Below are 121,896 nucleotides of genomic sequence, written 5' to 3' on the forward strand. Positions count from 1 at the left end.
CGATGTCTTTTCCTGTCCGTTTGTCTACTTTTTAGATGCTGCATTATCTTAAACAGATGCCCCACAAGTGGGAATCTTATATGAAGAAAAGAGAGGTGGAAGTTCTTTTTCTATTTCTTCGCCGTTTAAGCGTATGGGCAAATACTCCAACAGGGGAAAAAAACTTGGTCGGGCGGCTGGCCCGATTCAACACCCTCCCGCATTCCCCGACCCTTCGCCTCAGCCCTCTATCTTATTACCGTCAGAAGGCGCCGCCCGGCATGCGGCGGTGGCGGCATATCCAAGATCTACTTGCATCAGTTGGAGCTCAAACCTGCCCGTCCAAGCCCAAGTGGAAAAGAAAGGATTTCGGTGCAGCAACATGGGAGCTTTGAGAGGGCACTGAGGCCGAGAGAGTGAGCGGTGCCTTCATGGTATTGTAATCTGGCGAACCTACCCCTTCTCTGTTCCCCTCCTCCTTGCTCTACTGTTCATCTTCTTCCCCCAAATCCCCCTTCTCCTACCTCAAATCCTCCACATCGGACTGTAATGGCTTCCCGACGACGGATCAAGTGAAGGAGGAGATGGTGGCCTAGCTGCTGTAGTGGGTGAGGATGCTACCATCGTCGGTGGCGCCCGTGGGTGTCATTTTCCTCGTTGGAGGCGATGGTGGGGGCGTCCCTCGCTCCATTATTTTCGAGGGAAACATCCGATCTGGAGGAGGCTACGATTGATGGTGCCGCAGGTGGGCGTCGTAGCCCTCGTTGGAGGCATTGATGGGCCTCCTTGATCGGATGATGGCGACGTCTTCGTCGCACCCCCGTGGGGGCATCATCTTTGAAGACATTCATCGGCTGGACGGACATGTGGGCGGTTTGGTGGTTGGGCGTCAGTAGGTGGTGGAGCAGTGCTTCATCCTACACAACGATGGCGGCGGATCTCGGCGGCGTGGCGCAGTGGAGACTCGGCGTCCGATGGGTGGTGATGTACTCGTGCAGGAGGACGATGCTGTCTGGCGCCGTGGTTGCGCCGATGACAGAGAGGTCTAGCAAGGTCTATGCGTCAGTATCTGATCTGAGGATGGCTCGATGGATGAAGGAGGTGGCGGCCCTTCCAGCGTGCGCATGTGATGCCCACTGAATGTGCGTCGGACCGGTGTGTAATCCAGTGCAGGTATTGTGGCTTGGATGGGGCATCCGGCCTTAGATGTTAGGTGTTGGTGCGATGTCTGTTTGGTATTAGGCTCGGACATTCGGCACCCCTTCTTCACGGTGATAGGAGTAGCGACAGGTATTGTCAAGATGGTGGCTTCAGGCTTACCGATGTATTACCTTGTAAGGGCTTTATGAATAATTAATCAAATGGATACATGCATCGCCCAGATGCAAAGGCCGGAGGTACATTCTTCTTTTCAGAAAAAAAGCACTTCTCCATTACTCTCTGTCTCTTTGTTCTCATGAACGACTTGTGCATCATCAAATTCTTGCAGCATCGATTTGATGTCGCTCATTTCGTTCTGTTTGTTCCCCTATAGGTCTCACGTTGGTGAGACTGGAAACAATAGATTTCAGCTTCTTTTTTTAAAAATGTGAGACCATCCACATAATACCTGTCCCGTGGAAGCATCTCCATAATTCTACCATAAACACTAAGACCGTGTGAATGCAGTCAACCACTGCCCCTCCAAAAGCGCACTCGGCAGGCACAGCCGTCCCCTTCATCAGCAGGCACAGGCAACCTCACGAGGCGACGAGGATTTGGTAGGAGGGGGCGCGAGAGACGAGGTTCCCCTGTCCAGCATACGGGAATTCTCAAAGCAGGATCCTTGTATTCCAAAAGCTCTACAATTCTTCGATATCTTTGAATCCGGCCACCACCCAGTGAAACCATGGATCCTTCTAATCTACAACAAAGAATAGAGAGCATTCAGTTCAATCACAAAGTATATATATATATATATATATATATATATATATAGACTTAATGTGACTCAAGGCGAGATATATCCTGGTATTAGTTGAAGCCTTCGCTAAAAAAAATAACCGCTTACACACAAGGCGAGATATATCCTGGTATTCGTTGGTGGTAAAAATATTATACGAAATCAGGATCCTCGTATTCATTTGCTTTTGCATCCAAAAATTTCCACTAAAGCTTCGATAATACTCATGGTTACAATTGCCATATCAGAACCTGTTCCATCGCCCCTTATGAACCCCCGGAAGAACTGTTCCATAGTTGATTCACAGGTCACAACAGCATAAAGAGTAGTATTATTCATTCATTTTTTAAACATGCAGCGAGCGGCAACTTGTTCAAACACAATATAGTTAGGGAGTACAAGTCAGGAGCACATATTATATAGACGCATTTAATAGCGTGGGATGATGGTGGCCGGAGACAATAATATCAAAGTACGATCATCACAGGGTAACAATATAGCTAGGGAGTACAAGTCAGGAGCACAAACAGTATTATATAGAGGCATTTTCTAGCTCTAAATGATCTTCAGTTGGAGATGGTCTTATCGTGCAGAGATTTCACCCCAGGAGATCGAGTCATCGTCCGGTGCACCGTGGCAGATCCTTTTTTTTTTTGAGATCAGATCCCCATGATTCAATAGGTCACCGCCGTGTTGCCTCAGCCGCGCCCGCTACGGTACCTAATCGTCACACAGGGGTGCCGGATCGAGTAAAGTCTGTTTCAAACCTTAAATTCATAAAGCTCGTCCAAATCGAACCCCCACGTCTGAATCCCTGAAATCTGTACCCTAACCTCCGGGATCCCGGTCAATATCAACCCTACATCCATCCTAGTCCTGTTTGTGGCACTGAAAAAAAAGCAATCCTGACCGGGATTACTAGGTTCTCTCACTTACTCAGCGGCCCTACACATCGTATCCATCTTCTTCCCTGCTACTCTTGCGTCGAGCTGCCCGAGCAACGATGTTCACCACAGCATGCCCCAACTTCTCCCGTGTGTGTCATGCCATTGGTCAGGTGTGCGTGCCGGTCCAGCCTGTGTCGTGCCGCTGGCCATTTGCATAGGTCTGAGACGCTGAAGACGAGTCAGTGACCGTGGGCGCACCAAGCGCGTTCAAGAGCGCTGCTACGCAGACGACGATGCGCGGACGATTTGTGCACGACGCTGCACATCAGGCCGTCCATGTATATCATCGAAGTCCAGTGGACGGCTGGATGTGGCATCGTCCAACTGTCGTGCGATCGATCCATCGTCTGCACAGCATTTTCGCGCGTTCAATGAACGGCAGCTCTCAGTCGCCCGCCTTGCTCCACGTGCCGGTCAACATGTTCAGAGCGTGTTTTTCCTCGAGTTCCGCCAGTACAGATCCATCAAGCTAGTGGCGTGTAAGTTGCTATGTACGTGAGCTAGCTTCTGAAAAATCCATCCACCTGCTTGCCTGCTTCAAAAATTCAGAGCCAACCTCTACGTGAAAGCACCCTGCCTAACCCGCCGCATCGTTCGAGTCAGCAATGCATCATACTGAGTGAATTGCACGTACCGTCCTGGTACTGGTGGGTTAGGTCCAAAACAGTCCTGGAGCTCGCTAACTGCCTCGCTACGATCCTGCTACTCGCGAAATAGGTCCATCGACGGTCCTGGGCCGGCTCACTGTACGTATGCGTGCACTCAATTAAAAAAAGGCACGTATCCAGCCACGTAAGCACAGCCAGACGAGGGCCGAATCAGTTCTTTGCAATGCGGCCCCTCCCTTTCAGTACAAACCTGCCCGCATTACAGCCTTCGAACTGGGATGAACAGGGCGGTGGCGGTTGAGATCGGCAGCGATCGGCGGCGACGCAACGATCATTGAGGGAGAGTGAAGGAGGTGATCGGAGACGGTGGCGACGACATATCAACTGTGCGTCGTCACCGGCGGTGATGGCTCCCGTCCAGCGGCACAACAGGGGTCCCGTACCCAAATACGGTGTGTTTGATTCATCCCATTACTTCTTCTTTAGAGTTGTGAGTAGGGGAATTATGTTGATTTCGATCGTTGGAATTCTTCTGGTCATCAGTTTAGTTCAATTCGGCACTGATTTGCTTAGGGTTTGGACACAACCGTAGGGTTTTTGTATGGATGAACTGAAAAATTGAATTTCCTTTTTTGTGTTTGACACCACAAGAGACTGATTAGTTCACTATGGAGTTCATTTATGATGGAGTTTTCATGGGGACAGGAGGCAATAGGTCCTATGTTAATGGTAGGAAGGTTTCATATGATTACTGTGAAGCTGATGTAATATGTATGGCCATGTTTGGCGATTTAATTAAGGCATTGGGTTATGAAAGAAGGGGCAGAATTAACATATACTTTTTGCTGCCCGGTATGCAAATCAATGAAGATGGTCTGCGGTTGTTATCAAAGGACAGCGACACAACGTGCATCAGGGCTATGGTTAGAGAGGGACATAGGTTTCTCATGTTTTATCTTGTGCATGATGATAAAATTGCTGCAGAAACACAGGATGATGTTATTGCAAACCCCACCACTGAGTTGCCCAATGTTATCAGCCCTATGAATTGCGGTACAGACCAGGAGCATGAGAGTGTTTTGGAGCAGAGCATTGTGTCACCTAGTCATGCTGATGAGAGTAGAATAGAAGGGACGAGTACATGCAAAGGGAGAGGAAAAGCAAAGGAAGAAGATGATGTGTGTAGTGATGATGAATCATGTGACTCTGATTACGTTGCATCACTAGTAGACAGTGACTATGATCTAGAGGATGGTGATGCTGATTTGTTCATTGATAGGAAGCAGAATGGTGCAGAGAAGGAATGCAAAGGGAAAAGTAAAGAAATTGTAGAAGATGACATTTCTGAAGATGATAAACTGGAGCTTCCAGATTCAGATGAAGAAGACATGAAATTCAATTTCAAGCATTTTACAGATGCAGATATGAATGCGCCCAAGTTTCATTTGGGTCAGGTCTTCACATCTATTGATCAGTTGAGGAAAGCAATTAGGGAGTACAGTTGCAAGGAGAGGTTGAACATAACCTTCCCGAAGAATGACAAAACTAGGCTTGGAGCGAAATGCAATGATGGATGCCCTTGGTACTTGTATGCATCATATGACAACAGGACACAATCCATCATGATCAAGACATTCAAAGATGAACACACTTGCTGCAAAAAGTGGCAAGTAAAAGCTTTTACAGCCAGATATATAGCTCATAAGTATGTGGAGAAGATCAGAGCTGATGAGAAGATTACACTTCAGGGTTTTGGGTCACTAGTGCAACAAGAATGGAACATGAAAGTGAAGAGGGGAAAACATGGGAGAGCTAGGAAAATTGCACACAACATAATCTATGGAGATGAAATTGCACAATACAATAAGTTATGGGACTATGGGCATGAGTTGAGGAGATCCAATCCAGGCATCACTTTCTTTGTTGAGCTTGCCGATGATGGTCAGTTTCAGAAATGTTATTTCTCATTTGATGCATGCAAGAGGGGGTTTCTATCTGCTTGTAGGCCAGTACTTTTTGTTGATGGAACCCATTTGAAGACCCAATTTAGTGGCATTCTCTTGACAGCTATTGGAATGGACCCCAATGACTGCATCTTTCCAATATCTTTTGGTGTTGTTGAAGTTGAGAATACAAAAAGTTGGAGGTGGTTCTTGACTGCTTTGAAAGAAGACCTAGGCATTGTCAACACCTCCCGATGGAGCATTATGTCAGACAAGCAGAAAGTAAGATCATATGTCTCATGTATTTTGTTCATGCATCTTATTTTTCAAATCAATTCGGCATGCTTACATTGCTTTATCTCAACCAGGGATTAATTAGGGCTGTTAAGGAACTGTTTAGTGACTCAGAGTACAGATTTTGTGTTAGGCATTTGTGGCAGAATTTCACAAAAAACTTTAAAGGTGAAATCTTGAAGAACCAACTATGGAGATGCGCAAGAAGTACTACAACAGGTCAATTTAGGGCCAACATGGACCATATGTTGATTTTAAATAAAGAAGCTCATGACTGATTGGATGAGTTAGATCCGAAAACTTGGGTTAGAGCTGATCAAAGAGAATTCCCTAAGTGCGATGTGCTACTGAATAACAATTGTGAGGTCTTCAATAAGTACATATTAGAAGCAAGAGAAATGCCCTTCTTAAGCATGGTGCAGACCATAAAGGGGCAGATAATGGCGAGAGTTTATTCCAAGAAGGAAGAAGCAGGGAAGTGGCATGGCACCGTATGTCCAAAAATTAGGAAAAGACCTCAAAGGCATGTGGAAGCTGCTAATACATGCACGGCTGACCCAGCAGGACTTGGGATATTCCAAGTTAATGACAGAGGTGCAGATTTTGAAGTGGACATCAGGTTGAGGACTTGTAGCTGCAAGAGATGGGATTTGACTGGAATACCATGTTGTCATGGAGTGGCTGCTTGTAGGCATGACCAAATACCTCCAGAAGAAATGGTGCAGTCATGCTACTCCATTCAAACATATTTAAAAGCATATGAGCATATTATCATGCCATGCAAAGATGTGGCTGAGTGGCAGAGAATGTATGGAAGAGAAATACTTCCTCCACCAATTCTGAAAAAGAAAGGAAGGAGAAATAAAAATAGGAGACAACAACCAGAAGAGAAAGAGGGAAGGGCAGGGCGAAAAATGGGTAGAGGAGGGGCTGTTATCCATTGCAGCTATTGTGGTGCTGCGGGCCACAATATCGGAGGATGCACTGATTTTAAGCTTGGTTTGAAACCAAAGAAAAAGGGCAAGGTAGTTAGAGCTGAGCCACCGGTTTCCTCTGATTCAGAAAATGAGGATCCAGTCCTAACTCAGGTAATGTATATAATAGTATGTGCCATTTCTCATTAGTTATTTAATTTCATGTATCATTTCCCACATATATAATTAATAGCAACTGTCATGATTAATATAGGAGCAAAATATGCAAACTATGGGTATGAGTCAACCAGAACGTACTACATATGAAGCAGAGGCCATTTCTACATTGATAGCTGAGGTTTGTTTGTATGTGCTTTCTAGTGTCATTTCTGTAATATTTATCTATACAACATGCATTGCTGAAATGCAATATTTAACATTGCAGACACAATCAAGCCAGAGACCGATTGTGCAACCAACTGCTTTACCAGAAAATGCTTTCATTCAAGGAAATGTCCAAATGCAGCCCCGAGTGCACGAGACAACTGCCACAATCCATGGAAATGTTCATAGGAAGAGAGAGGTGTTAGCTTTGGCCAAATTGAAAGCAGGAGCCGAGACAAGGGACGTAGCGGATCAAGCCAAATTTGATGCAGCCATGGCAAAGCTTAAAGAAGAAGAGAATAAACTAATGCTAGCAGCTGAGCAGAGAAAACAAGAGCTGCAAGAAAAGAGGAAAGTTGCTGAAGAGAAAAAAAAAGCAATGTTGGAGCAGAAAAAATTAGAAGCTGAGGCAAGAAAAATAGCTGCTGAAGAAAAAAAGGAAAGCTCAAGAGGAGAAATTTGCACGTGCAGAGGCAAAAAGGTTAGCTATGCAAGCAAAAAAAAGAGAAGCAGCAGAGGCAAAGCAAAAGAAGGCAGAAGAAAAAAAAAGAATTCAAGAAGAGAGAGGCAGAAGAAGCATATGCAAGGGAGGAAATGAACTTTATTTTCATGCAGCAAGATGAGCAGGAAAGGCAGCAGAGATTTAAAGAATATCAACACCAAAAGGAGCAAGCAACGAAAAAGGCTTGGGAGGGTCCTGTCGTAACACAGGTTAATAGGGCTCAAGCTGCTACAGCAAGAGAAGAGGAGGTTAGTAGGGCTCATTCTTCTACAGCAAGGCAAACCATTGTGGAGAAAAGAAAGCTAGATGATATGGAAGCAATGAGGTTAAGAGTTGATGAGGAGAGGTACAGGGCATGGCTGCAAAAAGAAGAGCAGATGGAGCAAGCAAACAGTCAACAAGGCACTTCCAACAAAAGAACTCTTCTCAGTCCGCAAAACACTCAATTTAAGATGCCAAGAAAAGTTAGTATGTTTGATTATCTGAGGGAGTAGTTTAGTTCATGTGATCTGCCAATTTCAGTTTATTTTGGATTACCATGTAGTTGAAACTATGTTTATTTTGTGAGATGTGCTCAGGAGACTATGTTTATTTTCTAAAATGTGTTTATGATCATGTTTTGCTCATGATCATGATGCCCTGGCTGTAATGACTACTGTCTTTCAGGAAGGATGCAGTGACATGTTATTTGCAAAAGTATGATTTTTTTATTTCCTGAAATTTCCTGTGATATGCTGAAAAATGCAAATTTCCCTTGGCAAATGGTACAACACATGACCAAATAATCCATGTACTGTTCATACACATATTATCCATGTACTGTTCAGTTCACATATTGCCCAGTTTCTACGAACATTACAAGTTAATGTCTAAATCCTGTAGAAAGTGAAAAGCAATGGCCAAATGGTACAACACATGTCCAAATAACCCATGCACTGTTCATATAAATACTGTCCATGTTCACATATTGCCCTGTTTTTATTAACATTGCAACTTCATGTCTAAATCAGTGCACAGCGATGACCAAATGGTACATCAGATGATCATATAATCCATGTAATGTTCAAATGACAAAGCACATCACATGCCCATAGATGGCAAATGGCACCAATATGACGAGATCACAACACATCATATATCACATAGAAATATTTTGTTCAGATTACAAATCTCATCCATCTTACACAACATAGCCCAGATCACAACTATGCAATTACCTAAAGATTACACATAGACCAGATCTTCCAGCTAACACCATCTCAAACAAGAGTATAACTAACAACAGCGCCATTACACAAGCCAAAGTTCTGAACTTCAAAAAAATTCAGTGATCTCCAGAGTTGCCGGCGGCACGTAACCATGCATTGACCTGCAGCTCCCGCCTACCGGAGGGCGGCTCGATGGCAATCAGCTCGCCGTGGAGCTCCTTCAGTACGCCCTTGACGAGTCCGTCTCCCACGCACTGTCGGCACTCGGCAGTACCTAAGCAGCACACGCCCACGGCAGTACTGAGCCGACAGTAGCTTAGCAGCACACCCTCTTTCTCCAGTGCCGCAAGTAGAGCCGACAATGCCACATCGACCCTCCGCTCGCCGACGGCATTAGCTAGCAGCAGGCGCTCGCACTAGCTCACCTCCAGCGCGTCCATCCCAGGCGTGTAAGCCAGGAGGACACGACAACTCTCCGGGCGGAGACATGGATCTCCACGGCGCCACACCTCCTGCGGGAATGCTCTCCCGTGCACGCCGATGGTGTAGTCGCCGCCGCGGGCCACGGCTGGGACGGCTCCGCCTCCGCCTGCACAGCAACCGGCGCTCCTGCTCCGGCCATCGCGGGCCACGACTGGGATAGCTAAGCCTCCGCCCGCACAGGATGCAACGCTCGCCGGTGCCGACGCCGGAGACGGAGCTACTCACTCCCCCCGCTGCCGCCGTCCATGGTTGTAGGCTAGGGATTTCAAACGAATTGGGGATCGAACAGGGGAATTGACCTGGTCTCGCTCGGTCCAGGGAAAACTGATTCGACCCTCGTCTGGCTGTGCTTATGTGGCTGGATACGGGCCTTTTTTTTAATTGAGTGCACGCGTACGTACAGCGAGCCGGCTCAGGACCGTCGATGGACCTATTTCGCGAGTAGCAGGATTGTAGTGAGGCAGTTAGCGAGCTCCAGGACTGTTTTGGACCTAACCCACGAGTACCACGACGGTACGTGCAATTCACTCCATCATACTAGATAGTGTTCAACAAAGAGTACGCAGCGACGATTCGGCGTCTTGAGGTCGCGCACATCCTGCCGTCCATCGCCATGACTGAGGTCGCCGGCAAGTAGGTACCTAGGGCTGGAAAAAAAAGCTCGAAGCTCACGATCTAAACGAGTAGCTCGTGACTTGGTTCGAATCGACTCGAACTCGAAGAATAACGAGTCGAGCCAGGCTTTAGTTTAAGATCGTTTATAAGACGAGTTAAACGAGCTGGATTGGGCCTCCATGGATGACCCCGCATGGGCTTTTTTTTCTTTGCAGGCCGTGAGGATGAAAAATGCCAGAACCAAGCGCCCTCCATGCGGACATCCATGGATTCCATAGGTACAGCCGCAATCTCCGATTTCACGAGAGAGAGAGAGAGAGAGAGAGAGAGAGAGAGAGGAGGAAGGGGACCGGGATAAGAGATGGACATGGTATGTGGGGCAGGGGTGCCAGTGAGAGTAGAATGTGTTCCCGTGCGGGATGGATCTTTTCCCGGTGCGCCAAACTTGTCCAGGGTGGATTTTGACCGGGATTATAAAGGTCAGGGTATCAATTTCAGGGATTCAGACGTTGCTGTTCGATTCCAACGAGCTCTACGAGTTTAAGGTTTAAAACAGACTTTACTCGTGCCGCATCCGTGTGCCCCGACCACTATGCTGACGTGTCAGTCACCTGGTTAGAAATTAATGAGTTTTCTATCAACTTATATGGATTTATCATTTTTAGGGCGTTGATCTAGCTTTGCTCCATTGGTTTTGGCTAACTAATTCGTTGTCCTTCACAACTTCCTCGTTCCGAGCCCGTCTCTTTCCGTTTGTCCTCACACTTCCCAGGCTGCTACACCTCGATGGCTGTGATTTCTTTCAAACTTTAAACACAAATGCAACCAATGGTTTGTAACAGCTGCGTCCGGGTCTTATGGTAGGTAAATCATTGTAGTTTGCAGGTGGTTACAACCATAGGGTTACGTTGGCTTTGTTTGAGGATTTGATGTACCGATTCAACGAACTTGAAGATATGACTAAGATTAAGCTTGTAATGAGTCCCCGTCCGCAACTGTGCTTCAATAATTGTTAAGGAACGAGCAACAATCAGATAAACAACATGTTGAAATTGTGTCGAATATATTTGTACAAGGTAGATCACAGTTGGACGTGGATTTAAACTATTTGTAGACAGGGTATGTAGTCGTGTCCTCATAAGACACCTATACCCTAGACCTCTTATATAATATGAGGGATGGACACATGATGTAACCTATGCCAATATAATAACACAAGTACAATAGGGGAGCCGGCGGCGTGTGCCGACGCCCGAATGGCCAGGGTGTGGTATTGTAGTGTTTAGTTTTCCTGATTGGAAGTTCTGAACAGTATTTCTATTGGAGATGATCTTATATTGGCTAAACATGTGGGCCTCACATGCGCCTTCCGCACAATACGGACCCCTCTCTATATGATTGGGCCCAAGTCAACGTTGTTTGGCTAGTACTATACGTTTTATTTCGTGCAACCAACGAGGCGTTTACCTTACCTGCCCGCCAGCCGGATCTAAACTATGGTGTATAAGCTTGGTTGCTGCTGCGGGGTGTGATCCACATCTCCAAAGAGCAAACAACAAGTCGATTGATCTCCTTCAGCGTTTTGCCAGGTTAGTCATCTTGCTTAATGCTTAATTTCTTGGGGAATTTGAGGATTTGCCCTACCTTTGCTTGCACTTCTCGAATTTGCCCTTCTTTTCCTTGTAATTGATCATTTGCCACCAGTTTGCTAAAACTGATGATTTGCCCTTTCTATCCGGTTTGAGATTACACTACAATTTGGATGACCCAAATGCTCTTCTTCCTTATCTGTTCGTCCCGCAGCCCACTTGCTGGCGTGCTGTGCTGCTGCTGCTCCTCTTCCCACGCTCCGACGTAAGCCACTGCGCTCCTCCCCACATGCTACGGTGCGGGCTACGAGCTGATGCTGCTCCTCCTCTCTCCTCTACAATGACACGTGCTGAGGCGCAGCTCCAGCGTTCGTCCATGGGCGAAATCCTCGGGCGAAGCGCAACACCAGTAGAACAGTCGAGCTCTCTGAGGAAGGCGCCGCACTTCCTACACCGGCCACCCATGGCGGCGCGGACCGTGCTGTGCACCACAAGCATCAATAGACGCGTGTGCATCTTCATGGACGCGTGGCCTCGGCCACACCGGCCTTGCCGAGCATCTCTAGCGAGCTGCTGAATGTAGGGTGTCGTCCACGCTCCGAGCCCGGAACGGTGGTGGCTGTCCATGGCGAGCTCGGCGAGGGGAGCGAGCTCGGACAGCGGCGTCCTTTTCGGTGCATGCAGCAGTAGCAACAGCAACAGCCAGATGCCCAGGTGCTAGAGCACGCGCACACACAGCACACGCACAGAGCACGCACTCACGCGCAGGTGCTAGAGCACGCAAGCACACAACGCACGCAGAGCACTAACGTACGCCTAGCCTAGCACACATCGCGCACGCACACAACACACACAGAGCACTCACGCACACAAGCACGCCCAGGCACACGTCCGCTCGAGGTGCCTCCGTCCGTCCGGCTTCTGCTCCTCTCCCCAAGCAGGTGCTCCATGAGCAGACCGGTGGCTGTATGTCGAGCCGGGCCGCCGCGTGCTACCTCGCCGTCGCCTCATCCGCGCCGGGCGAGCAACAAGGCCAGCGGAGGCAGAGACACAGCCACCTCCGCCGGAGCAACAGCGGCGGCAGGAGCTCCATCTTCGCCTCAGGTCTTCCCGCCCAGATGTGCTCGGTCGGGGTGTCGACGAATAATAATACACCTACGTTAAGGGTTACGTAAATTGACAGTTGTCAACTTGTGATTAAGAAAAAGGGTTCCCCGCTTTAGATTTACGTAAAACTCAACGTAAGTCTTCGTGGATGTAGCATTGCTCGGGGTGTGGACTGAGCAGGGCAGGAGCAGTTTGCACATTTTACAGTGGGCCCATCTTGCCAGGGGCAAATCATCAAGCTTATATCAAAGGTGTGGTAAAAGATCAATGTTAATGAAAACAAGGGCAATTCCTAGAAGTGCAAGCAAAGTTGGGAAAATCCTCAAATTCCCCTTATTTCTTTTAGATCGTCGACCAGGGAGTGGCTCCCCGATTCCATCCCCAATGTTGCAAGCATTTTTGAAACAGAAATGGGTTTCCCGGGTGATCCTTTTCAGACTTTAAGACCTTGTTGAACCTATTTATTTATTTAATAAGTTGGCCGTATGCATCGTTTTCATGCAGAGGCCGGGGAGGCCCCCCCTTTCAAAAAAAATCGTTGAAATGCAACCAAAATGAAAATATATAAACTAGGGACGAACGGAAAATAGTTGGCCGCCTTCCTATGTAAGGATCAAACAAGTTACCAAATCTAGTTTTATAGGTCGGCATAGTTTCAATCTTTTCTAAGGGCATCTCCAACGGCAACCTGCAATTTTTTTCCAGCATCCGTCGGTGGACAGAGGGGCCAGTCCGCGGATACGGATGTGAGAGGACGTCATCCAATCGTAGCCGCATACATTTCAAACTCCTTTTCGACAAACCAGACAAAATTCATGCAAACACGTCTGGATTTCATATAAACATGACATATTTCATTACATTTACAACAAAGTTGTGCTAGTCCGGCACTAAAGGCATAATAAATACCGAATCTAAATGGTCGCGGTGCCCTTTCCCCATGTCCGACCATGAACCCAATGAACCGAAGCTACGTCTTTTCCAGCTCCGCCTCGACACTCTCCAGCTCTGCCTCCGGAGCCTCGGAAAGCGAAGCTGTCCGCCTCCACGTCACCGCCAATGGGCTAATCGGCCAACGATGTCGAGCCCACCAAGCTTGGCATCGACGGGAGGGGGGAGCGAAGGCCTTCTTGGGACCCAAACGGCGGTGACCCCCCGTGCACTACTCTTCCTCGCTGCCAGTGACGCTGGCGGTCGTGCCGGCTTCGTGGTCGTCGTGGCGGGGCGCGGCCTCGGCGTTATCCTCCTCGTCATCGGTCTCGCCGAACAGTGCCTCACCCGCATCATCGTCGCACTCGTTGGACGCGGCCGCCACCTCCGCCACCCGCTACCGGTATCGCCAGCGAGCAAGGCAAATGTCGCGGGCAGAGCGGTAGGACTGGAGCAGCGACTCCTGCTTCGCTAGGTCCGTGTCCGGCGCCGAGCTGCTCCTTTGCCCACAGGTGCTCCTGAAGGACGTGGTGGTTGTAGCCGCTGTTGGCTAGCGCCTCCCAGAACGCCTCCTCCCGCTCCTCCCGCACCATGTCCATGTAATGGGCATGGGGCTCGCCGATGGTTAAAGTGCAATGCACCGGCGAGAGTGGCACGGAGGAGGAGGAGGGTGTCGCGGAGGATGAGGGCGGCGTCGGGTCATCGGCGGCGGCGGCCATTAGGTCGTCATCGTCCTCTGGTTGCCTGCAGGCCAGCCGCCCGCAAGCAATTGCGGCCATCTCCATCTTCTGGTCCGACGTTAGCCCGTCCCGGAGAGCTTTGGCGGGGGAGGGGTCCATGGTGGGAGTGGTGTGAAGAGGGATCGGAGGTGGATGACAGCGGCTATGGACGGAGTACCGGCTTTTATAGCAATGGTGGACGACCGAGGGACAGACGTGTGGCGCCGGAGAAGATGCCTCGGCAACCGCATGCCATCAATGCGGGCGGCAGACGGACGGACGGGCGGCCGTCGTGTCATTTGAACGTGCAGTAGTGGCCTGCATCGGGAAGAGGCGCGGGTAGCGCTCTCTCGACCAGTGCGCCGCTTCAATGCTGGCGCTAGTGAGGGGTCGCGTCCGCTCTGGCCGGGCATGAATGCGGGCACTAACGCTCTGTAGCGGCGCTGACCGAAATGCGCATGAGGGGGGAGCGGTTTGTGGTGGGCCAGGTCGGTCAGAAACGGGTTTAGGATCGATCCAGACTCCCGCAAACCTTCCCTACTTTTGTCTTCGGTTTACGGGAGAAATCGTGTCCGGACCGCCCCGCGAACCAATACATGTCGGCGTTAGAGGGCTCACGGGGTTCGGACGAATGCGGGTGGTTTGCGGGTCAGCTTTAAAGATGCCCTAAGAAGTTAATAGCTGCCCGTCTGCAAAGTTTAGGCAGCCATTGGTGCATGCTAGCCATATTCCACGCTGCTCCTTGATCTGGAGAGCAGAGGAATGGAGATTGGAGAGGATGGTTACTATGTTATAATGTGACGCCTGTTCTATCAGCTCAGGCTGTTTTCCTTTCTCAGGAAGATTTAAGATCATCGTATCGGTTAAGCGTGGTTGGGGAGATGGACAGTACGTGTTTTAGACTCCATCAGCTTGAAGCCATTACAAACAACTTCTCAGAGGATCAAATAGTAGGCAGGGGCGGGCGTGGAGATGTTTACAAGGTAGTATGACACTGACTGTTCTATTTTTTATATCTCAAGTTTGGCAATAATAAAAATATATATACCACCACTGGCTAGCTCAGTCGTGCTAACAAGTGATCTTAAAAGGCGGTGCTTAATGGGGAAGAGATTGCCGTGAAGCGGCTTCATTCTATGCAAGGACTTGATGATAAGGATTTCCGCAATGAACTCCGCAAATTGAACAAGATCCGACACAAAAATATCATACGGTTAATTGGCTACTGCCATGATACACACAAGAAATGCATGGAATACGAAGGGGAACTTGTCCTAGCGAGCATACAGGAGCGACTTCTCTGCTTCGAGTATATGCAGGGGGGAAGCCTCGAGAAGCATATTGGAGGTAATTATATCATGACCAACAATTTGGTATGTATTACTAGTACTACTAGTTTGCATTTCAAAGATGAATGGTTCTGACGCGTCCACACATTTTTCTGCTTTTCTTTTCCTTGTAATGGCAGATGAATCTAGTGTACTTGATTGGACCACATGTTATAAAATCATTCAAGGGACATGTGAGGGCTTAAATCACCTTCACAATGGACAGGAAAAACCAATTTTCCATCTGGACTTAAAGCCTTCTCATATATTGCTGGATAACAACATGACACCCAAAATTACATATTTTGGTTTGGCGACATGTGTTGCTTCAACAGAAGAAGAGTATCAAACAGAGACGATGAGAGGAACATTGTAAGTTGACATTTATCATGCATGGTTTAAGTGGGCTGTTTGTTCTTGTGATGTTTTTAAACCAAATTTTATTTGTGTTTGCACTAACCGTGTCAATATGTTATGCTTATTATGATATCATGCAGCGGTTACATGCCACCGGAATACATAGACAAATGTATTGTATCAAACAAGTTTGACGTATTCAGTTTGGGGAGCACCATCATAGCAGTGATGGCAGGAAACATGGGCTACCGCCGTTATGTTCAAGTGTCTCCCAGTCCCACAAAGTTTATTGAGCTCGTGAGAAAAAACATCTATATATTCCATGAGCATATACGACTTCTCCCAATTCTACTTGTTTATTTTTGCACATTATCTTGGTGCACTGTCATTATACGGGAGATTAATTATCCAAATTTTGCATGCAGGTAAGCGAAAACTGGAAGGGAAGGATGCACACAACATCCGAGTATCCATCACAAGACATAGACATCCTACGAGTGCGTACATGTATTACGATAGCATTAAGATGTGTGGATGTGGACAGGAAAAGAAGGCCCTGTATAGAGCATATTGTCCGTGAACTGGAGGAACTAGAAGCTGACATTAAAAGAATAACATCACAACCTCCTGATGAGTCCAAAGACTCAATTCTCCAGGTATGTACATCACATCGATCATCATCAGCCAAAATAATTGCATGGTGATTAACCACAAACATCTTTGGAGGCCTTTGTAACCTCTAGTAATTATTAGCTTACTTTGTACTCCCTCCGTCCCATAATATTATATTATGGAACGGAGGGAGTACCAATTTATTTTATTATCAATTGTATGACTACTTCATGGTATGCCATTATACTAGTCCACGATTAATCGCAGTAGATGAACGGCCCTGCCTGCTATTGGTCGCCTATGTTACGGCATGGCTGGCTGAGCCATGTGATTTGCAGGAGATTTTTTACGGTACATCATACGACCGAATTTAAGAGGTAGTATTAAGTTGATCCAACGACTGATATTGTTCCACTCAAAGATTGGTCCGAGGATAGCTTGGTCATTTGCTAATGTTCGTCTGTGCTTTGACTCTCGCCGTCAAACGATCTATTTAGGGCCTACGATCAATCGAGCAGGGAAACAGAATTAATCGATTGCCGTTGTACGCCCTCATCTCCCATGGGACAGTCTCAAGTTGCGCTGCCGACAAGCGCAGGCAGGCCCGGTCATCCTGTTGAGCCGTCGCCGAAGGTAGACGAAGCAACGACGACACCGGCTGCTGCTCGCCGACTCCATCAACACCAACAAATAAGATACTTGGAATTCGGGAGCTTTGCCATGCAAAACTGTAGCACTACGAAAAACTGCTCACCCAACCACACTGCGTAAGAATATAGCTCCTGATGTTTGGCCGTCAATTCTGAAACCTAGCTTAAGCAAGCTAGCACCTTATCAACCAGGAATCATGAGAAACGAAAGCGGCGCGAACCAGCACCATGTTCTCACGCTTCTGCAGCGGCGACGTGCCCGGCAGCGTGACTGCGTGACCGAAGGAGAGCAACCCGTTCTCGCGCACCCTCCCGTCCAGGCCCGCGCCCACGGCAGCCCACCCACCGTGTCATCCCCAACCTATTGCGGCCCCACACCACCATGCCAGCGGCATGAATGGCAGCACCATCGGCCTCCCTCTCGCTGCCGCTCGATTTACAATAATGAACTGCCAAAAGTGCCCATGTCATCTGAATATACTACCTGAATTATGGTGAATAATGAACCGGCGGCTTAAAATATTTTGGTGTACCGTAAAAGGCCTCGATTTGCAGTCCTATACCATAGCTGCGTATGCTAATCTTAACAGCTAGCTCGTGTCCTGATGTAGTGAATGAAAGTTCCATTTTTGTTCTTATCAGCAGATTCATTGTCAGGCAGTATGGGGTCGCGGATTTGTACCAGTACGAGAAAATTGCTTATTTCCCATCCAAAAACTTTCGGTTTTCTATATTTTTTTAAAAAAAGGAGCAATACCCCCGGCCTCTGCATCAAAATGATGCATGCAGCCATATTATTAAACGAAATATTCAAGACATCTGTGTTGAAGTACAAGTTCACTCGAAGATCAAAAATAGAGGAAGTTAAAAATTGCCAGAACCGGTGAAAACAAAACGAGATGACAAAACACCAAGCCTATTATCAGATGGCCATTCAAACCGACGAAAACCTTTCAGTTTGGTATATACATGGCGCTAAACAAGCACATCTTGCTTCGATGCCATCAGTAGAATGCACGTGTTTTGCTTATTTGCCATTCCATGTTGTCGTTTCGTTAATGTCTTCCGGTCTTGCTAAGTCGAACTAGAGTTGAGCAGACGATTCTCTTCTGATTTTAAGGTTCTCAGCGATCCACATAATCAATAATCCAAATCCCAGAATACCTCCAACCCCAAAAATTAAATCCCAGAATATGAATGAATAATCTTTGCTCTGACTGATGGAAGTAATATCATGCAACAACCAACATATTGTGGGAAAAATAATTATATTATTAAAATTGCAAAGGATGAAAAATTCTCTTTGCTCTGACTGAAAGGATGAAAAATTCTCTTTATAGGAATCAATCTCTGTTTTCAAAGAAACATTCCATATAATTTGAAGTTGTTCAAATATTTACAGAATAATATACTACTCCTCCGATCCATATTAGTTGTCGCAGAATTGTTTTTTTTTGCGAAAAGGGCTCCAGAATATAATATCATGAAACAATGGTACAAAGCACCTCAATAAAAATACAAATAGCAATCAGGTCCCTTGGTAGAAAGTCTGTGTCAATTAATTTGGGCGAAAGGGATTATTTCTTTTTTATGTAAATGGTATATATAAACACAATCCCTCATGAACCCAAGAAGCTTTTTATGCAGATGGGATCCAATCCATACCACCTACAGTTACAACATTTGAAAGACATCACAGACAATTTCTCTGATGCCCGCAGACTTGGTAGTGGTGGTTTTGGTGTGGTATATAAGGTATAAAGTTAAGGAATATATTTTTTCTTCAAATATGTATCCATAATTGATCCGCAAAACCATATACAGTATATCATATAAATAAGATACTTTATGCAGGGCGTGCTGCGAAATGGGAATATGGTTGCAGTGAAGAAGCTTGTGCTGTCAACGCTGAAGTCACAGAAGCAATTTGAGAATGAGGGTGATCTTCTTATGACACTGAATCACCCAAATATAGTGCGACTATTGGGCTACTGCTATGAAACAGAACTTATATATCGGCCTTACGAAGATAAATTCGTTTTTGCTCAAGACACGAAACATTTGCTTTGCTTGGAATATATGCCCAATGGAAGTCTTGACAATTACATATCAGGTATGACATTTATATATGGAATAGTTCTCGTTTCTCTATGTTTCATGTTGAGTCAGGATTGGGTACTTTGGAGGACAGTGTGCCCCGTGACATTAAACCGTTGATTCCTCATCTGTGGTGAAAAGAGAGAGATGTAATATAGGAGCGTAATAAAGGCCACTTATATATCGATGTAAAAATCCAACAATGTGTTCTCGAGACCGGTCTCCACAAAGCTCTTTATTTTTGTTAGCCGGAAACTTGGTTTATATACCTTAGAAAATTCTGAAAAAAGTGTGCATATGCATATAAATGTGTAGTGTGTGCGTACAAATCTTCAGCAATATACATTTTGGTATGTGGTGTACATAAGAACGACAGATATGTGTATAAAAATGGGGCTTCCTTTTATTGTTTTTGGGCCAAGATTTTGACTTTTTTTCGTAGGCTACAAACCACATACATGTAAACAACATCTATAAATATCCATGCAAATGAGATTAACCATTTTTTTTTGCAAAAAGGACCAGACCTATATTATAAAAGCTTACTGGAAGTACAAAGCATCTCAAATGTTTTAAAAATTATATCAAGATTCCGAGACCACCAAACCACCACTACTGCCGCCAGAACGAGCCGCCAACACGCCGATGTCGTCACTTCCTTGCCGGAGCCAGCTTGACCTTGTCGATGACCGCCGGGAAGTCTTTGTGCACGTTCCCCTAAGGACTGGCACCCTAGAGCCGCAGTCGTCGCCGTCGACCCTTCCATCGATGTGAAGTATCTAACAACAAATCTCGCCACATGAAGAGAAACACTAACGTCACTGCCCTAAGAAGACGACATGAATCTACGCCGGAGCTCAGTCGACTACATCTAGACGGACGAACTCGAGGAGGATCGAATTTCAGAAGACAATCTCGAAGAAGAACCGCCGTCATCCGCACAGGCACCGCACTAACTGGTGCGAAGGCCTCGGGATTCCCCTCCGCCACCAGCCGCAGGAGCGACAGGCACAGGGGAGGTGAATCCACAAACTCGCCGGTGAAGTCTGAAGGGGAGAGTTTGTCCTTGACACCTAGGGTTAGGAGAGGAAAACAAGAGAAAATATATTTGCAAGAGTAATTATTTATTGAAACTTATGAATAGTATTTTTTTCCTTTTCAAAATATGTGACGCCGCTCTCTGTACAAATCCCGGTACCATCATATACAATGGCTGGATGTGTTGTAGGTCGGAAAATACCAACCGATCAATGCCTACAGGCTGGGGTGGGCATTTTGAACCCGAAAAACCGAACCAAATCGAACAGTATTAACTGATTTTTTCAGTTTATTCGGCGTTCGTTTGTACAATTTGGTGTGAAAGTCGATCACTATTCGGTGTTCTGTGTTGCGTTTGGTTTCCACCTCTGACAAACCATATCTATATCTATACCAATATAAAAAAGCCTAAAGGGGCAGATCCAATTAATCTCAGTCATCAAACCATGTCAATACAACGACCTAAATTGCTCCAATGGTGAGCTCTCAATATGTTGAGCGTGCAATTGATACCATACCAAATATCAATGCCTATATTAAGAGAGAAGTCCACATTTCAACCTCGAACTAACCACGCGGTTTAATTTACAACCCAGAACTTCGAATCCAGTCGAAATACACCCCAAACTAACCATAAGGTCCAAAACTCAACCCTGGTTTTGGTTTCACTTCAGTCAAGCGGTTTTGAATGCAGTGCATTGCTAGGGGTGGGATGAGTTAAAATTAAAAACAAGGGCTTGTTATTACTCTGGCTTGTTCTCTCGCGACAGTAGCCCACCTGTTCTCATGAAAAAAAGAACGACAGCCCACCTGTAATCCCATCCACTGCCCTCGCCTCCTCTTTTTTTATATAATTCTTTTTTTGATAACCCCCTCGTCTCCTCTCGATGCCCCACGACGCGCCAGAGAGAGAGAGAGAGAGCTCAAGCGGGCGCCGCCCGCCTCGGCTCTGGCCGCACCCATGGCATGTCGCCATGTCGCCGGACACCGCAGAACACCAACGGCTGTCTCCCACATCTCGCCGCCAGTGCCTCCTCAACCTCCGCACCTCGGATTACGTGCAGCACAATGGCCGACAGCCGCCGCCCCATGCACCACCGTCTGTCGCTGGACGCGGCCGATGAACACCGCCGGGCCAGCTCCAGCCACCTCGTGCATCGCCTTGTCATATTCATCCCGAGCAGCGCCGCCACCCGAGCAGCGCCACCGTCACCTGCTGCTAGAGCTCTGTGGCGACATCTGCGCTGGTAGCTGATGCCCCAATCGCGGGAGCGATGAGCCCTCCTCTCCCTGGCCACGATCGCCTCTTCTCCCAGCCGGCGAGTTCCTCCTTGCCCCTCGCGGGCCCCTCTCCTCTCCTGTTTGCGTGTTGCACATCTTCTAATGGCTGCCCGATGCCGCCGCTAATTGCTAGCTGCTGTTGTTTGTTGGTGCTACAAGGTGCGATGGGTGAGGGAAGATTGATAAAATCGGGGGCAGGAGAGATGGTGGCGGAGGTGCACCGCCAGGGTCACCTTTCGCTGCGGCGGATGAAGGCAGGGCGGCAGGGCCGGCGGGCAAGGTGGTGCTTGTTGTCGCATAGAACGAACCAGAGAACAAGCGTTTTTTTCTCCTCCCAGCCCTAGCTGCTGATGTGGTGCAGCCCACAGTCAGCATCGACTGCGGTCAAAACCGCTTGACCAAAGCAAAACCAAGACCAGGGTTGAGTATTGGATCTTGTGGTTAGTTCGGGGTGTAATTTGACTGGTTTCAAAGTTCAGGGTTGTAAAGTAAACCGGGTGGTTAGTTCGAGATTGAAATGTGGACTTCTCTCCTATATTAATCTTATAATTAACATGCAATTGATATCCTACCTAATATCAACATGCAGTTAATTTTTTCCTAATATGAACGTGCATTGCACGTGCTCATTTACTAGTTCACGGAACAAACCGATAAGTCCGTAAGTGGGTTCTTTCCCGTGAGTGCAAACTCAGCAGCCAGCACGCCACTTTGCCCATCGGCCCAAGCCAATAGCTTCTCCACAGTCGTATTTAACTAATATTTGCGTTACAAACACTGATATATGGTTGCCGCGACATCCGGCCTGCCGGCCGCTAAGCAGTATTACTTCGCTGGCTTCTTCAAGTTCTAATCTCTTGATACGTTCTAAAAACAAAGTCCATATCTCTGAAACTAGATAACACTAATATGTAACTCTGTACACCCATTCTTCTGAAGCTGGCTCCGTCACTGTATGCACGCCTCATGAAACTAGTTATTTTGTGCATTGAGGAACAATGCACACCCTGATATTCATTAGTCATGACACTTAAACTGATGGGTGGACATAAATTTGGTTTTTGGGTTAACCGAACAAACCGAACCGATATATTTTGCTTAATATGGTTCGGTGTCTAAATTTTGTGTAATTATTTCGGTTGTCGTTTCCTCAAAACCAAAATTATAGAAATCCGAATAAGCCAAACCGTATTAACCATAAAAACCGAACGCCCAATCCTACCAGCTACAACTCGATGGGTAGCTCCAACAGCCTAGTACGGTTTTTTTTTCCTGTACTTTTTTCCACTATGTATGGTTTGAACTTTGAAAAATGATCATGAATTTAGAAAATCATGAATTCAAAAAATGTTTCAGAATTCAAAACAATGTTCATGGATTAGGAAAAAAAATTGTGAATTCAAAATTGTCATAAAATTGCAAAAAAATGTTCATGGATTCCAAAAATGTTTGTGAACTCAAAAAATGTTCACAAACGGAAAAAAATTCACCAATTCTAAAATAGTTCACAAATTTGAATAAAATTCACAGGATGAAAGAATGTCTGCAAAGTTCAGCGACAGCAAAAAAGAAAAAAAATGGAAATATAAATGGAAAGATAGAAGATAAGAGCAGATTAGAAAACTAGAAAAGCCCGTTGCAAAACACAAAAAAGTACTCCCTCCGTAGTGTCAGAAAACGTCTTACATTATGAGACGGAGGGAGTAAAAAAATAGACCACCCAGAAGCTTCCTAAACCATAAAGCGCTCAGGAGCACTTCCCAAAAATGGCCGGGACCACTAAATGAGCTACATATCATTTGTTAGGTTCACGGCTTCTGCCGCACCTCTCCCAACTTGAAATCACTATGGGCCATTACAAGACTAAGAAGCGCATATAGACATGTCCATCCCGGTACCATCAGGTCTGTAAGATTAATCTGCATCCTTTAAGTATGTAATTTATGATGATCCATCTCCATCCATTTATACTTTCATGGGTCTGATAGCTCATAGTCGCTGGTTACATGCCACCATGGGCACCATTCACTTTCACGTTATTAGTTACTAAAAATTGTTGTTCTTATATATGAATAAAAAGGAGAGTATACGAAGAATGAAGTTGCCCTTGTATTTTCATAGAGAAACAAGATATTTGAGACAACATCTGTTGAATGATCTTCTTTAATTTGTATATGTATATGGTTGCAGGCATGTCTTCTGTACTTGATTGGCACACATGTTGCAAAATAATTGAGGGCATTTCCTTTGGTCTCATGTACCTTCACGAGGGATCTAATGTCCCCATTATTCATTTGGATCTAAAACCTGCGAACATATTGCTGGATGAAAATTTTGTACCAAAAATTACTGACTTTGGTCTTTCAAGACTGTGTGATGAAAAAACTATGCAGACTAAAGTCGCTAGTGGAACACTGTAAGTGAACCCCCTCATTTATTTATCTCCCTTTGGTAACGATGGAAATGGTTTCTTTACTTTTCTCTTGACAGTCAGTTCATATTCACCAACTCATTTTACGTTGCAGTGGTTACATGGCACCAGAATACCTGCTACGAGGTGTAATAACACCTATGGCAGACATATTCGGTTTGGGTGTCATAATCATGGAGGTAATTACGGGGCATAGGGAGTACCCGTACCCACATGATATCAGAAGGTCTTCCAAGGACTTCATCAAGCGAGTAATACAAATGATTTTGAACTTTCAAGATGAAAAGATCCATTTGCAGAACATTATATAACAATACCATTGCATAGTAATGTATCCACAATGTGTTGAATTTCACAGGAAGTTCAAATATGGAGAAATAGGTTGGAAAAAGATCCAGGATATACATCTCTGGAAGCAGACTGCCAACAAATAAAAACCTGCATTCAGATTGGTCTAATTTGCGTAAATTCTGAGCGGACAAAAAGGCCTACGGTGAAGAAAATTATTGATATGCTTCAAGGGTTGGAAAGTATGGATTGGTACATTATTAACGAGGTAACATCACCTGTAGCCCATGTATGTTATACTATCAGGTATTGGATACATAAAATGTACTTCGTATATTTATTTGCTACCATAAGTTAGTAATAATACAACTTCTTCCAAATACTAGTTTATATTGAAAGAAGAAGGTAGGTGTTTAATTAATGCATACCTTGTACGGCACTTAATTTATACTCCATTCGAATAAAATTTTCTTCAGTCTAATGTAACTAGGGTACTGCTCAACAGAGTAGCTAGGACATTTTGGCTAGAACTCATCAAAAAAAAGGTCTAAATGATTTTGTAGTATTCACCTTTTACGCGTGAGAATGAAGAATTTCTGAATAAACTGAAATTGGCAACTCGTGTATCTACCTTTAGTCCTTTTTTTCCAAAAGGAGGATTACCCCCGGCCTCTGCATCAAGTGATGCACACAGCCGTTTATTCACTTTTTCGGCTTTTTTGTGAACTTGTATTGATTTACCTTTAGTCTGCATGAAGTCAACTCCATGTTGCATAACTACTGAAGTTAAAAATAACTTAGTACTTACTCCCAATGGTTCTGAAAAAAATGTACTTCTGGACTCAAACTTTCACCACTGGTATCTTGTGAAATGCAAAGTCAGCTTTAAAACTTTTTCCACCGATGCCTTACAAAATGTTTAGATTATATACTTCGTATGTAGATGGGTGGAATTGAATATGTCCACTAAAACTTAAATTGCTAATGAACTTGCATGTTGGAGATCGTGTCCATTACTCCATGTTGAAAGCAACAGATTTAAATCAACGGAGAGATTACAAATCAACCAAGATGTAATCAGCAATCTTTTCTGTTCCAGCTATCAATGCACGACATTCAGGATGAGCTGTAGATTAGCAAAGGAGATTGTCACAACAATATCTGATTCTTCTATCTTCCTGGTATGCTTTTTTTAATATATAACTTTGTTAACTGCTTAACAATTCTATAGCATGATCGATGCATATCTAATTTGCGTTAGCTTTAATTGTACCACAGGGCTTTGAACCTCCGTACATAGTTGCTCCTTGTGAGTGGCGTTTATGTTCAACTCGACCTGACTAGACAAGCATTTAACTTGTTTGGTCTCCAGTCTTAGTTCTAGCTGTATATGTCACTTATCTGAAAGTGTGTTCGCTCTGAAGATAAATATGCAGTGCCATGGACATGGTTTCAGCAGAAGGACGTGGGATATGCAGGCCTTTGTGAGTTACTTTTTTATGGACCTCCTAAAGAACCTCTTTATTCAATAGAAAGCAGGGTTACATCCTTAACTAAAATTCATACAGTTGGGGGGGGGGGGGAGGGGTCATCATGGTCTTTGGGAGTTTGTATTATTTTTTTTGTAACTGATCTATCCTACTTCCTTTGCAGCTCGATTTGTTCCCTTTATTGAGACTGCAACAATTCGATAATATAAACTTTGCATATACTTTTGGCCTAACTTTGCACATAAGTTTTCACTCCATGCAACCTTCTTCGCATTCATAAACTGTAGAGGAAACAATTAACTCACGGATAATTTGTTCTTACTCCATTTAATTTCCAGCACTCCAGAATTTGGGCTATCAAGATTGTTTTGATTTTGATGGACAGTGTTGGTAGAAAAGAAAGTGATGGACCGTGTGATTCACAATATATGAAAATATGCAAACAGCAGAAATTGGTACTTACAAAAAAATAAAAGGACTCACAGAGCAGAATGTGTGCTCATTTCTCCATTAGGATACTCATACGCCCAACTTCCTGCCAAGTGCCACTTGCTTCTGCATCCCATGAACTACAATCCGTTGACAGGATAAGATTGATGAATTAGTTTAGAGTACAACAATAGTTCCAATAACTTTCTCATGCGTGTGATGACTAATGAGTTAATGCATGTTACTTGGAGATACATACAACCATTCGCGATACAATCTCGCACCCACTAGAGTTGGAAGAATAATCAGAGTTCATCGGTTTCTACTGTAAATTAAGCCAACGTGATTGAAAATCATCAACACCACCAATCACTACTGGAATTTACAACTTTACCTAGTGCCGAAAATACTCGGCGAAAGCCGTTTCCCACTCAGCGATGCCTTTGCCCAGTATTGTTCTCGGCCCAAGGTACTCGGCCCGAATCCTGCCGGCAAAGCTAGGTTTGCCGAGAACCAAAACACGGGGACTCGGCAAAAAAAAAAGACACTTGACGCACCGGACGGAGATGGCGGGTGCCATGTGGCGGAAACTTTGCCGAGTACTTGTCGTAGGCACTTGGCAAAGATGAACAACATGCATTGTTGTATGTCAAGGAGGTGGCCAGTCTCATCATGGTTGAGCCCGATTCTTCTGTTGAAGACGTAAGATTGAAGTGGGTCATCATCGTTTGAATCGGCGAGATAGACAACATGCATTGTGGGAACTAGTCCAGTCAAGGAAAAACATGTCATCTCTCCACCGGTTAGACCGTTATGTGTAATGAACAGAACCCATCCTTCGCCTCCCATACGGGTCCTTATCAGTCCTTTCTACAGTTCAATGATGTAAGTGACCCAAAGACACACAAATGGCACACTCTCTTCCGTTAATTCATTGAACTCTAGCCTAGCATTGCATGGGACAATCTGTGCAACAAACACAAAACAAACACATTATATAAATTGTAATTAAAAGCACTAAAATTTAAACATAAATGATTACAACTTTATGCAAATAGGGGACTATTCGTCACCCTGGGTGAGGAATAGTTATTCTTCACCCCCCTCTATTTTACCACCAATGCACCGTAATTTTACGTTCCGTAAGTTTTGTCTTATTTCTGACGTAAAAAGAGACCGTAAGAAAATATATAATCGCCGTAAAAAATATTTTATGTTATGTAAAATTACAAACGTAAAAACGTAGTGTAAAATATACATGAACTCCAAATTTTCTTGTCTTATGACCTATATTTTTAGTTTCTTATACCAAATTTTACGTAGTGAATCAAAGGGAATGTAACTATTTGAATTCCAAATGTAATTTAATTATGAAGTGATCGTAAGATTACCTCAGGTGAAGAATAACTTATTCTGCACCCTGGGTGATGATATATATATATATATATATATATATATATATATATATATATATATATATATATATATATATATATATATATATATATATATATATATATATATATAAAATTCTTCACCCTTCTCTATTTTGACATCAATGCACCGTATTTTTACGTTTCCTAAATTTTGCCTTATTTCATACATAAAAAGAGAACGCAAGAAAATATGTACTCACTGTAAAAAATATTTTATGTTACGTGAAATTACGAATGTAAAAACTTAGTGTAAAACATACATAAAATGTTATTTTTCTGGTCTTATAACCTATATTTTTGTTTTTTACACCAAATTTTACATATTGAATCAATATGCATGTAACTATTTATATTCTAAACGTAATTTATTTAGGTAGCGATCGTAAGATTACCCCGGGTGAAGAATAACTTATTCTGCACCCGAGTGAATATGAGATAGAGAGAATAAGAGAGAGAGAGAGAGAGAGAGAGAGAGAGAGAGAGAGAGAGAGAGATTGTTACCTGAATGTTGGAAGCCCTCAAAGAGCAGATCGATATTGAACAATGACCCACTTGAAAACTTTTCCGCGCACTCCTACATGCATAATTGGCACGCCGTCATATCCTGTTTGACATGCATATTTGGCACACCACCATCAAGCACACGTAAACAAAACTAGCATTTATAAGATGCATTTTGACATGCATACTTGGCACACCACATGTCATTAATCATCGATCACCAAAAAATAAAGCATTTTCAAATATTTTCACGCATATCGATCCACACATTAACAAAATATAACAATCATATTCATAAACATACATGGTGCATATTGCATTCAATCCATTGATGCATATATAAAATTTTATACGTATTCTCTCAAAGTATACATGCATTGCATTCATTTACAAACAAGAAATAAAAACATATATCCATAAACGTCCATATATATAAAATCTATATATAATCTATATATATCCATCAAAAGATATTCTTTTTTTGCGGAAAATTATCCAAACTTTTCATACAATCCATAGATGCATATATATTATCCATATCCATCATGTCATGACATATGTATATATTGATTTTTCATATGTAGAAAAATATTGAGATAAATGGAAAAGGGGGGCGGGGGGGGGGGGGGGGGGCTATACATAGTTAGCTCACCTTGGGGTTGTGGGCGCCGAGGTGGGAGGGGTGGTTGGCCGGAAGGAAATTGTGTCGACGACGAGGTTGTGGTGGTGGCCGGCGGCGAGCTTGGGGCCAGAGCCGTGCGGCAATTAGGGTGCGAGCGGCCTCGGTCGACACCAGTGTTCCAAATATCCCCTAGAGACAATAATATTGTACTATTATAGTTCAACTATTCATAATTAAGAGTTTATATTTCATGCTATAACTGCTATGGTCCTGGAATATGCGATTCAGTGGAAAACTCTTATGCATGTGTGAAGTAATAAATGGTAACAATAGGTTCCCGGTCTCGCCTCTAAGACTGGCTCAAGTGTTGTTGATGATCACGTTTTCCGGATCTTAAAATATCGTTAAGTATATAGATAGTGCTAAAACAACATTGAGGGTAGACGTTAGAAGAACGATCATATTGAATTGACCCAATTCTTGTCTGCTTTACTTTATGATTATATCATCTGAAATCATCTATTACAACACATAATGTTAGCATATGTTTTAGTTCCTCAAACCATGAGAATATCTCGGTCACTTCCTACCAGATGGTCGGCTTTGGGGTTGCTTGATACGTCTCCAACGTATGTATAATTTTTATTCTTTCATGCTATTATATTATCTGTTTTGGATGTTTTATATGCATTAATATGCTATTTTATATTATTTTTGGGACTAACCTATTAACCTACAACCCAGTGCCAGTTTCTGTTTTATCCTTGATTATATAAAACTTTATGGTGATTTTTCATGGACCAGAAGAAACCCACGAGACTTGGAGAGGAGGCCAGAAGACCTATGAGGAGGTCACAAGCTGTGGGGGGGCGCCCCCTGGCTTATGGGCCCCTCGTAGACCCTCCAGCCCTAATCTTTGCACTATAAATCCTCAAATATCCCCCCTATACCAGAGGGCACACCAAAAATACTTTTCCGCCGCCGCAAGCTTCTGTTCTTGTGAGATCCCATCTTGGGGCCTTTTCCGGCATTCCGCTTGATTATTGAGAACATGTGGGTTGCCTCAACAAAACCCACCCGGCAACATTTCCTGCATGCACGTTCTGGGTCGTTGGGGATTGTGTCAAGTGTCGAGCATGTGATATAGCTAGTGGAAACGAACAAGATTTTTTTGGAAAGGACAAGATAAACTCGTGGATAGTATATGAGTTTTGCTTTTGCATGAACATTTTGTCAATTACGTTTTCATCTTCCTCGAACACAGCGTTCCTAGGTGTCGAAAGATAAGTTCTCTTCTCCAGTCCTAGGTGCGCAGCAAAGTTCATCAGTTCAGACTTCAGAACCAAGCGAGGTTCTCCTGATCGCACTAGTAGAAAACTGGGCTTTGGTCACAGGGCAATATTCACATTAGTCCCGGTTCAGTCACGAACCGGGACTAATGTGAGCATTGGTCCCGGTTCGTGCGGCCAGGGGCCTGCCGGGCCTCGTGGGGGCATTGGTCCTGGTTCGTCCGGCCCCTTTGGTCCCGGTTGGTGGGACAAACCGGGACCAATGGGCCTCGCTCCTGGCCAACCACCATTGGTCCCGGTTGGTGGCTTGAACCGGGACCAGAGGCTCACCCTTTAGTCCCGGTTCATACCACAAACCGAGACTAAAGGGTTGGTCCTAGTTGCGGTCAGAATTTAGTCCCACCTCGCCAACCGAAGGGCGCTCACACCAGTTTATAAGCCCGTCCCTCTCTGCCTTGTTGAGCTCCTCCCAAAGTGAAAATAGATGCCCTTATACAGGGAATTTGACCTAAATTCAGAGTAAATTTCTTTGAATTTCATAGAAATTTATTATGAATTTAGGTTGAATTTTCTCTATAGGCGCATCTATGTTCATTTTTTTTATAGTAAATAAAATAAATAAACCTTAATAAACTAAATAAAAATAAATAAACCTTAATAAAATTAAATAAAATAAACTATAGTAAATAAAATAAATAAACCTTAATAAAATAAATAAAGCAAAAGAAATAAAGTAAAATACATAAGTAATTAGAAACAAAATGGAATAAAATAAATAAGTTTTTTGTTGTAAGTAGAAACAAAACAAAATAAATAAAGCAAAAGAGAAAACAAAAAACAGGGAAAAAAATTATGTCACCTACTGGGCCACCACGGCCTGAATACGACTTGAAACCCATCCATGGGCCAGGATTCAGGCCCGCAGAAGGCCCAATAGGCCCCACAGGCAAAGAGAAGGGTTAGGCCCGGAAGCCTGCAGTTGAGAGGAGCCCGAGAGGGTGGGCGCAGCAGCGCTTATAAACCACTCTCGAGCTCTCTCAACTAGCGAGGTGGGACTAAAATTTTGACGCGGGGCAGCACAAGGCCTTTGGTCCCGGTTGGTGCCACCAACCGGGACTAAACGGGAGCATGCGTACCGTTCGTGGCACCAACCGGGACCAATGCCCCCCCTTAGTCCCGGTTGGTGCCACGAACCGGGACCAATGTGTTTCCTATATATACCTCATCGCCACAGCAGAGCACTCTACAGTGCTCTGTTTTTTCTGGCCGGCGAGGGGAGGGCATTTGGGTGCTCTAGCTCACCCCCTATGCACATGAGGTGTTCGATGAAATGTCTGAGCCACACTAGTTAATCTTTCTCCTCTCGAAACTCGACCTCCGAGCTCCATTTTCCCCGAGATTTGTCTAGGTTTAGCGGTCCGTCACGTCCCGTCCCCGTCTTCACCGCCGTCGATCGCCCGCGCCGATCTCGTCGCCAGCACCACCGTGGTGAGCCTCTTGTTCTTATCTTCTTTCTGAAAGAAAAAAAATTCTTACTTTAGATAGATACTTGTCTAATTTTGTTACTTTAATTATACCTTCTTATTACATAGTGCGATGGTTTTGGTATCCGCCCCCGTCTGCCCTCGTCCTGTCTATGATTCGGATGTGGTATATATTATCTTTTTATAACTATTTGGTTCATTTATTATTTATGACAAATATGCCGACCAACGTGACATAGATTTTATTTATCTAGGAGGTGGTTGAACCGGAAATTCCAACCGACCTTATTGTCGAGAGGTTAAATTTAGTTGAAGAAGAAAACAATTACTTGAAGGAAAAAATAAAAAAATTTGAGGAGGAGAAGATGATATTGGAGTTGCATGTTGCGGATGTCGTCGATGATCACAAGATCAAGATGGATGCAGTGCGCTTGAAGATTAGAAAGATTAGAAAATATGCCATTCATACCGAGGCTTGGTATCATTATGCCGTTGGATCAATTGTTACCGTGGTTGCGATTATGATCGTATTTGTTTTCGCATTGAAATGTTTTACATAGTTCAATGTATGGTTTAATTAATTAGATGCTCCGGAGAGCTATATATATGTTGTTAGATGAGAACTATGTATGTACTTTGGTTTATTGTGATGATGAACTTCTATTAATTTGGTCACTTAATTATCTATTCATGATGTTCTGTAATGGTTTTTGACACACTTAATTATATATAATGCACGCAGATGAACCGGCAATGGATGTACGGTGACAGACACACCTCCGAGTACATTAAGGGCGTGCATGATTTTCTCGAAGTGGCTGAGGCAAACAAGCAGAATGATTTTATGTGTTGTCCATGCCCTACATGTGGGAATATGAAGTCTTACTCTGACCGGAAAATCCTTCACATCCACCTGCTTTACAAGGGTTTCATGCCACACTATAATGTTTGGACGAGGCACGTGGAGGACCTTCTGTCCCGGTTCATGTAAGAACCGGGACTAAAGAGTTAGGGCTTTAGTAACGACCCTTTAGTCCCGGTTCGAAAACCGGGACAAAAGGCCCTTACCAACCGGGGTAAAAGCCCCTTTTTCTACTAGTGTCAAGTTCCACGGCAGGGGATCATGAACTCATGTTCCGAACTCACGATAAACTTCAATCCTCCAGCAAAACTTTGTCTGCAGATTAGTAATGCATGTGTCTTTTGGACCCAACAACACTAGAGTTTAAGTAACCAGTGTTAGATAGTTAGATAGAGTTATTCGTTTATCTTTCAAACTCATCTATCTCTTCTTCTGTCCGGCTCCTTCTCTCTTTGTAATCTCCTTTCCTCCTCGTGTACGAACTCTTGAGGATTCCTAGCGACCTCCCAAAACTTGTAACCCACGACAACTTATCAATATATACAGCGGCCCGATACCAAAGGGTTCAACGCTTCTCCAATCTTTACAACCAGTATTTCAAACCAAATGCACGTTAGGCCTCCAGAGGAAGCATGCGATGGAGCTTAATTACCCCTCGAAAGATCCCCTAATCACAGCTTTAAAATGGTGTTGAGATGAACAGGCTCTCTGCCCGTTGTGATGGTGGACCATATGGATGCCTCGATCGACCATAACCTCATCTTAGTGGCAATTAATATTTGGGAACGCGTTTTAGAGCATTGAGCTTGTGGGGAGCATGTGAGTTTGTCGCTCGACCGAGTGGTTCGAGAGCCGAGACCACATGGCCGGCCTCAGTAGGCGAAAAGAGCTAGCCAGATGCGGATCCATCTACCAACGACTGATTAACATGAATGGACCTCAGTTTTCTTTTGCGAGCAATGAATGGAACTCAGGTACACTAACGGTTAGAAATTAAGAAGTGACTTAATCACAAGAATGAAAATTCTGATAGATTGAGAACGTTAGTGGCGTTACAATCAATTGAGGCGAGTAGGCCGAAACACACTGACATATTGCAATAGCTGCTTAAATCTTACCAAGATTTTCTTATGAACGATCCGGCCATAAACTGAACAACTAATGATAACCTTTTTTTTGCGAGTTACTAATGAGAACCTTTGCCTTTAGCTCTAATAAGTATTATTTAACGAATTAGATAATCTTTCTACTGTATATATGCAAAGCGTGTTGATCTAGGGGCATGTATAACCGGACTCACACTTTGTCTCTTTACATCCGGGCAGACAATGAGGACAATACCTGGACAGGAGAGGTTTAGGGCGCTGCGGCCTGGCGGGGAAGAAGGCGGGAAGAGTTGAGGGATGTTTGAGTGTGTGCGGGCGTGCTTGCTGTGTGCTTGAGTTTGTGCTGCCGGCCGGCGTGCATGCTTTGCACTTGCTGTGTGAGCTGCTGTGTGCCGGCATGCCTCCTCTCCTCTGTCCTTGCGTCTCTGTACTCATCTGCTGAATCTCCGCTGCAGAAGTTTCACGGCAACCAAGGAGCAGCATACAGGAGCCATCCTTTCGAGGCTCGACCTTGTGTGCAGAGAGATCCGGCTGCCATGGCGCTGTGGACTGGGCTGGGTCAGGCGGCGACGGTGGCGCAGCTGGTCGGCGCGGACGTCGGCGGGCTAATCTCCATGATCGTGCAGGCCGCTCTGACTGCTCGGCAGAACAGATCGGAGTGCGAGCAGCTCGCGCGTCGGCTCCTCATGATCGCCCAGCTGCTTCCGCACGTGCAGGAGCCGGAGGCAATGCAACCGCTGGCGGGGCTAGGTGACACACTCCGGGACGCCCACGAGCTCGTCGTGTCCTGCCAGGGAAGGAGCGCGGCGTACCAGTTTGTCATGGCCGGCAGGAGGGCCGAAAGATTCAGGGAGGTCCAGAGCAAGATCGACTCCTACCTCATCGTGTTTCCCGTGATCAGCCACAGCGGCATCACGCGCCGCCTCGAACGGATCTACAATGTCCTTGTCCCAAATGACTCCACCAGTATTGAACCGTCTCCACTTCCACATCGGCAGGTATGTACAACCTCAATACTAATTACAGAAATTGATATGTATGTTGGTCATGAACGGTATTTGTCACTGTTTATTTGTGGTCTCTTTTTCAGGGGTCTACAGAGGTGGCACAAGAGGTACTGCTGCATGAAACCCAGGAATTCACGTTGGTGGAGATCATGGCTGCCACCAATAACTTCGCCCTTGATAATAAGATTGGTTGCGGCGGCTTTGGAACAGTGTACAAGGGCAGTCTTCAGGATGGGCGAGAGGTGGCCATCAAGCACACCATCAGTAACTATCGGGGAGCCGTAGAAGATTTCAACACAGAGGTCGCCATCCTATCACGGCTCAGACACAAACACATCATCCGCCTCCTTGGATCGTGTGTGACTCTGAGTATGGACAAGCACCTGCTAACCACAACGCAAAAGAAAAAAAAAAGGCCTGCTAACCAGGTGGAGAAAAGAGCCGGAAGTGCCAGAGACGTTGATTGTCTATGAGTACATGGAGAATGGCACACTCTTTGACCACCTGCACCCTTATAAGGCCGGCTCCTCTTCGCTGTCGCCGGTGACAATGTCCTGGAAGGTGCGCGCCAATGTGCTCCTGGAAAAGAAGGATTATTATGCTGTTAACGGAGTAGCAGTGATTGATGCAGCATGGTTTCAGATGTGAAACGTTCCATGGTGCTGAGATTGGAGAATGGCTGAGGGTCTTTCTTTCCTCTCCGTTCAAGCAATTTCTTCAGAAAATAATAATAATGATGTCCAGCTATATGTTGTTGTAGTTTAGAAGGCTGTTGTGTGACTATGGATTGATGTCGATCGGCAGTTGGGCCTGCTTTTGCCTTGTTTCGCCTGCACCAACATGGAAAGAAATCTGGTGGTATCCCACCCTCAAATGCAGGCTTGTAAACCACGCCGCCCAATTGGTTCATCAAGAAGTTCATCTCTGATAGGTAATGGGTGGCGGTTCTTCATTGTGATATCGTTGAGATGATGGTAATCGACACAGAAGCCCCATTCTTCGTCCCTTTTTAGCACCAGAAGGACCGGGGAGGCAAAAGGACTTCAGGACTTCGGCTGTGCTGGATAATGCCTTGGATGAACCAGTCAGTCACTTGAGCTTCCATTTCATCTTTTTGAGCTGGGCCTCGTGTTTGTTGAGTAATGTGATTGTATTAGAAAACATAGTTTAGACTAGGAAATATTCTGGCTTGCCTTGTACTCCAAGTAGATCATGTACTCCTATATATATGTCCACAAGGCTCAAGCAATACAATTAACAATTCCACCAATCCCTCTCTCTCTCTTCTAACATGGTATCTATCGCAAGTCGATCCTAAACCCTAGCCGCCATCGCTTCCGCACGTGCGGGGTTGGCCGGCGCTCGGGTGCTTCCCCAGCGAGATGGGCGAGCTGGGGGGCTGATTGCTTTTTTCTATTATGAATGAAGGGTGTGTATGCAAAATATCAGGGACTATTTTGTAAATTCAAAACTAACCACTTTCTAACACCATTTGTGTTGAACCGTTACGCCACATCAGCAAATATGGGACCCACCTTTCATAATTGTGCTTAAAACAGCCTAAGCGGCCGATTAGTGTTTTCTGTAAAAGATTAAGCTCAGAATCAGTTCTTTCTGGCAGAAATTCATAGAAGAGTGTTTTCTACAAACGTAGACTTCAATGTGGTGGTTTTTTGCAATTCACTCGTTCATTTGTGGTCTCTTTTGCAGGAGCCTACAGAAGTTGCTCAGGAGGTACCACCGCATGGAACCCAGGAATTCACATTGGCGGAGATCATGGCCGCCACCAATAATTTCGCCCTTGACACCAAGATCCATTGTGGTAGTTCTGGAACGGTGTACAGGGGCAGGCTTCACGATGGGCGAGAGGTGGCCATCAAGCACTTCAATTACCATGAGTACTCTGTAAAGGACTTTAGCACAGAGCTCGACAACCTATCACGGCTCCGACACAAACACATCATCTGCCTTCTTGGATCGTGTGTGACTGTGACCAAGGACAAGCGTCTACAAACCACCCTGCAAAAGAAAAAAAGGGCCTGCTAACCAGATGGAGAAAGGAGCCGGAGAGGTTGATCGTCTATGAATACATGGAGAATGGCACGCTCTTTGACCACCTCCATTCTGATCATGGCTCCTCCACGCTGTCGCCAGTGACGGTGTCCTGGAAGATGCGCATGGATATGCTCCTTGGCGTGTCGCGCGCCATCGAGCACATGCACTGTCATGCCATCCCACCAATTATCCATCGAGACATAAAGTCGGCTAACATCGTTTTCGACGCTAGTTGGGTGCCGCGTGTGGGAGACTTTGGCTTGTCGGTCGCTTGGAACATAACGCGTGATGAGGAGGGGATGGAATGCATTGCTGCTGGAACACTTGGGTACCTTGACCCTGAGTGCCACGTTACATTCCTTCTGAAACTGGCAAGCGACGTGTACAGCCTGGGCGTGCTGATGCTTGAGATTCTGACTAGGAAAAAGGTAGTTTACTATGGGGAGAAGGGAAATACTAGTTTGACAATCTTCGCACTCCGCGCATAAAGGCTGGTAATCTTGGGGAGTTGTTGGACAGGCGACCATCACTGGAGCCAACGCCATGGGAGCTGCAAGCACCAGTAGAAAACAGGGATTTGGGCCAGGCTGGGCCAGCCCATCACTAGTAGAAAACAGGGCTTTGATCACAGCTTAATATATCTATTAGTCCTGGTTGTAATATAAGCCGGGACTAATGTAAGCATTAGTCCTGGTTCGAGCGGCTAAAGGCATTAGTCCCGGTTCAAATGGGACCTTTAGTCCCGGTTTGAGACACGAACCGGGACTAAAGGTGCAATGCCCTTTAGTCCCGGTTCGTATCTCAAACCGGGACTAAAGATTAGACCTATAGTCCCGGTTTGAGACACGAACCGGGACAAAGAGGTTCGTGTCTCAAACTCTACACTCCCCCCCCCCCCCCCCCCCCCCCCTCCCCGCGCGTGTATCGCCATTTCAGTTTTGAGAAAAACAAAAAAAATGATAAAAACTTCAAAAAATAAAATCCTTCGAGATGTAGTTATATTACTACATCTACTAGTTAGGAAAATTAAAAAACATAAATTTGGACATGTTTTGCAAAAAAGTGTTATGAAAAAGTGAAACGGCTATAACTTTTGCATACGATGTCGGAAAAAACGTATAATATATCAAAATGTTCAGCACGAAAATCACAAAAAGCAGTCCAGATGGGCGCCTAAAACGTTCGGGCTAACTGACACCACCCATATTCAGCCCAAATGTAGGGTTGATATGGGGGCGCCTGGGGGCGACCGCTAAGTCGGACCCGGCCCACGCTGGATCAACGACCCCACTTATATTCCTCCACATCTACTCGCCAGACCAAACAATAGCCACTTCACTCCTCTCTCCTACCCAAGCTCCCATCCGACGAATCTCCGTCCTTCTCCGGCATGGCGGGCAGTGGATCCGATGACGACTGGTACATATTCGTCGGCATGGCGGGCAGTGGATCCGATGACGACCGGTACATATTCGTCAACTGGGGTGTCTTCCTGTGCGGTTTGGAGGAGGAAATGGCTGTCCTCATTGCACTCCGCCGCTCCCGCGAGGACAGAGCCCGACCGACAGCTGGATCTGTCTAGCGCGAGCCCATTAACGGTATGCCGGAGTGCGAGTCCATTGTGCTTGGATCCTCCGAGGCTGGATCATCGCGGTCCTCTCGGGAGCCTTCAATCTCACTTTTCTCATCACCGGTACGTCGAAGTACGAGCCCTACCGGGCCCGGTGTGCCCGTCGTGGAAGGAGGGGATGAATCCCGCCGAGGCCGACTCGCTGCCGACATGGCGGTGGCTGATGCGGTGGTGCGCGCAGCCGCAAAGGAGAAAGCCATCCGCGCCCGCATCGGGATGAAGCTGCAGCGGAGGAACACGCGCGCCCTCTTCCGAGAGCAGAATCGGGCGGGTTGGGCCATAGCCGGACTGCCCCTCAAGGAGAAGAAGGAGTACAACAGCGAGTCAGACAACTCCGACGATGAGCAGATCCGGCTCGATCCATACCGCGTCTTCGACCACTACTTCCGTGAGAAGGACGGCAAGGGCGCCTGGAAAGGCAAGGGCAGCCGTGGATGATCTTCTTCATACCCAGTATGTGGGTTAAACATGCTAATTTTTGGTAGTCTGATGACATGTCCTGATGTAGTAGCCAGACGAAACGTGTAATGCATCGTTACATAGTTGCATGAGTTTGTATGGTTTAAGGTGTGCTAATTGAGGTGTCCGGTTGTGAGAAGTGAAATTTGAGTATGTGCTGCTCACTCGTACTCCCAAGCTATATTGTATTTGAACAAGTTGCAGCTTTGAAAAATGAACGAATAATACTAAAATATTTCTATTCTTTATGCAGATGTGACTTGTGAATCAACTGTGGAGATTTAGTCATCGTCCGGTGCAGCGCCCCAGATCATCATGATTCGACATGTCCACCCCCCACTGCTGCATCCAGTATACACAGGGGTGCCGGATCCGTGTGCCCCGACCACCACGCCGACAAGTTGGTCACATGGTTAGAAATTAATAGAGTGTATTGCAAAAAACATCAACATTGAAGGCTAGAGTTGCAGAAATCACAAGTCTACAGTTTTGTGTCAAAAATCATTAATTTCAGGGCTATTTTTTTTTGCAAAAAACACTAGTCGCCCGATCTGACCGCTTCAATGACGATTATGATAGGTGGGTCACGCTGGACAGGGTGATGTGGCAGAAATATTTGCCACATGGGTGCTTTGACTGGTCAATCCCTTCTCCCCCTCCTCTATCTCTCTCTCTATAGTGGGCGCCCGTCATCCCCTGCTTCCTCCGACGCCTACTCCTCCTAGCCGCCGCATTCATGTCGAGGAACCCCCGAGCCCGGCGGAGGCAGGGAAGTGGTTGGGGGTGGGGAAGGGGATAGGGGTGGTGCGCCGTCGCGCCGCCTCACCAGCGCTCCCCATCACCGGCTACAGCGACCAGCGACGGCGGTTCGATTCCTGGCCGGATCCCCTCGGATCCGGTGCGGGTCAACGCGAGGAGGTTCATGGCGGCTGCTTGGCGTGAATGGTACAGGATTTGCGGCGCAGGCTCCTGGCTCCAGTCGACTACGGCGGAAGGGTAGCACGGCGGCGGTACTACGGTGCTGGTTGCTGCTCGCGCAAGTGCACGGCTGCTGCTCGCGCCTGTGCGCGACCGGCGTGGCTTTGCTTGCTCCGGTGCGCGCCCGGCACGGCTGCTGCTAGCGCCCATGCACGATCGGCGTGGCTGGGGCTTGCTCCTGCTCGCGACCGGTGCGTGCGTGGGCGGCGTGGCTGTTGTTTGCTCCAGTGAGCGGCCAGCCGCCGCCGCTGCTCGCGCCCGTGCAGCTATGGGTAAGGAGGTGGTCGGGCGAGGTGGGCGGCCATAGGCCCTCGCCGGCTGGGAAAGACAGTGGATGGAGGGAGTGGATGCCGGCGGCGTGATTTTTAGAGAGAGAGAGAGAGAGAGGGGGAGGGAGAGAGGAGAGAGTCGAAGAAGGAGACTAGTCAACATGCCTAGTTGGCATTTTTCTGCCAAGCTAGCTCCTGGCGAGTGGGACCCACCTGTCATAATCATCATCAAAATGGTCAAACCGGGCCACTAGTGTTTTTTTCAAAAAATTAGTCTCAGAATTAGTGTTTTTGGCAAAAAAATATAGAATCGTGACTTCTGCAATCCTATACTTCAATGTCGATGTTTTTTGCAATTCATTCAAATTAATGCGTCTGGGTCTTATGGAAGGTAAATCATTGTATTTTGCAAGTGGCTAAACATGTTGCCTTTGTTTGAGAATTGATGTTGTCATGCCTTACCAATTCAACGAACTTGAAGATAGGACTAAGATTAAACTTGTAACGAGTTCCTATAATCTATAATGCTTCAATAGTAGTAAGGAACCAGCAATAATCAGATTAGCATCATCATTATAGTAGTTCTAATTTGTTTGAATGAAAGGAGTAAACTTGTTCTCGTTTTTTCTGATGCTATAGTTGTCTTACCTCCATCCTCAACATGGTGTAGTTTTCCTGCTGGGAAGTTTTGAACCGTATTCTATCGGAGATAATTTTATTGACTAAACGTGTAGGCCTCACATGCACCTTCCACACAATGTTTTAAATAGCGGGCTATGAAAAATAGCGGCGGGCCTCCAAATCAACTATAGCGGGTTAAAGCGGGCTATAGCAGGCTATTTATGAAGGCGACCATTTAGCGGCACCCTGCTGAAAAGGCTATAGCTCCCGGCTATTTCAAACTATGCTTCCACTCCAATACAGCCTGCCTCATCTCTATATGATTGGGCCCAAGTCAACCTTGTTTGCTTAGCAGTATATACTATTATAAGTTTCTTTCGTGCAACCAACGAGGAGTTTACCGTATCTTCCCACCAGCCGGATCTAAATTAAAGCTTGGTTGCTGCTGCGGGGTGTGATCCACATCTCCAAAGAGCAAACAACAAGTCGATTGATCTCCTTCAACCTTTCGCCAGGTTAGTCATCTCCCTTAATGCTTAATTTCGTTTAGATCGTCGACCACGGAGTGGCTCCCCCATTTCCATCCCCAATGTTGCAAGCGTTTTTAAGATAGAAATGGTCTCCCGGGGTTCCATTTCATTGAAATGCAACCCAAATGAAATAAGCTAGGGAGGAATGGGAAATAGTTGGCCGTCTTCTATGTGAGGATCAAACAAGTTTTCCAATATAGTTCTTTAGGTGGGCATAGTTTCAGCCTTTGCTAGTAGTTAATAGCTGCCCGCCTGCAAAGTTTAGGCAGCCATTGGTGCGTACTAGCCAGATTCCACGCTGCTCCTTGATCTGGAGAGCAGAGGAGTGGAGATTGGAGAGGATGGCTACTATTTTTGAATGTCACGCCTGTTCTATCAGCTCACGTTGTTTTTCTTTCTCAGGAAGATTTAAGATCATCGTATCAGTTAAGCCTGATGGGGGAGATGGACAGTACGTGTTTTAGACTACATCAGCTTGAAGCCATTACAAACAACTTCTCAAAGGATCAAAAAGTAGGCAGCGGCGGGTATGCAGATGTTTACAAGGTACACAACCTATTTTTTTTCTATCTCTAGTTCGCAAGTAGTAAATACTTGCGAACCGACGCCATGCACACTGTAGATCTCAGACATCGCATGCCCACCACCAGAATCCAAGGAGGATAGCACGCACGACAAGAAGACAAGGAGCAGACCGAGGAGGGGTTGGGGGACGGTGGCCGGCGGCTCTGAAGCTTGAGGAAGAGAGAAAATGGGAGAAAAGGGGCCATGCGGTGGGGGCGCTACAACCATGTGGTGACGGCCAGTGGTTCCATTCAGCGGCGGCAGCCGTCAGCAGGACGAGCAATCTATTTTCCATTATTTTTTCCTTGTATATATATATATATAAACAGCCGCTTTGGGTCGGGTATGGAGTTAGTTTAGAAGCGGGCCAACACAGTTTCAGATTAATTAGCATTTAATTAGTGTAAAAGACAATATTGCCTTTTTAAATTTTTTCGAGGGGTGTGTACTGAAGCAGAGACCAAATAATAATAGCACCGATCGCTAGCTCAGTCGCGCTAACAAGTTATTTTAACAGGCGGTGCATAATGGGGAAGAGATTGTTGTGAAGAAGTTTTATCATATGCCTGGACTTGGTGATGAGACGTTTCAAAATGAATTCCGTAATCTTAACAAGCCTCGTCACAAAAATATCATACGGTTAATTGGCTACTGCTATGAAAAGCAGTATAGATGCTTTGAACACCATGGGGATATTGTTTTCGCGGAGATAAGAGACCAACTTCTTTGCTTCGAGTATATGCAGTCTGGAAGCCTCGATAAACATATTGGAGATAATTATATTATGACCAACAGTTTGTGGTATGTATTACCACTAGTTTGAATGACAACAATGAATACTTATGAGGAGTGCACCCATTTTTCTCCTTTGTCTTTTTTTTTCCTTGTAATGGCAGATGAATCTTGTGTACTTGATTCGCCCACATGTTATAAAATCATTCAAGGGACCTGCGACGGCTTAAATCACCTTCACAGTGCGCAGCCAAAACCAATTTTTCATATGGACTTAACGCCTTCTAATATATTGCTCGATAAGGACATGACGCCCAAAATTACAGATTTTTCTTTGTCAACACTTGTTGCTTCAACAGAAGAAGAGTATCAATCAGACAGGATGATAGGAACACCGTAAGTTGACATTTATCATGCATAGTGTAAGTGGGCTGTGTGTTGATGTATTGTTTTTAAACCAAATTTTATTTGTATTTGCACTAACCATGTCAATATCTTATGCTTATGATATCATGCAGCGGGTAAATGCCACCGGAATACATAAACAATCGTATTATATCAAACAAGTTTGACGTGTTTAGTTTGGGCATCATAATATTAAGAATGATGGCCGGAAATAAGGACAACTACCGTGCTCATCCTGGATTCTCTCGAATACAATTTATCGAGCTGGTAAGGAAAATTATGTTTTCTCTATAGCACGAACATACATGCATGGAGATACATAGGACTTCTCCACATCATACGTCCATACGTTTGCACACAATCTAGGTGCACTATCTTCCTAGGGAAGTTTAGTTTATCCATTTTCGCATGCAGGTACGCCAAAACTGGAAGAGAAGGTTGCACGGAACGTTGGAGTACCCATCACACGACATAGACATTCTACGAGTGTGTACATGTGCTGAGATAGCAGTAGGATGTGTGAATGTCGACCAAGAAAAGAGACCCTGCATAGAGGATATTGTCGGTGAGCTGGAGGAGCTAGAAGCTAAAATTAAGAGAATAATATCACTGCCTCCTAAAGAGGCAAAAGACTTAATTCTGCAGGTACGTATACATAGCATATATAGTAACCTGTAGTAATTAGTAGTATTACCTTACTTTGTACTGTTCTTCATCATATGCTAGTATTACACTAGCTCATGATAATAGCCAGAAGTAGATGAACGTCCCTGCCTGCTATTGGTCGCTTAGGGTACGGCTGACTGCCAGAGCCATGTTTTTGGCAGTAGTGTGTCATGGCTGCGTCAGCTAGCCCATGCCCTCTCCTTCAAAAAAAAATCTCAGGTCCTGATGTAGTGAATGACAGTTTCGTCTTTTTTTTCCTATGAGCAGACTCGTTGTCTGGCAGTATGGGGTCACACGAATTTGTAGAAGTAAGAGAACTTATTTGCCATAAAAAAAATTCTGGTTTCCCATAAGCAATTTGAGAACGAGGGTGATCTTCTTATGGCACTGAAGCACCCGAATATAGTGCGACTAGTGGGCTACTGCTATGAAACGGAAATTTCACTTATGCCTTATGAAGGAAAATTCGTTTCAGCTGAAAAAACTGAACTTTTTCTTTGCTTGGAATATATGCCTCGTGGAAGTCTTCACGATTACATTTCAGGTATTACATATAGATATTCTCTTTGAACAATTTCAGGTTTCTCTATGTTTCATGTCGAGTTAGGATTTTGTGCTATATGGGGGCAGTGTTCCCCGTAACATCTGGTCATCGATTCCTCATCTGTGGTGAAAATGAGAGATCTAACAAATGAACGTATTAAAGGCCGTTTATATCTACGGATGTACAAACCCCAGTACCATCGTGTACGAGGGCTTGGTGCGTGGTAGGTTGGATGGTGGCGGTTTGGGCTTAGTTTGGGTTGTTGGTGCACAGGCACAGGCACAGGCATATATGCACACCATGCAGCAAATGCACCTTTACGCACACTCTAACACGCATGCAACACAAGGGTACATGCAGATACACACTCCATATCTTTCTGCTCTTCTGTCCAACTACCTGACCCGGCCGGCGCTCATTTACCCTGCCGAAAATGTCTAGGCCTGGCCGCACATCACACGAGCTTCGGCACATGATCGAGCTTGACATACACAAGGCACGCATGGGCTCGCAATCTAGAGAACCTAAACGACCCTGACTAGGAGACCATCGAACCCAGCCTACACTAGAACAGTAGTGCCGCACAGGGGAAGATAGCAAGGAAACATCCACTATGGGTACATCCAAAACAAACTATTAACACGGCAGCTGCTACTGGAACATTGTAAGTGAAGAACATTCTTCTTATTTACCACATTTTAGTAATTGACAGAATATGTTCTCTCTACTTTTCTCTTATAACAGCTCATTTTTCTGCTACAGAGGTTACATGTCACTAGAATACCAGCTACGAGGTACAATCACACCAATGGCCGACATATTCAGTTTGGGTGTGATAATCATGGAGGTAATAACAGGGCACAGGGACTACCCATATGATATTAGAAGGTCTTCGAAGGACTTCATCAAAGAAGTAAGAAAAATCAGTTTGAACTTCTGAGACGAAGGTCCATCGTCATAAGGCTATATGATATTACCATTGTATAGTAACATCCAAATTTGTGTTCAATTTCACAGGAAATGCAAAAATGGAGAAATAAGCTGCAAAAGGAACCAGGATATACAACACTAGAAATAGACTGCCAACAAATAGAAAGATACATTCAAATAGGTCTAATCTGTGTGAATCCTGAGTGGTCAAAAAGGCCTACAATGAAGAAAATCATAGATATGCTTCAAGGGGTGGAAAGTATGAATTGGTATATTTGCAACAAGGTAATAACATCACTTGTAGCCTATGATAACACCACTGTATTGTGTAGCATATAATGTACTTAGTGTGCTTATGTCCTACGCTAAGTTAATAATGATATAATTTGTCGCAAATACTGGTCCGTATTGGAAGTAGCAACCTAGAAGCTAGGACTAAGCTATGTGCTCAATGCCTACCTTGTATGACATTTTGCAACTTAAATTCCTTCTGAACAAAACTTTCTTCAGTATACTGTAATTAGGGTACTGCTAAATAGTGTTACTAGAATTCCTAGTCTGCATCTGACCCTTGTATGTAATGATAGGGCGTTTTGGCTAGAACTCATCAGTAAAAAGGTCTAATTAATTTTATTAGAAATGGAGGTTGAGGTTAAAACCTCTGGCCTCTGCATCATTTAGACGCACAGCCGCAGTCTAAATGATTTTGTAGCATTCACCTTTTATGTGCAAGAATGAACAACTTTTGAATAAAGTGAATCAAATCTGTGTTGCATCACTACTGAAGTAAAAAAAATCTTTTAGTACAAGCTTACAATGGTTCTGAAAAAGTAGTTGTTCTGAAGTTAAACTTCGAAACTTTGATCACTCTTATAAAACGTTTAGATTATATACTTTGTATGTAGTGGTTGGGTTGAAATGTACAAGTCTATTCGGAATTAGAATGCTAATCAACTTATTTTTTCGAGATCATGTCTATGTTGAAAGTAACAGCATTAAAACACCCGAGAGATTATAAATCAAGGAAAATCTAACCAGCAATCTGGTGCATTCCAGCTATCAATCGATGATATCCAGGAGGAGCCGTAGATTACAACCCAAAGAGGTTGTCACAACAATATACATTGCTTCTATGTTCCTGGTATTGCCCTTTATAAATCTTCAAGGAGTGTTTAACTGATTAACAGTTCCATAACCTGATCAATTCTTGTATAATTGAAGTTAGCTTTGATTTGACTACAGGGATTTGGATCTCCCATAAGTACTTTCTCCTCGCGAGAGTCATTTATCTTTGACAACCGCTACAGCAAGCATTTAACTTTTTTGGTTTCCAGTCCTAGTTGTAGCCACTACATGTCACATATCTGAAAGTGTGTCCTTCGCTCGAAGAGAAATATTCAGCACCAGGGACGTGGTTTTGACGAAAAGATGAGACATCAATGCCTATGGGAGTTTGTATAAGTTTACCGCCAAATGTTAACTGCGGTACTGGTAGTTGGAACCACAAATTACTTGACAAGGGCGCACACTGGGAAACATTTATTTGACTGCCTTTTGCGGTTCCTGCTGTTGCGCACAAAAATGAAGGGCTGGTGTTGTACGTTTTCAGCTTTGCAAACTGTGTCAGATGATCCGGGCTGACTTCTGCAAACATTCTTTACTTCAGATTAGCAGAAGTACTACGTACCAGATCTATTCTACTCCCTCCGTCTCATAATGTAAGATGTTTTTAAGCTAACATAGCTCGCAAAAACGTCTTATATTGTGTGACAGAGGAGTACTTCTTTAGATCTCGAGTTGATCCCTGTATTGGCACTGCAATAATCCAGTAATTTTATAATTTTGCCTCCCGTAAGTTTTCACTGCGTACCAACCTTTTTCATAAGCATAGTCTGTAGGGAAACGGTTACTATTTCATAGTTAGGTTGCTGCCCTGTCTTCACCGAGTTCATACTCTGTTTCCAGCGCTTCAGAATTGGGGCTACATAGATTGTGTCGATGTTGATGGACTGTGCGGCTAAAACGAAGTGATGGGGTTTCTTTTCCCAAAAAAATTGTATAGCGACCCCGAGCTAGGGTTCCTCCCCTGCTCCCCCCGCCGCCGCCGGCCTCCCTCGCCTCCTCCCGCCGGCACCGGCCGCCGGCGCGCGCGCCCCCCGGCCTTCCTCCCTCCTCTTCCCCCTCCCTCGGCGCTCCCGTCGCCCCCTGAGGCGGCGGAGCGCCCCCCTTCGCCGCCGCCGGCAGTGGCCTCCGGCGTGCCAGGGTGGCGGCGGCGGCGGCGGATGTCCCTTCCCCGCGCGCCTGGTGGAGGAGTCGGGGCTCCCGTGCCCGGAGGCGGTGTTGTTCGGCTGGCGACGGTGGGGCCTGGCGGTGGAGTTCAGCGGGCCTCCGGTGCTCTCGACGCGATGACGTGGCCGTTGGCGACGGGGCGGCGCGGTGGGCGGCTGGCCGGCGGCGCCTGCTCGGCCCAGATCTGGGCCCTTTTGGGCCCCATCTGGGCTGGGTCGGGCCTGTGGTCCGGGGCGCGACGGCGTAGCTCCCTGGTGGTGAGGCGAGGCGGCCGTGGTTGCGATGGTGATGGCTTCGGCGGCCGGCGTGCTGCAACGTGGCTGCGGGGACTGTCCGGACCCGTTGGGATCCGGCCGGGCCAGTGGTGGCCTGGCAAGTCCCTGTCGCTATGTCCGGTCGGCTCCGCGCGGCGGTGGAGGTTGTTCCCTCCTGTCGGCTGCGTTGCGGTTGCCGCCGAGCCCGGTGTCTTCTCGTCCTTCCTCCAGGTCTCGTGTTGGTGGCCTCAGTGAGACAGTGAAGATGGTGCGGTATCCATGGTGGCACAGGCTGTTGGGCAGTGCGCTTCCGTTTGTCTGGGGTGGCGGTGGTGGTTCCGGGGCGGGAGAAATCTCTGGCGGCTTGTTCGCCACCGGCGTGGCTACGCCCGTGGGCGTTGCCGGACCCTCCTGAGGGGCGTCGGTGATACCCCTTCCTCACTACCATCCGCGTACCGGGGGAAACCCTAGGACTTGTTCGGGCAGCAGCGTCGTCGTCGTCACATTTCTTCATGAAGATATTGCTTGGTACGCGAGGCTTCGGAGTGCTTGGCGGGTGGTGGTACTTCTCCGGAGGGTGCAGCGGTTGTCGGCCATCTTTACTTAGTTGAGCTGCCGGCGTTGGCATTTGTTTCTTTTTTCTTTCTCTTCTTTTTCTTTTGGGCTTGTTTGTGCTGCGGCCCCAGCAAACTGGTTGTATCAGTTGGATGTTGCTTTATAATCTAAAGCGGGGAAACCTTTTTTCTTAACAAGATATAACAGTATGCAATTCCAAACAGCTTACATCGCTAGATACAAATAAAATACTCCCTCTGTCCCATAATATATAAATAACCACCCACTGCCACTAGTTTCTGCATTCCTAAATGCTCCTCAATGAGAATCTGATGAACTACAGTTCCTCGACAGAATCAGATCGGTGAATAGCATTAGAGTACAACAAATGTTCCCATCACTTCGGTGGATCCATAGAGGCTATAGCAGAATGATGGATATTGCCAATCACTGAGAGCTGATTCTGGTGATCCATAGAGTACCACCATCCGGCATGGCGGCACGCCATCACAAACGAAACTCACTGAACATGGACCCATAGAGGGAAAATGCAATGCAGCTCTTGGATGCCACACACCCCTGTATGAGAATAGCATTAAACAAGTATCAGAATTTTTTTTAATCTGAAAATTTTGGATATGAAACCTGAGTGCCCGTTATACACCCGTGTTTATTTTTGTGGAGAATGGGTGCCCGTGGAAATGCCAGTAAAAAAGACAAATATCGTATGTGTAGAAAAAAACTGAATGTAACGTATGTCGAACGTAATTCCTACGGCGCGGATACCACGGGCACCATCCCCCATGAAGCTAAACACGTGTGTACAACGGTCACCCGAGTTTCATATTTAAAAATTTCAGAATTTTTTGAATTTTTGTAATATGTTTTTTTGAACTGCAATCATATTTATTCCATTAACCAAAGAGCTCAGCATCATCGCTGGCTACCAAGTTTTGCACAAAATCAGGAGAACCATTTGGCCATAAAGTTGGGAATGATAGCCCTGCCCCTGCACCATACTTCGCTAGAGCGTCTGCAACTATATTACATGCTCTTGGGCAGAAAGTAATACGGAAAAAAATTAAAATTTAGCTGAGTAAAAAAAATATTCTCGAAGATAACACCATTTATCGCCATATTTTGGTCGTCTGACTGAAGCGCTTGCACAAGCTAGGATGCATCTGTTTCAATGTGGACTTCTGATATACCCCATGCCTGGGCAGCCTGCAAGCTCTCGAGACAAGCCATTAATTGCCTCTGCATGTAGTGGTTCTTGGACATGCTATTTTCATATAGGGGTGCGGGGCACCGGAGAGCCACAGATACTCATCCCCGTAGATACACTATATTGAAGGATCAAACAGGAGTACTAGCACCCCAAAGAAACCAGAAATTACATCGAGGTCCAAGAAGAGATAAGCGTTGGGATCGCCTGAGAGAGACCGCCGTAGCTGAGCACCGTAGAGAGAAAGCGAGACGGCGTCACCGTACCGTCGGCATGGACAACCGTGTGGGAGCAGCAGCGGTCTTCCGGAGAGCTTCCTCGAAGCCGCCCTCGCCCCGCAGACCACGGCTTCACTGCCTTCACCCATCGTTGAAGCCCTCCCCTCTCTCGCGCGCGACTTTTGGCGGCGGCTGGCGAAGGAGGGCGTACATCGACGGTGGCAGAGGTTAGCCTCCAATCCCACTTTCTCAAACTCCCGCCTCCTCCCTCTCTCCTCTCGCATCCTCTGTCTCGCGGCGGTGCAGCGGATTTGGGGGCACGGCCGTCCGGCGGATTTCGGGGCGAATTTTTCCGGGGCGCGGCGGTGGCCAGGATCCGAGAGAAAGCGGCCGCGCGAGGGGAAGCAGGCGCCAAGATCTGACGGCTGTGTGCGTGCGTGCTGTGTGCTGAGGAGGTGAGTATGTTCCATGATGAAGGTGCTCACTACTCAGGAGTTTACAGAGGTTGCTGCGGAGGTACTGGCGCATGGAACACAGGAACTTAGGTTGGCTGAGATCTTTGCTGCCACCAATAACTCCATGCTGTCGCCGGTGACGGTGTCCTGGAAGATGCGCATGGATGTGCTCCTCGGCGTGTCGCGCGCCATTGAGCACCTGCACTGTCATGCCAGCCCTCTGATCATCCATCGGGACATCCAGCCGAGTAACATCCTTTTTGACGCGAGCTGGGTGCCGCGTGTATCGGAAATTCGGCTTGTCGATAACCTGGGACATGGCGAGTGAGGAGGGGTTGGAGCTCCCCATTGTAGGCACATATGGGTACGCCGCCCCTGAGTACGTCCACACGGGTCTTTTGAAGCCGGCGAGCGACGTGTGCAGCCTGGGCATGGTGATGCTTGAGGTTCTGACAGGGAAAAAGCCGGTTTCCCTAGAAGAGGAGATGTATGTAGAACTGGCATCCTTTGCACTCCCCATCATTGAGGCTGGTAATATTGAGGAGTTGCTGGATAGGCGACTTTTACCGGAGCCAACGCCATGGCAGTTGCAGGCACTGAAGCGTGTGGCACAGATTGCACGATGTTGCGTCAAGTTGGCCTGGGAGGACCGGCCGGCCATATCAGGCATCCTAGTCAACCTCGAGAGGGTGCATGGATTGATCTGTAGAGATGGGCCAGGTTCAGTTGACGAGTCAGGTTTGTGGCTCTTCTTTGAAAAAGTTTACCTCCGACCGGACTCGCCACATACCAGGAGCGTGTCATCGGCAGGCTACTATATATTCCGATGCTGCGGATGTCGTTACAGATGAAAGGTAGTGTCGTCGCCGTAGTTTAGAAGCCTGATGTAGGATGCACTGCTTTCTGCTTCTTTGTAGAAGAGTTGCAGTCTTGTATGCAGAAACTCAGAAACTGTAATAAGGTAGTCTCGTCCCCTTCAGCTGATCTTGGATCTGATTGTCTTATCAATTTCAAATGAAATGAAATGAAATTTGGGGGGTGATGGTCCTTTTATCGAAAGTATTAGAACAAACAAATCAAATCAGTTCTTGTGCGACAAGTCCAACGTGTCCCTCAATTGCTTTCTTGTCCCAGTGAAGCGTAATGGGGAGATGGACGTGCTTTCTTTTGCGGCAACGTTGGCTGGAGTACTCTGTTGGTTACCTGTAGACGGTGCCTGTTGTTTCACCTTTAGTGCCACATTGCTAGTTTATTCAGAGTTACTTCCTGACCCAATAAGTAGTACTTCCAGGGTTTGAACATGGGTGGCCTCCTAACTGTAAGTGGAGCCTTTTTTTAGCCCTCGTGTTACACTGTCGCTACTCAAGAAATTATCCCATTGTCGCTGCTCAAGAAGTTATATTCAGCTAGGGCTTCAACATGGGTTGCCTCCTAACTTTGGTAGCCTGCTCGAAACCATAGGCCATCTCGATCAGCCTCGGCTCGTACCCCTGCAACCCACCCAAGCATATCCCGAAGGGGACCCCTTTCTCATTGTAACCCGCCGACACAACGATGCCAGGGTGACCACCGATGGCGAGAAGGCTAGAAATATATATCGCTGTTAGGTGCCACAATGGCGTCCAGTTGGCGTTACTTCATCAGATTCTCCAGCCCATTCGCGTTCAGCTCCTTCAGACACCGGATCGTGGCTCTCTCCATGGTGCCAATGCCGTTTGTGTTTTGGCCCGCGATAAGGTCGGGCTGCCCAAAATCTTTCGACCTCTCCTATACCAACATTTTTTTTTGAGCAACAGAGGGTTTCCCCTCCGATTTCCATTAAAGAAACCAGCGAAACAGCATCTGACATGTTTTTAAACCCGCACAACTTAAGCTAGTCCTATTAAAAGCCATAAAGAGTCTCAAAGTAAAACAAAGCCAAGGAGCTACCGAAAGAAAAGAAGCCGGGAGCCAGGCCCCAGAGGATGAGCCGCATACGCAGTCCCCCCGCTTCACTTCGTTGGAGCACCAAACGAAGAGGGATTTTCATTCTTGTCACTGCTGAATTCGAAGAACTCCAAAACGCCAACCTTGCGCAGCCTTGTAGACATCATTTGCTACTTGCACGATGAGTTTTGCCCCCAGCATCAACATTTTTACCTCTGGGTCCCTTTTCTGCAAAATAGCCTAGTCAGAAATCCATCCACATAGCATTTTCACAATTCCCATTGGGTCAGAATTTTTTTTTATCAAATATAATATCATTTTTGCATCTCCAAATCGCCCATAACAGCGCTGAGATGCCAACCAGTACAAGCTTCTTACTATCTTTCTAGAAATTTTTAAGCCAGTTTCCAGGACAATCATCAAGGTCTCTAGGAGTACATTTTAAATCAAACGCACATCTTACTAATGCCCAGATAATTTTGGCTACCGAGCAAGAGTAAAACAAGTGATCAATTGTTTCATCTTTACCGCAGAACACGCAATGTTTATCTCCTTTCCACCCTCTTTTTAACAAGTTATCTCTAGTAAGTACGCTTTTCCTCGCCATAAGCCATAGGAAGAATCTAATTTTAGCAGGAACTTTAATTTTCCACAAGAATTTCCTGGGAAACCCCACATCAATCTTAATCAAATGTCTGTATAAAGACTTGACAAAAAACTTTCTATCAGTGGTCAGCATCCACAGAGGTTTATCTCTACCCCCATGCATCAGAACTTCCTCACATCTCACTTTCATGCTATTCCAAAGTTGCTCAGTGTCACATAAAGTGATCTCCTTAAAGTAAAACCACTCCAACCTTTATCAACATCATCTCTAACTGTTATCCCATGATCATTACTAATAAAGAATAAAGAAGGGTAAGCCTCTTTAAGAGGTTTATCCCCTACCCACCAATCTTCCAAAACCTAGTATTTTTTTCATCCCCCAATTTTTTCTTAATATGTGGGTAGAAGTATTTTCTAACTTCCAAGATATTAGACCAAAACTGGGAGTCCCCACTTTTATGTTTGATTCGAGAGAGACAATTGTCCCCTGCATTTTTTTGATAATACCTGCCAAAAACCCTCATCGTTCTCTATTTTCCACAACCACTTAGCTATCAAAGCAATGTTAAACATCTCAATGTTGGTAATCCCCAGCCCCCCTTGCTGTTTTGGAAGACAACAAGTTTTCCAGTTCACCAGGTGGTACTTCCTTTTATCCTCTTCTGATTGCCATACCATCCTGGATCTGTAGAAATCTATTTTTTTCCTAACTCCAGCTGGTAAAAGATAAAAGGACATCATGTATATAGGAATATTGGATAAGCAGGACTGCACCAAAGTGACTCTACCTGCAATATTTAGTAGTCTACCCTGCCAACAGGCACATCTTTTCTCAATTTTCTCAGTTACATTTTTCCGCATTTTATTTCTAATTCTTTTGTTGGACACAGGTAAGCCAAGATATTTCAGGGGTGTCTCTCCCAGAATGCAGGTGAAAATGACCTGATATAAATCTTTTCTCTCTATAGCTCCCCCAAACAACAATATTTCACTTTGATGAAAATTTATTGTTAGGCCAGACATCTGTTCAAAAGCAGTTAAAATAAATTTCAGATTCCTAGCAGAATTTTCATCATCTTGAATCGGGAAGATAGTGTCATCCGCATATTGTAACATATTGACCCCATTTTCATGGTAATCAGTAAGTACCCCTTTCACAAACCCTTCCATTCTAGCTTTATCTAAAATAATGGCAAGGGCATCAACTGCAAGATCAAACAACAGGGGAGATAAAGAATCACCCTGTCTAAGCCCTTTAAACGTTTTGAAGTAAGGACCTATGTCATCGTTTACTTTGAATCAAACATGCCCCCCCCCCCTCATCGTGTGCATTACCCAGTCACACCATTTATCAGGGAATTTTTCTAATTTGAGCATCTTATGGACAAAGGGCCATTTGATTTTGTCATATGCTTTTTCAAAATCAACTTTGAATAGCATAGCACTTTGTTTTTTTAGTGTGAATAGAATTAAGAGCCTCACGTAGTATCACAACACCCTCCATAACATATCTACCTTTCACAAAGGCAGTTTGAATTGGAGAAATAATTGGGTTAACTACCTTGCTCAGTCTGTTCATCACCACTTTAGTGATAATCTTGAAACTGACATTCAAGAGACAAATTGGCGTAAACTTTTGAATTTGTCTAGCATCTTTAACCTTTGGTACTAGGGTAATAATCCCATAATTCAATCTGGCCAAGTCAACTTTGCCACTATGAAAATCATCTAAAATTTCTTTTAAGTCTATCTTGAGCAACTCCCAAAAATGCTGGTAGAAATCTACAGCAAATCCATCAGGGCCTGGACTTTTGTTTTTCTCCATGTTGAAAACCACATCCCTGATCTCTTCTACACTAAAAGGTTTGATCAAATCAGATTCTTCCTGTGGGGAAATACCCTCAGGGTTTTGGATGTCCAAGTTAATGCTAGACTTGTCAGCTTGACCAAATAGGGTTTTATAGTAATTGGTAATGTGTTCCATGAGTTTAGCATCACCCTCAATGAGCTCCCCCTCATGTTCTAGAGTTGTTATCCTATTTTTCCTTCTTCTGCCATTAACCTTGGCATGGTAGTATCTAGTGTTAGAGTCTCCCTCCTTTATCTCTCTATCTTTATATCTTTGCTGCCATTTAATTTCCTCCATCTTAAGGATATCTTTCAGTTCTTTCCTCCAATTCTTCTGAATCTCTCTATCTTGTGCACTAAGACCATTATTTTCAGCTTTTTTGTCTATCTCATCTAATAGCTCTAGCAATTCTTTCTTCCTTTTTCTGTAAGCAGCATTTGCATTGATAATCCATCCTCTGATTTTCTGTCTAATGTTTCTCATTTTAATTTGCCACCTGTCTAAGCTAGATCCTTTACATTTAATATTCCAATTTTTTTCCACAAAATCTTTAAACCCTTCCATAAGCATCCAGGCATTTTCAAATCTGAAAATGGACTGGCTTTTTTTGTGGTCACCAGTGTCTAACAACAAAGGGGTGTGGTTAGATATCTCCCTTTCCATGGCATTCACCATGGCCAGGGGGTATTTGTCTTCCCAATCAGGGCAGATTAAAATTCTGTCAAGTTTCTCATATGTGGGCTTAGACAGATTATCTGCCCAGGTGTACTTCCTTCCATTCAAAGGGAGGTCTCTGAGCCCAGCATGTTCAATAATAGCATTAAAGATAAAGCTAAAATGATCCAGTCCTTCAGGTTTGTTCTTTTCAGAACTGTTTCTGATAAGATTAAAGTCACCTCCAATCACACAAGGTTGTGGATTATCTTGATAAAATCTAGAAAGCTCAGCTAAGAAGGCTGCTTTCCCATCTTTTTGAGCATCACCCTAAACTGTAACTAGATTCCAGCTAAATTTAGCTATTTTGTCAAACAAATGAATTTTAACAAAATAATTTCTCTTTTCTACCTGTATCACATCAAAACAGTCATTGTTGATCCCTACTAAGATTCTACAAGATTTCCCTCTAGGGGCAATCCATTCCCAGAGGAAATTTCTCCCTCCAGCAAGGTTATGCAACTCATTTTTTGTAAAATCACTTTTAATAGTTTCCTGGAGTCCAACAAAATCCAGTTGTTTCTCCAGGATGGTATCTCTAATAAAATTCTTTTCAATATCTTGCCCAATTCCTCTCATATTCCAAAATAGGCCTCTCATTTTTTTCCTTTTATTTTTCCTCCCCTTGTTCCCTCCACTCAAGATGGATTTTTCTCCAGCTCCAAAGGCCGGCATCACACCTCTCATTTTTCTGTTACTAGAAAAAAATCTTTTTTAATTTATCATAGTGTTCTTGTTCTACATCATCCCCAGTGTTATCTCCTTCTGAATACAAATCTTCCAATTCAACATCTCCAATGTCAATGAGACTTGGAGAGTCATCTTTTTTCTCCTCCCTATTTTTATTAATTGAATTTTGGATATATATATATATATATATATATATATATATATATATATATATATATATATATCTTCTACCCTGTTCCATATTAGAGATTAGGTCTAGATTATGTGCAACCAAATCTAAAGCACACCCCAAATCAATCCCAACTTTGCTTGCCATATCATATAAAGAAATTTTTTCATTTGAAAGAGTAGAGCTCTTACCATAATTTTCTTTTTCAGCAGCCCTTTCCTTGGCCAGATCTTCTATTTTAGAGTCTTTCTTGTCCATGTTTCTGTCACTTCTTCTAGTAGGTCCATCTTTATCTTTGTCCTTGTCATTTTCCTCCTTTTTGTGAATTCCTAATTTTGAGCCTAGGGATTCCATCGAGTCTTGGCTTGCTGAATAATCCACTGGTTCTGCATATGCATCTTCAGCAATGTGGTCCTGTGGAGTTTCAGACTCAAGCTCATTTTTCTCACCTAAGTCTTCTCCATATATATCTTTATCTTCCCAAGCATCAATTTTTTCCATGCACTTGTTAATAAGCTCTTGTTGGCCTTGAATCATTTCTAGCAAATTCTTCTTCTCTATTTCCCAATTAGTATTCTTCTTTTCCTCCACAGCTCTCCAGACATCATTTCTGCATCTGATTTCTTCAACCTCTTGGAATTTTTTTAAAACTTTGTCTAGCTCAACCTCAACTTTCTTTCTCAAACCCACTTCCAACAGGTAATCTTTCTGTATCTTCAATATTTTCTCATTTTTCTGTTGCATTTTTTCAAATTGTTTGAGCCCCACACTTCCCAGAGAGATATTTTCCTTAAACCCTTCTGATCCCATTTCTCCAATCTTAATTTTTTTCTGGCCTCCCATTGCTATTTTGTATGATTCAGTCTCCATGTTCTCAAACTTCCTTTTTTCTTCATACCACCCCTGTTCAACCACCTCTTCTAACTCCATACTGATTATGTAAATCATCAGGTCCTTGTCAGTTATCTCAGTATGGTGGGGTATTTTTTCATAATCTCTGACTCCCACTTTAGCACTAATTTTTTCTTTCAGGATAGTGGTCATATCAATTTCTAAGACAGGACCAATAGAAACAGCCACCTCACACATTCCAAAAAAGTGCCTAAAGCACTCAAGGATTTTTCCAAACTGTACCCACACCGTGTGTAGTTTGACAACGGCCTGAGTGTCATAGGTCCAACTGTCTACATTGATCACAGCATTGGTTCCCAGCAAGTTAAAGTTTCCAAATTTGTGGAGCTCTGTCAGCTTCTCTTGCTAGGGAATCTCATCAAATAAGCTCTATCTCCATGTTTTTTGCATCTCCACTGCCAGTTCCAACTGAACATGTAATTGAAACCCTCCAGGAACTGTGTTTCATTGATCTCCCCTGAAGAAATGTGCACAATGGCCATAGGATTAGTCTATTCACTACTGACCACCTCTTTAGAATTCTGCACCAGCAGCACACCAAGACCTCTGGTAGCATATCCAAGAAACTTTGGGGTAGGTTTGATTTGCTTCAGCCATGCACATTCCTCAGTAACATGGGAGTTCTTGCCACAAATGATGCAATTAGGAAACTTGCAGTCTCTAGTCAGATGTCTGGTGTCTTTGCACTTATTGCAAATCATTCTGAAGTTACCCCCAGCTTTGTTTTGATCCATATTCTCTCTCTGCCCAAACCTGTTGTTCTGACTCCAGCCTTTCTGCCCTTGTTTATTTCCCATATCTACATCAACTTCACTTTTTCCATGTATTCTTTCCCTCCAGCAAGCACTCTTTTGGTCTCATCAGGTAAATTGCCTTGACTGCTTCCAGGGAGGACAACGATTCCTCCCCCAGATGTGCTTTCTATCTTTTGTTGGGCCATCTGGGCCATCAAGGCCCCAAACCACTGCTGCTGTTGGATCAGATCAAAAGGAGAAGCCAGTGCCGCGACATCATCTTTGCCCTTAAGCTCCCTTTTCATATGTTCCTCTTCCAATCTCTTCACAGTTTCTTCCTTGGAGCTCACAGGCAACCTCAGATCTGCCATCTCTCTCTGCTCTTCCTCCCCCTGCTGATCAGATTTCCTCGATCCTTCTCTGTATCCGAATCTCCCACCGCCTCTCTCATTGTTGGGGTAGGTCTCTCTGAATCTATCTAGGTCCTCTTCCTTCCTTCTATACTGGAAACTATCTCTTCCCCTCTATTAAATCTTCCTCCTCCCCGATATCCACCAGGCCCTCGGTTCATCTTCTCTCCTTCTTCCCTCTCACCAAGCGGCGGCGTGGGAAGGGGAAACCCTAAGTCCTCAAGGGGGTCACACTCTCTCTCAAAGCAGAGGAGAGGCATACTATTTATAGGTAGGAAAGCTCGGGAAAGCGTATTGCTAAAACCCGCTTCCCCTTTTGTTTTGTCCACTTTTTCCATGTCTTTTTTTGATGTATTTTCGCCTCAATCGGGGAGAGACATCTCATTTTTACTCATCGTCTCATCAGGAATTATAACATGGCATCCAATAAAGACCATATCATCTAGATACACTTCTTCGCTAGACCAGAAATTAGGAATATGCGCAAAATTAACACTATTCATTTTCTCAGCCATATAAATGCTTCTTCTAGCCAGGTCTGGATCGACCTTGCAACTTGATTCTCTAATGGAACTAGTGCCATCACTCTGAGTAATTTTTCTGGCAGAATTGCTGTAGGCAATATCTCTCATATTCTCTCTATTTTTATCCTCAATAGCCCCCATCATTTTTGGATCTGAAGAAATTTTCTCATAATCAGAACCCAACCATGATCTAGTTTCATTTTTATCCCCATTCCTACCAGTCAATCGACTCTGTTTGTCCTATACCAACATGTAAATAAATTTTCTATGAACATACATAAAGAGCAAATTTCACCAAGTGCCATGTTGATTCTACCTATTTTTCAAGAGTCATTCCGTCCTTGGTGCTGAGGTTTCAAAATGGTTGAAGGCCATTCCTCCTATCCTTGCAAGCAGTTTCTTCAGGAAAAATATAATGACGATGTCCAGCTATATCGCCGTGTAGCTTACAAGTCTGTTGTAGGATGTACTGCGGTTTGCGGATGGATTCATGTTCTTGGCTTGGCGGTATGGTCACCTTTCAGTTTCTTTGCTCTCAGTTGCAGTTTTGTATGCTGAAAATGTAATACGGATAGGTAGTGTGGGCAGACTTTTTGAGATTGAAAGCCTGGGGGAAGAGTTCCCATTGAACTGATTTTGGATCGGGTTGTCTTATCAATTTCATATGAATTGAAACTGGGTGCTGATGCTCCTCTTATCGGGGTAGAGTTCCCCTTCAAGTTCAATGTGCGTGTGCTGGAGGATGCACATCTCAAGGCGACGGGAACCCGATGACGCGGCTATAATGAATTGTTTCTTTTTCCCTTTTTTAAACTAGATAGACTAAAATGGTGTTGGGGATACAAATAATGTTGGGTGTGGCATCAGGACAAACAAAACGACCAATCTCAAGAGAAACAAAAGTTGTAGTGATAACCCACAAGTATAGATGATCGCAACCGTTTTCAAGGGTAGAGTATTCAACCCAAATTTATTGATTCGACACAAGGGGAGCCAAAGAATATTCTAAGTATTAGCAGCTGAGTTGTCAATTCAACCACACCTGAAAAACTTAATATCTGCAGCAAAGTATTTAGTAGCAAAGTAGTATGGAAGTAACGGTAACAGTGACAAAAGTAACAGCACCAGTTTTGTAGCAATTGTAACAGTGGCAACAAAAAAGTAACATAGCAAAGATCAATCTGTGAAAAGCTCGTAGGCAATGGATTAGTGATAGATAATTATGTCGAATGGCATTCATCATGCAATAGTTATAACCTAGGGTGACACAGAACTAACTCTAATTCATCAATATAATATAGGCATGTATTCCGAATATAGTCATACGTGCTTATGAAAAAGAACTTGCATGACATCTTTTGTCCTACCCTCCCGTGGTAGCGGGGTCCTAATAGAAACTAGGGGATATTTATGCATCATCAGATTCTCCCAGCATCGATTTGATGTCAGCTCATTATCATGATTTATCTCTTAAATTTATCATGATTTATCTCTTAAAACAAAAGTTTACAGAGTGTAGTCTCTCCACCTTCAGTACCACATTGCTAGTTTATTCAGTGTTGATTGCTTGCCCAAGAATAATACTATCAGGTTTATTTTGGCCCGAAAAAAGAAAAGTGTAAGTGGAGCCTTTTTGAGCCGTAGTGTTAAATTACCACTACTCTACTCAAGAAGTTATATTTAGCTAGGGCTTGAACATTGGTGGCCTCCTCACTTTGGTAGCCTGCTCGAAAGCATATGCCATCTCGATCAGCCTCGGCTCGTACACTTTCAGCCCGCCAAAGCATATGCCAAAGGGGACACCCTGCTCGTCATACCCCGCCGGCACAACGATGCAAGGGTTGCCGCCGATGGCGAGAAGGCTGGAAGCGTCGTCGTTGGGCGCCAGGATCGCAACCAGTTGGTGCTCCTTCATCAGTTTCTCCAGTCCATCCGTGTTCAGCTCCTTCAGGCGCCCGATTGCGGCTCCCTCCACAGGGCCAATTCCATTTGTATCCTCGGCTGCAATAAGGTTACTCTGCCCGAAATCTGTCATCCTCTCCAGCAGCAAACATGGACTCTCAGTCTGAGGTTCGTGGGATAAGTAAGTGCCCAAAATATTCATGGGTTAACTGAGTAGACAATTTTATGACACTTTGGAAGAGTAAAGATTGAACACTTCTGAAGCTATATATACTGTGTTACCTCTATGGGATGTGCGTTGTTGAATGCTATAACTTGGGCGAGGGAGCGGACCGGAGATGAGACCAAGTCTGCCAAATACGCGTTCAGGCTTAGCTTGAACTCTGCTTGCATCGCGATCCCCTCGTTGGATCCAATATCGACGGTGATGTCCAGGTTCTCGATCACCACGGCTCCGAGTTTCCATTTGGAATAATCAAGATTCAATTAATGATCTATTCTTTAAGCTAGTCTGATGTTTGTCATATTCATCGATCGACTGTGAAACCTAAATTGTCTGCACCTCATTGTGGCTAGGTGCTGCTTCTACACATTCAGTCGTGGCTGTCTATATCCTTGGAAGAAGCCATTGAGGACGCCGATCCTTTTCCCCATCAACCCGTCTTTCTTCAGGAATTGTGCGGACCCGCCGCGAGGGATGTACTTGGACGCTGCTCCGGTGGCCGCGGCGTCATGCGGGTCATAGCCGACGATGGCGTCTAACACCGTTTGGCACATCGGTCTGCATTGCAAATTGAACGTTGAACATTTTGAATTTCCAATGGAATTTTCGGAATTTTTAAGTTTTTTTCTCGCATGAACATTTTGTAAATTCCAATGAAAATATTTGTAATCCCAAAATTCTGACGAGATTCAAATTAAACACAAACTAAATTTAAATTATGCAAAATAAGTGAATTTTATAGATCGGGATCGGAAACATTCCTGTCACCAATTAGGAGGACAGGAAGGGTTACCCGACGCCGACGGTATCCTGCAACAGGGTGATGGGGACGACGCCGGCGCGGCTGGTGAGACCGAGGGTGGGATTGATGCCGACCACGGAGTTGAACGACGACGGGCAGAGTTTGTAGCCGTCCATCTCTGTACCCAGCATCACGGCCGCCATGTTCACCGCCGCGGCAACGCCCGACCCGGTGCTCGACCCGCAGGGGGTGGACGTCAGCACGTACGGGTTCCGCGCCTGGCCGCCGCGGGCGCTCCACCCGTCGTCGACTTGGTGGAAGCTGGCCCACTCAGACAGGCTGGCCTTGCCGAGCACCACGGCGCCGGCGCGCGCAGCCGGGCCACCACGCCGGTGTCCCGCCTCACCACGGAGCCGAGCAGCGCGAAGGAGCTGGCCGTCATGTTGAGCGCATCGCGGGTCGCGATGTTGTCCTTGAGCAGGACGGGGACGCCGTGCAGCGAGCCAGTGGCATTGCCAGAGGAGCGTCGATCTGCATCGGCGTGCTTCGCATGCCGGAGCGCGTCCGGGTTGACCTCGATGACGGCGTGCAACAGCGGGTTGAGGCGGCCGATCTGGTCCAGGTAGAATCGGACGAGCGCCGTCGAGGTCAGAGTGTCGTTGCTGAAGCCGAGCTGGATGGCGTCGACGGTGGCCTCGTGGAACACGAAGCTGTGCGCGGCACCGGCGCCGGCCACCAGAGCCAGGACGGCAGCAGCAGCTTGCAGCTGCAGCGAAGCCATGATGTTAGCTTAGCTAAACGGTGGCAGTGGAGTCGGTGTGGCCTGAGCTTGTCTGCTCGTTTGTGTATTTTCATGGTGGTCGCCTTTAGCCTTTGTTCAGAGGCCCCCCCATGAGTTTGTCTATATTCCACTCACTTTTTTTCCTGGCTGCCTGTCTAATTTTACTACTTTTCAGACGCTGCATTATCTAAAAGAAAGATGCTCCACAAGTGGGAATCCTATTTTACTATGTACAAAAAAAGAGGTACAAACTCGAGACTCTGAAAATTGCCAACGGTGCTCAGCTCGTTTTCAAAGTACAAATTTCTGACAGAACGAGAAGTGCCAAAGAATATATTTATAAGCCTTAAGAGTTGAGTTACCTATTCAATCACGCGTGGAAATAACTTGCCTGCAGCAATTTATTAGTAACACGGTAATACAATAGCAGTAGTGGTAAAGTTGCAGTAGCTGAAATAGTAACAAGTTTGCAGGGTAGTACCATAGCGCGACAGTAGTGAATGTAATGGAAACAATAGCAGTAAAAGCGTAGGCATGTTGTAAGCGGTGGGTTGTTCGGATTAGATTCAATATGCAATGGCCATAATGTAGAGCGACAACAAACTAGCTCCAGTTTATCAATCATATGTAGGCATCCATTTTATATATAGTTATACGTGCTTATGATAAGAACTTGCATAATATTCTTTGCCATACCCTACCGTACAGCAGGTTCTAATGGAAACTAAGAGTAATTACAATGCTCCTTTTAATAGAGAAGCGGAACAAAGCATTCAGGTACTGTGAATACATGTAATCCTCAAGTTAAAGTCATGCACGTTGATATTCCAATTGTTTCCACTTTGAGGTCTAGGGTTCAGAAAGTAATAGGTGCATACAACTTGCAGATGAGATCAAGTACACAAATATATTCATGGAAACATAGAGATTTCATATCTGAAATCATGGCACTCGGACCCTAGTGACAAACATTAAGCATAAGAATGTCATAGCAAGATCAATCCCAAAACAAAGTGGATACTAGGCATCAAGCCGTAACAAATCTGACATCGATTACATATGAAATCTCATCCAAATGTCATCTACCTCCATATGCCTACAGAAGAATTATTCACACATGGATGTGAGCATCATGAAATTGGATGAGGAAGGGTTTGTGATGAAGATGGTGACGACTCCCTTCTCTGGAGCCAGAAACGGACTTTAGGGGAAGAACGGGAGGTGGCGGTGTCTCCATATCGCGAAAAGTTCTGGTAAATATTTTTGCTTTTTTCGGCATATATAATAATTTATGACGGTAGAATCATTGTCAGGCGGTGGCCAAGGGCCCCACACGGCCAAGTGGCGCGGCCACATCAGGCCGTGTGGCGGCCCCCCTCTGAGCCATCTTTGCTCCAAAGTTCCTTAAATATTCCAAAATAATTCTCCAAAAATCCCCGACCAATTTCGAGTACTTTTATTTCTGCACAAGTACAACACCATGGTTGTTCCACTTAAAACAACTTCAGTCCGGATTAGTTTCATTCAAATCTTACAAATTAGAGGCCAAAAACAATAATAAAAGTGTGTGGAAAAGTAGATACGTTGGAGACATGTCAATCGTCCTCAGGCTCGTCATGCCCCTCGAGGAAGTCGTGGATTGATTGGTGATGAAGTGGCTGGCAGGTGGGTGGCAGAAGACCGCTCCTTCTTCATGTGGCCGATAGAGAACTGGGCCGCATAGAACAGGCTCACCACGTAAGTCGACGACGAATTCCAGGTTGTCAAAGAAGAAAACTTGGCATGCAAAGAAGGTCTCGGCAGACTCAAGGCAGCCCACAAAGTTAGCAACAAAAGTTATTGAACCAAAAGTGAAAATCTAACCCGACGTGTAGATGCAGAAGTTGTTGGAAGATCTCATCTGGATGCCAGTTCCACAAGAACGACACGTGCCTGGCACGCTACTCTCGGTGTAGATTCCGGCAGACCTTTCGGTAGGGTACCGTGACTACCTGAAAAGTCTAGAGGGAAAACATGAGATCGATTTACCCAGGTTCAAGCCCTCACGGTGGAGATAAAACCCTACTCCTTCTTTTATTGTATTTATTGGATGGGGTACAATGAGTAAATGGGATCTCATAATGATCGTAGGTATACAGAAGGGTGAAGACCGAGTGCTTATCAGCTAGACATGCCTCATCTTATAAAGGGTGCCCGGGGCTAGGGTTTACAAGAATCCTAGCTAGTATCTAAGGCGGCTGACACGAGCCCATAATGATCTGGCCTCCTTGTCTTGCATTGCAGGGATGTCGGTTCCTTCCTTCTAGAGGGCCCAAAGGCTGCTTTGAAAATGGGGCCGTAAAATAGCTTGGGGTCCTAGGACGGCATGATGGGCTGACTTCCGGTGTCCTGCGGCACCCCTCGGTCGTGGCACTATGAAACGACATATTTGAAAAGGCATTGCGGATTTTTCGGTGGTTTCTCCAGGAGGCGTGGTTTGGTTCTTCTTTGGGCCCACGAGTCGTCCTTGCTCTTGTTCGGCTACTCATGTGCTCATGCTCGGTTGTGAAATGGTGGCGTTCAATACTGCATTTGGTTATGTATTGTTTGTGTTGCTTTCTCTGTTTGTATTATTTTTCCTCTCATATACTTTAATTTGTTAGAAATAGTTTAGCTTCACCTGTTAAGAGGATGAAATCCTACTTTGTGAACACCTTTTGGGGTAATGAATGGTGTTATGTATCAGATTAGATTACACAGAGAAATTATAATGATTAAAATAGATGATTTTAAATCCATTCTGAGGTACTCTAAATGAACATGCTTACTTAAGTCTAATTATATGCCATTTATGTTCAACGAAATATACCAGAAAAAAAACTAAAATCTCACTAAATGCAGTGTCTCCAACTGTTGTGGCGATTTTGCAGTAATATACTAGGTTTTGGGATTTTGTGGCCAGAAATATAAGTGAAACCTCTTTGTGCCGTAGTGTGTTACATTGTCGCTACCCATGAATCTATATCTAGTTCTTTTAGATTGTGCCACCTGGCTAGCTAAGGCTTGTACATGGACGGCCTTCTCACTTTGGTAGTATGCTCGAAGGAATAGGCCAGTTTGATCAACTTGGCGGATATCCATAGCCCGCCGTAGCATTTCAGAGTGGTATTGCAAAAGTACTCGCTTATGGAAGTTTAGTTTCATAACTAACATATGTGTCAACAACATATACACAAGAAGATCGAAAAATAGGTACAAAAGAAATTCTCCACCTTTAGAACCACATTGTCGATTTATTCGGAGTAGCACTTGCATACAATCCTTGTTGGCCCAAAAAGTAACATTTCAGATTTATTCTTTTACACTAAGGGAGAACAGTGCAAGTGGAGACTTTTTGGGCCATGGTGCGTCACATTGTTGCTACTCAAGAAAGTTATGCGACCTAGCTAAGGCTTGAACGTAGGTGGCCTTCTCACTTCAGTAGCCTGCTCGAAAGCATAGGCCATCTCGATCAGCCTCGGCTCATATCCCTGCAGCCCGCCAAAGCATATGCCAAAAGGGACACCCTTCTCGTTGTACCCAGCTGGCACAACGATACCGGGGTGGCCGCCAATGGCGAGATGGTTGGAAGCATAATGCTCGGGTGCAACGATCGCGTCCAGTTGTTGCTCCTTCATCATCTTCTCCAGGCCATTCGCGGAGAGCTTCTTCAGCAGGCGGATCCGAGCTCTCTCAACATGGCCAATGCCATTTGTGTTTTGGGCTAAGATAAGGTTTTGTTGCCCGAAATCTTTTAGCCTCTCCTGTACAAAATGTAAGTAAAATATCTAAGAAAGTATATACAAAATAAACTCCATTAGCTACCATCTCCTAGTTAGAATTTTATTGCCTGATGTCCTCTGCAGCATGATTCTACACTGTTTGAATCTATAACAGGACTAAAGAGATGAAAGCTAGAATGAGTTTTTTTTTTCCGTATGCTTGCCTCAATAGGATGCGCTTTGTTGAAAGCTATGATGCCTGCAAGAGAATGGACTGGAGAGTAGGACAGGTCCGCCAAGTACTCGTTCATGCTCAACTTGAACTCCGTCAGCATGGCAGTCCACTCATTGGAAACAATATCTTGACGGCCGGTGGCAATGTCAAGGTTCTCGATCACCACGGCTCCGTGTTTCCTACAACGAAAACTAATAATCAATCCAATGTTTCATGTAAGTATAATTTGCACTAGTCAGGGAGATTTGAAGTGTGATAACCTAATTGTGGCGAGGTGCTGTTTGTACACCCTCATCTGCTTCTCTCCAACTCCTTGAAAGAATTCATTGGGGACACCGATTCTCTTCCCTTTTAGCCCATCCTTCTTCAAGAACTGAAGATATCCGCCGCGAGGGATGTACTTGGATGCTGTTCGAGTGGCCGCGGCATCGAGCTTGTCGTAGCCAACGATGGCGTCCAGCACGTGGACTGCATCCGACACTGTCCGACACATCGGTCTGCAACATTGCAAATAGCATGCGGAACATTTCAAATTTCCAATGATTTTTTCAAATCACAAAATCCCCAGTCAGATTCAAGTTAAATCCAGACTAAATTTAAGTTGAGTAAACTTAATTGAAATTTTATATTGAGTGAGTGAGGTCCAAGATTTTTATGCTGCCTAAATTTCAAAGCTCGGTGATTGGGATAAAAAGAAGATATAGGGGAGAAGTACCCGACGCTGTCTTGTCTAGGGGTGATGGGGACGACGCCGGCGCGGCTGGTGAGCCCGACGGTGGGCTTGATGCCGACCACGGAGTTGAACGACGACGGGCAGAGTATGGAGCCGTCGGTCTCGGTACCCAGTGTCACGGCCGCCATGTTTGCCGCCGCGGCCACGCCCGACCCGGAGCTCGACCCACACGGGTCGGACGACAACACATACGGGTTGCGCGTCTGGCCACCGCGCGCGCTCCACCCGTTGTGGACGTTTCGGAAGTTGGCCCACTCGGAGAGGCTGGCCTTGCCGAGCACCACGGCGCCAGCGCGCCGCAGCCTGGCCGCCACGCCGGCGTCGCGCTTCACCACAGAGCCGAGGAGCGCCAGCGACCCAGCCGTGGTGTTGAGAGCGTCACAGGTGGCGATGTTGTCCTTGAGCAGGACGGGGACCCCATGCAGCGCGCCCGTGGCCATGCCGCGACGGCGTTCGGCGTCAGCGCGTGCTGCCTGCCGGAGCGCGTCCGGGTTAACCTCGATGACGGCGTGCAGCAGCGGGTTCATGCGGCGGATCTGGTCCAGGTAGAACCGGACGAGGGCGGCCGAGGTGAGGCTGCCGTTGCGGAAGCCGAGCTGGATGGCGTCCACGGTGGCCTCATGGAACTCGAAGCTGTGCGTGACGCCGGCGGCCGCTAGCAGAGCTAGGACGGCGGCGACAGCCTGCAGCCGCAGCCAAGCCATGCCTGCTTAGCTGAGCCCTGGACTAGACGGTGTCGGTGTGGTTGGTGGCCTGGCTATGGCTAGTTCTGGATGTTTTATAAATTAGTAAAGTATGACCAGCCGCGCGTGCTCCACTCAGTTTTTGTCTGTTTGGCGCTTTCCATATGCTGCATCATCGTTTGGAAAGATGCTTCATGAGCGGCGGGAATCCTATGAAAATTGGGGCCGCCAGCTGCGCGTGCTCCACGAGTCTGTTGGATCCACTCAGTTCTTTTTGTCTTTTTAGCACTCCTCATATGTTGCATCATCGTTTGAAAAGATTCTCCATAATATAAGCGCTGGAATCCTATGAAAATTGAGGCTGGTAGTATCACTTGGTTTGGGCTCTTGGCCTGCTCTTCCTCTTCTTGGGCTCTTGATGAAGACGGAACGCAATACAAAGATGAAGGTGGTGCACATATCTCGCTTATAAAAAACAACCGCCAGAAGGCACCACCGGTTGATGTGGCCAAGATACATGTTGATGCAGGGCTGTTGCCACCGGCCGTAGGAGGTGCTGCAGCCGCCGTGTGCAGGGATGACCACGGCGCCTTCCTTGAGAGCTCTGCACTTGTTGTACAAGGCGTCCTAGATCCAGCTGCACTTGAGGCGATCGCGTGTAGGGAAGCATTCTCCTTGGCAGAAGACCTGAACATTCAGCGGATGCTGATTGCATCTGACTCCAAGCAAGTGGCGGGTGATATAAACACAGGTAACCGAGGAAGATATGGTACGGTGATTAAGGAAATTCGGCAGAGAGCTTCTCATTCTATATGTAGTTTTACCTATGAGAGTCATGACTCGAACATTGAGGCACATAGTCTGGCGAAAATTGCTCATTCCTTGGCCCATAACGACATGTGTGGCTAGGCCATTCTCATGATCCAAGATGTATCCCACAAACTGTGGCTTTTGATCGTAAATAAATCTCGGATTACCCCCAAAAAACATATATCGCTTGTATCGAGAGTGCCTAACTAAAAGGTACGCCTTGTACCTAAATAAAAGGTACCTTTTTCTATTTTTTTGGCTTTGGTTTATGCCTGGTTTCTCATAGATTGGGGAGAAAAAAATCGCAAAAAATATCTTTTTTCTCCCGAATTCTTTTATGCTTACTCAAGAAGCACAATTTGCTTCTTGTGAAGGCATGAATTTGTTTTCGTGAGAACCAAATTTATGCTTCTCAGGTAGGGAAAAAAACTCATGATTTTTTCACGATTTCTTTTTGCCTCCACAAGAAACACAGCTTTGCTTCTCGTCGAGGCACATATTTGGTTCCGCAAGAAGCAAGGTGCTTCTCCGAAAGCGGAAAAATTCTTGATACTTTTTGTGCAAATTTTTTTCCTCCCCGAGAAGCATAAATGTACTTCTGGTGGAGGCATGGATTTTCTTCCACACTGTACTTTTCGGGAAGGGAAAAATCGCAAAAAAAAAATCAATTTCTTTTTCTCACGGAGGCACAAATTTGCTTCTCGTGGAGGCACAGATTTGCATCTGCGAAGCACATCTGTACTTCTTTGGAAAGGGAAAAAATCGTGAGTATTTTTGTGCTTCCACGAGGAGTATAGATTTGCATCTCAAGGATACACAGATATGTGGTACTTGAAAAGTGAAAAAATGCAGAGAAAAGTCGTGCCTCCCGCTCTGGTTTTTTCATGAAAAAGAAAGTTCATTGAAACCTATTAATATGAGGTATAATTCCAAAGATCAACAACAAATGGGAAAACTCCCCTGTTACGACAAGTGGCGCACATACAATGCGCCTCTTGTAAGCGCCAGAGAAGGTGGGAGTGACCTTTGCAAGGGGTACCCCTTAACTAGTGATTCCGGAGTACCTATTGTCTCGTCTGAAACTTTTCTCTGCATATTATGTTACTGGGTCAGCCCTTTTTCGTGTGCTCCTTCTTTGACACATCGTCACTCTTTATGTTTGGCTCCCCAGTATGATTCTTTTTTTCAGGTTTTCTCTATTTCTTCACTGTTTTTTTTCTCTGGGTTTTTTATTGGTCGTCTTAGTTTCTTTAATGGTTTCTTTGGATTTCTTTGTTCTTTTTTCTTTTTTACCTTTTTATCCTTTTTCTTCAGTGTATTTTGTTTTTTTCTCTTTGCACTGTTTTTGTTTCTGGTTTCTTGTTTACTTTTTTATCCTTTTTCTTCAGTTTATTTTGGTTTTTTCTCTTTGCACAGGTTTTTTCGGTTTTCTTTGATTTCTTTACGATTCTTTGCCGAGTTTCATCTTTTTTCCTTTTTTAAAACATATCCAATTTTTATTTATAGATTTTTTAAAATTCATTCTTTTTATGTCCATTTTTGCATACACATTGTACATTTTTTACACATCAAAAAAAGTTTTATATACATTTTTAAACTTTTGAATATACATGATTAACATTTTTTCATATATATGTTTTGATGTATTCTTTTTTCCATACACATTGTACATTTCTTTATACATCAGGAACATTTTTCTATGTGGGCGGTCAAGTTTTATCAAATCTTTATGTAAAGTTATTTATATAGTAGATATATTTAGAACATTTATAAATATAAGAAAAACTTAAAAATAAAGCAAAATGTGAAAAAATAGAAAAGGCGCTGAAGTCCTCTCTACCCCGCTGGGCCGACCCATTTTGGTAGCTGTTGATGCGAGGCTGCGCTCTGCCTCACCTGAAGCGAGAGGAGCTCTCAAAAAAAAGGTGAAGCGAGACGAAGTCATTCCCGTGCACCCAACTGTAATGTTTACGAACTACTAGTTTGAGAAAAATGATTACATCATAGACATGCATAAATACCGTGACATGAAAATATATAAGTTCCAACACCACCTTTCCGCATTGTCACTTCTATGGCAAGAACGTAGGCGACTTCCTGACCATGGTCACTTGCTCAAAGGCATACGCCATCTTGATCAGCCTTGCCTCGTACCATCTTAACCCGCCAAAGCAGAGACCAAACGACACCCCCTACTTGCCATACCCGGCCGGTACGGTGATGGTCGGCATGCCGTCGATGGCGAGCACCGAAGATGCTGCATTATTAGGTGTCATGATGGCGTCTAGCTCATGCTCCCTCATCAACTTCTTCAATACGTTGACGGACAACTTGTTTAACTGACTGATCGCCACTCGCTCCGAGGCACCGATGCCGGTCGTATTCTCAGCCACCAGGAATACAGTTTGACCAATTTCCTTCATCTTTTCCTACCATGCATGCAATTCTCAAAATTTAAATTGCACTTGTTTTCCAAAGGCTAAAAAATGTAACTACAAAGAAAATATGTATCACAATGAGAAACGAATACATGAAAACTAATAATTAACTGTAAATCAAGTTGAACTCAATAGGATGTGCATTGTTGAAAGCTATGATCTCTGCAAGCGACCGAACTGGGGAATATAATAAGTTTGATAGATATGAGTTGAGGCTTAACTTGAACTCTGCTGGTAATGCAATCAGTTGGCCATTGTTCACAGAATTCAACAGGACACTTAAATTCTCTATGTCAAGGTTCTCAATCATGATTGCTCCTTGTTTCCTTCAAACCAGAAAATATAGAGGTTCTTGTTTCAAAAATATATATACAGGTTGGTGTGATATGACACCACAGAAGGAAAATGTTTTGATCCATAAGTAGGGGCATTGTGCCTCTCACGATGAAGATGCCAACATATTTCACTTCTATGATGAAAATAAAATTATTGAAGTTAGCTAGTTAGTACTCCCTCTATCCATATGGGGTCATAAGGCTCATTTATCAAGCCATGAATTACACTTGTATAAGTTTGACCAAACTTGTATAGATAAATAAAATTACCATCTATGATTTCGGGAAAGTATACTTCATGATAGATCTAGTTACTGGATTTCATATTGTAATATTGATATTTTCTCAATAAAATAAAACAAATTAAAAAGGCATGACTTAATACAAATCAAATGAGCCTTGTAAACCCGGACAGAGGAAGTACCTCGTTATGTTGAGATGTGGCTCGTAGACCATCTGTTGCACATTCCCATTTGGGAAGTTGAAGCCATTAGGAACGCCAATCCTCTTCCCTCTAAGACCATCTTTTTTCAACGATTGCATGTATCCACCTTGAGGGATGTACTTGGAAGCTGCCACCGTGGCAGTAGAGTCAAGGGCGTCATAGCCGACGATGGTGTTCGGCATGTGGACCGCATCAGCCACTGCGCAGCAAATTGGTCGGTGGTTAATAAAAATGTCAACTCCATTTGTCTGAATGAATTTTGCCCGGTTGGTTTCGAGTTGTTGTGAAAATATATGCAGCTACAGTTGGATGGTTGCCTCCCGCATCCGTGTCCGTGGGCTGATCCCCCTGTCCGCGGATGGATGCAGGAGGATTTTTGTGGGTTGCCATTGAAGATGCCCTTAGCACTTTCCATATGTCGGACCATCGTTTGAAAGATGCTCCCTGAGCGGGAATCCTATGAAAATTGGGGCCCGAAGTATCCCGTGTTTTGGGCGTTCGGCGTCGTCTTCCTTTTCTTGGGCCTATGATGAATGCGTGGAAGGTAAGACAAAGATGAAGGCCCCACACCCAACTATAATGTTTACCGACTACTAGTAGTTTGTGAAAAATGATTACACCATAGACGTGCATAAATATCGTGACACGAAAATAAACAAGTCCATACACAACCTTTCCGCATTGTCAGTTCTATGGTAAGAATGTGGGCATCTTTCTGGCCATGGTAACATGCTCGAAGGCATACGCCATTTCGATCAGCCTCGGTTCATACCCTCTCAGCCCGCTAAAGCAAAGACCAAACGGCACCCCCAGCTTGCCGTACCCTGCCGGCACGGTGATGGCCGGCAAGCCGTCGATGGCAAGCACCGAGGATGCTGCATTATTAGGTGTCACTATGGCGTCTAGCTCGTGCTCCCTCATCAACTTCTTCAACCCGTTGGCGGACAGCTTATTTAACTGACTGATCGCCTCTCGCTCCGAGGCACCGATGCCCGTCGTGTTCTCAGCCACCAGGAATACGGTTTGACCATTTTCCTTCATGTTTTCCTACAAGGCATGGAATTATCACAAGATAAGTTGCACTTGTTTCTCAAAAGGCTAAACAGGTCACTACAAATGAAATATGCATCATAATGAGAAACAAATACATGAAAAGTAATAATTGACTCTAAATCAAGCTGACCTCAACAGGATGTGCATTGTTGAAAGCTATGATCTCTGCAAGCGACCGAACTGGGGAATATAATAAGTTTGACAGATAGGAGTTGAGGCTTAACTTGAACTCTGCTGGTAATGCGATCAGTTGGCCATTGTTTTGGAAATCCAATAGGACACTTAAATTCTCTATGTCAAGGTTCTCAATCACGATTGCTCCTTGTTTCCTTCGAACCAAACAAAAATATACAAGTTGATGTAACATGGCACCATATATGGCATATGTTTCGATTTCCCCAAACAAAAGTAGCAATAATTAGGTGCATTGTGCCTCTAAAAATGAAGAGGACAAATATTTCACTTTATGATAAAAATAAATATAATGAAATTATCTAAGTAGTACTCTATCCATATGGGTTGACAAGGCTGATTTCAGTCATCAGTTAAACTTGTTTAAGTTTGACTGAATTTATAAAAAGAAGCATATACGATTTAAGGAAAAATACAATATGAACATATATTTCATGATTGATTTACATTGATTTCATACTGTAAATATTGATATTTTTCTCAATAAAATCAAAGAAACTTAAAAAAGGCGTGACTCAACAAAAATCGAATGATCCTTGTAAACCCAGACAGAAGAAGTACCTCATTGTGCTGAGATGTTGCTCGTAGACCATTTGTTGCACCGTCCCATTTGGGAAGTTGAAGAAACCATTAGGAACGCCTATCCTCTTCCCTCTAAGGCCATCTTTTTTCAAGAACTGCATGTATCCACCACGAGGGATGTACTTGGAAGCTTGCATCGTGGCAATAGCGTCGAGAGCATCATAGCCGACGATGGTGTCCAGCACGTGGACTGCATCAGCCACCGTGCGGCAAATCGGCCTGTTGTTCATAAAATGTCAGTTCCATTTGTTTAACATGGTGTAAATTTCTTTGGCAAATCAGTGCAAATAAAACAACAGCCATGAGTTTGAGCTGCGCATCGTAAAAATAAAGCAAAAGAATGTTGTATCTACAGGAATAAAAAATCTAAAGCGCATTTAAGGGTAATACGTCGATAGAAAACAACATGACCCTTATGAAAAAACAGAATGTCGGTGTTTAGGTTTGCTTGTGAATGTATACTACCAACATATACATTGCTTTAAGATGATCAGGAATAATAAAGTGAATATGCAGGGAAATCAAACTAAAGAGACATGACAATCATTTGCACGAATAAAAGAGCAACTAGCTAGTACTGTATATTATATTGGCAATGTGAAGCTGGTGGAATAAAAGATCACAAGGCTTTGATACGATCCACAAGGTTTGAATAGAGGCCACGTGACTATTTCAACTCAACGATTGTTGAACAATATTTTAATCACACTAACCCGATAGTGTCTTGGCGTGGTGTGATGGGAATAACCCCAGCCCGGCTGGTCAACCCCACCGTGGGCTTGATCCCCACCACCGAGTTCAGCGACGCCGGGCAGAGTATCGAGCCGTCGGTCTCTGTCCCCAGCGTCACCGCCGCCATGCTCGCCGCCGCCGCGATCGCCGACCCCGTGCTCGACCCACACGGCGTCGCCGACAGCACGTAGGGGTTCTAAACGAAAGCAAGAGAAGATCATTCGGTTCTTCATTAATTAGAAGGATAGAGTCAAACGAGGTTAGTTTAGTTACCCTGCCCTTGCCGCCGCGGGCGCTCCAGCCGCCGCCAGAGAAGCTGCGGAAGTTGGCCCACTCGTCCATGTTCGCCTTGCCGAGCACCACGGCGCCGGCGCGCCGCAGCCGGCGCACCACGCCGGCGTCACGCCTCACCACGGAGCCAAGCAGCGCGAACGATCCGGCCGTGGTGTTGAGCGCGTCGCGGGTGGCGATGTTGTCCTTGAGCAGGACGGGCACGCCGTGCAGCGCGCCGATGGCTCGATGGCGGCGGCCGGAGCAGCGCTCGGCGTCGGCGCGGGCCGCCTGCCGGAGCGCGTCTGGGTTGACCTCAATGACGGCGTGCAGCAGCGGGTTGAAGTTGCTGATACGGTCCAGGTAGAACTGGACGAGCTCCACGGAGGTGAGGCTCCCGTTGTTGAAGCCGATCTGGATGCTGGCCACGGTTGCCTCCTCGATCTGGAAGCCATGGGCACCGGGGAGCTCGAGGACGAGCACGAGGGCGGCGACGAGGACTGCCAGGAGCGGCCGAGGCATCCTGGAGCGCGTCGAAATGCGCTCAGCTCAGCTCAAGCTAGCTGCTTCGAAATGTGGAGTCCTTCGATTTTTCTTCTCACTTTGTATCGTGCGATGGACTCCAATTGGCAAATCATATACAAGCAAGCAAGCGCACATGCTGCAACGCGCAGTGTCTATTTGTTTTTTTTATCTTTGTTTGGTTATTTGAGATGGTCTTGGCAGTTTGATACTTTATTCATTTTATAAGAAATGGCTATTATGCATCGCTTGATGCAGAGTCCGGAGGCAATCCTTCTTTTCGAAAAAAGGAAGAAGAACGTCTATGATTCAGTCAAATGGTCAAAAAAAAATTATGGGACGACGTCAATACAATGGTCCTACTGCTTTCGTGGATGATGTGATCAAAACTGTCATACAAAAATCATACCAGAAGTGTTGTATGTGTATCACGGTTCATCAATAATTACAAAACTACTCCGCATACGATATTTAGCTATGATTTCTTTACAATAGTCAATCTAATGGTCATGTTGCGCTTTCATTTATTCATGAATGATATGATCATAACTGTTGTACAAAAGTCGTACCAGAAGTGTCCTATATGTAGCATGGTTCATACTCATCAACTTGAAAAAGCTGACCACACCAACCGCGTGGTTTGAGATAGTCATAACATGGTATGACGTTGGATTATGATACCATATGTTTCTTTCTAATCTGTGATTGGCTATTTTGCCATGTGGCCAGGAAACGTTTCTTTTGGTTTTTTCCCCTTTATCGCTATTTCCGATGACTAAAATATGCTCAATGCAATCTCACACATTCCATTTTTAGTGATTAACTAGATTAGTGTATGTGCGTTCAACATGGATGTATATATTTTAGTGGATTTGCCAACTGTGACTAATGTATGATTCTAGCTTTATAATTCACTCTTCTTCTTCTTTCTCCACCCACTATCTCTGCCTCTCCGCCATAGAAATACAAGCCCGCCATCCTCTCCCACTGGCGCAGAGCTCACAAGCCATCCACCCCATCTTGGTATACCCACACTTTGATTTTCAAACATGTAATCATGCAATTATGTTATATTTCAACATTGTTCGTTTTCTTGGCTTGGCATGTCTGCAATTTTTTATTGCATGTAGAGCTCTCTCTCTCTCTCTCTCTCTCTCTCTCTCTCTCTCTCCTTGTCTTCGTCGGAAGGAACGAACTTGGATGTCGAGTGTATTGCACAGATTGGGTTGAGGTATGATCAAATTATGGTCATAATACAAAAATAACACACGAAACAAACAACCAAATGTTAATTTTGCGTTTGTGTATGTTGTACAACATACGAAACACGGTACAAAAAGTAACACATTTTCAGGGGCACCATATAGATCTAGCGGCACAATGCAATTGCAATCAGTGGATGCACATCTACCTGTTCTCCATAACAATTAGCGGAATTAGCATGCTACAGTTAATAACCAAAACCTGGAAATCATATGGTGAGTAATCAGCACCAAAACTAGACAATCGCCCCCACGTGCCCTTTCGCTCGGGCGCGCCATTGAGCACTACTCCATGCCAGTCTTCCCTCATGGGAGCAGGAGGACATATAACTATGCATCTTTTGTGATAATTTATTCCTTCCCGACTGTGATTGATTCCTTCCTGTGAATTTATTATGTTACCAAATAACTACCGGTCATGATTGATTTTTTATGAATTTATTGTGTTGCCAATATTTATTACCCAAAAATAAATTAATTATCGAATTTGAATGTATTGTGTGATTAAATATTGATTTGATTTGGCCGACTAGATGAAAACTATCACCAAAGAAAAATCGGGAGGGATGAAGAACCAATGAAAGGGTGGGGGTGACATATGGATGGAGTGCGGACGAAGGATGGGCATGAGAAAACTTGACATAGGATTGAATCTTACATCTATTTAGGTAGTAGAGACTTGCAATTGATATCCTATTCCTCGCTTGCACCTTCCCACCTCCACACGCACATCACCTCATCTTCCCCTCGTTTGTCTTGCCTGATATACATGACAATTATCTTTCCTCATCCTTCTCTGATGTTTTGCAACATCATCTCCATGAGGCGACGCATGAAATGCAACTTAAGACCTTGAGAGGACCGAACAATATAGGTTAGAGTCACTAGACCACGACCCATTCTGAACTACACACAGGTGACATGGAGCTCGCTAGAAGGTCTACACTAACAACCCTGACGACATTCGTATTTCTCCCTTCAATTGTTTTTTTTTGTTGTGGCTTTAATGTTACAAGCATATGTTTCTATACGTGTAGATATGCATCTACACGTGTAGATAGCAGAAACAGTCTTGGTTACTTGTACTAATGTGGTAACGTGCAGGGCGTAGCCAAGCCCAAGCTACACATGCCATGGCCTGGGGTATGGCAACAACTCCCTTTGTTGATTGCTGCTGCTGCAGCTACTGTTCAATATTGTAGCTTGAGTTTGGCCCGGGCCATTGGTAATTTCTAGCTACGCAACTAATGACGTCATTCTAAAAATAGTGGTCATAGACAAAATAGTCCGACCAAATAAGTCATCATAGCAGCATTAGTCGATCCATGAATAGATTGCAACCGTAGGAGTTGATCGACGAAATGGTAGACATCAAAGCAAACTGTTAGACAAGCAATCACACCAAGACGCTTCTGAAATAGATTAGCAGTACTCACAAATTGTGTGCCTTCAAGGGACATAGTTTTTGATACATGATCTTCTAGATGGTTGTGCATAGAACCGTCAGGATGAGATAGCCTTCTAACAGCACACAAAATGTACCACCAGAAAACAGAGAAAAATTATTTTGCAATGTGTGAGAGAGGCTACGAGAGAGATAGGGAAATCAAACCCGACATTAGGAGATGGACTGATCGACCTTCTTTGTATGAATTCTTCTTTGTGGATCGTTACTTAATTAATTCTCATCATCATAAATGGCAAAGATTCCAACCCCCAGTGAATCAATACCTGGTATAGCTCGGCTCACCATGATCAAAAGACACACATGGCGAGAGGCGCGTGAGTGAACGGGCGTTGTTGCTCTCTTTGTCATCCACGTTCCTGTTTTAGTTTTTGAGCTAATGTACTCTTAATAGTTTATCAACATAGTCGGATGTTCACTAAAAAGATACTTGCACTCTATGTGTAAAGACTTTAGTCCTACATTGTTAGCGCAAAAGGAACAACACCGGTATACAACAATACACACATAGTTGTATTTATAAGGAGCAGCTTGAGTCGTCCACCCCAATAATTCAATACATATTATTCAAAAGCATTGTGGCTGAGGACAGACCCATTCCATGGTAAATTTTTGAACTGTTGATTCCTCGCCACACTATCGTAGAACAAGTTCGTGAGAACCAAAGAACGAAACTTGAGAACTAACGACCACACCAAACTTGACACCACACCCGACCGGAAGCCGACGATTTGCGGGACCAAAACCCCACAGACTCCTCGGTCTCAACCATGTCATATCACACCAGGACGGGGGTAGAAGCCTGAGGCACCATCTCCAACCTCGAAATATGACACAAGACACCAACATTAAAGGAAACTAGAGTGCACTGTGTATAGATCTGGGGTTCCTTGCCGGAGACGAGAGAAACTGACAGAAAACAGTGGATGGAGAAGCTTTCTGCAGCTATAGATCTCGGCTAGGGCTGGACAAGAACTGGTAGCTCGCGAGCTTAATGAATGCTCGATAGTTCACCTAGTTGAGCTTGTAGCTCGCTTCATAATTAACAGAGCCAACCACTAATTTTAGCTCATTAAGTTTAACAAGCTTAACGAACGAGATAACGAGTATCACGAGCAGCTCGTTAAGGTCATTAGCACAACACAATACATATTTTTGTCTTATATGACAACATTTTTGTAGCATATAAGTTGATCTATTCAATCTAATCGATCCAACCTAGTCTATAGAAGATAGCAAATTAGTGCACCTTCTTATGTAGTCACCATCTCCTTCGTTAAAAGCACGTACATTCTTATCCTGTAGGCCGTAGCACATTGTAGTCTGTTAGCAAGCGCTCACGAGCTTAACGAGTTTTAAATGAACAAAGCCGAGGAGGGTTTTCTGCTTGTTAAGCTTAATGAGTTTAACAAGTCAAGCCTTCAAGAGTACGAGTTTAACGAGCTGAGCAGCTTGTTAATCCACCCTTACTCTCGGCTGCAACAATGGTACAAACACAACAATTTTATTCTACACATATCATGTAGGTTCACGAGATCTTTAGATGGATTTGGTGCGTCGCGTGACACACGCAGAAAGCGGCTTCTTCATCACCTTGAAGAAGGAATCCAGCTCCGTGAGGTCAATGGCGACGGTGCCAGTCGGCGGCGCCCACTCGAACTCGCGCACGAGCGCCGCCAAGAAGCACTTCATGTTCACCATCGCCATGCCCACGCCAGGGCAGAACCTATGCCCGGCGCCAAATGGCATCATCCTTATCTGCTTGGGCCCCGGCAACGGGCCGATGCCCTCCCCGTCGCCGCCGGTCAGGAACCTCTCCGGAAGAAACTCGTCGGGATCCTTCCATATCTTGCTGTCCCTACCAATGTCCCCTGCAGAGAAATTCACGTAAAAGTCGCCGGCCGGCGGCGGCCCGGCCATTCCTCCGACCAGCACCCCGACGGAATCGGCATGGACATGGCGTGGGATGACCGGCAACGGCGGGTGCATGCGGAGGGTCTCCAGCACGACGGCATGCAGGTAAGGCATGCCTGCACCTGCACGGGAGACCTCGCCGCCGTCGACCTCGCCGCGGAGCTTCTCCTGCACCTCCGGCTTGTCGACAAGGTGGGCGAGGGCCCATTCGAGGGTTGCCACCGCCGTCCCCGTGCCGGCACCAAGGAACTCCGAGATCAGCTGCACCATCTCGTCGTCCCTAAGAGCGCGCCGGCCGCCGTCCTCGTCAGGGATGCGGAGGTCGACAAGTGAGTCAACGTACGGATGACGGCCGTCGTCATCACGTGGTCGAGGAGACTGAACCCCTCGCCGCCGTGACTCAATGGGCGGGAGGAACAGCTCCTTGAGCCGGACATCGATGGCGAAGAGCCTGCGCAGCCGCCTCCACTCCACTAGCTTCTCCATCACGGAGCCCATGGACGTGAATGGCTTGACCAGCCCAATGGCGATCTGGAAGCGCTGTATGACGTGGCGCATTGCGTGCACGTGGGCCTCATCGACGGCGTCGCCGAAGCACACGCGTGCGACGACCGAGAACACGGCGCCATAGAGGTGCTGGTGCACCTCCGTTACCTCCTCCCCGCGTCCCCGTGGGGCGGACGACAAGGCGGCAACGAGGCCCTGGACGGCCTCCCGCTGCAGGGGCACAAGGCCACCGAGGCGCGACGGGTGGAGGGTGTCGGCGGTGAGGTTGCACCGGAGGGCGCGCCAGTGCGGGCCATGCGCCACGGAGTTGAGGTTGTCGTTCCGCTGGCCGCCGCGCCGGGCGGCCAGGGCCACGTGCAGGCGCGCGGGCGGGCGGTTCGAGAAGGCGTCGGCGTTGTCGACGAGCGCGCGGTGGGCGATGGCTGGGTGGGCGATCTTGTGCATGGCGAGTGAGGGTGGAGGGGGAGGAGCACGGCCGCGCCGGAAGACGGCGAGGAGGCCGAACAAAAGAAGCGCGAGGAGCACGAGGAGCTCACGCTGATCCATTCTTAATCTGCTGCATGCCTGCAAATGATTGTGTGTTTCAATATTTATAGGAGTGAGAGAGAGAGAGGGACCTCCCACCATGAATGGTCATGCTGTGTGACTAGGTGCGAGTGTGATATAACACCGGCATGGCCACTCACACCTAACACTTGACATTATTGTATCATCCACTCGCACCTAAGAAGTATGATAAGATGCTCGTCACACCACTCTCAGTTAGTGTTCTTTCTTCCGAAAAGTGCTTTGGAGGCCGAGCTCCAGACAAGGCCTCCATTCGTAAAATTCAAAATTCATATCTTTTATAGGAGCACAGCACCTTAAATTAGTTTTAGCACGTCACTGTAGCATTTTTAGCACGCCGGACCCAACATTGATTTACCGAATGCTCAAAAACACGCGCCTAAAAGAACACGCAGTGTAAATTATGAAGCGCGTGCAATCCGGCGTCTCAAATTTGCAGCTTGCAATAGCGTTTTTCAGCGCGCGTCCAACCCCATCGGCCTCCAATAGATTTTATTTATCAGCTTGCAATAGTGCGACGGTTTTGGTATGCGCCCCCGTCGGCCCTCGTCCTGTCTATGATACGGATGTGGTATATATTATCTTTATAACTATTTGGTTCATTTATTGTTTATGACAATTATGCCGACCAATGTGACATAGATTTTATTAATCTAGGAGGTATGTGAACCGGAAATTCCAACCAACCCTATTGTCAAGAGGTTAAATTTAGTTGAAGAAGAAAACAATTTCTTGAAGGAAAAAAATAAAAAAAATGAGGAGGAGAAGATGATATTGGAGTTGCATGTTGCAGATGTCATCGATGATCACAAGATCAAGATGGATGCAATGCGCTTGAAGATTAGAAAGATTAGAAAATATGCCATTCATACCGAGGCTTGGTATCATTATGCCGTTGGACCAATTGTTACCTTGGTTGTGATTATGATCGCATTTGTTTCGCATTGAAATGTTTTACATCGTTTCAATGTATGGTTTAATTAATTAGATGCTCTGGAGAGCTATATGTTGTTAGATGAGAACTATGTATATACTTTGGTTTTAATGTGATGATAAACTTCTATTAATTTGGTCACTTAATTATCTATTCATGATCTTCTGTAATAGTTTTTGACACACTTAATTATATATAATGCACGCAGATGAACCGGCAATGGATGTACGGTGAAAGACACACCTCCGAGTACATTAAGGGCGTGCATAATTTTCTCGAAGTGGCTAAGGCAAACAAGCGGAATGGTTTTATGTGTTGTCCATGCCCTATATGTGGGAATACGAAGTCTTACTCTGACTCGAAAACCATTCACACCCACCTGCTTTATAAGGGTTTCATGCCACACTATAATGTTTGGACCAAGCACGGAGAAATAGGGGTTATGATGGAAGACAGCGAAGAAGAAGAGGACGATGACAACTATGTGCCCCCTGAATACGGTGATGCTGCAACGGGGGAAGCTGTTGAAGATCAAGAGGAACCAGACGATGTGCCCGATGATGATCTCCGCCGGGTCATTGTTGATGCAAGGAGACAGTGCGAAAGTTAAAAGGAGAAGCTCAAGTTCAATCGCATGTTAGAGGATCACAAAAAAGGTTTGTACCCCAATTGCTAAGATGGAAACACAAAGCTCGGTACCGTACTGGAATTGCTGCAGTGGAAGGCAGAGAATGGTGTGCCTGACAAAGGATTTGAGAAGCTACTAAAAATATTGAGGAAGAAGCTTCCAAAGGATAACGAATTGCCCGACAGTACGTATGCAGCAAAGAAGGTTGTATGCCCTCTAGGATTGGAGGTGCAGAAGATACATGCATGCCCTAATGACTGCATCCTGTCCGTGGTGCGTATGAGGATTTGAACGCATGTCCGGTATGCGGTGCATGGTGGTATAAGATCAGACGAGATGACCCTGGTGATGTTGACGGCGAGCGCCCCCGGAAGAGGGTTCCTGCCAAGGTGATGTGGTATGCTCCTATAATACCACGGTTGAAACGCATGTTCAGAAACAAAGAGCATGCCAAGTTGATGCGATGGCACAGAGAGGACCGTAAGAAAGAAGGGAAGTTGAGAGCACCCGCTGACGGGTCGCAGTGGCGAAAAATCGAGAGAACGTACTGAGAGGAGTTTGCAGGTGACGCAAGGAACATATGGTTTGGTTTAAGCGCGGATGGCATTAATCCTTTTGGGGAGCAAAGCAGCAATCACAGGACCTGGCCCGTGACTCTATGTATCTATAACCTTCCTCCTTGGCTGTGCATGAAGCGGAAGTTCATTATGATGCCAGTTCTCATCCAAGGCCCTAAGCAACCCAGCAACGACATTGATGTGTACCTAAGGCCATTAGTTGAAGAACTTTTACAACTGTGTATTGGAAACGGTGTACGTGTGTCGGATGAGCACAAACAGGAGGAATTTGACCTGCATGCGTTGCTGTTTGTCACCATCAATGATTGGCCTACTCTCAGTAACCTTTCAGGACAGACAAACAAGGGATGCCACGCATGCATGCACTGTTTAGATGACACCGAAAGTATATACCTAGACAAATGCAGGAAGAATGTGTATGTGGGGCATCGTCGATTCCTTCCGACCAACCATCAATGTCGAAAGCAAGGCAAGCATTTCAAAGGCGAGGCAGATCACCGGAAGAAGCCCGCCATGCGTACCAGTGATCACGTACTTGCTATGGTCAATGATTTAAAAGTAATATTTGGAAAGGGTCCCAGCGGACTATCTGTTCCGAATGACGCTGAGGGACGCGCACCCATGTGGAAGAAGAAATCTGTATTTTGGGACCTACCCTACTGGAAAGACCTAGAGGTCCGCTCTTCAATCGATGTGATGCACGTGACGAAGAACCTTTGCGTGAACCTGCTAGGCTTCTTGGGCGTGTATGGGAAGACAAAAGATACACCGGAGGCACGGGAGGACCTGCAACGTTTGCACGAAAAAGACGGCATGCCTCCAAAGCAGCATGAAGGTCCTACCAGCTACGCTCTTACCAAAGAAGAGAAGGAAATCTTCTTTGAATGCCTGCTCAGTATGAAGGTCCCATCTGGCTACTCGTCGAATATAAAGGGAATAATAAATATGGCAGAGAAAAAGTTCCCGAACCTAAAGTCTCATGACTGCCATGTGATTTTGACGCAACTGCTTCCGGTTGCATTGAGGGGGCTTCTACCGGAAAATGTTTGATTAGCCATTGTGAAGCTATGTTCATTCCTCAATGCAATCTCTCAGAAGGTGATCGATCCAGAAATCCTACCAAGATTAAGGAATGATGTGGCGCAATGTCTTGTCAGTTTCGAGCTGGTGTTCCCACCATCCTTCTTCAATATCATGACGCACGTCCTAGTTCATCTAGTCGACGAGATTGTCGTTCTGGGCCCTGTGTTTCTACACAATATGTTCCCTTTTGAGAGGTTCATGGGAGTTCTAAAGAAATATGTCTGTAACCGCGCTAGGCCAGAAGGAAGCATCTCCATGGCCATCAAACAGAGGATGTCATTGGGTTTTGTGTTGACTTTATTCCTGACCTTAAAAAGATAGGTCTCCCTCAATCGCGGTATGAGGGGAGACTGGGTGGAAAAGGCACGCTAGGAGGGGACTCAATAATATGTAGGGACGGGCATTCTTGGTCTCAAGCACGCTACACGGTTCTACAGAATTCTACCTTGGTGACCCCGTATATCGATGAACACAAGAACATTCTGCGCTCCAAACACCCGGACCAGTGTGATGACTGGATTACATGTGAACACATCAAGAGTTTCGGTAGTTGGTTCCAAACACGTCTCAGGTGTAACAACACTGTTTCTGATGACATGTACTCGTTGGTGAGGGAACCATCTTCGACTGTGATGACTTACAAAGGGTACGAGATAAATGGGAATACATTTTACACGATCGCCCAAGATCAAAAGAGCACCAACCAAAACAGTGGTGACCGCTTTGATGCAGCAACCAAGAGGGGAAAGGACACATATTATGGTTACATTGTGGACATATGGGAACTTGACTATGGATATGATATTAAGGTCCTTTTTTAAGTGCAAATGGGTCAATCTGTCAGGAGGCGGGGTACAGGTAGACCCACAGTACGGAATGACAACAGTGGATCTGAATAATCTGGGGTACACAGACGAGCCATTCGTCCTAGCCAATGATGTGGCGCAGATTTTCTATGTGAAGGACATGTCTACCAAACCGAGAAAAAGAAAAGATAAGGAAACGGATACATCATACGATGAGCCAAACAGCCACATAGTTCTTTCAAGAAAAAGAGACATCGTGGGATTGGAGGGCAAAACAGACGTGTCTGAAGATTATGAAAAGTTTTATGAAATTCCTCCCTTCAAAGTCAAGGCTGACCCAAGCACCCTGTTAAACGATGAAGATTATCCATGGTTACGGCACAATAAGCAAAGGACACAAGCGAAGAAAAAGTGAAGACTTTCTATCAACAACTATTATGATGATGCCTTTGATCTAGAATATCACTGTAGTTACATTTGAAAAAATGAAATCCCTTTGTAACAGATGAGTTTTCATCCGAAACCCTGATACTTCCAAAGAGATTGTCTGTTTTGTACACGAAGTGCATCCGGTTTTTCTCGTAACCCTCTCAACTTTTTAGCACATGTTATGTGTGTGAAATGATGATACCATGCCAACTTTCAACCTTTTCAGAGTTCATTTGTAGTGCTTTTCAATTTAAGGGTCATTTAGCTGAAAGAATGAACTAATATCAAAAAGAATGAACTAAAAATAATCAATTAAAATATTTTGTTATGATCAACTAAAACAAAACTATAATATCCTTCAATAGCAAAAAGAATCAACTAAAAAACTTTTATAAAACTCCAAAATAGCAAAAGGAATCAACTCAATACACTTTAATAAACCTCTAGTATTATTGAAGCTAAAATTATATAAAATTTATGCAACCAAAATTATCAAAGTATTTTCTTTTCAAAACATTAAAGCAAAAAGAATTTTCATAAAGAATTTTTTTGTTAGAAACTTTAATTGCAAAAATAATTATCATAATGAATTTTTTTGTTAGAAACTAAAATAACAAAATCTGTTTTTGAATATAATGATAAACCATAGTGATATTAAATAGCAGGAAAAAGAATCACTCAAAAATCTATCTTTATAGTAAAGTTATTCAAAAACTAGTGATTCACACAAATTTTAAAAAATTCAAATTTAAACTATTCAAATTGGAAAACAAATGGCACTAACAGAAAGTTTATAACTTTTATTACCTAAAAGCAAAAAAGAAATAAAAAAATAAAGCAAAAAACAACAGAAAATAAATAATGCGAAGAACAAAACAAAAAACTGGAAAAAATAAAAAAAGGCCACCTACTGGGCCACCACGGCCTGAATACGACTAGAAACCCAGCTAATTGGGCCAGGATTCAGGCCCGCAGAAGGCCCAGCAGGCCCACAGGCATAACAGTGTCAGTTTAGGCCCATAGGCCTGCAGTTCAGAGGAGTTCGAGAGGGAAGAGGCAACAGGGCTTATAAACAGGTGCGGGCGCTCTCAACTAGCGAGATGGGACTAAACTCCCACCACCACCCCGCTGTGCAAGGCCATTGGTCCCGGTTGGCGCCACCAAGCGGGACCAAAGGCCCCCTGCTTCCCGCCCTTTGGGCTGCTGAAAAGACGCCTTTTGTCCCGGTTGGTGGCACCAACCGGGACTAAAGGGGGGCATTGGTCCCGGTTGGCGCCACGAACCGGGAGCAAAGGGTTTGGTATATAAGAAGGACTTGTGAAATTTTTTAGTTCATCTCGCAATTGCCTCCCGACGTCGCGCCGAACACCACGACGCCGCCAGGCTGCCGGACCGTGCCCTCGCCGTCGCTGACGCCCTCGCCTGCGCCCTCACCCTCGCCGCGCGCCGTCCTCGTCGCCGACCTCAAGCCCGCCGTCCTCGTCGCCGACGCGCCCTCGGCCGCGCCCTCGCCGCCGCCGACGCCCTCTGCCCTGACGCGCCCCTGCCCGCCCCGACGCCGCCCGCCGTCCTCGTCGCCGACGCCCTCTGCCCCGTCGCGGCCCAGCCCGCCCCGACGCACCCCTGCCCGCCGCCGACGCCCTCTGCCCCGCCGTGCGCCCCCTGCCCCGACGCCTCCCTCTGTGAGCACCGCACCCCTGCCCCCGCCGCCGCCGCGTTGCGGATTTTTTTGTTATATAATTAGATGTTCATATATGTATGTATTTTCATATGTATGTATGTATTTTTAGATGTTCATATATGTATGTATTTTTTTAGATATATGTGGTTCTTAGATGTATTTTTTGTATGCATGTATGTACTTTTTATATGTATGGAAAAGAGGAAGAAGGAAGAAAAAGAAGGAGAGGAAAAAGGAAAATAAGAAGAGGAAGAAGGAGAAGAAGAAGAGAAGAAGAAGAAGAAGAGAGGAAGAAGAGGAGAGAGAAAATAAGAAGAGGAAGAAGAAGGAAAAAAAGAGGAGAAGAAGAAGGAATAGAGGAGAAGAAGAAAAATAGAAATTTTCTATTTTTCTTCTTCTCCTCTATTCCTTCTTCTTCTCCTCTTTTTTTTTCTTCTATTTTTCGTCTTCTTCTTCTCCTCTATTTTTTCTTTTTCTTCCTCTTCTTATCTTTTATCGGGAACGAGGGTGTCGGGAACTAGGGTGTCGGAAACTAGGGTCATCGAGGGGTCGAGGGTCATCGAGGGGTCGAGGGTCATCGAGGGTCGAGGGTCGAGGGTCGTCGAGAGTAGAGGGTTGAGGGTCGTCGAGGGGTCGAGGGTCGAGGGTCGTCGAGGGGTCGAGTGTCGAGGGTCGTCGAGGGTCAAGGGTCGTCGAGGGGTCGAGAGTTGAGGGTCGAGGGTCAAGGGTCTTCGAGGGGTCGAGTGTCGTGGGTCGTCGAGGGTCGAGGGTCGTTGAGGGGTCGAGTGTCGAGGGTCGAGGGTCGTCGAGAGTCGAGGGTCGTCGAGGGGTCGAGGGTCGTCGTTGGGTCGAGGGTCGTCGCCGCCAGGCTGCTCGCCGTGATATATGAAAACTTTTTTAGATGTATATATATGATGATGATGGTGATGTAATTTTGTTCGATGATATATGATGATGTAATTTTGTCGATATATATACCCCCTCCCCGATAACTTCGACATGAGGGGGGTCGATATACCCCCTCCCCGATAACTTCGACATGAGGGGGGTCGACATACCCCCTCCCTGATAACAATTTTTTCTATGTATATGTCGTCATTGTCGATATACCCCCTCTCCGATAACTTAGACATGAGGGAGGGTCGATATACGCCCTCCCCGATAACATTTTTTCTATGTATATGTCGTTGTTGTCGATATACCCCCTCCCCGATAACTTCGACATGAGGGGGGGGGGGTCGATATACCCCCTCCCAGATAACATTTTTTTCTATGTATACGTCGTTGTCGATATACCCCCTCCCCGATAACTTCGACATGAGGGGGGTCGATATACCCCTTCCCCGATAACATTTTTTTCTATGTATATGTCGTCGTTGTCGATATACCCCCTCCCCGATAACTTCGACATGAGGAGAAGAAGAACGAGAAGAAGAGGAGAGGAAGAAGAGGAGAAAAAAATAAGAAGAGGAAGAAGAAGAAAAAAAAGAGGAGAAGAAGAAGGAATAGAGGAAAAGAAGAGGAAATAGAAAACAATTTCTATTTTTTTCTTCTTCTCCTCTATTCCTTCTTCTTCTCCTCTTTTTTTTCTTCTTTTTTTTCTTCTATTTTTTCTTCTTCTTCTCCTCTATTTTTTCTTCTTCTGCCTCTCTTCTTATTTTTTATCGGGAACGAGGGTGTCGGGAACTAGGGTGTCGGAAACTGGGGTAGAGGGTGTCGGGTCGCCGAGGGGTCGAGGGTTGTCGAGGGGTCGAGGGTCGCCGAGGGGTCTATGTTTGCCACTATTAATATATCCATCTCTCATGTTTGTATATTAATTGCCATGTTGTAATATTTGCAGAAACTATGGATCATCAAATAGACTTAGAACAAGAAGAGATATTGGGGGACATAATCCATGGCGGAGGTGATGTCTTGTTGTTTCTCAACGACCTCGAAGAAGGTCTGGAAGGAGAGGAAGGAGGCGGTGATCAAACAATGGAGGAGGAAAGTCATGATCGTGATGGTGGCTCCGGCGACCGTGATGATAGCTTCGGTGACCGAACGGAGTCAGGATCAGCTGTTGCAAAGTCCGGAAAGGTATATATATATATATATATATATATATATATATATATATATATATAAAGCCTGTGCTGACTAGCTAATTGATGCATTCATTGTTTTTGGTATGTACATATATTAACTCTTCTTTCTTCTTTTATAGCCCTCCGGATCAAGCAAAACTTCGGTAACGAAACGGGGCCCGAAGAAAAAGTTGCGCCCGGATGAAAAGTTCACGATCACAGAAATCGCGCGCGATGGCCAACCGATTAAACCCCTCCGAACCAAGGAAGCATTTTCTCCTCAGTGCGGGGTTCTTGTTAGGTACATGATCCCGATCAGCAACGAGCTATGGAATCAGCCTAAGAAGGAAGAGCTTCAAGTTTATTTTGTCGAAGATAGACAGAAAGCGGATCTTTGGACCGCGCTGAAGGTAAATTTCACCCTACCGGAAGAGGAGGATCCGGAGAAGCCAGTTATAGAGCCATTGATCAAGTCTCATGCTCTCAAGAAGATGGCAGAGCTATTCAAGAGGTGGAAGAATGAGTTGAAAGCAACGTATGTCGACAAAGGGAAGACTCCAAAATTCACCGGCCGATTTGAGAAGATAAGAGATCACTGGCCCGCATTTGTGGCCAACAAGACATTGGAGAGGAGTAAGAAGATGTCAGCGATTAACAAGATAAATGCTGCAAAGAAGGAGCATCGCCATCGCACGGGGTCAGGTGGCTACCTCAAAGCCTGACCGTTGTGGGACAAGGCTAAGCAGGACCAGATTGCTAAAGGGGTCGAACCAGAGACATTGCACTGGCCAGACCGTTCAAGGACTTGGCTCTTCGGGGTTGGTGGAACTTTGGACCCTGAAGCAGGGAAGTGCTACTGGACGGACGAGCAATTTGCAACACCCGTCACGAAGCTTTGGAAAGCAATCAAGGAAGTGCAGGAAGGGACGTTCGTTCCCGACAGAGAGAACGACGAGCTCACAAGGGCCCTCGGGATCCTGAGCACCCGGGACGAACACGAGGCATGCCAGGCTCTGTTGCGTGGAAGGTTGGGTTTCCCGACGCAGGCGGTTACAAAACCCAAGAGGGGAGGAGGAAAGTGGAGCAGAGCGAACTGCGGCAGCTAAAGGCAAGGGTACGAAAGCTAGAGGAATGACAAGATGTTGAGAACCAGCAGTTGCGAGATCCTGCCCAAGAAGCTACCCCGCCATCTCAGCGAAGAAGCGGTGTGGCTTCCATCGAGCTCGTTCAGCAGCCTGACTTGACGGGTCCTAACTACCCCGTGGATTTTATCACGGATTCACACCAGTGCCACCTTATGACGCAATGGCTTCAGCTCAAAGTCAAGGCGGTTGTTGGCTCTGTGTACCCTCCTTCACCTGGAGCAACTTTTCACTGTCGTCCGATTTCACAAGGCTATGTTGTTGTGATAGTGGACGAAATAACGGAGGAATTTGAGGAGCTCCAGCTTGAGCACCCTACAGGTTATGGGGAGACTCAGCTGGGTCTTGCTATGAAGACTCCGTGTCTATGGCGGAACGAGCACATCATCCTTCTGAACTTCAGGGCTCCGGCGAGTCAGCTGGGCACTCTGCCTCCTCCGCCTCCTCCTCCTCCTCCTCCGGCGAGTGATTAGGGCACTCCGCCTCCTGCTCCTGCGCGTGAGGGCGGCAGTACTCCGCCTCCTTCTCCGCCCGCTCCGGCGCGTCCGAGCAGCCCGCCTCCTCCTTCGCCGCCTCGTAAGCGATGGCGAAACACAGAAGCCGCCGCTCCGGCTGCTCCAGCGCGTCATAGCAGTCTGCCTCCGGCTGCTCCGCCTCTTAAGCAATGAAAGAAGATAGTCGCAGCCGCTCCGGCTGCTCCAGCATCTAGCAGTACAGCCAGAGGCGGGAGGCAATACAAATTCGGTCCATCATCTCTCAAGCTTCTAGAGAAGTTACCATACGAGAGGAGCGATGAGGAAAACCAGAAGATCTCTGAAGGCCAAGTGAATGACTTCTTTCAATCGATAAAAGCTAAGATACATCCACCTCCGGCGGAGAAGATAGATCCAGTGAAAGCGAAGCGCACTTTGGATGCCCTGCAGCGACCACCACCGCCTCCGCCGCAATCCAACTATGACCGCATCATTGAAATGACATATAAGGAAGCGGAGCGGTCGAGAAGTACTTGCACTGATCAAAGGCTAGCTGAACGAAGAAAAGGGAAAAAATCCCTAGCTCGGCGAACAAGCGAAGCAATCGTGCCCCCCGCTCAATGTGTCTAGCAATATCGTCGCAACTCTTCAGGGGATGCTGCCCGGTACCAATCCTGGAGATTACATGCTCGACGATGATGCACTTTTCGAAACAATGGAGGTGGACACATTAAGATTCCGGCACGGGAAGCCTCTCGTCAAAACTGGTACTCCTCTAACAACGATGATGCGAAGATTCCATGATTGGTACATGGACATCTGCAGGAAGTCTGGGACAGATACTTTGACGCTGAGAGTTAAAGAGGAGCACGACCTTGTTGGAATTGATCTGTTGTCTGTTCCATATGAGGAGTTCTTCCAGTTTTTCAATCAAAAGGCCCTCGTTAAACAATCATCACTTGCTACTTTCTGTAAGTACTACTTCTCTGTAATTAATTAAGTCTATGTATATAGCTCAGCTCTTTCATTGCATGTATATATAATATCCTCACTATATTATGCAGATTGAAGATCGCCGAATTGAAGAAAATACAAGTAGGTGATACTAGGTTCATTAACACAAATCTCATGGATGAATGGAATGTTAAACATGATCCCAAAGATACCGAGGCCAACTTGCTATGATCGTTACTTCGAAATCAAAACAAAGCTACAATACTCTTTCCTTACGAATACAAGTGAGTGTTACTGTCTTGTGCATATTCGGTTTCCCTTATTACTCGAGGTTATAGTAATGTAATTGATGAGTTATGCATGCGTGCGCAGCTTCCACTTTATTCTGCTAGAGATTAAGCTTGAGCAGGGACTAGTAACCGTCATAGACTCCAAACGAAAACATCCGGAGGAGTATGCGACCATGACTAAAATGCTCAAGAAGTAAGTTCAATCCATCATTATCGCACCATATCGGCAACTTTGTTCATTTCCTGATATCAAGTAATTGTTTTCTTTGTCTGGCGGGGTCTGGAAAAAGTTCACCGCACAAGCTCCGGGACTGCCGGCGCAGCTGCGATTTAACCACCCAAAAGTAAGTACTCCCTCCGTTCGGTAATAGATCACCTGGTCGTATTTTTTGCGAAACAGTCCTTCTATTTTTCCCGACCAATCCCGCGGTCCTCTCTCCCGACACAGAACTCCGCCGCTCACCGTTCTCGCTCGGTCGCTCACCTTCTTGGCTCTCCGACACCGCCCCCCGCCGCCTTCCTCCCTCCCCCGCCCCATGCCGCCTTCCTCCCCCGAACCACGCTGCGATGTTGCCGCCTCGTCCCCCTCCTCGTTCCCCACCATCTCAAGCTTCAATTTTTCCCACATCGTCGGTACTTGATCTGCGGGCAGAACTGATACGTCTCCAACGTATCTACTTTTCCAAACACTTTTGCATTTGTTTTGGACTCTAACTTGCATGATTTGAATGGAACTAACCCGGACTGACGCTGTTTTCAGCAGAATTGCCATGATGTTATCTTTGTGCAGAAACAAAAGTTCTCAGAATGACCTGAAAATCCACGGAGATTATTTTTGGAAAATAAGAAAAATACTGGCAAAAGAATCAAGGCCAGGGGGCCCACACCCTGTCCATGAGGGTGGGGGCGCGCCCTCTCCCCCTGGGCGCGCCCCCTGTCTCGTGGGCCCCCTGATGCTCCACATCCTCAACTCCAACTCTATATATTCCGTTTCGCAGAGAAAAAATCAGAGAGAAACTTTCATCGCGTTTTACAATACGGAGCCGCCACCAAGCCCTAATCTCTCTCGGGAGGGCTGATCTGGAGTCCGTTCGGGGCTCCGGAGAGGGGGATTCGTCGCCGTCGTCATCATCAACCATCCTCCATCACCAATTTCATGATGCTCACCGTCGTGCGTGAGTAATTCAATCATAGGCTTGTTGGATGGTGATGGGTTGGATGAGATTTATCATGTAATCGAGTTAGTTTTGTTAGGGTTTGATCCCTAGTATTCACTATGTTCTGAGATTGATGTTGCTATGACTTTGCTATGCTTAATGCTTGTCACTAGGGCCCGAGTGCCATGATTTCAGATCTGAACCTATTATGTTTTCATGAATATATGTGAGTTCTTGATCCTATCTTGCAAGTCTATAGTCACCTATTATGTGTTATGATCCGACAACCCCGAAGTGACAATAATCGGGATACTTCTCGGTGGTGACCGTAGTTTGAGGAGTTCATGTATTCACTAAGTGCTAATGCTTTGTTCCGGTACTCTATTAAAAGGAGGCCTTAATATCCCTTAGTTTCCATTAGGACCCCGCTGCCACGGGAGGGTAGGACAAAAGATGTCATGCAAGTTCTTTTCCATAAGCACGTATGACTATATTCGAAAAACATGCAGCCTACATTACATTGATGAACTGGAGCTAGTTCTGTGTCACCCTAGGTTATAACTATTGCATGAGGAATCGCATCCGACATAATTATCCATCATTGATCCAATGCCTACGAGCTTTTCACATATTGTGCTTTGCTTATTTACTTTTTGGTTGCTATTGTTACAATCACTATAAAACCCAAAAATATTACTTTTGCTATCACTACCATTACTATCATATTACTTTGCTACTAAATACTTTGCTACAGATACTAAGTTATCCAGGTGTGGTTGAATTGACAACTCAACTGCTAATACTTGAGAATATTCTTTGGCTCCCCTTGTGTCGAATCAATAAATTTGGGTTGAATACTCTACCCTCGAAAGCTGTTGTGATCCCCTACACTTGTGGGTTATCAAGACTAATTTCTGGCGCCGTTGCCGGGGAGCATAGCTCTATTCTTTGAGTCACTTGGGATTTATATCTGCTGATCACTATGAAGAACTTGAAAGACGCAAGAACTAAGATTTTTCCCTCAACTACGAGGGGAGGTAAGGAACTGCCATCTAGCTCTGCACTAGATTCTCCTTCTGTTATGAGTAAGCTTGCGACACCTAAACCTGCTACTGCGTTGAATTCTGATATGTCGCATGTTATTGATGATGCCACTTTTGCTATGCATGATACTTGTGATGAAACTACTTCTGTGCTTGATACTACTGTGCCACTTGGTGAATTTCTTGATGAACAACTTGCTAGGGTTAGAGAGAATGAAATTATTAATGATGATATTATTGAAGACAGTGATGATGAAGGTTCTCCCCCTAATTATGAATTGCCTATTGTTCCTGAGGGTTATGTTATGGATGAAGAAACTGCTAGAGATCTTTTTGCTTGCAATGATAGATCTGATCTTAAGAAATTACTAGCTAAACTTAAACAGAAAACTCTGAATGCTAGAATGAAATATGACCCTGCTTTTGCTACTTCACCTATCTTTGTTACTGAGAAGGATTATGAATTCTCTGTTGATCCTGAGATAATTACTTTGGTTGAATCTGATCCTTTCTATGGCTATGAATCTGAAACTGTTGTGGCACATCTTACAAAGTTGAACGATATAGCCACCCTATTTACTAATGATGAGAAATCTCGCTACTATTATATCCTTAAAATATTTCCGTTCTCATTAAAGGGTGATGCTAAAACTTGGTTTAATTCTCTTGATCCTGGTTGTGTGCGTAGTCCCCAGGATATGATTTATTACTTCTCTGCTAAATATTTCCCTGCTCATAAGAAACAAGCTGCCTTGCTGGAAATATATATTTTGTGCAAATTGAAGAAGAGAGTCTCCCACAAGCTTGGGGGAGGCTTCTCCAATTACTTAATGCTTTGCCTGATCATCCTCTCAAGAAAAATGAAATACTTGATATCTTTTATAATGGACTAACCGATGCTTCCAAGGACCACTTGGATAGTTGTGCTGGTTGTGTTTTCAGGGAAAGAACAGTCGACCAAGCTGAATTGTTATTGAATAATATGTTGACTAATGAAAATAATTGGACTCTTCCTGGGCCAATTCCTGAGGCAATTCCTGAGCCTATTCCTAAACCTACTCTGAAGAAGAGAGGTGTTCTATTTCTCAGTCCTGAAGATATGCAAGAGGCAAAGAAATCAATGAAAGAAAAAGGTATTAAAGCTGAAGATGTTAAGAATTTACCTCCTATTGAAGAAATACATGGTCTTAATATACCGCCTGTTGAAGAAACACATGTCTTGATAACCCGACACAGGTAGTAAAGGTAAATTCTCTCTACAGATATGATAAAGTTGAAATCCCGTCTATTAAGTTCCCTAGCCAATGTTTAGATGAATTTGATGACTTTATGGCTAGGCAAGAAAGTTTCAATGCTTATGTTGGTAGAGAATTAAAGAGTAATGCTTATACGCTTGAACACTTGAGTAATTATATGTCTAGAGTTAAAGGTTAACTTAAACTCATTAGTAAACATGCTTCCATGATTGCCACTCAAGTAGAACAAGTACTTAAAGCTCAAAATGATTTGCTTAATGAATTAAATAATAAACATGACTATGCTGTTAGAGTGGCTACTAGAACTGGTAGAATGACTCAGGAACCTTTGTATCCTGAAGGCCACCCTAAGAGAATCGAGCAAGATTCTCAGAGAAATAATTTAGATGCACCTAGTCCTTCTAAAAAGAAGAAAAAAAAAAGAAAAATGATAGGACTTTGCATGCTTCTAGTGAACCTGTTGCAGACACACCTGAGAATCCCAATGATATTTCTATTTCTGATGCTGAAACACAATCAGGTGATGAACATGACCCTAGTGATAATGTTAATGATAATGTTCATGATGATGCTCAACCTAGCAATAATAATGATGTAGAAATTGAACCTGTTGTTGATCTTGATAACCCACAATCAAAGAATCAACGTTATGATAAGAGAGACTTTGTTGCTAGGAAGCACGGTAAAGAAAGAGAACCATGGGTTCAGATACCCATGGCCTTTCCTCCGAAACCATCCAAGACAAAGGATGATGAGGATTTTGAGCGCTTTGCTGAAATGATTAGACCTATCTTCTTACGTATGCGCTTAACTGATATGCTTAAAGTAAATCCTTATGCCAAATATATGAAGGATATCATTACAAATAAAAGAAAGATACCGGAAGCTGAAATTTCCATCGTGCTTGCTAATTACACTTTTAAAGGTGGAATACCAAAGAAACTAGGAGATCCAGGAGTACCAACTATACCATGCTCCATTAAAAGAAATTATGTTAAAACTGCTTTATGTGATCTTGGAGCCAGTTTAGTGTTATGCCTCTCTCGTTGTATCGTAGACTTGAATTGAATAAGTTGACACCTACTGAAATATCTTTGCAAATGGTTGATAAGTCAACTGCTATACCTGTCGGTATTTGTGAGGATGTGCCTGTTGTAGTTGCAAATGTCACTATCTTAACGGACTTTGTTATTCTTGATATTCCCGAGGACGATAGTATGTCGATTATCCTTGGTAGACCCTTTTTGAATACTGCAGGGGCTGTTATTGATTGCAACAAAGGCAATGTCACTTTTCATGTTAATGGTAATGAGCATACGGTACACTTTCTGAGGAAACAACCTCAAGTTCATACCATCAATTCTATTGGAAAAATTCCAACTATTACTATTGGAGGTTTTGAATTTCCTCTTCCTACTGTCAAGAAAAAATATGATATTCTTATTATAGGGGATGTTCATATCCCCGTTGAGGTAACTTAGTGTTATTCGAAATTTCTCCGGTTTCATGTTATTCAGAATGAGTTTGTTAGCAAGACTTGATCAACCTTATTAGTGGATTCATTTTGATGATCATGAGATGGATGAAACTAGAAGGCACAACCTTCTGTACCCTCTTTTTACTTTCTGTTATTTAGAATAAATAAAGCAAAAATAGTATTATCTGTCTGTTTTCTGAATTATCCATGCAATAAAAAAATATCCCGAAAATAAAAGTTCTCCAAATGCCCTGCCAATCTAGTATGATTTTTTCTGGAATATTTGAGGAATTTAGGCACTGAGAACACAGCAGGGGGGGCAAGCACCTGGCCACGAGGGTCCAGGGCGCGCCCCCTGTCTCATGGGCCCACGATGGCCCCCTCCACTTATTCCTGCACCCACACACTCCATCTTCCTCCCAAAAAAATCACCATCCAGCTCAAGCACGAGTTCTAGCTCATTTTGCTGCGATTTTCGATCTCCTTGCTCAAAGCTCTATTCACAAAACTGCTTTGGGAGATTGTTCCTTGGTATGTGACTCCTCCAATGGTCCAATTAGTTTTTGTTCTAGTGCTTTATTCATTGCAAATTTTTGCTGCATAGGTGACCCTGTTCTTGAGCTTGCATGTCAAATTTATGAGGTCCCAAGTAATTCTAATGCATGATATAGGCTCTAGGCACTTGTAGGAGTAGTTGCTATCAATCTTGTTTAGTTTGATTCACTTTTATTTTGAAGTTACTAAAAATTTCAGAAATTTTTCAGAGGAAGAAATATGTCTAGGAAAATGTTTCAAGGTGGTTCTTCAAGAAAGCAAGTACCTAGGCGCGCAATGCGTGAGCAAGACGATGAACCACCAAGGGAAGCTGACGTGCGGCCTTGTGAATGGCCGTCAGAAGAATTTATGATCAATGCAGGCATGAAGGATGAATTTGATGCATATGTGCGTAACGCCGATCTTGAGGACTTCATGCAAGATAAGTGTCCTCAGTACTATTATTTGAATGATTCATTCATGAGAAGGTTTAAATTTTCATCTTCATGTAATTCTCAAACTATCATGTTTGATATATATGATCAATCCTATACCATGGACTTAGAAGATTTCACTACTGCTTGTAAACTCCCACAGTGGGGTAGTGTTAATGAAACTCGTAAATCTGAATATAAAGACTTTCTTGCTAGTGTCACTGTGGGAGAATCTAGGGACATAGCACAAGCTACCATAGGGAGCATTCATTTTCCTGCTATACATTATTTTGCTCTTTTCATTGGTAGATGCATTAATGGTAAAGATGAAGCTTGTCACATGTGTGTCCCTGATCTTTGTGTCCTCAAAAGTGTTTTTTTAGGTAATGAAGATTACAACTTGGGGGCAATAGTTGCACGTAGGTTGCATAATAATGGTATATCTGGAGATTTATTTGGAGGAATTTATGTGACCCGTGTTGCTAATTATCTTGGTATACCTCCACGTGAGGGTGATATGGAGTTGCCTCCCGCTTATTTAGATTATGAAGCTATGGTCAGTCATCGTTTTCTTGTGGGGAATGAACAATTCCTCCAGTATCGACTAATCTTCGACAGACGTCGCTCTGTCCATGTTACTCTCCCTGCTCCTTCCCTTTTTGATTACCAGGCAAAGCGAAGATATGTTGTCACCGGGGAGGAGGCAACTGAACACGAGAGGAGAGAGGAGGCATTGGCTGCTGCATCTCAATATGACCCCAGTTATAACTTTGGATATCAGCCAGGTTATCCTTGGCATTAGACCAACTTAGGCCAAAAGCCTAAGCTTGGGGGAGTACGTATTTCTCACTGACTTTACATTCATGTTCGCATGCTTATTCTAGTTGTCGGTGCTCATACTTTTTCATTGTACCATCCATGCTAGTTTAATTTCTTTTTCTAGCTTTCTTCTTGTGTGTTTAATAAACCTTAAGAAAAACCAAAAAAATTAGTTAGTTTAATTTCCATGCTTGTAGTAGTAATTAAATGAAAACCCAAAAAGATTTCTCATTCTTCTTTTGCTTGTTGGGAGCTTTCCCGTGTAAAAAATTTTATTTCTTTTCTTTCCTTTGGGGGTCAAAAGGAGAAGACCATAATGAAAATGTTTAGTGGCTCTCATATGCATGATTGTTGATTTAACCTAGAGCCCATATTACTTTGTCTTCTCCCTTGAATTGAATGCTTGCAGATTCCAGCTTAGTCCAATGCACGTGCACTATTATTATACACACCGTTCGGTCGTGCGAGTGAAAGGCAATAATGACGATATATGATGGACCGATTGAGATGAGAGAAGCTGGTATGAACTCGGCCTCTCTTGTTTTTGTAAATATGATGAGTTCATCGTTCCTGATTCAGCCTATTATGAATAAACATGTTTGCAATGACATTTAGAGATTATAGTTACTTATGTCATGCTTAATTAGCTATGAGTTATAATGGTTTACCTTGCGTCCCAACATGCTATTAAAATGGTTGTGATGTGGTATGATAGGGTGGTATCCTCCTTTGAATGAATTGAGTGACTCGACTTGGCACATGTTCACGCATGTAGTTGAAACAAAATCAACATAGCCTTCACGATATTTATGTTCATGGTGGATTATATCCTACTCATGCTTGCACTCAATGTTGATTAATTTTAATGCATGTTCATGACTGTTGTCGCTCTCTCAGTTGGTCGCTTCCCAGTCTTTTGCTACCTACATCTGTACTAAGCGGGAATACTGCTTGTGCATCCAAACTCCATAAAACCCAAAGTTATTCCATATGAGTCCACCATACCTTCCTATATGCGGTATCTACCTGCCGTTCCAAGTAAATTTGTATGTGCCAAACTCCAAACCTTCAAATGAAATTCTGTTTTGTATGCTCGAATAGCTCATGTATCAACTAGGGTTGTCTGTATCTTCCATGCTAGGCGGGTTATTCTCAAGAGGAGTGGACTCCGCTCCTCATTCACGAGAAAATGGCTGGTAACCGAGATGCCCAGTCCCATGCTTTAAGCAAATCAAATCAAAATAATTGCAAACAAAACTCCCCCGGGACTCTTGTTAGTTGGAGGCACTCGTTGTTTCGAGCAAGCCATGGATTGATGCTTGTTGGTGGAGGGGAGTCTAAACTTTACCATTCTGTTTGGGAACCGCCTATAATGTGTGTAGCATGGAAGATATCGCCATCTCTTGGTTGTTATGTTGACAATGAAAGTATGCCGCTCAAAATATTATTTATCTCTACTTTAAAACCGAGCTCTAGCACCTCTACAAATCCCTGCTTCCCTCTGCGAAGGGCCTATCTATTTACTTTTATGTTGAGTCATCACCTTCTTATTAAAAAGCACCCGCTGGAGAGCACCGCTGTCATTTACATGCATTACTATTAGTTTATATTGGGTATGACTTGATTGGATCTCTTTTACCATGAATTACAATGTTTAGTCAGTCCTTGATCTTTAAAGGTGCTCTGCATTTATGTTTTGCGGTCTCAGAAAGGGCTAGCGAGATACCATCTTGTTATATCATATTATGATTGTTTTGAGAAAGTGTTGTCATCCGAGTTTTATTATTATTGCTCGCTGGTTGATTATGCCATTGATATGAGTAAACATGAGACCTAAGTGTTATTGTGAATATGGTTAGTTCATAATCTTTGTTGAAAACTTGAATGCTGGCTTTACATATTTACAACAACAAGAGCAAACAGAGTTTGTAAAAGTTTTTCTTTTTCACTTTCAGTTTATCAACTGAATTGCTTGAGGACAAGCAAAGGTTTAAGCTTGGGGGAGTTGATACGTCTCCAACGTATCTACTTTTCCAAACACTTTTGCCCTTGTTTTGGACTCTAACTTGCATGATTTGAATGGAACTAACCCGGACTGACGCTGTTTTCAGCAGAATTGACATGATGTTATCTTTGTGCAGAAACAAAAGTTCTCGGAATGACCTGAAAATCCACGGAGATTATTTTTGGAAAATAAGAAAAATACTGGCGAAAGAATCAAGGCCAGGGGGCCCACACCCTGTCCACGAGGGTGGGGCGCGTCCTCTCCCCCTGGGCGCGCCCCCTGTCTCGTGGGCCCCTGATGCTCCACCGACCTCAACTCCAACTCTATATATTCCGTTTCGCGGAGAAAAAAATCAGAGAGAAAGTTTCATCGCGTTTTACGATACGGAGCCGCCGTCAAGCCCTAATCACTCTCGGGGAGGGCTGATCTGGAGTCCGTTCGGGGCTCCGAAGAGGGAGATTCGTCGCCGTCGTCACCATCAACCATCCTCCATCACCAATTTCATGATGCTCACCACCGTGCGTGAGTAATTCCATCGTAGGCTTGCTGGACGGTGATGGGTTGGATGAGATTTATCATGTAATCGAGTTAGTTTTGTTAGGGTTTGATCCCTAGTATCCACTATGTTCTGAGATTGATGTTGCTATGACTTTGCTATGCTTAATGCTTGTCACTAGGGCCCGAGTGCCATGATTTCAGATCTGAACCTATTATGTTTTCATGAATATATGTGAGTTCTTGATCCTATCTTGCAAGTCTATAGTCACCTATTATGTGTTATGATCCGACAACCCGGAAGTGACAATAATCGGGATACTTCTCGGTGATGACCGTAGTTTGAGGAGTTCATGTATTCACTAAGTGCTAATGCTTTGTTCCGGTACTCTATTAAAAGGAGGCCTTAATATCCCTTAGTTTCCATTAGGACCCCGCTGCCACGGGAGGGTAGGACAAAAGATGGCATGCAAGTTCTTTTCCATAAGCACGTATGACTATATTCGGAATACATGCCTACATTACATTGATGAACTGGAGCTAGTTCTGTGTCACCCTAGGTTATAACTATTGCATGAGGAATCGCATCCGACATACTTATCCATCATTGATCCAATGCCTACGAGCTTTTCACATATTGTGCTTTGCTTATTTACTTTTCTGTTGCTATTGTTACAATCACTATAAAACCCAAAAATATTACTTTTGCTATCGCTACCATTACTATCATATTACTTTGCTACTAAATACTTTGCTGCAGATACTAAGTTATCCAGGTGTGGTTGAATTGACAACTCAACTGCTAATACTTGAGAATATTATTTGGCTCCCCTTGTGTCGAATCAATAAATTTGGGTTGAATACTCTACCCTCGAAAGTTGTTGCGATCCCCTACACTTGTGGGTTATCAAGAACTGCGGGCGGTGGCCTGGACGCGAGCTCTGACTCTATCCCGAGCCAGCCGACACACCCACCGAGGACGGAGCGGAGCAGTGATACGTCTCCAACGTATCTATAATTTTTGATTTTTCCATGCTATTATATTACCTGTTCTGGATGTTTATGGGCTTTACTTTACACTTTTATATCATTTTTGGGACTAACCTACTAACCGGAGGCCCAGCCCGTATTGCTGTTTTTTGCGTATTTCAGTATTTCGAAGAAAAGGAATATCAAACGGAGTCCAAACGGAATGAAACCTTCGGGAGCGTGATTTTTGAAACGAACGTGATCCAGAGGACTTGGAGTGCACGTTAAGAAGCAATCGAGGAGGCCACAAGGGTGGAGGGCGCACCCTTCCTTGGTGGGCGCGCCCCCTGTCTCGTGGGCCCATCGGGCATCCACCGACCTACTTTTTCCTCCTATATATACCCACGTACCCCGAAAACATCAGAGGCGACCACGAAAAACTATTTCCACCACCGTAACCTTCTGTATCCGCGAGATCCCATCTTGGAGCCTTCGCCGGCGCTCCGCCGGAGGGGGAATCAACCACGGAGGGCTTCTACATCAACACCATAGCCCGTTCGATGAGTTATGAGTAGTTTACCACAAACCTTTGGGTCCATAGTTATTAGCTAGATGGCTTCTTCTCTATCTTTGAATCTCAATACAAAGTTCTCCTCGATCTTCTTGGAGATCTATTCGATGTAACTCTTTTTGTGGTGTGTTTGTCGAGATCCGATGAATTGTGGGTTTATGATCAAGTTTATCTATGAGAAATATTTGAATCTCCTCTGAATTCTTTTATGTGTGATTAAGTTATCTTTGCAAGTCTCTTCGAATTATCAGTTTGGTTTGGCCTACTAGATTGATCTTTCTTGCAATGGGAGAAGTGCTTAGCTTTGGGTTCAATCTTGCGGTGTCCTTTCCCAGTGACAGCAGGAGCAGCAAGGCACGTATTGTATTGTTGCCATCGAGGATAAAAAGATGGGGTTTATATCATATTGCATGAGTTTATCCCTCTACATCATGTCATCTTTCTTAATGCGTTACTCTGTTCTTATGAACTTAATACTCTAGATGCATGCTGGATGGCGGTCGATGTGTGGAGTAATAGTAGTAGATGCAGAATCGTTTCGATCTACTTGTCATGGACATGATGCCTATATACATGATCATGCCTAGATAATCTCATAATTATTCGCTTTTCTATCAATTGCTCGACAGTAATTTGTTCACCCACCGTAATACTTATGCTATCTTGAGAGAAGCCACTAGTGAAACCTATGGCCCCCGGGTCTATCTTTTATCATATAAGTTTGCTATTTACTTTTATTCGCATCTTTACTTTTCCAATCTATATTATAAAATACCAAAAATATATTTATCTTATCATATTATCTCTATCAGATCTCACTTTCGCAAGTGGCCGTGAAGAGATTGACAACCCCTTTATTGCGTTGGTTGCGCGTTCTTTGTTTGTTTGTGTAGGTGCGTGGGACTTTTGAGGAGCCTCCTACTGGATTGATACCTTGGTTCTCAAAAACTGAGAGAAATACTTACGCTACTATTGCTGCATCACCCTTTCCTCTTCAAGGAAAACCGACGCAAGCTCAAAACGTAGCAAGAAGGATTTCTGGCGCCGTTGCCGGGGAGGTCTTCGCTCAAGTCAAGACATACCAAGTACCCATCACAAACTCATCTCCCTCGCATTTACATTATTTGCCATTTTCCTCTTGTTTTCCTCTCCCCCACTTCACCCTTGTCGTTTTATTCGACCTCTCTTTCCCAATCTCCTCTCTCTTTCGCTTGCCTTTTGTTTGCTTGTGTGTTGGATTGCTTGTCGCCATGGCGCAAGATAATACCAAATTGTGTGATTTTTCCAATACCAATAATAATGATTTCCTTAGCACTCCAATTGCTCCTCTTAATGACGCTGAATCTTGTGAAATCAATACTACTTTGCTGAATCTTGTTATGAAAGATCAATTCTCTGGCCTTCCTAGTGAAGATGTCGCTACCCATCTAAACAACTTTGTTGATTTGTGTGAGATGCAAAAGAAAAAAGATACGGATAATGATATTGTTAAATTGAAGTTATTTCCGTTTTCACTTAGAGATCGCGCTAAAGTTTGGTTTTCGTCTTTGCCTAAAAATAGTATTGATTCATGGAATAAGTGCAAAGATGCTTTTATCTCTAAGTATTTTCCTCCCGCTAAGATCATCTCTCTTAGGAACGATATTATGAATTTTAAACAACTTGATCATGAGCATGTTGCCCAATCTTGGGAAAGAATGAAATTGATGACTCGCAATTTCCCTACTCATGATTTGAATTTATGGATTATCATACAAAAATTTTATGCCGGCTTAAATTTTGCTTCTAGAAATCTTTTAGATTCGGCCGTGGGAGGCACGCTTATGGAAATCACCTTAGGAGAAGCTACTAAACTCCTTGATAATATTATGGCTAATTATTCTCAATGGCACACCGAAAGATCTACTAGTAAAAAAGTGCATGCTATAGAAGAAATTAATGTTTTGAGTGGAAAGATGGATGAACTTATGAAATTGTTTGCTACTAAGAGTGTTTCTATTGATACCAATGATATGCCTTTGTCTACTTTGATTGAGAATAATAACAAATCTATGGATGTAAATTTTGTTGGTAGGAATAATTTTGGTAACAATGCTTATAGAGGAAACTTTAATCCTAGACCGTTCCCTAGTAATTCCTCTAATAATATGGAAATTCCTACAATAATTCTTATGGTAATTTTAATAAAATACCCTCTGATTTTGAGAATAGTGTGAAAGAATTTATGATCTCTCAAAAGAATTTTAATGCCTTGCTTGAAGAAAAATTGCTTAAAAGTTGATGATTTGGCTAGGAACGTTGATAGACTTTCGCTTGATGTTGATTCTTTGAAACATAGATCTACTCCTCCTAAGCATGATATCAATGAGACCCTCAAGGCTATGAGGACTTCCATTGGTGAGTGCAAAGAAAGAACCGCTAGATTGCGTGCTAAGAAAGATTGCTTTGTAAAAGCGTGTTCTTCTAGTTCCCATGAAAATAATGATGAAGATCTTAAAGTTATTGATGTGTCCCCTATTAGATCTTTGTTTTGCAATATTAATCTTAATAATGATGGGACTGGGGATGAGTCAACTTTAGTTAAAAGGCGTCCCAATGATTCGGAGTTTTTAGATCTTGATGCTAAATTTGGTAAAAGTGGGATTGGAGAGATCAAGACTTTAAATAACGTTGAACCCACTATCTTGGATTTCAAGGAGTTTAATTATGATAATTGTTCTTTAAAAGATTGTATTTCCTTTTTGCAATCCATTGTGAATTCTCATCATGCTTATAGCCAAAATAAAGCTTTTACCAAACATATTGTTGATGCCTTGATGCAAACTTATGATGAAAAACTTAATTTGGAAGTTTCTATACCTAGAAAACTTTATGATGAATGGGAACCTACTATAAAGATTAGAATTAAAGATCATGAGTGTTATGCTTTGTGTGATTTGGGTGCTAGTGTTTCCACGATTCCGAAAACTTTATGTGATATTCTAGGTTTCCACGATCTTGATGATTGCTCTTTAAATTTGCACCTTGCGGATTCCACCATTAAAAAGCCTATGGGAAGAATCGATGATGTTCTTATTGTTGCAAATATGAATTTGGTGCCCGTAGATTTTATCGTTCTTGATATAGATTGCAATCTTTCTTGTCCTATTATTCTTGGTAGACCTTTCCTTAGAACGATTGGTGCAATTATTGATATGAAGGAAGGGAATATTAGATTCCAATTTTCATTGAAGAAAGGCATGGAACACTTTCCAAGAAAGAAAGTCAAATTACCTTATGAATTATCATGCGAGCTACTTATGAATTGAGTGCCAAGGATGGCACTACTTAGATCTATCCTTGTTTTTATGCCTAGCTAGGGGCGTTAAACGATAGCGCTAGTTGGGAGGCAACCCAATTTTCTTTGTGTTTTTTTTGTTTCTGTTTAGTAATAAATTTGTCATCTACCTTCTGTTTAGATGTGTTTTTATGTTTTAATTAGTGTTTGTGCCAAGTAGAACCTATAGGATTTTCTTGGATGATAACTATTTGATCTTGCTGAAAATTCCAGAAACTTTCTGTTCACGAAAACAATTGTTTAAAATCACCAGAACGTGATAACATACTGCTTCCAATTGCAGTAGATCAATAAACAAATTATATAGGTCGTCCTATTTTGGTAGAATTTTTTGAGTTCCAGAAGTTTGCGTTAGTTACAGATTACTACAGACTGTTCTGTTTTTGACAGATTCTGTTTTCCGTGTGTTGTTTGCTTATTTTGATGCATCTATGGCTAGTAAAATAGTTTATAAACCATAGAGAAGTTGGAATACAGTAGGTTTAACACCAATATAAATAAATAATGAGTTCATTACAGTACCTTGAAGTGGTGTTTTGCTTTCTTTCGCTAACGGAGCTTACGAGATTTCTGTTGAGTTTTGTGTTGTGAAGTTTTCAAGTTTTGGGTAAAGATTTGATGGACTATGGAATAAGGAGTGTGGCAAGAGCCTAAGCTTGGGGATGCCCATGGCACCCCAAGATATTCAAGAATAGCCAAAAGCCTAAGCTTGGGGATGCCCCGGAAGGCATCCCCTCTTTCGTCTTCGTTTATCGGTAACTTTACTTGGAGCTATATTTTTATTCACCACATGATATGTGTTTTGCTTGGAGCGTCTTGTATGATATTAGTCTTTGCTTTTTAGTTTTCCACAATCATCCTTGCTGTACACACCTTTTGGGAGAAACCCACATGATTAGAATTTATTAGAATACTCTATGAGCTTCACTTATATCTTTTGAGCTAAATAGTTTTTGCTCTAGTGCTTCACTTATATTTTTAAGAGCACGGTGGTGGCTTAATTTTGTAGAAATTGTTGATCTCTCATGCTTCACTTATATTATTTTAAGAGTCTTTTAGAACAGCATGGTATTTTCTATGGTTAAATAAAATTGGTCCTAGAATGATGGGCATCCAAGTTGGGTATAATAAAAACTATCATAGAAAGTGAATTGGATGCTATGATCAATTTGATGCTTGATAATTGTTTTGAGATATGGAGGTAGTGATATTAGAGTCATGCTAGTTGGGTGATTATGAATTTAAAGAATACTTGTGTTGAAGTTTGTGATTCCCGTAGCATGCACGTATGGTGAACCGCTTTGTGATGAAGTCGGAGCATAATTTATTTATTGATTGTCTTCCTTATGAGTGGCGGTCGGGGACGAGCGATGGTCTTTTCCTACCAATCTATCCCCTAGGAGCATGCGCGTAGTACTTTGTTTTTGATGACTTGTAGATTTTTTGCAATAAGTATATGAGTTCTTTTGACTAATGTTGAGTCCATGGATTATACGCACTCTCACCCTTCCACCATTGCTAGCCTCTCTTGTGCCGTGCAACTTTCGCCGGTACCATACACCCACCATATACCTTCCTCAAAACAGCCACCATACCTACCTATTATGGCATTTCCATAGCCATTCCGAGATATATTGCCATGCAACTTTCCACCGTTCCGTTTATATGACACGTATCATCATTGTCATATTGCTCTTTGCATGATCATGTAATTGGCATCGTATCTGTGGCAAAGCCACTTCCATAATTTCATACATGTCACTCTTGATTCATTGCACATCCCGGTACACCGCTGGAGGCATTCATATAGAGTCATACCTTGTTCTAAGTATTGAGTTGTAAATAAATAAAAGTGTGATGATCTTCATTATTAGAGCATTGTCCCAGTGAGGAAAGGATGATGGAGACTATGATTCCCCCACAAGTCAGGATGAGACTTCGGACTTAAAAAAAAAGAGAAAGGTCAAAAAAAAAGAAGAGAAAGGCCAAATAAAAAATGAGAGAAAAGAGAGAAGGGACAATGCTACTATCCTTTTTACCACACTTGTGCTTCAAAGTAGCACCATGATCTTCATGATAGAGAGTCTCCTATGTTATCACTTTCATATACTAGTGGGAATTTTCATTATAGAACTTGGCTTGTATATTCCAACAATGGGCTTCCTCAAAATGCCCTAGGTCTTCATGAGCAAGCGAGTTAGATGCACACCCACTTAGTTTCTTTTGGGCTTTCATACATTTATAGCTCTAGTGCATCCGTTGCATGGCAATCCCTACTCACTCACATTGATATCTATTAATGGGCATCTCCATAGCCCGTTGATACGCCTAGTTGATGTGAGAATATCTTCTTTTTTGTCTTCTCCACAATCACCATTCTATTCCACATAAAGTGCTATGTCCATGGCTCATGCTCATGTATTGCGTGAAAGATTGAAAAAGTTTGAGATTACTAAAGTATGAAACAATTGCTTGGCTTGTCATCGGGGTTGTGCATGATTAAATACTTTGTGTGATGAAGATAGAGCATAGCCAGACTAAATGATTTTGTAGGGATAACTTTCTTTAGCCATGCTATTTTGAGAAGACATGATTACTTTGATTAGTATGCTTGAAGTATTACTATTTCTTATGTTAATATGAACTTTAGTTTGAATCATTTGGATCTGAACATTCATGCCACAATAAAGAAAATTACATTGAGAATTATGCTAGGTAGCATTCCACATCAAAAATTCTGTTTTTATCATTTACCTACTCGAGGACGAGTAGAAATTAAGCTTGGGGATGCTTGATACGTCTCCAACGTATCTATAATTTTTGATTGTTCCATGCTATTATATTACCTGTTTGGATGTTTATGGGCTTTACTTTACACTTTCATATCATTTTTGAGACTAACCTACTAACCGGAGGCCCAGCCCGTATTGCTGTTTTTTTTGCCTATTTCAGTATTTCGAAGAAAAGGAATATCAAACGGAGTCCAAACGGAATGAAACCTTCGGGAGCGTGATTTTTGGAACGAACGTGATTCAGAGGACTTGGAATGCACGTCAAGAAGCAATCGAGGAGGCCAGGAGGGTGGAGGGCACGCCCTTCCCTGGTGGGCGCGCCCCCCTGTCTCGTGGGCCCCTCGGGCATCCACCGACCTACTTCTTCCTCCTATATATACCCACGTACCCCGAAAACATCAGAGGCGACCACGAAAAACTATTTCCACCACCGTAACCTTCTGTATCCGCGAGATCCCATCTTGGAGCCTTCGCCGGCGCTCCGCCGGAGGGGGAATCAACCACGGAGGGCTTCTACATCAACACCATAGCCCGTTCGATGAGTTATGAGTAGTTTACCACAGACCTTTGGGTCCATAGTTATTAGCTAGATGGCTTCTTCTCTCTCTTTGAATCTCAATACAAAGTTCTCCTCGATCTTCTTGGAGATCTATTCGATGTAACTCTTTTTGCGGTGTGTTTGTCGAGATCTGATGAATTATGGGTTTATGATCAAGTTTATCTATGAGAAATATTTGAATCTCCTCTGAATTCTTTTATGTGTGATTAAGTTATCTTTGCAAGTCTCTTTGAATTATCAGTTTGGTTTGGCCTACTAGATTGATCTTTTTGCAATGGGAGAAGTGCTTAGCTTTTGGTTCAATCTTGCGGTGTCCTTTCCTAGTGACAGTAGGGGCAGCAAGGCACGTATTGTATTGTTGCCATCGAGGATAAAAAGATGGGGTTTATATCATATTGCATGAGTTTATCCCTCTACATCATGTCATCTTTCTTAATGCGTTCCTCTGTTCTTATGAACTTAATACTCTAGATGCATGCTGGATAGCGGTCGATGTGTGGAGTAATAGTAGTAGATGCAGAATCGTTTCGATCTACTTGTCACGGACGTGATGCCTATATACATGATCATGCCTAGATAATCTCATAATTATCCGCTTTTCTATCAATTGCTCGACAGTAATTTGTTCACCCACCGTAATACTTATGCTATGTTGAGAGAAGCCACTAGTGAAACATATGGCCCCCAAGTCTATCTTTTATCATATAAATTTGCTATTTACTTTTATTCGCATCTTTACTTTTCCAATCTATATTATAAAATACCAGAAATATATTTATCTTATCATATTATCTCTATCAGATCTCACTTTCGCAAGTGGCCGTGAAGGGATTGACAACCCTTTATTGCGTTGGTTGTGAGTTCTTTGTTTGTTTGTGTAGGTGCGTGGGACTTTTGAGGAGCCTCCTACTGGATTGATACCTTGGTTCTCAAAAACTGAGGAAAATACTTACGCTACTATTGCTGCATCACCATTTCCTTTTTAAGGAAAACCAACGCAAGACGTAGCAAGCAGCCACGGCCGGCGCCGTCCACAGGACAAGGGCCCATCCTGCAGGGCGAGGCCTCCCGGCCAGGCCCGCAGCAGGCGCCGGTCGGTGCGCCTTGGCAGATAGGGGAGGCACAGGTTGCTGGCCCCGGCTCCCCGCCCAGTCCGTGGACCGCCGCGCCGTCGCTCTCCAGGCGCGCGGCCGCAGATCCTTCCGAGCTGAGGCGCATCGCGTCGGCCAAGCGGGGCGGCGACAACGCGCCGGTGAGCCAGCGCCGGCTGGAACGGAGCATGACCGGTGCCGCGCGCGCGCTCAGGGGCCTCCAGTTCCTCGACCAGAGCGTGGTCACGCAGGGCAGCTGGCCCGAGGTAGAGAAGCGGTTTGACCGCCTCGCCGTCGACGGCCTGCTCCTCCGCTCGCGCTTCAGCAAGTGCATTGGTAAGCTCGCTCGCTCATCCATTTCTCTGAAGCGTCAGCTTCATTATAAGGAAAAAGAAAGTCTGAACTTTTGGCCAGTGTGCAACAGAACTACTGCCATGATTCTGAAATGATCCTCCCAAGTTTGTGTTCAAGGGATGGTTGGATCGGAGGAATTCGCGGCGCAGATGGTCGACGCCCTTACACAGCGAAGGGGGATCGTTGCTCAGGTGCTGACCAAGGATGAGCTGAGGGAGTTCTGGGAGCAGCTATCAGATTCAGGTTCTTGGTTGTCTCAGTTTGTTTCAACGCGTTCAGGTTCCGGGAGTATATCACAGATAACATTAAGTTCAGTTTGTTTCAACGCGTTCAGGTTCAGGGAGTATATCACAGATAACATTAGATTCAGTTTGTTTCAACACAAGAGCAGTTGTTTATGTCAGGTTTTGATCTGTCAAGTTGTTGTTCTGTCAAGATCAAATTTCTGTGGCCAAATGTTCAGAGACCAAATGATCTTAGACTTGCTCTTAATTATTGGATCATGAACTTGCAGTGATAAACATGATAAACAATACTAGGACCCCCAAGAAACTGTATTCAGTGATCTTGCTAAAGAAGCTACAGAAACATCATTATAATGTGCATTTCAATCAGACTTGAGATGCGTATAACACAGTAGTATAGCAGGATAACTGGACAAGAAGCATTCGAGAAAATTACTGTCTATCCCAGGATTACTTATTTGTTTTCATCACACATTAGAGTTTTTTGTTCTCCACTTGTGTGTACACTGAAGCTACTAGATTTGGTACGTGTCCATCTTTGTTCTTGGTTATTAGGTCCATCTTGCAAAGATTTGGTACTTGTCCATCTTGCAAACAGAAGAAACAGAGGATGCTTATCAGGTCCATCTTGCAAAGATGCCTCAGACCCAGCAAAAGATGAACAAAGATTTGGTTTCATTGCAAGTTTTGCACAGCATTCAAGCTTATCAGGTCAGTTAGTTTCTTCATTTATTATTATTGGCCTGCCAACTGCTTCCATTATCCTTCTGAACACAACCTTTGCAGGGACGCACGGAATTGCTCCTTTCCCTTTCTCTGCTTCTTTTCCTTTCTTTGCTTGGAGGGCGATGTTGCTCTTCTTTCTCTTTCTCTACTTCGAAGGTGGTGCCGCTTGGAGGGTACTGCTGCTTGGAGGATGCTGCTGCTCTTCTTTCCCTTTATCTGCTTCTTTCCCTTTCTTTGCTTGGAGGGTGCTGTTGCTCTTCTTTCTCTTTATCTGCTTCGAAGGTGGTGGTGCTGCTGCTGCTGCTTGTAGGGTACCGCTTCTTGGAGGATGTTGCTGGTCTTCTTTCCCTTTCTCTGCTCAGAGGGTGATGCTGCTCCTCTTTCTCTTTCTCTGCTTCAAAGGTGTTGCTGCTGCTGCCTCGAGGTCTGCTGCTGCTATAAGTGCTAAGGTTTGCTCAACTAGCTCAACGTTTATAGAGAGAGGGATAGGAAGCCTTCCTTCTTGCTGCCGGCGCTCTTTTTGCATGTGAGGAATCTTGTAGCATATCCCTCCTTTTTCTCTCATAATCTCGCTCATGCATGATTGCAGTGTCACGAAGCTTCGAGCTAACGTGTTGACATCATAATTTCGATATTCTTCCTCCGCGCCTTCTATCAATTCCCTTATGCTTTGAGGTGCTCTACAATCGGTATGCGACTGGAGAGACCTGAAGAAGCAGAGATCAAGAATATTCAGGTCGGGGCTATTTGGAGGTTGCTGGATCAACTTGATATCCAGACCGGTCTGTTCTACGGCCCGTCGAAAAACCTCGTCACTAGGCTTAAGATGCGGTGTAGCATTATCTTGCTCGATAAAGATTGTCTGTTCTTCATCTTCATCGGGCCACAGGTCATGGATAGGTGGAATCAGTTTCTCACACATATAGACCCTCATTACATCTCTTGTAACTTTCAATGATTTGAGTTCAAGTGTCCCTCTTTCTCTATTTTCACTCCTTCTTTGAGCCGGAGACTCTGTGACAAAGGCCCAAATGCCTATCTTTCCATCAAACGTGACGACACTAACATTGCCATATCTTGGTTTAGCCACGGCCGCAAGAAACATCACCTTCGCAATGCTATCCTTATGATGCAAGGTGCGTAAGCACTACTAGGAAAAGGCCTACTAATGGCGCACCTAATTTGGCCATTAATGGCGCATTAGTGGTGCGCCATTAGTGCCACGCCATTAGTATATTTTACTAATGGCGCACCACTGGTGCGCCATTAGTATCTGGTATACTAATGGCGCACCCCAGATGCGCCATTAGTATATACAACAGTGCGCCATTAGTATGCCTCCCGGGGGTCATCTATACCCAGGTGCTTTGGCATACTAATGGCGCACAACAACAGGATGCGCCATTAGTAACTTCGGCATACTAATGGCGCACTGTTTAGTGATGCGCCATTAGTATCCTTTGCTATTTTTGAATTTGGATCTGGATCGCGATTTTTTTGCCCATTTTTTGCTCCTTTTTTGGCTCATTTTTTTGCATGATATTATTTCAAATTTTGTTCCTGTTTTTGGATCTTGTACGTTCTTTTGCCGTGTTCTTTTGCCGGAGAGGAGTTCGCCGGAGAGGTGCTCGCCTACATCGCCGGAGAGGAGTTCACCGGAGCATCGGAGAGGAGGAAGGAGAAACCATGAGGGGAGCTCACCGAAGAGGAGGGAGGAGCTCACCGAAGAGGAGGGAGGAGGAGCTCACCGGAGAGGAGGGAGTAGGAGCTCACCGGAGAGGAGGGAGGAGGAGCTCACCGGAGAGGAGGGAGAAGGAGATGAAGTGGAGGAGAGGTGGAGTGGAGGAGAAGAATGAAGAGGTAAGGAGGAGAGGACACGCCCAGCCATATATACGGCATAGTAATGGCGCACCGTGGGCAGGTGCGCCATTACTATTTTTTTTATTTTTTTGAATTATTTTGAATTTTGAAGGCGGGAAGAAACTAATGGCGCACCATGGGCAGGTGCGCCATTAGTAACTTTTTTTTTATTTTTTTGATTTATTTTGAATTTTGAAGGCGGGAAGATACTAATGGCGCACCATGGGCAGGTGCGCCATTAGTAACTTTTTTTATTTTTTTATTTATTTTAAATTTTGAAGGCGGGAAGATAGTAATGGCGCACCATGGGCAGGTGCGCCATTAGTAAGTTTGATTTTGTTTGAATTTTTTTGCCTCTCCAGATCTTAAAAGCCCCGTATCTTTTTTTCTGTTAGGTTTTTGAGGATTTTGAAAATGTTTAACGGGGTTAAATTCGGATGTAACTTTTCGAGTAGATGATTTTTCATATAAAAAACTTCTTCATCCGAGTTCGTATGCAAAAGTTATGCCCATTTTAAGAAATTCCAGAGAGATTTTGCAAATAAAGTCGAAATTCATATTTGTTAATTTTCCCAGACCACATATCACATGGGAAACTTATTTTATTTTATTTTTTTTTAAATTTCCATCATTTTCTTTTATTTTTTTTAAACTGAAAAGGCAGTCCCCGGGGGGGTGCATTCGGTGGAATGGGCCAAGTTACTAATGGCGCACCGTGGGGGTGGTGCGCCATTATTGTTCACCTAGTAATGGCGCACCTCCCCAACCGTGCGCCATTAGTAGTTTTTCAAAAAAAAAATTGAAACAAACAAAATTTGTAACAAAATTACTAATGGCGCACCTGTGAGTGAACTACTAATGGCGCACCACTCACAAGTGCGTCATTAGTAGTTTAAAAAATAAAAAAAAAATTGAAAAAAAAATTGAAACATAATTACTAATGGCGCACCGTGGGGTGGTGCGCCATTAGTAGTCATCCACGGTGCGCCATTAGTAAAAAAAATTTAAATTTTTTCAAAATTACTAATGGCGCATCGACGCATGGTGCGCCATTAGCATTTAGTAATGGCGCACCACATGTACAGTGCGCCATTAGTGGCCATTCCATCTATAGCCTTTTTCCTAGTAGTGAAGGGATCAGGTTCTTCGGGAAGCAGCAAGTAGCCGTCCTCCTCTTGTGTCAGATTGAACCATTTCTCATCCATATAAACTATGTCATCTAATTCCCGGAAATGTGGCCAGAGAGTTCTCAGCCAATTCTCATCAGCCATAGAAATGCAAAATCTCAATGTCTCTATCTCGTTGGCAGGCTTTATTGTGGGCCTCAGTTTGACACGTCCTTCGGTCCGAGGGATGAAAAGTGGATCTTTGTTCTTAGCACAACTAAGACCTTGTATGTTGGTCAGGTAAATATACACATTGTATAGGCAGACCTAATATAATCATCTGTAGAAATGCCAGTTCAGTGTGTGATATGAATCTTGCCATTGTAAATTGCAGAAGAAGAAAGGTAAATTTCAGCATTCTAGCTTTCTTGCATTGCTATCAGAATTCAGAAACCTGCTTGGGTGTGAACTCAGCAAAACAAAAGTCTCCACCTCCTCTCTATTTCCTCCTAGATTTTGATTTGTCAAGTCAAAGCATGCAAGCCAGCAAGCCAGCCAAGGAAGAAACAAAGATAGATCACTCTGTGTTACTGGAGTTTCCTGGCTGACCTTAGAAGAATTGACTTAAGCTGTCAGTGTTAGTTCTGTAGAGATCATGGTAATTAATTCGTGTACCATTTTTCTTATCAAATTGATTTTGCAGTAAATACTGTAAAATGGCCCTCGTTGGTTTATCACAGCTATGGTGTGCAAACTCTTCAGTTTGCTGTCTTTGATCCTACAGCCGGGTCCTTCAGTATGTCTGATTAGGATCTTAACTGGAGCGCCAATGAACACTTACAACAGCTGGGTGATCTTAACTGGATTGGGAATGGGATTTCCCTTTTCGTAATTGGTAATCACAGTGATCAGCAGTACCACTTGGGTTCCATTCCATCGGCAAGTGCAAGTGCAAGTGGGGATGACCCCTGTGGCCACGAACCTGGCCGTGGAAATGCAGGGATGCCTGCCCACGCTACAGCAAGGAGGAGGGGAAGATGGAGCCGCGGCGCCTGAGCCTGGCAGCGGCGGAAGATGGAGGCCTGGCGCCTGAGCCTGGCTGCGGCGGAGACGGAGCTCGATGTGCTGGAGTCGCCGGCGCTGTCTTGCTGCCGGCGATGGAGCTGGAGGTACTCGGAGGTGGGGAGCTCGAGGTGCTGGGTGCGGGAGCTCGAGGACCTGACGCCGCCGACGGGGTCCTAGTGCTGGGGATGGAGCTCGAGGTTTTGGCCGGCGGGAGATCGAGGTTCTGGCCGGCGGACGGAGGTTCCACGCGGTGGATCACGACGAGCGGACGGACAACTGGGTACTGGATTGTAATGATTTTAAATTTCGGAAGAGTCTTATTGTAAAATTGATTTGTTCACGATTCCTCCCCTGGAGTCATCTATTACCGAACGGAGGGAGTACTAGCTACTAGCTAGTTCCGTGCATCTCTCATTGATTCTAACTAGTTTTATCTATACCATTTAGCATGCTTGCTTATCAGTTTGATTGACCTCTATTTCTCGTAAAGTGGTTATGACAGGAACCCGGAAATGATTTATGTGGATACTACATTTGCGAGTTCATCCGCCACACCACCTGTGAGCGGGGCTACTCTAAACAATTATATGAAGTGCGTAAGCAATAACATTCACAATTTTATTTTATTACCATCATTTGTGTTGAGTTTCAGATGAACTCCTACCACAAGATCGCATACGAGCAATTCAAGAGGAATTGACGTGATTCTTTCTTGACCACGTCATCGACAAACATGGAGAATACCATGTGGAAGTTGAGTTCAGATATTAGAGGATTTTGTAAGAGATCTTATATTGTGTGTGTGTGTGTGTGTGTATATATATATGTGTAGCCAGTAGCGTTGGATAGATATACGAAAACTAATTGTTCGACCAATCAATACGAGAAGGAGAGGTCGATCACTTCTCTCTGTGTATATGTTCACGACGATCTTCTGTACTTAATGGTTACCTTTATTTGCTTACTAGCTAGCTAGTGTGTCGAATCCTACGTAGCGTCGACCAAGCACGGAGATACGAGAGGACACTTTTCTCTATTACCTAGCTAACACAATAATTAACCCTACAAACACCACCACCCCCCCCCCCTCAGAAAAAAATCCCAGCCCATGAACTGCTGACGCGTTGAAGCTTTTTGGTCCCGGTTGATGGCACCAACCGGGACAAAAGGCCCTCCTGCCTGTGCAAGCCGCAGCGGACAAGTGAAGTCCCATCTGTCCCGGTTCCTGGACGAACCGGGACTAAAGGTATTGGGCTTTAGTACCGATCCTTTAGTCCCGGTTCGGTAACCGGGACAAATAGGCCTCATAAACCGGGATAAATGGCCCATTTTCTACTAGTGACTTCTTTCTCGTGGCAGCGAGTGGGCTCTGGCTTTGCTGTGGAAGTTCTGGGGGTGGTGCGATGGTGCTACAGTGATCACCGGTCGGCATCGACTGGTGCGGTTCCGTGAGTTTTCGGCGTTCGTATGTGATAGAGGCTTGGCTGCTGACGGCCAGTTCGTCTGGGCGCTAGTCCTTTGGGCCTAAGCTCGTCGACTTCCCATCCGCTATAAAATTATGCTTGTTTTGATCAAGTTTTTGCAGCGCTATATCTCCCATTCAGCGAGATCGATGGTTTCTCTCGCTGAAGCTTTTTGACTAATTGGACGGGCCCACTAGTTGAGGTAAAAGATTGGAGGTTGTTTTTGTATTTCCTCTTTTTTCCTTCTTTTTTGTTTCTTTCATTCTTTGTTTGGTTTTCTTATTTTTCTCCGGTTTTCTTTTCTTGTCATTATAATTCGTCTTTATTTTTGGTTTCACTTTGTTTTTTGTGGTTTTTCTTTTCTTTCTCATTTTTGTTCTTTTATTCTTTGGTTTTTATAGTTTTTCCAATTTTTTTATTTTTCCTTGTTTATTTTTCCATTCTTAATTTTTTGTATATGTCAACAACATTTCTATAATACATGTTTAACATTTTTCTAATACAAATCTCGGGTTTTTTAATACATAGTCAACATTTTTATATACAATTTTTTAACCATCTTTTAAATGCTTGATTAACATTTTTCAAATACAAGATTAATATTTTTTGAATGGTCAACATTATTTCTATAAACATTTACCCTTTGCCAGACGCTTGATTAACATTTTTCGAACATTTGTTCAATGTTTTTTTAAAGGCTTGATTAAAAAAATATACATGATCAAAAAAATTATCATTTTTAATAACTGTTCACATTTTTTATATACAAATTTAACATTTTCAAATGCTTGATTAACATTTTTCAAATACTTGTCCAATATTTTTTAAATACTTCAGTGACGCACGCTGCTGCTAAGTTGGGCCGGGGAGCTGGGTCCGGGCTGGCCGCAGTAGCAGCGCTCATAGGGCAGCCTGCGCTGCTGCTAACTGCCTTAGCAATAGCGCTGGCCAGGGACCAATGCTGCCCCTATGTCTAGCCCGGCGCTACTGCTACCGTCCTACTTGTAGCGCTGGTGCATGCCACGCGTTACTGCTAACACTACTGGAATTTGCTTATTTGCCGTCTGCCTATTCTTTGCCGTCTGCTGGCGGACGGCAAAGAAGGTCTTTGCTGTCAGTTTGTAAAAAACGGACGGCAAAGAACTGGCTGATGGCAAAGAATATCTTTGCCATCAGCCAATTCTTTGCCGTCTGCTAGCGGACGGCAAAGAATCTTTACAGTCAGCCGGCGGACGGCAAAGAGAGAGGTGGGCCCCACTAACGAGCTGCTTAGAAAAAAACTAACGGCCTCCCTATTTGCTAGCAGACGGCAAAGAGCAAAAAAGCGGACGGCAAAGAGATAACCTAACTAACGGCCGTCCCCGCCCCGCTCCCTCCCTCTCTCTCTCTTTCTGTCCTCCCCACCCCGACGACCACCGCCACCCGTCGCCGCCCCCGCCACCAGCCACCCGCCGCCACCCCCACCACCCGTCGCCGCCACCCGCCCACCCACCGCCTCTCGCCCCGTCGCCCCGACCACCCGCCGCCCCTCTTGCCCCGTCGCCCCACCACCCGCCGCCGCCCCCTCGCCCCGTCGCCCCGCACCCCTCCCATGCGGCGCCCCTTCCACGCCGGCCAGCAGCCCCCTCCCCTCCCCTGCGTGGCCGTCCCCGCCCCCTCCCGCCGCGGCCTCCCCCTCCACCAGGCCGCCGCAGCCCCCACCCGCCGCGGACTCCCCTCCACCGGGCGGCCGCTGCCCCCACCCGCCGCGACCTCCCCCTCCACCGGGCCGCCGCCTCCCCCTCCACCGGCGATCCCCTGCACAGGTGAGTGATCCCCCCTTTTTTAGTTTAGTTTGTTTTAGTTTAGTCTCTTTTAGTTACTTTTAGTTAATTTAGTTTCTGTTTTAGTTATAGTTTTACTTTAGTTTTAGTTTCAGTTTAGTTTTAGTTTTATTTTTAGTTTAGTTTATTTTAGATTAGTTTTAGTTTTAGTTTAGAAGAATAAGAAGAGTAGAAGGAGGAGGAGGAGGAGGGAGGAAGAGGTGGAGGGAGAAGAAGAAAGAAAAGACACCCCGACCCCGACACCCCGACACCCTGACACCCCGACCCCGACACCCTGACACCCCGACCCCGACACGCCACCCCGACACCCCGGCACGACACCCCGACCCCCGACCCCCGACACCCTGACACCACACCCCGACCCCGACCCCGACCACCCCGACACCCCGATCCCGACACGACACCCACGACACCAGAGGCCGACGGGGTCATATATTTGTGAATTATGAGTTAGGTCATATATTTTTCGATTGTTATGAAAAACATCATATATAATTGTGTTGATCGGGTAGATTTAAATGTGCAGTTGTTTCATCGCTGCGAGGTTTGGTGTTCGACGACCTCCCCGTGCGTTTGACGAGCTCTGCCCCTTCGTTCGTGGGTGAGCACAAATGACATGTCCTCCTCCCCCCTTAATTATTTGCTCTGTTCCTGTGTTCGTGTCGATGAAACTTGATAGCTAGCTATATATCTGTCTTGAATCATCAGTATGCGTAACCAATATGTGTCTCATGTTCGAAAGCGTTATAATTATAAATAAGCATGCATTTGCATATTTATAACCGTGATTCTTTCGAATTGTCCAACGCTATCCATGGACAGCCCGAGTATGTGTAGATTGGGTTTGTTTTCCCATATGCTTTGCTCCGGATCCGACGCATAAATTTCGTCAGTGCCTCCCCTGTTGTTCTCCGGGTACACATCCTCTCTGTTTATTGCAGAGACGTGTATCAGGAGAACAGCGGGGAGGTGCTGCCGAAATTTTGCGTCGTATCCGGAGCATAGCATGGGAAAATGAACCCAATCTACACATACTCGGGTGGGATTAGGACCTATCATTACCTATTAGAGTGTAGGTTGCATGGACGTAATAAAATTGACAAAGTAGATGAACTGATGAATATATACATGGTGAATTATATATATATATATAGATATATATATATATTTGTTGTGTGTCCAGTAGCTCTGAAAGTCAAGATGAGTGATCGTGCGTGGATGTACACCGGTCACACTGGTCAGAACAAATGGAGCACTGAATGGTTCACAAAAACCAAGGGGTTTGTGCAAGCCGCATTTGCAAATGGCCAGAGGAAAACCTGGTGCCCCTGTTTACGGTGCGGCAATTGGGAAAAGAGGACAAAAGCTGAAATGGGCAAACACCTGCAGAAGAGTGGTTTTACGCCCGATTATACGGTGTGGACATATCATGGTGAGTCTGCCCAACGTGACCGAGCTGAGGTGGATTGTCGTCACACCGACGAGCATGGTACCGGGATGGAAAACATGGTGCAAGACTTCGATGATGCTCGGGATTCGGACGAGGAGATGGAGGAATCTGCAAAGGCCTTCAATGAAATGTTGGAGTCTTCAAAACGTCTGCTCCACGAGCACACTGAGCTTTGTCAGTTGGATGCCATCTCACAAGTAATGGCTCTGAAGGCTCAGTTCAACTTGGGCAGAGAATGCTACGACGCAATGATGCCAGTATTTGGACGCTTTCTACCCAAAGGCCATGTAATGCCTGCAAACCTGTACCAGTCGGACAAAATCCTCCGTGCACTGAAGATTCCCTTAGAGAAGATACATGCCTGTGAGAAAGGATGTGTGTTATTTAGGCTTGACTATGCGGACTTGAACTATTGTCCCATTTGCAAGTCTTCCAGGTATGTTGTGGTAGACAACGGTATGGGTGAGAAGACACAGACCAAAATCCTCGTTAGTGTTATTCGGTATGTGCCAATCATACCATGACTTCAACGTCTTTTCATGGTCGAAGAGACGGCTAGACAGATGACATGGCACAAAACGGGCAAAAGAACCGAACTAGATGCAGATGGGAATCTGATGATCGTACACACATCGGATGATGTTTCGTGGAAAAAGTTTGATGAATTACATGCTGACAAAGCGGCAGATCAGAGGCATCCTCGAGTCGGCATCAGCACGGATGGGTTCAGTGTGTTTGGTCTGACGGCAGCCCAATACAGTTGTTGGCCCATATTTGTCTTTCCACTCAATCTCCCCCCCCCCCCCCCCCCCGACAGATTATGCAAAGAAAGAACATTTTCCTGACGTTGATAATTCCAGGGCCCAACTATCCGGGGAAAGTTCAGAAAGTTCTGGGTAATTTCTCCTTTACACATTCAAAATCTTCAACTAGCTAGTTATTAATTGTACTAATCAATATTGTCTCATTTGATTGCAGACATTCTACAGGTGTGAGGAGGGATACGGAGGAGGCGGCAAATGTTATCGAGAACGTCTGCAAGCGCCTACTACAGAACTTACGGCACGAGGCTCGGGTGCAGGCTGTTGGAGACTACTACGCCTTGCGTGGTATCAAGAAGCCCAAGCCGGCGTGCCACTATAAGTTCCTGAGTAAGGAGCAGTACATGAAGGTAATTCTTAAGGCCTTGTATTTACTTCCTTCATTTAGTAATTCATAGCCGTAGCGCTCAAGTTTCTATTTGCTAACTTAGGCGCCTCTGAGATGGTGTGCGGATCGGATGGATTGTTGGGAGGTGTTGGTCAATGAGTGATGCTCAAAAGAATGGCTAGCCGTCCACAACGCGGCCAAGGACAAACGTGCCCAAATGGAAGGTGTGCCACACCATTAAGGCAGCTCCAACTTATATCAGTTCGGGCGGAACTGGGTATGTGGTTTGCTTCATGATTCATGCAATTCATTCATCATGCTAGCTTGAGCCCTTTAATTACTAATTTACTTTGTTTCTCTTTTTCAGGCACGCTACAATAAGGCGGATAAGGTGCCAGAGGTGTACGACCTGTATGCCATGGCCCACACTGCCTCTTTCAAGAAAGTCAAAGCATTCTCTCCGTCTGACCTCGATGATGCAAACAACTTCACCAACATCTCCTCCCACGACAAGCTCGTGAAATATAGAGATGA

The 121,896-nt window shown here is 44.7% G+C and overlaps 6 protein-coding genes, 2 long non-coding RNA genes and 3 pseudogenes across 8 annotated transcripts; 5 read left to right on the plus strand and 6 right to left on the minus strand.

Annotated features, from left to right (window-relative positions):
• Positions 1–18,585: 18,585 nt before the first annotated feature.
• LOC109752444 (cysteine-rich receptor-like protein kinase 10) lies at positions 18,586–23,947 on the plus strand. The gene is made up of 3 exons (XM_020311341.4): positions 18,586–18,866; positions 18,966–19,224; positions 23,718–23,947. The coding sequence occupies exons 1-3, from the start codon at positions 18,708–18,710 to the stop codon at positions 23,945–23,947; spliced, it is 648 nt and encodes a 215-aa protein (XP_020166930.3). The 5' UTR covers positions 18,586–18,707.
• A 40-nt stretch (positions 23,948–23,987) lies between these two features.
• LOC123497303 (uncharacterized) lies at positions 23,988–25,777 on the plus strand. The gene is made up of 4 exons (XR_006670967.1): positions 23,988–24,209; positions 24,317–24,514; positions 25,346–25,427; positions 25,525–25,777. It is a non-coding gene; the product is annotated as an uncharacterized lncRNA (long non-coding RNA).
• Positions 25,778–33,803: 8,026 nt separating this feature from the next.
• LOC109752443 (putative serine/threonine-protein kinase-like protein CCR3) lies at positions 33,804–50,870 on the plus strand (annotated as a pseudogene).
• Positions 40,833–44,833, plus strand: LOC123496974 (uncharacterized). Its single transcript, XR_006669134.2, has 3 exons — positions 40,833–40,999; positions 41,417–41,560; positions 41,665–44,833. It is a non-coding gene; the product is annotated as an uncharacterized lncRNA (long non-coding RNA).
• A 9,199-nt stretch (positions 50,871–60,069) lies between the features above and the next one.
• LOC109752479 (probable amidase At4g34880) lies at positions 60,070–60,680 on the minus strand. Its single transcript, XM_073506723.1, has 2 exons — positions 60,570–60,680; positions 60,070–60,450 (listed from the first exon to the last, which is right to left on the minus strand). The coding sequence occupies exons 1-2, from the start codon at positions 60,678–60,680 to the stop codon at positions 60,070–60,072; spliced, it is 492 nt and encodes a 163-aa protein (XP_073362824.1).
• Positions 60,681–61,178: 498 nt separating this feature from the next.
• On the minus strand, positions 61,179–62,132 carry LOC141020548 (probable amidase At4g34880; annotated as a pseudogene).
• Positions 62,133–65,285: 3,153 nt separating this feature from the next.
• Positions 65,286–67,533, minus strand: LOC109752481 (probable amidase At4g34880). Its single transcript, XM_020311366.4, has 4 exons — positions 66,724–67,533; positions 66,269–66,505; positions 65,998–66,187; positions 65,286–65,815 (listed from the first exon to the last, which is right to left on the minus strand). Exons 1-4 carry the CDS (start codon positions 67,443–67,445, stop codon positions 65,459–65,461), a joined length of 1,506 nt encoding a protein of 501 aa, XP_020166955.1. The 5' UTR covers positions 67,446–67,533; the 3' UTR covers positions 65,286–65,458.
• Positions 67,534–69,451: 1,918 nt separating this feature from the next.
• On the minus strand, positions 69,452–72,134 carry LOC109752442 (probable amidase At4g34880; annotated as a pseudogene).
• LOC109752460 (probable amidase At4g34880) lies at positions 72,010–75,876 on the minus strand. The gene is made up of 5 exons (XM_020311351.4): positions 74,285–75,876; positions 73,993–74,207; positions 73,259–73,498; positions 72,636–72,834; positions 72,010–72,499 (listed from the first exon to the last, which is right to left on the minus strand). The coding sequence occupies exons 1-5, from the start codon at positions 74,801–74,803 to the stop codon at positions 72,143–72,145; spliced, it is 1,530 nt and encodes a 509-aa protein (XP_020166940.1). The 5' UTR covers positions 74,804–75,876; the 3' UTR covers positions 72,010–72,142.
• A 3,033-nt stretch (positions 75,877–78,909) lies between these two features.
• On the minus strand, positions 78,910–80,523 carry LOC109752476 (cytochrome P450 89A2). The gene has a single exon (XM_020311363.4). The coding sequence runs from the start codon at positions 80,495–80,497 to the stop codon at positions 79,070–79,072; it is 1,428 nt and encodes a 475-aa protein (XP_020166952.1). The 5' UTR covers positions 80,498–80,523; the 3' UTR covers positions 78,910–79,069.
• Positions 80,524–83,471: 2,948 nt separating this feature from the next.
• On the plus strand, positions 83,472–116,383 carry LOC120970921 (uncharacterized). The gene is made up of 4 exons (XM_073506724.1): positions 83,472–83,493; positions 86,308–86,707; positions 110,018–110,457; positions 110,593–116,383. The coding sequence occupies exons 1-4, from the start codon at positions 83,472–83,474 to the stop codon at positions 110,979–110,981; spliced, it is 1,251 nt and encodes a 416-aa protein (XP_073362825.1). The 3' UTR covers positions 110,982–116,383.
• The last annotated feature ends 5,513 nt before the right edge of the window (positions 116,384–121,896 follow it).

The sequence above is a fragment of the Aegilops tauschii genome, chromosome 2 (genome assembly GCF_002575655.3).
Source record: "Aegilops tauschii subsp. strangulata cultivar AL8/78 chromosome 2, Aet v6.0, whole genome shotgun sequence".
NCBI lineage: Eukaryota > Viridiplantae > Streptophyta > Magnoliopsida > Poales > Poaceae > Aegilops > Aegilops tauschii.

Bases quoted from the DNA above. Each gene is read 5' to 3' on its own strand.
- LOC109752476 (XM_020311363.4), bottom strand. From the start codon at position 80,497: ATGGATCAGCGTGAGCTCCTCGTGCTCCTCGCGCTTCTTTTGTTCGGC.
- LOC109752481 (XM_020311366.4), bottom strand. From the start codon at position 67,445: ATGGCTTGGCTGCGGCTGCAGGCTGTCGCCGCCGTCCTAGCTCTGCTA. The intron at 66,506-66,723 runs GTACTTCTCCCC...GCAATGTTGCAG, and splicing joins CCTAGACAAGACAGCGTCGG to ACCGATGTGTCGGACAGTGT. The intron at 66,188-66,268 runs GTTATCACACTT...TTTTCGTTGTAG, and splicing joins CAGCACCTCGCCACAATTAG to GAAACACGGAGCCGTGGTGA.
- LOC120970921 (XM_073506724.1), top strand. From the start codon at position 83,472: ATGCCTCCAAAGCAGCATGAAG. The intron at 83,494-86,307 runs GTCCTACCAGCT...GAAATTTTTTAG, and splicing joins GCCTCCAAAGCAGCATGAAG to TTCATCTCGCAATTGCCTCC. The intron at 110,458-110,592 runs GTAAGCTCGCTC...TTTGTGTTCAAG, and splicing joins GCGCTTCAGCAAGTGCATTG to GGATGGTTGGATCGGAGGAA.
- LOC109752444 (XM_020311341.4), top strand. From the start codon at position 18,708: ATGGTATATATAAACACAATCCCTCATGAACCCAAGAAGCTTTTTATG. The intron at 18,867-18,965 runs GTATAAAGTTAA...TACTTTATGCAG, and splicing joins GTTTTGGTGTGGTATATAAG to GGCGTGCTGCGAAATGGGAA. The intron at 19,225-23,717 runs GTATGACATTTA...ATATGGTTGCAG, and splicing joins TCTTGACAATTACATATCAG to GCATGTCTTCTGTACTTGAT.
- LOC109752460 (XM_020311351.4), bottom strand. From the start codon at position 74,803: ATGCCTCGGCCGCTCCTGGCAGTCCTCGTCGCCGCCCTCGTGCTCGTC. The intron at 72,835-73,258 runs GTACTTCTTCTG...TTTGGTTCGAAG, and splicing joins CAACATCTCAGCACAATGAG to GAAACAAGGAGCAATCGTGA. The intron at 72,500-72,635 runs GTCAGCTTGATT...CATGCCTTGTAG, and splicing joins ACAATGCACATCCTGTTGAG to GAAAACATGAAGGAAAATGG.
- LOC109752479 (XM_073506723.1), bottom strand. From the start codon at position 60,680: ATGCAAGCAGAGTTCAAGCTAAGCCTGAACGCGTATTTGGCAGACTTG. The intron at 60,451-60,569 runs GTAACACAGTAT...CACGAACCTCAG, and splicing joins ACAACGCACATCCCATAGAG to ACTGAGAGTCCATGTTTGCT.